The sequence below is a fragment of the Poromitra crassiceps genome (assembly GCF_964638095.1).
Source record: "Poromitra crassiceps genome assembly, chromosome: 3".
Classification (NCBI taxonomy): Eukaryota; Metazoa; Chordata; class Actinopteri; order Beryciformes; family Melamphaidae; genus Poromitra; species Poromitra crassiceps.
The window spans coordinates 33,919,902-34,064,080 of record NC_139625.1 but is presented as its reverse complement, the minus strand read 5'-3'; the positions used below and the strand labels follow the sequence as shown (position 1 = coordinate 34,064,080).

Below are 144,179 nucleotides of genomic sequence, written 5' to 3'. Positions count from 1 at the left end.
CACACACACACACACACACACACACGGTCAAACTGATTAAAGTTAAAGTTTTAATGCGATACAATAAGAAGCCAAATGTGTTTTGTTTATGGAAAAAGCCGTTTCAATTTAATCTAGATGACTTGTATGTTCTCGCCTTTATATGCACACAAGTCTGGGCTAATCGTGTTCTCCATCGGCCGCTGTGCATAATGAAAAGGGGCTTATCATGACGCTGGCCCCGGGGTGACGTCGACTTTCTCCATTTCCACTGAGAATAAGGTGAATGCCACTTCAACCACGTGACTGGACCCATAGGTGCTGCAATGGGAACAATAACTCAGGGAGAATAAAATGAAGAGTTCAATTGGGAAGCGATTAAAATGAATAGAAGCCTCGGCTAGATAAGACACACACCATTTCCTCACCTATTTAACATTCATTGAATTGAATAATCCGCTCTTATTATCGTAAATAGTCTGCATATTTACCCTGAATATGCTAATTTATGTTTGCTGCAAGCGCTCTGTGACTTAATAATTTTTTCATCAATATATGCATATCTCTCGCTTTCTCCTATAGCTATTTGTAAAGAGGAGTGGAGAGAGGGGGAGAGAGAGGAGAGAGAGAAGAAAACTGTTATATAGTGCTTATTGTTTCTGTAACTTCTTTTTTTTTTGCTCTTTGCCCAAGGCCAACCCAGTTACATTTCAATCAAAAGATTCATTGTAAAGTCATTATCCCAAACTAGGCCCCGATAATTGGCTGTCATTTTGCATAGTGGTGGCACTCTGGCTTCAGGGCAAATGACTGCCGCCTTATCTTTCACTTTTAAGGAAAAATAATGGACAATTTATCATGAATCTTCTCTGGGAAATAATAACAAGTTAAATGTCATTCCCCCTGTCGTGCCTTACAAATAAACTGCTGTTGCTGTGGGCCAGGGCTGCTCACTGACTGACCTATCCTCTTCACTGTGGAGGTACAGAAGTTGAATGCAGACAAACTAGGCTGTGTGAAGGCCTGCTGGATTGGGAAACACTAACACAGCTCTTGGTGTGGTGCAGGCCCTACATACAACACGTACACATGATTACCTTCATCATAAAAGGGAGTATCTTATATAAGTGAGTGACATCACTGATGATCTCATAGGCATCGTGACATCATCAGTGATGTCATCAGTGAGTGATGTCATCAGTGATGCAAAGTTGGGCAAATTGTGCAATGAGTGATGTCATTCGAGCACTCCATGATGTGATCAGTGATGGTCACTCGAGCATTTGTGATGTCATCAGTGATGCAAAGTTGTGCAATTGTGCGGTGCCCATGCCAATAGGAAGCAGCTCGGCTGCTGCATGGCTTATCATCACTGATGACATCACTCACTGTCACTGATGACATCGCAATTGCTCGAGTGACCATCACTGATCACATCATGGAGTGCTCTAGTGACATCACTCATTGTACAATTTGCCCAACTTTGCATCACTGATGACATCACTCACTGATGACATCACTGATGATGTCACAATGCCTATGAGATCATCAGTGATGTCACTCACTTATATAAGATACTCCCTTTTATGATGAAGGTAATCATGTGTACGTGTTGTATGTAGGGCCTGCACCACAGCAAGAGCTGTGTTAGTGTTTCCCAATCCAGCAGGCCTTCACTGATGACATCAGTGAGTGATCAGTAGTGAGAGAAAAGTAGTGCGGTTGCCTAACGCAGTGTTAGTCACGAGCGGTGCCGGTGCAGGACAACAGATAACAAAAGTAGAGTCCGCACACTGCCCTCATCAGAATGAAGCAGGAAGTGACAGAGCATAGGTGATGTGACCATCACTGATGACATCATCAAGTGCTCAAGTGACATCACTGATGATGTCATAGACATGATGACATCACAATTGCTCGAGTGACATCACTGATGATGTCATAGACATTGTGACATCATCAGTGACATCATTACTGACCAAAATCATCACAAATCATGTAAAATCATGGCAAATCTCACAATGTGGGACCAAAAACCCAGACAGACAGACAGACAGACAGGCAGACAGGCAGACAGACAGACAGACAGACAGACAGACAGACAGACAGACAGACAGACAGGCAGACAGACAGAGAGACAGACAGACAGACAGACAGACAGACAGGCAGGCAGGCAGACAGACAGACAGACAGACAGACAGACAGGCAGACAGGCAGACAGACAGACAGACAGAGAGACAGACAGACAGACCAGACGCCACTTGCAATTTTATGTATGAGATGAGATGTCATTTTGGGAGTCATTGGAAATCGACTTATTCTGTTGTTTTGAGATGAGGACGTGTTGGGTTTTGCTTGATAATTTTCTTATTTTCTCTAAGATACCGGTACAAAGTAACCCTGCAGGCCTTTGTCTAGTGACCCTGTTGATTTGGTGAGGCCGCGGCGGCCTCATCAGTAAACAATATGAGAGAAATGGGAGAGTGAAAGGGGGACATGAGCAGAGGACGACACTCATTCCCATTCGTTTATGGGATTAGGCTCGGGCGAAGGACAAGAGAGAATGACTCGCTTGTCATTCAAAGACAACGAGAGGACCTGTTTGAACAGGGATCAATTATCAATCAGTCTATAGGCGAGGGGCGGGGCCGAGGATACAGAGATGAACAAAGAGAGACGAGTCGTGTTGACAAATAAGCGCTGACTGAGATCCTGTCAATGAATGCACACGGACAAACGCCTTTGGCTTTGACACTGGCCACTGAAACAGCCCATTCAGATTAGATAGATCAGAGCTGTCGTGTCTGCGCGCTCACTCCACATCATTTCTGGCCCCAGTTGTCATTTCAGTGGTATTAAGTCCCATGAATGGCTGCAGGGCAATTATGCTAGAAGCTTATAGGACACTATATTACTTTGTCAATAAATCATTTTTAATGTAATTTCACATAAGCATAGAAAAGCATTTATCTATGGTATAAGCTTCTCCTAATTCCATGATAATATATCAACAGCACAAACTCATTGGAAAACAACCTCATTCCCAAAAGGAGTCTATGGGCAGCAAATTACCCACATAACACATCAATGTCTTCAGTGTTTTCAACATAAATGTGTGTTGTCCAAACCACAAGTGAAAATAACATAATTTGGCTCAAGCATGTGACCAAACAGAAATCATGTAACCATTTAAAGTTTGTATTGATATTCAGATAGATATATTATTGAATTGATTTGGGTGGAGAATGGCATTTCAGAGCTTTCCTAGCCCTCCATCATCATCATCATCAGTATATAAATGGGAGCTAGGGCTCTGTCTGTCTGTTTGTTTCTCTGTCCCACTGTGATGTCATAAATCCCACTGTGACATCATCAGTGATGTCATAAATCCCACTGTGACATCATCAGTGATCTCATAAATCCCAGTGATGTGATAAATCTCACTGTGACACCAGTGATGTCATAAATCCCACTGTGACATCATCAGTGATGTAATAAATCCCTCATGATTATGTCACAGTGGGATGGGTCCCATAAAGGAGCTACATGTGGCTCGAGAGCCTCGGGTTGAGTATCACTGGCTTAGAGTCTTTAACCCAAAGAAGCCATGGCAGTGTTTGAAGAGCAATGCTATACTGACTGAACTAAATCAAAAGTGGAGGCCAAAACCTAAATGGATAATGTAAAAAAATAAGCATTTTTATCAAGTTAAGAATAACATGTTTTTCTTAGTTGATGAAAAGTTGACATTTTGGAGATACAGGCAACAATAAACAATTAAGTGCTTTGCTATCTATTCATTAATGTTGAATATAAAATGGAGCTAATGACATTTGCGTCAATTGTGCTAGCACACAAGAAACTGCATGGATTTAGTTTGACAAAGTAGGCTATGACATATGAGGAATTCGACCAAATGCTCCTGTTTGCTAATGCTGATGTTAGCGTTACACTTCTCGTTTCTGGGGCGATGGATGAACAAGACCCTAATACTTCACACAATGGTTATGAAAAGACGTTGACAGTTCATGACTCCATCAATAGCAGCGGTCAGTGTGTGGTTTGGAGGTGGGTCAGCATGGCTTCTGTCTGTGAGGGCAGGTTGAAGGCCAAGATGGGGTGAAGAGGGGGTGTGTGGAGGGGTTAGAGGCCCGTGAGAACAAACAGCCCCTGGTAATCCTGACCTTCCCTCTCCACGGCGGGCAGCCAGCAGTTGACCGTGACAGTTAAGAAGCGGGGCGACTCGCCCGGCACGTCTGGACTGCGGCCTCAGGAGGAAGGCAGGGCGGACTCAGACACACAGGCTGACTGGAAGGATTTTATGACGTTAAATTATGGGATACTTCATACCTTATATCTTATCTCAAACTAACATGCCTTCACTTGTATAGGTTTCAGAGAGAGAGAGATACTTAAACGCCTGGAGAAGAGGGGATTATTTTGAAACACTTCACAAATATTGTATTAAAATGTTATTAGCTGTCTAAAAGTTTTGTCTCTTACAGTAATAATCAATGTTTTGATATAAATGAATGTGCATTGTGCTATCTATCCCTGGTTGATAGCCTATAACACAGTGATTCAACCTACTCAGTTTAAAGCCTTTCCATTTTCTGTTCTAAACTCCCGGTGTCTGGTAGGACTTTACTGCAAAAATCCTCTGCCGCACAGGAAGTGATGCGTTTGATGTTTCGAAAACACAGAGAAAAGGGCACCACCCACAGAAACTCAAACTCCAAGGAAAAGGATGCCATAGTCCTGCCAAAACTGTACGCCTGACTGACAGGTGATCTTTGGGAAGTGTAGTGCAGAAACACCACACATCAAAGACAAAAGAACATAAAAACAATAATCACACAGATTACCACTTCAAGCATTTTATTTCATATTTTTTTGCAATTTGGTGTCTGTTAGGAGGTGGGCATTCAGTATGAGGCAAATCAAATGCAATAGTAAGTGACATGTTGTAGGCCTAGCCGAGTAGCCGATGGTCACTGCAATCACATTTGCACTGGTTTTATGATCTCAGGGAAAACTATAGTGGCTTTGTTGTTTCACAGTCAAATATTTCTGACTAACATTCATTCTTCCCAGAAAATCAATTCTTCCACTTTCCACTCTCCCCCAAAACCTGCACCTATGGTCCCAACAATATGAGTTTATGAAGGCCATCATCAATACCATTATTTTTAACCATTCTTTTGATTGGCCGACCACGGGGGCTCGACCCTGCGACCCTTGTGTTGGTAGGCAGGGAATCTACCACTGTAGCTACAGTACCTGGATGCCCCCAGAATTATATTCTTGTCAGGATGGAAAAGTCTCTGAAAGTACAGATTATTATTATTATTATTATTATGCGCGCGCACACACACACAAGCGCGCGCGCGCACACACACACACACACACACACACACACACACACACACACACACACACACACACACAGGATCTTGAGGGAGAGCACGGTGCTTTCTGTCCCATTTGCAGGGGGTCAACGAGAGCAGCTTAACAAATCCTGACTTTATAAAAACAGTGGGAGCAGAGGCTCAGGGGAATTAGCCCTATACCCCGGCAACCCCACACAGTAAATTACAGGGGGCTTACATGATTTCTCTGTTCCCTGGGGATATCAAACAGACGCAGGGTCCCGCCGACGGCGTCCATTAAACTCAAACCACTCGGCCCACTTGGCTCTCCCTCTCTCTTTTGTTCCACTGTATTAGTTCAATCCCTTCAAGACTACAGGGAGGCTCGTCTGGCTCTCCTCTCTCCCTCTCCCCTTCTGTTTACCATGCAGCATTACACTGAGAGTCTCCGTTGGCAAAGAGACTGTTGAGGGCCACATCCACATGGACTAAATCAATGTTAAAGAAATGAAGGAAACAAATCAGAATCACTTGAATCGGCTGAGTAAAGCCTTCAACTAAGCCTTTGAGTGCTACTAGGGGAGACCAGAGCATGTTGTCACAGTTTTCTACTTATTGGTGTATTTGCATCCCAGTCTCATTTCCAACGTGTCCTATGTGTATAGTTGACGTTTTCTCAGGATCCTTGGTGTCCCAAGGCCAAAGGTCGCCTTTCTTGTCCGAAATCGACATTGCAAGCAGGCCCGGCTCCAGAACCAAATTACAGAGGGGGCCTGCCCCTAGCTTGGGGGGGCCAAGCTACCCAAGGGGGGTCCGGGGGGATTCTCCCCCGGAAGAAGATTTTGTACATTTTAAACTAAAATTCGTCAACCTGGTGCATTTGAGAGCAAAATGAAGAGGCTAAATCTATGAAGAACTACACACATCTCTAATGTGTTGTGACTTTACAAATAATTAGGCCTAAACAATTAATATTAAATGTATTTACACATTGTGCACAAATTGCATTCATTGTGACAAATTTACAATAGTTAATATCCAGCCAGAATCATTCCAAATGGAGGTTCAAAGTAACAGTTAGCAATAGCATTCAGTTAATCAATGCCTAATGACAGCCAGATTCCGTTTTAAACTTTAAAACAGAAAAACGGAAAAACGTTTTTAGCACACACACAAAAAAAAAAAAAAAATTAATGGGGGGGCCAGTTTAGGGAATGGGGGGGCCCAGCCCGGTCAGGCCCCCCTCCAACGCCGGGCCTGATTGCAAGTGAGGCGACTGCTAGTCTTTAACGTAACAGTGTCATGTTGAAGTAGGTCATAGCGTCCATGCCTTGCAAGAGATAGAGCGCATGTTCCCAAGTTGCTTTGTTGCCTAAACCTAACCATCAGTGTGTGTTTACTTTCGTTTTTGACAATGAAGGAAGGTAACCAGGCACATTTTAAAGTGGGCCAAGGGGTCCTGACAAAACATCAACATAGGACGTGATGGGAATGAGAATGTCCAATCTCCGGAGTGCCATACTATTTAGATACAATAAGTATATTCATAACCAGATTAAGATATTTTCTAAAAATGTTGTTACATTTTGAATATTGCGCGCTATGCACGCTCAATTCCTATGCTCGCCCGCCATGCGGACTTGCTAGCTTGGCCGCTGCGTGGCCTCACCCGCCCTGCAGCTCGCCCGCTGTGTGGGCCCACTTGCTCTTATGACATCACTGATGATGTCACCCATTGCTCTTATGTCATCACTGATGATGTCACCCTGCCTATGACATCATCAGTGATGTCACAATGCACAATGCTCAAGTGACATCACTTATGACATCACTTCCAGGACTTTATGACATCACTGATGACATCATCAGTGATGTCACAATGCCGGGACTTTATGAGATCACTGATGACATCATCAGTGGGACAGAAATTTTAACAAACAGAAACAAACATTGCCCACATGCTCCCTTTTATATACAAAAGTATAGATTTTCTAGAAGCAAAAGTGATATAGGCTACTGATAAAAGTATATATAGGCAACTTGTGACAACGTACCCCACGTTTTTGCATTCAACATAGGTAACATTGTATTAGGAAACATTTGTGTAATTGGACTTTTGCCTCTAAAATATTTAGTTTCCGAAATAAAGCCTCTGACACAACTTATCACTTGACCCATGTGACAACCTGCCCCGCTCTCCCCTATAGTATTTTTGGAAAAATCTCACTGTTGATCAAGAGGTCATGAGCCTGTATTGAGTCAGGGACACTAGCACACATGTCAGAGATTCTCCCTGTGACTGGATGTCTTCATTCAGACCAGATTAGCCTCTTCATGAGTGTGTGTGTGTGTGTGTGTGTGTGTGTGTGGTGTGTGTGTGTGTGTGTGTGTGTGTGTGTGTGTGTGTGTGTGTGTGTGTGTGTGTGTGTGTGTGTGTGTGTGTGTGTGTGTGTGTGTGTGTGTGTGTGTGTGTGCGTGTGCGCGCGCGAGAGAGGAAGTATCAGAGGAGGACAAACACAAGGACAAATCATCTGGCCGTTACTTAGTATTCATCACAAACAGCAGGAGAGGCTCTCCTTTGAGCTGGGAGCCGGTGAGAAATGCAGATTGTGTGAAGCATTTTGTGTCTGAGTGAGCTTTCCATTTGACTTTTTATGATCTGTTTTGTGCTGCTATAGTCTTGCTGGGGGACAGAAATGTTAAGTAAAAGTAATAAGTGAACGAAAGAGAGGGAGAGGGGATGAAATAAGTCGTTTGAATAAGACAAAAAAAAGTAGTTAATATCTAAAATGGTGTTGCTTTTAGAAATAAAAGTCATTACCTGAAATTAAGTAGTTAGTTCAATAGCTCTAAAATATGGAGGATCTAGTCTGTAAAAGTGTTTTATTATAGTGAACCAAGATCCTTAAATTAGCCTATATAATCCATTAAAAAGAGCAATCGTTTCTAATTCTAGCAGCTTTGGATGAGATTTTGAGAAGTGAAAAGGCAGATTTCCTCCTCCCCTGAATGAAAAACCTCCTTGAGAACATGCATCCCGCTGTTTGAGTGCAGACAGGGGCGTAGCCAGGGGGGGAAGTGTGGACGATTCCAAGGGCCCTTGACTGACAGGGGCCCCCAATTTTTTCTTTTTCTTTTACAGTGCACCTGAACGCAACATACAAGATACCTGCTGAATAAGTGTCCAAATGTTCATGTCATTCTGGCCAATACTCCACTTCTGTTATAACATTTCAGTCTGGAATATGGAATATCTTTCAATAATCTTTATGACTAAAAGGCTAAAAGTAATCTCATGTGTAAGAAATTACTGTTCTACATTGAAGTAAAAAATGTAAATAATTAACTTGTTGGTTTTGGATTTATTTAGCTTCAACAGTGCATTTTTGTTCATGTGACCCTCAACACAGGGTTTGAGAATCCCGGGCCACTTACTGATACTTATGCTTAAATTAACACACTCATATTCTGGTTTATTTCAAGAAAGACATTTTGGCTAGTGGAAATTCTAATTGGCTGGTAACTTCTAGCAGCCATATTGGCAGGTGGCCAAAAAAGGAAATGTCAAGCACTGCAGGGAGATTGTCACACTCATTGATACATATTTGAGGTTTGTTTATTAATTGGGAAAAGGACCACTGGAACAAACGCCGCAAACATGATCCGGCTACTTTTTCAATCTGACTGGCTACTCAAAAGTTTGGGGAACTCTCTGATTTAAAATTAGATATTCCTCTAAATTGGGCTTCAAATGGCCAAAATTTTCCGCCACTGCCCTTCGGACGGCGGCATCCGTGGGCCCGATGTGATATCCTTTCATGGGGCCCGAAATCCCTGGCTACGGCCCTGAGTGCAGACCACTGGGATGGATTACATCACCAACAGATGGCGTCAGATACAAACTTATTTTGATGGTACTGATACTGTAGCTTATAGACAGGACTATATTAGATCACCAATTGATGCTGGTTTGTAGGTATTTCCACAAGAAACCAAATAAACTCAATATTTTAGTAGAAGAAAATGCCTTATTAAGTATGTTGTTGAGTGTGGAATCGTCTAATTTTTGAGTTTAGTCCTTCTGCTCTCAGAAGGGAAATATGGGCCTTGACTGAATAATGCTATCTTTGAAATACTAAAACATATGATATTCCTTTATTTATGAGTCAAAACAATAATCAGTTATCCATACACCGCCGTTCAAGCTGCTGCAGATGACTTTAAAGGAACAATTCACCCAAAAATAAAAATTCTGAGAACTCAAGAGAAAACCAGTCACAGTAGCCTATACAGTACAACTGAAGTCAATAGTGACTGGTTTTCTCTCGCGGTGTGCTGGCAACCTCCCTGTGCGTTATATGGACAAACTTCACCAGTGTCTCAACTGGCATGAGGGAGAGTAGATGATTACAGAATTTTCATTTTTGGGTGAACTCTCCCTTTAAACATCCTCCTCTCCTCCTTACTGAATGATTGACAGGTCCTGAGGTCAGAGCGCGGCGCTTTCCCACACGGCCCTCCAGCGCAGTTTAGCAGATAATTAAAATATAAATGGGACAAAGAGCACTAAGCTCCTGGTTAAGCGTTACAAAGGGAGAGCCCACATCCCCAGAGCTGGTAAACCAACACCGTATTACTAAGCCCAGAAAGGAAAACACAACGCTTTCTGCCAGCTGTTCAGGACAAGTGTTGGCCGCGCCGTGGCGGCGCGCGTCCGGAGGACAGACGCTGCCTTCAGGTGCTGTCGGGAATCTGGGAATTTCGACTTCAGCGCACATGAAGGACCCAACGGGTGTGATGCTATTGCTTGGTAATCTCTGTCAATATAACCTGTGTTGTGTTGACAGTCTGCACACAGGGATACGATTTATTTTCACCCATCAAGTATAGCTATGTAAGATTTTTTACATAAAACAGAGATTGTCTTATCCGCCTATCACTAAGTGAGCTGCAATAGAGACGAGATCCATATCTAGCTGTCTTTCGAGGGACATGAGGGTGAGTTTGGAGTGAACTATTCCTTTAAAGCTAGAATGCATAACTTTTACTTAAAAAATGTACATCTGTTACATTCCAGCCATTGCCAAACGAGTTCCCACAATGCTGATTACGCCCAGTTAACTCTCTCTGTATTCCAGAGTGGAGCTTCCAATCTGTTGTCGTCTGGGGACAATCCAGCGCTACACACCAGACTTCCGCCCGGCCTAGCCTGTTCATTTCCGGTTAGCCTTCTGCTAACTTGAATAGGGTTAGCCTTCTGCTAACTTGAATAGGGGTAAATAATTCAGTTGTGTGGCTCTTCGAGACCTTCCAAATGTTATTGGGCTGAAAGTATAAAATTCTGAAGTGAAACAAGTCATTTCGCGGAGCTGTGTGATGCTCAAAACTATTTATCCACTCTTTTCTAGGGCAAAGGAGGAGGCATAGTAGCCTATGACAAATGCTGCATTCATGTGCTGCTCGGATTTCCTGAGTTGGGAAGTCGTTCTTCTTCTGCATGTGCTTTCATGTGTTTTTAAACGGTAATGTGGAAACAACATGGACACTACACATTTCATTGCGCAGAACATTTTAAAAACATGTTGATAGTTGTTTCCAGTTTTTATGTGACCAAAGGAAGTGAGGAAGTGAGCAAAGGAAACAGATTTTCCCAACAGCACTTGGATGGAGCGCACGTTTCTTCACTGCCAGAAGCGCCAGAAGGGGGAGACAAAGGTTCTGCACTACAAAGGTTTACATGCCGGCTTTAAAGGGATAGTTCGGTTTGTTTGAAGTGGGGTTGTATGAGGGTAGGCTACTTGCATACAGTCAGTCTCCCAGTTTGGAGAAATGGAGACCGGCCACGTCACACAAGTAGAGCTGTGTGCAGAGTGTGAAGGGGGCCATGACTTGAATGAAGAATGTAAAAAACAACAGAAAAAAATACATAAAATGCATCTATACTGCTCACCTGGCATAATCCAAGTCTCCACAAGCCCCGAGATGCCAAGTTGACATGAAAATACATAATTTTTACATCCTGTTTTGAGCTGAAATCTTCAATATAGCCAGGTGGTGCAGCAGCCCGACTTCTTGTACTAGCTACTGCCGCACCTGGCTACATGCAGTGAAGATTTCAGCTAAAAACAGGCTGTAAATTATATATTTTCAAGTCAACTTGTGGATACTTGGATTATGCCAGGTGAGCAGTATGGAAGCATTTTATGTATTCTTTCTGTTTTTGTTTTGTTTTTTTGTTTTACATTTTTGCTCATGGCCCCCTTTACACTCAGCAGACAGCTCTACTTTCCTGACAGAGCTGGTCTCCATTTCTCCAAACTGGGACCGCACCAGCTGCATTCTACTGCATGTAGTACACTAACTGTATGCAAGTACCTTCAAACAAACCGATCTATCCCTTTAAGAGTGAAATACAAAGTGTCTCCAAAGCAGTTCTATGGCACTAAAAGTACTTAAAAAAACAACTTGTGTTACCATTATGTTAACATTTCTGACCATTAGTAGACCTACTTGCATGTGGACAGCATCTCGGAACTGTCCGTTTTTATGAGGAGCGCTTGAATGCAGCAGGGGAGTGCGGGGCAGGCTGGGCTGCAGGCCCTGTGGTTTGGCGCTGAATTAATCTCCAGTCCTGTTTAGCTAGGATAACACAAAACACTCATGTACCGACTCACAAACACAAACACACACACTGACCCTCTCACACACATACGCACACGCATGCACGCGGCGCGCGCGCACACACACACACACACACACACACACACACACACACACACACACACACACACACACACACACACACACACACACACACACACACACACACACACACACACACACACACACAATTTGACAGACCTGCTTGGAATTTCAATACCTGCCCAAGCTGACATCATGGTTGGAGTGAAGATGTTATTGGAGAACCAAAGCTATTTGGATTTATAGTGACTGTCAAGCATGAATTGTCAATGTAGTGATGGATATCAAGGAAGGCATGGATTTTGATACTGCAAATATGGCAGCAAAAGTGTTGAACTGAAGAAATATGAGCTTGAATCTGAGTAGGTTGATCCCTGCTACTAAATGTGCATTGGAGTCAAAGATAGACCTATAGGCCTACAGTATCTTGGGAGAAGAGAGACTCCTGTGTAGAGTGCTTCCTCCCCTCTGCTAACACTTTAGCATAGGGTAGGCCTATGCTATGTTGAGTACGCGACTAGCATGATCTCAAAAGTGAGAAAATAAGAACTTGTAGCAGCTCTAAAGCTAAACTGTGAGTAATCTTAAATGACATGTGACTAATATAAGTCCAGCAGTTTTGAGAAGATTGATATTTACATATGAAAACAACATTCCATTTCAATTTACCAGGAACTACTTTTCCAATACTGTAGGAGGTGATGGTGGGCGCTCACTGCACAGTGTATGTTGCTCACCTGAAATAATTCAAAAAAATAAACCTGGCTACAGCAGCTAATTTGAGTTAACGATTTTTGTTTTTTTACTAATCGGACCATGTACAAATATACAGTATATAAAAAAAACATACTGGAACCTTTTTAACATCAGTATTCCTACTTTGAATAAGAAATATCTCTCAACAGTGTATAACTGTAAAGTGAGCACTGGAGCCAATGATCATCTACCATGCAGGAACACATGGATGATTTTGGTATCCATGTTCGTATCACTTTATCAGGTACTGTAAGTTAACCTATTTTGCCCAAACTTGGTTGGAGTCCCCTTCCCTCGGTTTTGTCAAGTTTTTGAGAGAGCACAGTGAATATTATTGCTTATTGAATATTTTATTAGGAAACATTTGGAGCCATTTGGGCTTTTCTGATTTCACTCTGGTCAGTTCACCCCTCTGTCCTGAGCCGAAGCCTCTGGCTCAGTCGTGTCCATCATGATCCTGTCCCCTCCTAATAAAAACTCATTATGGAGCTTCAGGCCCGGCCGATAGGTTACCTAATCTCCACACAGCCTAAATATTTGGATTCACATAAAGCCCAGTAACACCAGTATCACCAGTATTCACAGAACTACCCCCCCCATAGAGCTGCTACGCACATGGCTGTGAAATAAATCAGAAGATAATATTAGAGTATTTTAGAGGCTGATGCATACTCTATGGAAGGTAGAAACTTGAATTTACTAATGATTTCTCAAGTGCGCTAATTGTCTTCAAGTATCCTCGGAACACATGAAATGCTCCAATCAGCAGTTCCAATCAATCAACTCCAATCAACTTATTTATTCTGATCATTGGCCGGTTTGTTGTTTTAACCAAATTACATTGCTTTATGACCAGAATATAGCCTACAAATACTATTGGCCAAAAACATTTATTTGAAAATGTAAAACCTATTTTCAACAGTGTAAAAACTTTTCCTGTGCAGCATTGACACTCAGAATATATTTTAAATTAACATGTTACAAGTACAAGTGAATTGTTGTAGATTTTTAAACATATCAGTGAGAGACTGTACTCTAAGAAAAGTCCATTGATAAAGTATGTTAATCTCAGGTCCTTGGATTAAAATATAGGCAAAATCCAGTAAAAACATAAAGTGAAAATAAAAAGGAGGAAATCCCAACGAGGCCAACGTACAATGTTACAATTTAACTTAGCAGACGCTTTTATCCAAAGCGACGTACATCTGAGCTTTATACAACACAAGCAATGATCTAGTCAGAAGACAACAACATGAGTAAATGCCATGAGGCCAAGCTTGAGTCCGAATGGACCTAGGTGCCACCAGGCAGTGCACAGAGTGCATATGATTTTTTTTTTTTTATATATCATTCATGGTACAAAAACAACTGGTACAAAAGTGAACTTGTCACTATTTCTTGCATTAGCTGGCCTCTTTTGGACTCAGAACTTGCTAGATTCATATGGAATTGACACTGGAAACTCATCTCTTGACATGTTTGTATGTCTTGCAGTCTGGGCCGTCACAGCTGCAGTGCCTGACTCTGACTGTGGGTGTCACGTAGAAGGACAGGAGCCAGGCATTTCATTAGGTCCAGCAGGCCTGAGAATGTGAGCCCTGATTAGATATCTAATTACCCAGTTTAAACTCTAAGTAGGCCATTTGCACTCTGGTGCTTGAACAGGATCCATCTCAGGCCGGCTCTGTCTGTTTCTTTTGGCTCCATAGAAAGTGTCCTGTGGCAGCTGGTGTCCCTTATTGGTGTCCCCTCGTGTGTCTGTTCAATCACCGCGCTCCATCTTACAAGGTGGATTAGCTGTGGTTATGTAACAGCTGTCGGTGCCAGCTACAGGCCTCTGATATGAATCTGATGAGGAGATGATTGACAGCCCTGCTCCCAGAATAGATGAGGAATCTGCCTTTGATGAGGGGTTCATCTCGCTCTATAGAGATCTCTCTCTGTTCTGCTCTTGATTGGCAGGGATGATAACTTAATTAGACAGATTAGTTTGTCAAAGAAATATTGCTAAAGAGCTCAACCCCTCGTTTAGAGCCTCTAAAATGCCTTCATGAGTCTGGCATATCTTTTGTCCCCTCATGTGATTAGGGGACGTCAAGAGGTGTCAGGCAGCCTTGCTGTCCCATATAGGCACATGTTGCATTGGAAAATAATAGGCAATGTGGTGGCACCATATCAACCACCAAAGCATGGAGAAGGTCTTCAAGTCTCAGTGAGTCTGACATAAAGAGAGATGTCTGCCTGTAAGATGACTCAAGCAGGAGTGACCAGTCAAATTTCCAACTGCAGGAACCTGTGATGCCCAAGAGATGGTGCTGCAGGCTTCAGCTGGTGTCTGTAGCCCCATATTCACTGTTTCTGCAAGCATAGCAAACACGAAAATGGCTGAGTTTCCCAACAAAGAAGCTTCTTAAGAGTTAAGAAGCTTCTTAAGGAGTTAAGAAGCTTCTTAAGGAGTTAAGAAGGCTCCAAAGAAGTGTTTCCCAAACGCCTTCTTAACAGTCGAGAAAAATAAAAAAAATAGAAGGCTCTTAAGAAGCATCTTAACTGGAGCGGCTCACTTGATGGCACTCTGAGCCCAGCAGTGGGCCACGACTCAGTGGTTGAGAAACACTGTTAACACCTAATCATGGTCATGTTAAACTTTATTAAACATTATTTATTTCAGACATGGACTGCAGTTCAAATTGCTTTATATACACAGCATACAACAAAACAGAGAAACACTACAGAATTTAAGCGACCTTGGGTTCTGTGAAAGGTGCTATATAAATCCACAACATTATAAAAGGAATCCATTCTGATTAGAGAAATATAGCCTACGGTAAAACATTTAAAACACAAGTAACCATACATACAGGGGAGATTTTCAAGTGTTCCCCAATTTTAAACACTAAAGGGTGCATGAAAGAAAGGAAAAAGGGAAAAACACAAGAGGAACAGTGGACACAAGTATCTCCTTTTGCCTGATGCGGCTGGATCTGCCAGTGTTTCGTCATTAAGAAGGTGTTAAGAAGGCTCCAGACCCTTCTTACAAAACCTTCTTAACGAAAGATCATCTTAGCGCTAAGAAGCTTTTGGGAAACGCAGCCTTCTTAACGGAGGATAATTGGAAGATAATTTTAGGCTAAGAAGCAATCGGGAAACGCGTTGGCTTCGTTGGCTTCTTACGGGAGCCTTAAGAAGTGTCAAAGAAGCTTCTTAGCGCTAAGAAGCTTTTGGGAAACGCATGCCTTCGTAAAGAAGCAATTGGGAAACGCGTTTGCTTCTTAAGGGGGCCTTAAGAAGGGTTGAATTAGCTTCTTAGCGCAAAGAAGCTTTTGGGAAACCCAGCCAATGTGTGTTTAGAGGATGGGAATTCAGAGAAGAGAAGATTAAATATTAACCTTGCAAGGCAGCTGGATTCGCGCGAGATTATGAGATCAGATCACACGACAACCATTTGGCAGCGTCATGTTAGAAAAGGGGTAAAAAGGGGTAAAAAAAATGCTTGTGTCTATCCGGGTGTTTTATCAAACGTCCATCATAACTCACTGCTGTGTGGGTGAAACGTCATTGAGCCCTGATAACATGATGTGCATACCAAGTCAGCCAACCATACACAGTCTCTGCACTTTGATTTGCATGGATGAAATGGATGCAGATATCATGGTCTACACATGATATCTGCCTCGCTATAAGTAGGAAAATAGTAGACCTGTCAATCAGGCCAGTTACCACTGACATAAGTACAGTGGTAGCATCAGTATGTGTACAGTATGTGTGCCGTGAAAATGTATTATGTGTACAATCAGGGCCGCTCCTGATGCCCGGAAACAAGATGATCTGAAAGCCACACACCCACCCTCCCCTTCCCGAAGAACTTGACAGAATTATCAACGTTCACTAAAACTTTTATTTCTCAGCATCTGCAGCAGATAGAAACATGAAATAAAAACCATTTGAGAGCTTAAACCTGTTGGCTTTCATTGTAAATTGTTACCTTTGCCCTGATGTGGATTAATATTGTTTTTAAACATCGATAAACAACAACACAATGAAAATATTTAATTTCTAATGGCTTTTATAATGTTAATGAACATTAAGGCAAAGGGAATTATTTCAAATGAAAGCCAAATGTTTCAGCTCTCAAATGGTTTTTATGGCGTGTTTCTATCTGCTGCAGAGGCTGAGAAATAAAGGTTTTTATCCTCAAAGTGATGACTAATTGGCATTAATTGCTCTGGTCATCCAGCATTTTCATTGTCTGAAATGCAGCTGGAAAACTGGAAGGGGGGGGGGGGGGGGGGGGGGTCAACTTTTGACCTTATGTGTAACAAATATTTTTGTTGTTGTTGCAGTAATTAAAGAGACAACATTCTCATTCCCACGATGTAAATTCTGACGCTTTGTCACGCTCCCTCGAAGGTGTATCTCTTTCTCTTCATACTTGGATGCACGGTTGAGGTTAGGCAGGGAAATCCACTTGGTTGGGGTTAGGGTTTGGACGTGGGTCAGGGTTAGAAACGCGAGCTGAACAGGAGGTGCGGGCGCGAGCATCGCCAGGGGAAGAAAGTAACCTATTATTGATGGTGGGAGTAGAAATGCCTTATTAATGGCGGCTGTAATTAGGCCTACCCGTCTGTTCAGCTACTTCTTCACTACTGATGTAAAAGCACTCACTGCACTTCAACTTTGATGGACATAAGGATTAGTTGAGTGGACCATGTGGCTGCTCTCTCTCCTTGGTCACCACTTCAGAGACGGTCTGTTTACTCAGTCTTTACCTGAGTGGAAAATCTCAAGTGCCTCTGTCAAAATACCACCAAGAAATCCACCAGAAAAAAAGATAAGCATTTGTCTGTCAACCCAAATCGTCCGATAAAATAGTAGCCTATTTCAGCCTGCATGTGGGTAGCAGCAGCCCAAATGTTAGAGACACTAACTGGAAGGCTGCTGGTTTGAATCCTTGGGGGGGATGGGGGATGTCTGGGCAGGGAACGTGAATGCACTCCTCTCCTTCCAGCCTGGTTGCCAGAATTGCATGTTTTTGCAATCCACGGATACGTATGTCAATGTTTCTGAACCAAAAATATGTTATTATCAAGATTTCTACAGTAGATAGGCTAGGTGTATAAATATTATAGAGTCTACATGGTGTGTAGGGGTGTTGTGGTCAGGGTGGATGGACGGCATAAACACTTGCCTTTCACACTGGTGAGCCGTGTTTGCATCCACGCAAGGTCTATATTTGAACCCTAAATCATATTTAACATTTTTGTTATTTATGCCAAACCCTTGCCTAAACATAACCAAAGTTATTATGTGGTTAGGTGGTGAGGTTTTCAAATTAACCACCGTTTTGTTTCAAATTTACGTTGAGATTGTATGTATCGCTGGTTTGCAGACACGCAAAATGTTTCATTCTGGCGATTGGGTTGCTCCTTCAACCACCACCCAGGTGCTCATGAGCAAAGTTACTCACTGACTTATAGAGAGGCAAAGTGACCGCCTACTTCCTGCTTCAGCACTGTACCAGAGATTTTCATCCGCCATTTATTTTCCCATAGACGTTTTGTAAAATGCTTAAAAAAATAATTTTTCTTCATCAAACCAAATAGTTCAGCTATACTTAGAATCCGGAGAGACCATAGAACATTTCACTCGGACCAAAACTTAAAAAAACTACATAAAAAAAACATTTTCTTTAAATGCGCAATTTTTTTGCGTTTTGGTCCGAGTGAAATGTTAGGTGGCGTCTCCTGTTTCTAAATATATCTGAACCGTTTGGTTTGAACAAGTACAACTCTTTTTATAAGCATTTTACGAAATGTCTATGGGAAAATAAATGGCGAACGAAAATCTCTGGTACAGTGCTGAAGCAGGGGTCACATTGCCTCTCTATAGGCAGCTCTCAGGTATGAAGATCTGTAATACATTTAACGCTTTATCACATGCAATATCGGGTATGAAGATCTGTAATATGTTTAACTCTTTATCACATGCAATATCTCAAAGGACATGAGGAAAAGCACAAGACACACATAAGCAGATTCTAGCAAGACATAACGGTTATGTCTTGCTAGAATCTGCTTTTGTGCATATCTACATAGCCTATACTCAGCTCCACTGCAGCCTTACAAGACCCTATACTGTATCTACATAGCCTATACTCAGCTCCACTGCAGCCTTACAAGACCCTATACTGTACATAGCCTATACTCAGCTCCACTGCAGCCTTACAAGACCCTATACTGTACATAGCCTATACTCAGCTCCACTGCAGCCTTACAATACCCTATACTGTACATAGCCTATACTCAGCTCCACTGCAGCCTTACAAGACCCTATACTGTACATAGCCTATACTCCGCTCCACTGCAGCCGTACAAGACCTTATACTGTACATAGCCTATACTCAGCTCCACTGCAGCCGTACAAGACCTTATACTGTACATAGCCTATACTCAGCTCCACTGCAGCCTTACAAGACCCTATACTGTATCTACATAGCCTATACTCAGCTCCACTGCAGCCTTACAATACCCTATACTGTACATAGCCTATACTCAGCTCCACTGCAGCCTTACAACACCCTATACTGTACATAGCCTATACTCAGCTCCACTGCAGCCTTACAAGACCCTATACTGTACATAGCCTATACTCAGCTCCACTGCACCCTTACAACACCCTATACTGTACATAGCCTATACTCAGCTCCACTGCAGCCTTACAAGACCCTATACTGTACATAGCCTATACTCAGCTCCACTGCACCCTTACAACACCCTATACTGTACAAAGCCTATACTCAGCTCCACTGCAGCCTTACAAGACCCTATACTGTACATAGCCTATACTCAGCTCCACTGCAGCCTTACAAGACCCTATACTGTACATAGCCTATACTCAGCTCCACTGCAGCCTTACAAGACCCTATACTGTACATAGCCTATACTCAGCTCCACTGCAGCCTTACAATACCCTAAACTGTACATAGCCTATACTCAGCTCCACTGCAGCCCTACAAGACCCTATACTGTACATAGCCTATACTCAGCACCACTGCAGCCTTACAACACCCTATACTGTATCTACATAGCCTATACTCAGCTCCACTGCAGCCTTACAACACCCTATACTGTATCTACATAGCCTATAATCAGCTCCACTGCAGCCTTACAAGACCCTATACTGTACATAGCCTATACTCAGCTCCACTGCAGCCTTACAAGACCCTATACTGTACATAGCCTATACTCAGCTCCACTGCAGCCTTACAAGACCCTATACTGTACATAGCCTATACTCAGCTCCACTGCAGCCTTACAAGACCCTATACTGTACATAGCCTATATTCAGCTCCACTGCAGCCTTACAAGACCCTATACTGTACATAGCCTATACTCAGCTCCACTGCAGCCTTACAAGACCCTATACTGTACATAGCCTATACTCAGCTCCACTGCAGCCTTACAATACCCTAAACTGTACATAGCCTACACTCAGCTCCACTGCAGCCTTACAAGACCCTATACTGTACATAGCCTATACTCAGCTCCACTGCAGCCTTACAATACCCTAAACTGTACATAGCCTATACTCAGCTCCACTGCAGCCTTACAAGACCCTATACTGTACATAGCCTATATTCAGCTCCACTGCAGCCTTACAATACCCTATACTGTACATAGCCTATACTCTCCACTGCAGCCTTACAAGACCCTACTGTACATAGCCTATACTCAGCTCCACTGCAGCCTTACAATACCCTAAACTGTACATAGCCTATATTCAGCTCCACTGCAGCCTTACAAGACCCTATACTGTACATAGCCTATACTCAGCTCCACTGCAGCCTTACAATACCCTAAACTGTACATAGCCTATACTCAGCTCCACTGCAGCCTTACAAGACCCTATACTGTACATAGCCTATACTCAGCTCCACTGCAGCCTTACAAGACCCTATACTGTACATAGCCTATACTCAGCTCCACTGCAGCCTTACAAAACCCTATACTGTACATAGCCTATACTCAGCTCCACTGCAGCCTTACAACACCCTAAACTGTACATAGCCTATATTCAGCTCCACTGCAGCCTTACAAGACCCTATACTGTACATAGCCTATACTCAGCTCCACTGCAGCCTTACAAGACCCTATACTGTACATAGCCTATACTCAGCTCCACTGCAGCCTTACAAGACCCTATACTGTACATAGCCTATACTCAGCTCCACTGCAGCCTTACAATACCATAAACTGTACATAGCCTATACTCAGCTCCACTGCAGCCTTACAAGACCATATACTGTACAAATAACGCTCGCAGCAATACAATTGGCAATTGGACCCGTGCTATTACTTACTTCAGTACTCCAAATTAACTATATTCTTACACACTCTAAACAAGTTTGGCATACCTTGTTTATTTTTTTATTTTCTTTGTTGTTGTTTTGTTTTGTCTGCTGTTGTTATGTCGTATTGTGCTCTATTGTTAGTTGTTGTCTGGGTTCCCTGTTGCTGTGCTGTAAATGTTCTGTTCCTGTACTTGTTTGTATTCGATTCTGTTTCTTGTCACCAACATGAAATCAAACTCAATAAATAATTGTTAAAAAAAAAAAAAAAACAATACCCTAAACTGTAGCTTATACTCAGCTCCACTGCAGCCTTACAAGACCCTATACTGTACATAGCCTATACTCAGCTCCAGTGCAGCCTTACAAGACTCTAAACTGTACATAGCCTATACTCAGCTCCACTGCAGCCTTACAAGACCCTACACTGTACAAAGCATACGGAAAAACTCCCAAGAACAAACTTGTTAGGGAAGAAAAATGGGCCAAGTGGAAGAAAACTGCTGGAAGAAAATAGTCCATCTGATGCAGTGGCCAGTAGGCTCACAAAGTAATTGGTTTGTCATATCATATGATAATGAGAGCCATTGTATTATCTGTAGAACATCTTCATATTATGAAGATGTTCTTAGGCTACAGGAGCAGATATCTCTGCTTTCCTCAAAATGTCAGCAAATTTGAATGAGCCGATCTGACAAGAAATCCTTTCAATCAAAATAAAAAATGGCCAGTGAAAAATCTCTCCCAGTTGCTTAATCATAGCTGATGTATTTCATAACAACAGGCAATGTTTTTCATGTGTACAGTTAGTAGGCCTAAGTGTATTTCATATCAACAGGCAATGTATGTAATGTGTACAGTTAGTAGGCCTAAGTGTATTTCATATCAACAGGCAATGTATGTAATGTGTACAGTTAGTAGGCCTAAGTGTATTTCATATCAACAGGCAATGTATTTCATGTGTACAGTTAGTATGCCTATGTGTATTTCATGTGTACAGTTAGTAGGCCTATGTGTATTTCATGTGTACAGTTAGTAGGCCTATGTGTATTTCATGTGTACAGTTAGTAGGCCTATGTGTATTTCATGTGTACAGTTAGTAGGCCTATGTGTATTTCATATTAAAGGGAGGATGTATTATACCTTGCCCAATCACAGTGCAAAAGTGCCATTGAGCAAGGCAGGTAGCCTCTTGCTGCTTCACTCGTAAACCTGCACTCTCGGTCTGCCTGAGGAAATGCAAATATAAGGGAAATGTATGTCTACTTCTATCATTGGAGGGATATGGAAAGACAAATTCCATTAAGTGTTAATGAATGCCAGCTTAATATTAAAGTGATAATCCCAAAGATGTTAATGTAAATGAATGTCTGTTTACTGGGTGTGTCTGTGGGGACACAGATGGTGCAACACTGCTTGGATCTCACCTTCAATTGCTGTTCACCGCCATAGGTGTCGCCAGAGGAAACAAAACTGAAATCTTCAAGATTATAACTTTAATTAATACTCATCTTAAAATGTGTATCAGTGAACAGACCTGGGATGTAAAGCCCCTAGATATTCATTGAAGGTGAGTGGGAAATACTTCACTATTGATTGATTTTTCTCTCATGTGAGTTGTTGCAGGATTCACTGCATCACATTAACCAGCTCTATTCCTTCCATCAGTGGCTCTGGAGGCAGACAGGTCCTCACTCTCTCCTGGTCATCTGACTTCTGTAGCAGGTTAGTAAGTTCAGGATCTGTAGAGATGTAAACAACTTAGGAATTCCACTTCAGGAGAACCCACATACTGCACTCCTGCTGTTCTATTTAGATCGCATTCATTTAACACAAGACAAACCACACATTCTTGGCAGGCCACCGTCGTAAAGAACAACCACACATTCTTCTTGAAAATGGCGGCCGCCTAAGCTGGATGGACACACATACTGTAAGGCAGCACTGTGGCTCCTCCTGCATTACATCACTGGCTCGCTGGCAGAAGCTACTGTAAGCAGGTCTGACTGTGGTCAGTCCTTGGCTGGGAGACTGGTGCTGGAAGTGGGGGTGCTCTTCCTTCTGGTCTCATGAATAATTTCCCCAATGCCCAGGGCAGAGACAGGGACTCTGTCCTGTGAGTCCTGTGACCGTCCTTCGGATGAGTCGTTAAACCGAGGTCCTGACTCTCTGTGGTCAATAAAGATCCCATCGGCACTCATCGCAAGAGTAGGGGTGTAACCCGGGTGCCCTGGGGGGGTGTAATCCCGGTGCCCTGGGGGGTGTAACCGCGGTGCCCAACTCTCCACCATGATAGCTGATCTGTGGTGAGCGTTCTGGTGCAAACTGGCTGCTGTGCATCACCCATGTGAGTGCTACACATCGGTGGTGGATGAGTTGAGTCCCCCCCCCCCCACACACACACACTGATACTGTATATAAAGGCGCACCGTTGCCTTCAAAATTTGCCAAAAGACTTTTCAGAGGTCTAGAATGAATTTTTAGAAGAAGAAAAAATAACACAGCGATATTTTACGTTTTTAGGCCTTCACACTCACAGACATTGTGACATCACAATCACAATGGTTTGAGTGATGTCATCAGTGGGCTATTATAGGACTTGGAGACAACAAACAGCATGCCAAAAAACATCAGCAAACAAAAAGGAGACAAGTAAAAGCAATTAAAACATGTGACAAACATATGGCAGCACCGACAGAGACGTTAGTTGTCATTTTGCTATGAAACAGTTGCATATGTTTCTATAAATGACTGAGTGTCTTGCAACATGTGATCATCAAGTCATGATATTTGATGGACATGATCTGGACAAAAGTATAATCTAAGTATAATCTAAACATCATATTGTCGCTGTCGGGCGGAAACCATGTGTAAAAAAACATTCACATTTGAACATAGTGTAATAGTACTAACAACATTAGTAACCAGTAATATAACTTATTTCGCTGGTCCAAAGTACCTGAAACTTTCAGGTTACTTTTGGGTACCCACTAAATCATTTATGAAATAAAACAAAAATGGCCAAATTTGGAGGTACAAGGTTTGTGTGATACAAGGGATACAAGGGTGTGTCAAATGCCATCAATTCATATCTAAAAAATTTGATTGGCTGAATGCCATGACATTTGGTAAATTTGGTTTAGAAACAGGAAAATCTTGCCTGCAGTGCTGCTGATGTTGCCTGGGTCCAGACCTTTGAATCCATCCACTCCACTGAGTTGGCTGCTTCTGTCTGAAGAAGGAAATGGAGTGTAATGAGTGAACGTTTCAGTCTGATATCAGGCTAGTCCTTAATATGCAGGATAGATGCAAATTGGCTGTCACTCTGTATTACCGAGTGGGCTGATCACAAACTCCTCTTCAACCCCCTGCACCATAATGTTCATAATCATCATCCTAAAATCGGTCTTTATTTGTTATTTATAGTAATACTTCTAAAAACAGTTTTAATTAAAAAAAAAAAAAAAAAAAAAATCTTCCCAATTGTACTTGGCCAATTCCCCCTGCTCCAAATGTAGACTACCACATGCTTCCTCCGATACATGTACAGTCACCAGCTGCTTCTTTTCACCTGACAGTGAGGAGTTTCACCGGCAGGACGTAGTACGTGGGACGATCATGCTACTCTAAAGCACCCTCTAGATTGGCGACAGCGAGAGGAAGTGCTCTATTGGCTGCCCTTCACACGGGGAAAAAATGATGATAGATAGATAGATAGATAGATAGATAGATAGATAGATAGATAGACATAAACATAGGAAACAGTAGCCTAAAACAGAGACATATGTTCACATTGCACACCACATAGTAACTAGAGTGTATGGTTACATATTTAAGGTTCTTATGGCTGTTGGGACAAAGCTTTTGCCAAAACGGGCCTTCTTGCACATAGGCTGTCTATACACCTACGGCCAGAAGGAAGGAGGGTGAAGTGCTGAAAGAGATGCAGTGCTGTAGGCTATAAGGGTATACATGTGTGAGAATGGGGAATTTTCCTAATGGATGCCCATCAGTGGAGAAAATGTGATGTGGTGCCATATAGGTGACCTTACAAAGGGATAAACTTGAGGTTTGAGGTGTCATTCTGATGGAAAAACTCATAAAGTGCCCTCTTACTGTACATGCCCTTCCGAGTGAGAAAACACAATCAAGTGCCCTTGCAATGGAGAGAGAAAAGAAACAGTGAAGACAATGAGATGCAGAGCACTACAGTCTCCCCTATAACGTGCCCTATAGACCTTATTCGCTAACCCCGGACGGCGCCATATTGTTGACATACCGTCCTGCAGCTGACAACTATAGTAACGGCCTTAAAGCTTTTGCACACCAAGTCCGTATTTTCGTCCGAAATTGACGCACGGAGAAAAAAAAAGAATACGACCTAATTTGTGTCAATCATCGTTGACACACCGAGTCCGACAGTTACGTCCGTCATTCAAGTTTTCGGACGAGGTTCGATTTTCTGCGTTTTTCGCATCAGTCAATAGATTTTTGCAAGCTGGGACCCGTCTGTGTTTTCAGATGACGGATTAAAAAACACGCATACGAAAACAATCGGACTGTGTGTGCAAAGACCTTTATTGTTGTTTCTGTTCCATTACAAAATAGCGATAGTGATGACAGCAATAAAAACCCCAGGGTTGTTGTTTGTATGCTGCCGTTAATGCCTGTAATAATAAACAAAAGAAAAAATGACGTGAACAGACTTTGCTGTGAGGAGCTGTCAGAAAGTTTCACCTGTCTCTCCCAACTATCCACACACCTCTCCTGTGCTGACGTATCCTCAGTCTCGCTCCCTTCACGTCTGTGGACGGTAGAGATAGAAATCGAATAAGGTCTATAGGGCAGGCTTTCCCAAAGTGGCTGCCGTGACAAAAGTCTAGGGGTGCTTTTTAATTTATCTCCTTTACAATAAATCACTATTATGTTACAATCAGGGATGCAAACTCATTAAAATGTGCAATAATTAAGACCAGTGCATGATGGAACATGGCATTAGAATGTGCAGAGGCCACCGAATTTGGGCTTTTACGGCCACATTTTTGCTTTCTCGGGGGGTGTGGGGGGTTTGGCTATACTTTTTCCCCACTGCCTGGCTACGCCGTATGCTTGTGGAAAGCCCTGCAACATTTATGATGCATCATAGCTCTTGGCATGCTGGTGGGGCCCCATGTTGTACAGTTGGTGCCCTTTCATGTTTTCGCCCCTGCCCTTCAAACAGTCTGCAGTCCGGCACTGCAGAGTGGAGACTGAGCCCAGCCACTGGAGACTGAGCCCAGCCACTGGAGACTGAGCCCAGCCACTGGAGACTGAGCCCAGCCATAGCAAGACTCCAAAAATGGCAGCCGATTACTCCGTCTGGACATTTGGCCCTATGACAGAGCTTCAGATTACACCTCCATATAGAATCAGGAGGGTTGGCTCCTAAAAGCCTGCTTGGGACAATAGCTACTCAGAGGGGACTGTGGTTGTACTGGGAAGCTTCCAGGTATGAATGTGTCTGTGTGAAGAAAGGCAGTTAAAAAAAAGTGTATGAGGTGCTCAGCAAAGTAAATAAAACGAAAATAAAACTACAGCATTTTACATCACGTTTATGTTTAAAATGTTATTTATTCCTACAGGAAAAGTTTGGATTTGAATTGTATATTGAACACCAATATTCCCCCATCCAGGCCATTCAATCCGTTTTCACAGCATTATTTTTGTTTGAAATGACACAGGCCTTCTTGTAGATGTGAGCTATATTTCATCCACCTCGACTGGAAATTTAAACCATATTCCTCTCAAAATGACATGCAAGCCATTCACATAACTACTTGAAAGGACTTATTCTGTATTTTGATGTTTGTGGGTTAAAGATTATCATCTATTTTACCTTCTCTTGTCTCACTGATCAAAATCCATACCAACATGCCTACTTTGATATTCTATCTTGTAGTAATTATGCCACTTGTAGTTTGATAGCCTACCTACACCTAAAGGGAAATACATAAGAGCGATGCAGATATAAAAGGCTCAGAGTCAGTGAGTCGCCTTAGGTTTCACACCATATTACATAACATTTAAAGTGCCTGTATGAGTGTGGAGAGTGGTGAGTGTGATTTCAAAGAATGGGCTTGCTTCAAGCCACTTTGTGTGGTTTTCATGTGATGTCCAACATGCATGTTTGAATAGTCTGTAATGGGCTTTTACACACAGGCCTTCCTAGTGAATCTGCAATGTCGACAGTCACCACAGAGCCACTGGAGAGGAGTTTACGCACTTTGAGAGAGGTGGGGCTGCTTTAATTGGAAACAGACGTAGCACCGAGCAGAAATATTACAAGCCACATTCCACTGACCGAGGCGTGTATTGCAATCCTTTTATATAAAGCACATGACATTTGAAACAGTTCTTTACAAACATTATTGGATGGTAAAATATTAAACACTTCTGTTCCAGACAACAGACAAGCCTTATGTACACCTACACATATCTATAAAAGGGCATACGTATGCAGTGGAATCCACTTATCGTGATCACAGTTATAGTGATCAGCTTATATTGATCAAAAAGCTTGGTCCCAAATCATTCCTATACACGTGCTGTTTAAATAATTCGCTTGTAGTGATCAATACTCCACTTACAGTGATCATTTTGGGCCTTGTCCCACCTGAGAACAATGGAAAAAATGTTTAAAACTACAGTAATTGTATGTTTTTTTTACTTACAAACCGCCAAAAACGAGCCACTGAGATACAGCAGCGATAGTCGTGCATGTCTGTCTGTATATGGAGAGATCTCTGTCTACGCGAGACTGCTGTGTTTGAAACAGCTGGAGGCCTAGCTTACTGTATGGATTTTTAAAGTCCATAACATTCCTTTACTTTATTTGTACTGTATTCATGTATTATACAAATGTCAATTAGATGGTAATCTGCATGAGAAATGAAGAAAAAGAAAAAAATGTTTTTATCATCCGCTTATAGTGATCAATTTGACCCATCCCAAGGTGATCACTATAAGAGTGCACTGTATGTATCATGTATAGGGATGCACCGATATGAAAATTTTGGCCGATGCCGATAACCGATATTAACATGGCTGTTATGGCCGATAACCGATATTTACCAATGTCGATATGATCTGTATAAAACAACATTTTTATGATCATCACATTTTGTACATACTGAAAAACACATGTTAACACTGAATTTGAAAAAGTTATGCATTTCTTTATTTGCAAAGCCTTTGGAAAAGCCCATAAATCATAGATTTACTGCATTATTTCATATCAATGTGAAGAATTTGGCTGATAATGATAACCGATATTAACATTACAACATCTGACCGATACCGATATGACCGATATGTTAAAAAATGACCAACATCGGCCGATACCGATATGATTGCCGATATATCGTGCATCCCTAATCATGTATCTTCTTGGTTTTATTTTCCTCTGACACTGTCGGCCTGACAGCATTCATATTTGGCATGGGTACCAGCAGAGGTCCCCAGCAGACGGTGACAGTGCCAGATTTTTGAATTAGTCAGTATGGCTGATTAAATGGCCAGAAACGGCCAATTAGCCATAGCACTATACCAACAGCAGCCAGCAGATCACAAACACACACCCACACACACACACACACACACACGCACGCACGCACACACAGCACAGCAGCAGGTGACCATCCCCACACACACAGACAGTGATTTTGTGATAGCACTACCCACAGCAGCCAGCAGGTAACGAACAAACAAACCACCCACACACATGCACACGTGCGCACACTACCCACAGCAGCCAGCATGTGACCCCCCACACAGACAGTGATTTGGTGATAGCACTACCCACATCAGCCAGCAGCAGCTGGTAACGAAAAACACACACACACACACACACACACACACACACACACACACACACACACACACACAGTCATTGTGATTGCATGCTCCAATGGGGGACACAAAATAAAAAAATAAAAAAGGGACAGGGGTCCTAGGCCTAGGGTTTCTCTGCAAATTTAAGACCAAGGCACATCAAAACATAATGGCTCAGCTCCTTGTGAAAAATTAAAGAAGAAGTTTGGTTGTTTTCAGGGAACTAATGTAAAAAGAATGTTCCAAGAATAACTGTTAATTGCAAAGTCATGTGTTCCATCTTTCATATAGCCTACCAAACATCACATTTCCTTTGTTAAATCAGAGAAATTTAAGAAATAACCAGTATCTTCCCCGAGAAGAGCCTGGTGACGCGAGGTTACCAGTATCTGAAGGCACTAGCAAATGTACGTCCAAGCAGCACATGTGTTGTGGTGCTGCTGCTCAACTTCCTAGTCCTGCAGAAAGAGGATAAAGGCGTGACGTCGCTGCCTGCAGAGGGGCCCCGGCAGAGAGGAGAGGAGAAAGCGAGGGGAGAGGGAGAGGGAGAGAGAGGCAGGGAACATACTGCAGCAGAGAGAGAGAGAGAGAGAGAGAGAGAGAGAGAGAGAGAGAGAGAGAGAGAGAGAGAGCACGCACGCACACGCACACTCTCACTCACACACACACGAACACACAGCGAACCAGACCTACCGGGGAACACAAAACAACCGACAAGACAGGCGGCAACTTCACGACAGAGACGACAGCCATAATGCGGCACCGCTCCGCCAGCTTGCAGCCCCGGAGCTAATAGCCTCGCCTCGGTGTGCCTCGGTCGGCCTGGATGTGGACATGTCCTCGCTAAGCCCAGAGGAGGACGACCAGAGATGGGCACCGACGCACGTCCAGGTGACGGTGCTGCGGGGCAGGGGCTTACGAGGCAAGGGCAAGCACGGCACCAGCGACGTGTACACCATCATCCAGGTGGGCAAGGAGAAGTACTCCACCTGCGTGGCGGAGAAGACCACCGCTCCAGACTGGAGGGAGGAGTGCTCCTTCGAGCTGCTGCCCGGCGTGCTGGAGCAGGGCGCCCGGGCAGCAGGCTGCTACCCGCCTGGGAGTTGCGACCTGGTGCTCACCGTCATGCACCGGGCTCTCATCGGCCTGGATGTGTTCCTGGGACAGGCGGTGATCCCCCTGGATGAGGCCTTTCGGTGCAATAGATGCGTGAGAAACGAGTAGGTTGATTTTTGCATTGCATTTTTGTATTCTGTGCTTCACTAGTTTACTGTGTTGGTGTGTGGTTTTTAGCGTGCCTGCATCCGTGTGCTTGCTGCTATCTGATCCCATTGCTTTTGTCTGCCTAGTACAGACTATGGACATGGACTTCCCATGCATTTAACTATAGGGTATTTCTACACTGTGTTTGGGTCCTTTTAGCGACTCCCTGGAGGGATGCACAGTTTTGCTTGAGGTATAAACACAGCTGTCAAATCTGTGCTGCTGCCTACTGCATCAGGGCTGCAGACACACCCTCCTGCCTTCCTACTAAACTAGTTGACTCTGAGGAGGAGACTAGGCCCACTACAGACCCATGTGACTGACTGAGGCTTCCCCCACCTCTCACCCCAAACCTTCTAGAAACCTCAGGTCCACCCCCCTGAGGTATCCACACACCATAGGGCCAGGAAATGTGTTCGTTTCCACTGCATTGTTGCAAATGTTTATCCCAATAGCTCAGGCATGACGTAGCAGGGAGGATTACTGGCCGTTCCAATTCCATCAGGATTATCTAACACTTTCATGATCTGGTTGCTCCAGACGTATTTTTAGCATAACATGTTGTTTTACGAGATCCCACCCACCCAGCTGGAGCGTAGGTTTAGGCTTTAAAGAAGTGCTGTGGCTGGATGTTGCAATGCATGATCGCCAAAATTGAAAGAAAAATTCCACTCACAGTCAGATACTCTGCTATATCATCAGTTTGTGTTGTTCTTGTCTTGTCTGCTTCTAGCCTCCTTCAGTTAGTGGTTTCCTACATTTCCCAGAATGCCTTTTGACAACTCCAGACAACAGGCCTCAACTTGTTCCATTCAGCAGTGATTCTAAACCCTTTTCATATCAAGGACCCCTAATTTAGTCCACATTAGAGCCACAGACTCTTGATGAGATTGTCTTTCAGACCAAATCTGCATTGATTCCATGATTATCCATATTGCAGAGAGATAACAGTGAAACTATGATCAAAATAGTCATTCTTCTGCATTGTACAGTATTTGGAAATAATGAAGTTAAACTTGAAAGCTTGGAGCCCACTCAAAGACCCCTGGTAGTCCCCAGACCCCAGATTGAGAACCACTGGCCTACAGTATCTATCTAACTACTATAATAAAGTGGCCGGGTGTTCCGCTCAGCACAGTGGTGCTCAGTTGCTCAGTTGCTGGGCGAGCAGCACATGAAGCGTGCGAGGAACACTAGAAATGAGCATGCAAAGCGCACCATATTTCTAGACATAGAAAGAGCAAGAGAGTGAGAGAAATAAAGTGAGAGTCCTTAGTCAAAATGCATCATGTCTGGGCATCCGGGTAGTGCAGCGGTAGATTCCCTGCCTACCAACACGAGGGTCGCAGGTTCGCACTAGTGCTGCACGATTAATCGAATCGCAATCGCGATGTCAGCACGTGCGATTACATAACCGCAAAAGTGTGCGATTTTTTTTTTTTTTTTTCACGTCTTTTTGAGTGTGTGTGTGTGTGTGAGCCTCCTCTAAACTAACGTTACACGCGACGCAGCAAACACATGTTTCTCTGCCATCACACTGGGCATCAACACTAGCGGGAGACTTCTCCCATGCACTCCCGCTAATAAGTAATGTTATGTGCAGCAAGGTTCACAAACATATAACATCTTACCAAGAGGGAGAGAGAGAACATCCATGATCGCTAACAGCTAGCTATGCTAATAACTAGCTAGCCGTTCAGAAAAGCATGTAATCAGCCGTGTGATTAGTGAGAACGTCAGTAAAATAAGGAGAGAGCTGCAGGTGCTTATGCAGAACTAGTGCACGATTAAGTGCACAGTGGGGATGATCCGCTGTGATGAAGAATATAGCGAGATTAACAAGGTTGATAGCAGCAAAACACTGTCGCAGCTGCCAGCACCAGGCCAGCACTGGCAGCATCACCTCCAGGCTAGCTAACTAGCCTGTCACATGACGCCTTCATGGTCCCTCGTTAAAGTCTGCAGATGCACGTTACCTCACCTCTCTCTCAAGAAGCGTCCCGTGAGTGTGGCGTTTAAGGCCATCTGTCGCTACAAAATAAATAAACGGGGTGTATCATTAGTATTACTGGACAAACATGTAATTAACTTTGCAACTTTGCTGAGCCATCTTCTATGTGCTGTAACACAGTGCAGTTTCTATTTGTCTGGTGTTTCTTTTTTACATGTTTGGGACAGGCAAATGTCTCAAAATGTTTTATTTTTTTGTAAAGATAATTTTATTTCAAATTGTTTTATTTTTTTAGTTTTAATATATTTTAAATTGTAACATATTTCATGTATTTTAGTCTGTGATATGTGAAACCGTGGTATTTTTGTCCAAGGTTATCATACCGTCAAAAACTCATGCCCGCACATCCCTAGATACCATTTGTTTATTATATCGCAATCACAATCGCAAATCGCAATATTGTCCACCCTAATCGCTAATTGCACCTTTCCCCCAAATCGTGCAGCACTAGTTCGCACCCCTGTGTTACCTCCAGCTTGGTCGGGCGTCCATACAGGCACGATTGGCTGCATCTGTGGGTGGGAAGCCGGATTAGGGCTATGTGTCCTGGTCACTGCACTACCGCCTACTCAGGAGGGAACCAGGGAACTGGTGGGAATAGTGTGATCCTCCCACGTGCTACATCCTGCCGGTGACTGAAGCTCCCCACTGTCAGGTGAAAAGAAGCAGCTGGCAACTGTGCATGTGTCGGAGGAAGCATGGTGCTGCTAGTCTATTGATCTCCCCAGATTGGCAGAGGATGGAGCAGTGACCAGGGCAGCAGGAGGAAATAGGCCAAGTACAATAGGGGGGAAATCATTAATAAAAAAGCATCATGTCTTGATGCTGCAATTGAGGCTCCTTTGGGTGAAGGCATTGGTGTCTCTCCTCTCCTACGATGGATTTCTCCCTGTATGAGTGTTGAACGTCTCTTAGTGCAAAATGGCGGCTGTAGAAAGAAGCCCACTTTTGTTTATGCTGAGGGAATAACACCAAAACCTGATGTTACTGTTGATGTTTTCAATAGTTGAGACTCTGCTATTAAACTGCATCGTAGCTGCTGGAGATATCTCAACTTGACGTTCCGTCGTCACCCTACATATTGGAGCAAAAGCCCAGCGGTGGTTTGGTTGAGGCATGGGGTCACTGAGGTTGGGGTTAGAGTAAAGCTTCTGGGTCAAGGCTGTCAGAAGCTACGGTTGTGGATGGAGCCATGGAGGGACTATTAGACAACAAAATGCACCCAGAAATCCAAGGCACATCAGCAGTAGCTGTTTTTTAAATGTCCCTCCTGTACTAATCAGAAGTGGCACACTTCCTCGGGCATCCCCCTTCACCCTGACAGCCTGTCACAACAACCTGACACACAGTTGACAAAGCACAGATTGAATAGATTGACTGTATTATGAAGACAAACGTTCCTCCTCCCGCCCGCTTCCCCCTCCCCGGCCCTCACAGTATCTTGGTAGACGTGGGTAACATCTGACCCGGCCCGTGAGCAGGAGCTAAAAGGGGGAGCAGTTGAGGCTGCTCACTTGAAGGTTAGAGTCAGCCTGTGGTGGTGATGTGTCAGCAGTTTGGTGCCTTGGTGTATTATTCACTGTCTCCATGTGGCATTCGGTGAATCTGGGCTGGTCAATAACAACGACCCCCCCCCTTCCCCACACACTGAACGCTGCTTTCACATGTTAACCCTTCTCAAATACATCAGACCATGAGCCACAGTCTAGGAGAAGCTTTTATTTTATTTTGCTTTTTATTACGTTTTTATTATGGCATTCCTGATATCCGTGACTTTTTCCAAGTTTGCAACTATTTCCAATTTTCACAGCAAATATCCCAAGCATAGAAGGAAAACAAAAACAGGGGAATAACCTGATGTTCGGCTCTTTTCTACTATTCACCAACTGTTTTTCATGCTAGACTAGGATGCTAAAGACAAATGTCCTACACACACACACACACACACACACACACACACACACACACACACACACACACACACACACACACACACACACACACACACACACACACACATAAATGATTTATTTATGTCCACATGAATACAAGGTACAAAGGACATAACACTAATAATGCAATCAAATGGAGTTAGTTTCAAGAGTGCGTAATTGGTGACCAGATTAATGCATACACACAGAAAAAGATAACACCACACAGAGTGATGACAATGGCAGGTTGACAGATACAGTTATACTGTAAGACATGATAATGCTCAGTATCCACTTCATGGGTACAAAAAGCAGCGCCTCCATATTGAGCGGCTACCGATAATAGCAGATACTGAACAATACCTCGCTAACTGCTTGGGCCTTCTCTTAGGTAGACCAAGACCAGCCATCTGGAGTCCTCTCACAACCAGCTTATGAACAGGACCCAGGCTGCCAAATATGAAAACTAAAAGTTTGTATCATGATGCGTATCGTATCTTGAGGTCCTTGCCAATACCCAGCCCTATAGCTCCAGCTGTGAAATGGTCTGCTCCAGCTGTTGATATTTCAGCATCTTGGTTAGAAAGGCCTCCTCTAGGCTGTGGTCAAAGGTACAGCCAACCTCTACAACAAACACCTCTCTACGATTTTCAATGACAACAACAACATCAGGAGTGTTAGCTGGAATATTAGAGAACGCGTCTGAATCGTCACTACACAGACTGAGCATGCTCGGCTTCAGCGTGGAATGTTTATAAAGCAAAATAGAAGATCTGAAAATAGAGGTGATATATTTTGATATCAGATCCACTATTCTATCGTGCCTACAAATGTAAAGCCCTTTGTACTGTATGCATGACACCCATTTAAGATGTGAGACATGGTTTCAGTTATCTGTTCATGACCATGATGTACACAGTGAGGAGCATGATGTATACAGTGAAGAGCATGACTGTCAGGAAGCCAAATGGAAAGATTTGAGCTTGGTTGGTAAAACCTGTCGTCCCGCTTTTATAGTGAAGATAACAACACTCTCATGTATAGCTAGATTTTTAAATACTGCATGAGAGACAGACAGACAGACAGACAGACAGACAGACAGACAGACAGACACACACACACACACACACACACACACACACACACACACACACACACACACACACACACACACACACACAGTAATTTAGCAATTATGCTTTCAAACCTAGCTTGAGATAGGTCAACAGACTGAAATGTTGGCAAGTTAAATGATTATATTTTTGGATGATTTGAACTTATGGTCGTTTAGGCTACTCCCAAAGCACCATGATTTGGCGTCTCTTTTGTTGTCTGTGTCTCCTGACAGAGCAATAATAGGGCCTTAAAGGTTTTTGTTGTGTTCTTAAGTTTATGCATGGTGATAAAATGTAGAGCAGAGAGATAAATAACGGCAATAAACCTTTATGATAAAAAGCATATAGGAAGAAATCCAATCAATACGCTTTGTGTGAGGAAGAAAAACAAGGGCTTTTAAAACCATCTCACTTCAAAACAAACTAAGATCAAATCAAGATGACAACTTACGCATCATGAAACTCACTGTGCACATAAACGTCCATCTTGTCTTACAATTCAACTAAGAACAACACCTTACTTACAGAAGATGACAGAGAAGAACAACACAGTTACTTAGAAAGAGGACAGAGAAGAAAAGCAGTTACTTACAGAAGAGGACAGAGTAGAACAACCTAGTTACTTACAGAAGAGGACAGAGTAGAACAACCTAGTTACTTACAGAAGAGGACAGAGAAGAAAAACACAGTTACTTACAGAAGAGGACAGAAGAAAAACACAGTTAATACTTACAGAAGAGGACAGAGGAGAAAAACACAGTTAATACTTACAGAAGAGGACAGAGGAGAAAAACACAGTTAATACTTACAGAAGAGGACAGAGGAGAAAAACACAGTTAATACTTACAGAAGAGGACAGAGGCATGTTTGAGCCAACGCTCTGCCAACACCTTGTCACTGTAGCGGTTCTAATATTGATAAAGCCTTTTACAGGAGGTGGAGGCTACAGTGATACAGACTCCTACTGAATATTTCAGCACAAAGAGACATCGCAGCTTTTAAAAAGCCCCTTTCTTTCTGTCTTGTTTTCAGTCTCTCAAGGACTTGTGACATTTCACACAGTATACTGTGCCTTCTGAATCAGCATGTTCCATTCATGAACACTCACACAAAAGAGGTTTAAATCTGTGTGTAGATACAGTAGATGGTTAGTGGTTATCCTGGGGAAAAGTGGCATACAGTCATCATGACAAAGCCCAAGTTAGGTTGAGAGATCGATGATTAAACCAAATGATCCCAATGAAGCATCAATCCAGTATCATGCACGCAGTCAGGTATTTTGCATAATGCATGACCGTGATAATCGTATATTAGGAATATCAGCTTATTCCCAATGGCACTACAATATTTTCATGTTAGTTTATACCTAGACTTGTTAGGGCTGGGCAATATATCAATATTATTTATCATTGCACTCGTATCTTATCATGGGATTTTCTTAATATTGTGAATGAATTCATGAATATCGTGAATTCATGAATATCGTGAATACAAAGCATTGATTGCTAAATCACATTTCTCCCTGAATGATTTGTGAAATACTTCAGATATTGTGATATATTGCAAGTTCTTCTGGTTATCATGATATTTATTATTTAGCCCTACCTATACTGTCTGGTTAAATACGAGTCACTAATAGGGGTGGGAATTAATCACCAGATGCCGTAGCCCCACGATACGATATTATCATGATTAGGGATGCACGATAATTATCGGACCGATAAATTATCGGCCGATATGGCCATTTTGCGTTATTATTTATTATTCCGATAATGGCCTTTTTCCGATAAATTATCCGATAATAATCCTGTTTATTTTTTGCCTCGGAAGCGGAGCTTTTTGTTGTCGCACATTCGTGACATCACAGCTGCGACGCAAACATGGCTGCTGCCAGTGTGTAGTGTGTTGCTGTTTTTCAGTTTCACAATGATCAGAAAGCTACTGTAATTTGCAATCCATGTCCCACACAGGTTCCGAGAGGAGGGGAAACCTCTAAGCTGGCATTACGTTAAACCAAAGCTGGCGATGATGCAGCGGATATGTTTGTTGTTTGTGTTAGCGAGTTTTGTTAGCATTAGCTCAGTCGTAGCGGGCCTACCCTGCAGGCTCGTCCGCTTGGCAAACTGTGACATTTACAGTCTGTGGCTTGTGATCAAACAGCCACACAAAAGCACTTAATACACAGAGCTTGCGTAAACTTATAGAAACTAATGGAAACCCCTTTACCCGAAATGAAACATCCAGGGATTGTGTATTTAACTCCAAAAAACCACTCGCTAACGTTAAGCTAACCGTGCTAGTTAGCGTTAGCTGCGGGACAGAGCCAATAATGAAAACAAAGGAGCAATCACGCACATTAGGCTACATAAAAAGCATCAGTCAGTCAACATTACATAGTGCCTTTTATTTAATCTGGTGGCAGCATTTTTCAGTAAAAAGTGAAACGACACAGATGGTTTATAGTGCCTGCCCATGGACTGTATATATGCCTGCCCCATTAATTGGGCCCAGGCTACAATTCACTGAGAACTGGAACTAATGCAAAATTTGAACAGATCAGTATGACAATAAGAGTCTAAAATACTATGCCTTTTGTCATTGTGTTTTATCTGCAGACTAAGCAGCTTGGCTTTCCGTTCTATAAAAGCCTTTATTTTTGTATTGACTATAATTGAGTGATACACTTTATTAAAACAATCATATTATATCAGAAGTTTTCTTTGTTTTGCGTTCACAGTGATGTTAGTTAGATTTGGTTAGGTCAGAGCTATGCTCACTACATCCATACATCTACCCTAACCCTTTTTTAACCCCAGGTGTGCATAAAATACAGGTTAAAAACAAAAATGATATCTATATATTTTTATTATAATAATTATCGGTTATATCGTATCGGTTATCGGCCAAGAAGAATATATTTATCGGTTATCGTATCGGCTCTAAAAATCCATATCGTGCATCCCTAATAGGTATGTTCATTTTGAAAATTTTCCAAAATCGATAATCGGTGAAAATTAACGATCAATTATCGATTATCCATCAACTCATTCATGGCCAAATACGTCTTTAACGTCTTATCAGGAATGTGCCTCCCAGCCAAAGACGTGTTTTGACGTGTTTTTGTTTTTATTAGTGCAGCGCGTAGTTCAAAGACTTCCCCAGCCTGTGACATGGTATCAGGTCCCTGGCCTCAAAGTCAAGCCGACAACACGTGAATAAACAACTACCGCAGCTGTTGTTTTGAAATCGAGCAGGAGGAAAGAACAGAAAACGGAGAAACGCGCTTCCTTGTTGCAGAGAGGAGAAACGCCATTAGCGCCTCGGCGCGCTGCACGAGCTGGTCGCCTTGCTGCAGGGCAGAGCGAACATGGATGAGTTGTTCGCGGTAGTCAAACCCGTGACCAACATGATCGATCCTGGTCCCGGACCCCGTTCCTGTGTGCCAGCCCGAAAGAGACGAGACGGAGTCACACGCAGCGGGTCGGTCATGGAGGGGCGAAGCAGAAGGAGTCCAGGCAGTGAGAGGGAATGATAAATCCAACGGGAGAAAGTAATCCAGAGATGTGTTGATCAGCGGAGGAATGAGGAAATGATCGATCAGTTTGACGGGTAATCCAGAGGGTGGTGAGGACGTGTTGAATAGCCGAGGGGAAAACGGGAACGATCAAACAGCAGGGAGGATAGGACAGGGAGACATGGACGAGGACGGGTGGACCAGAACAAAACAAAATAAACACACGAACAGCTAACAATAACGAAAAGTAAGGACGCGGGCAGAAGCGGCAGTCACAGCAGCAGACGCCAGCAGTACTCAGACCCGGAAACAACGTAATGAAGATAAAAGGGGGATCGTGTGTGTGTGTGTGTGTGTGTGCGTGTGTGTGTGTGTGTGTGTGTGTGTGTGTGTGTGTGTGTGTGTGTCTGTCTGTCTGTCTGTCTGTCTGTCTGTCTGTCTGTCTGCACACTCACTCACACTGAGTAAACTGTATTGTTGAATGTAAAAAAAGCACTTCATGTATATATATATATATATATATATTTTTTTTTTGTCATTTGTGTCATAACGAATAATATTTACATGTCTGATGTCAATACAGTTCAAAATAAAAGAATTGAGAGCGAGTTCTGCCTGAGATTGTGTCCTTTACAAAAATGGCTTTTTCTCCTGTTTCTCTTCTCAGAGAGACCTTTTTGGTGAAAACAGGGTGTATATAAATGGCTATAAGTAGAGTACAGAACATGCTAAAAGCTCACTGAACCCAGAGACGTACATCTTCATTTTGAGGTATTGCAAATCACTTTGGTGCTAATAGATAATTTACTGTGGGTCTTGAAAGATGACCAACAATTATGAAAATCTTTGGCCTGAGCTAAATATTGGCAGTCCTAAACTGGCCATGAATGAGTTAATACTTAGAAAATTTTCAATATTTTCCATATTTTCCATATTTTTTTTTTACAAAATGAATGCCTATGGCAGAAAATACGAAAGACAACTTGTTCTCCTCAATTAACTCTTTATTTCAATGTGTCTCCTCTCCAACACTGCTGTCCCCGGCGCATGCCAGTGTGAATTCCCCATGTTTAAAACAGTTTTGTTGGCACAAAGGCCCGTGCCCAGCCAGAAAACTAGAGACTATATGAAGCTCCACCTCACGTTAGTCGGCTGTGCAATGGAGTGGGGCGAGGAGGAACGAATTCCACCCAAACCTAGTCCAATTTTTTTTTTTTTTTTTTTTTAATAATTAAAAAATCGATCCAAATGCCACAGGATCGATTCCAATCCTTAACGATCAATTATCGATTTTCGATAATTGATGAACATCCCTAATCCCTAATACAGATAGTTCTGTGTTATCTCTCTACCTACAATACAGATAGTTCTGTGTTATCTCTCTACCTACAATACAGATCGTTTCTGTGTTATCTCTCTACCTACAATACAGATAGTTCTGTGTTATCTCTCTACCTACAATACAGATAGTTCTGTGTTATTTCTCTACCTACAATACAGATAGTTCTGTGTTATTTCTCTACCTACAATACAGATAGTTCTGTGTTATCTCTCTACCTACAATACAGATAGTTCTGTGTTATTTCTCTACCTACAATACAGATAGTTCTGTGTTATTTCTCTACCTACAATACAGATAGTTCTGTGTTATCTCTCTACCTACAATACAGATAGTTCTGTGTTATTTCTCTACCTACAATACAGATAGTTCTGTGTTATTTCTCTACCTACAATACAGATAGTTCTGTGTTATCTCTCTACCTACAATACAGATAGTTCTGTGTTATCTCTCTACCTACAATACAGATCGTTTCTGTGTTATCTCTCTACCTACAATACAGATCGTTTCTGTGTTATCTCTCTACCTACAATACAGATAGTTCTGTGTTATCTCTCTACCTACAATACAGATAGTTCTGTGTTATCTCTCTACCTACAATACAGATAGTTCTGTGTTATCTCTCTACCTACAATACAGATAGTTCTGTGTTATCTCTCTACCTACAATACAGATAGTTCTGTGTTATCTCTCTACCTACAATACAGATAGTTCTGTTATCTCTATACCTACAATACAGGTCGTTTCTGTGTTATCTCTCTACCTACAATACAGATAGTTCTGTTATCTCTCTACCTACAATACAGATAGTTCTGTGTTATCTCTCTACCTACAATACAGATAGTTCTGTGTTATCTCTCTACCTACAATACAGATAGTTCTGTTATCTCTCTACCTACAATACAGATAGTTCTGTGTTATCTCTCTACCTACAATACAGATAGTTCTGTGTTATCTCTCTACCTACAATACAGATAGTTGTGTGTTATCTCTCTACCTACAATACAGATAGTTCTGTGTTATCTCTCTACCTACAATACAGATAGTTCTGTGTTATCTCTCTACCTACAATACAGATAGTTCTGTTATCTCTATACCTACAATACAGGTCGTTTCTGTGTTATCTCTCTACCTACAATACAGATAGTTCTGTTATCTCTCTACCTACAATACAGATAGTTCTGTTATCTCTCTACCTACAATACAGATAGTTCTGTGTTATCTCTCTACCTACAATACAGATAGTTCTGTGTTATCTCTCTACCTACAATACAGATAGTTCTGTGTTATCTCTCTACCTACAATACAGATAGTTGTGTGTTATCTCTCTACCTACAATACAGATAGTTCTGTGTTATCTCTCTACCTACAATACAGATACAGTATTTCTGTGTTATCTCTCTACCTACAATACAGATCGTTCTGTGTTATCTCTCTACCTACAATACAGATAGTTATGTGTTATCTCTCTACCTACAATACAGATAGTTCTGTGTTATCTCTCCTCCTTTCACCGACTCTCTCACTAATCTCACCGCTGTTTACATGCTTTTCAGATCAGCTATTAGCTAACACGCTAGTTATAGCCTACTTAGCTCAGCTGTTAGTTACTTAGCTTAGCTCTCTGCCTCTCGGTAAGATGTTTATGTTCCTTACGCATAACATTCATGTATATTTGCTGGAAGGGGAGACGTCTCCCGCTACTGTTGATGTCCAGTGTGATGGCAGAGACACTGGGAAATGTGTGTTTGTTTATTAGTTGCGTCGCGTGTAACGTTAATTAGACAAGGAATCCCGCAACTTCATTTCAAAAGCACAACAATGACCAGTTAGTGATGGTACCGAACTTTGGCAACTTCCAATACCGAACTGTTTATACAGTACACTGTAAACACATTTAGATATTTTTACAGAATCGATATTTCGAGGCCAATTGGCTGGAAAACCAGGATAGCCTCGATTTCTATTTTTCTGCGTGGACCATGATGTGCGCGGACCCTCTGCGGCCGTGAGCGACTCTGTCAAGCTGAACAAGATCAGATCAGGGCAGACAGGAAGTGCGAAACCGGACATTCGTCAAATAAAACCAATTTCAAAGTAAAAGCCCATCTTGATGAAAGTGTGCCAGGAGTCGTGTATGCAGCGATTGGGACACACATGGTTATATAGGCCAGTGAAAGCACCGGCCTAAAAATATATATATGAAAACATTCTGATGTTCAGTCTGTCTCTCTCTGGGATGCAGCTCCAAACCTTCAGACAGCTGCTTTGCTTATCGTTAAAACTCTGACGCTGGGACGCTGCTGACTTGATTGTTGCAGCTTGCGCATTTCTCGTTAACGACGAGGAAATGCCAGCTGCAACAATACGCCCTGTCATTCACACCTGAAGCGCTCTGTTTCTGCATCCCTGCCACTGATCCAATCCCTCCACGAGGCATTGGCTTGTTTGCAGTGTTGCCAGATACCGGTATATGGTGAGTTTCAACCCCCATTTGGTGTTCCAAAGGTCCACAAACCTGGCAACCACGCAGTTTGTTTGACACCGCAGTGAGGGAATGGTTTTGACACTAATTGTATTATTTATATCAGCCGCGAGCTGCCAATTAAAGTGTCTAGAGCCGCCATCGTCTCGCGAGCCACGCAACGAGGAACTAGGGGCTAGACAAAGAGATCTGAAACAGATTGTTGTGATTTGGGTGTAGGCCATTTCATTACTGTTTAAACTGAATAGTGTGACAAGGTGGATTTGTTTCCAAATGTAGGTTACTGTGACACAGAGTATGTCTTGTCTTTCTTTAGCTCTAGCCTCTACTCCAACACACTGGAGCTTGAGAACTGAGAAGAGTCAGCTCAGTTAACCTGAACAAACTGTTAGCTGCGAGTTAACTAGCCAGCAGGCTCATTTAATAAAGCTTCTAGTAACTAGCTTCTGCTAGCTAGCCTGCAAATCAGATAGATGTCTTGACAACAGCACAGTCTTAGCTAACCTCATATTGTCATTATCTAAACAGAAAATAGATCAGATGTATCACTGGCATAATGGTCAGTTCCCAGTCCAAAACAGTACATAAATTAACTGTGTCTGTTGGATTCTGTCAAGATGGTCAAACAACTTATGAAACACAATCAGCTTTTCACAGCCTCTGTTGCCCACCAACCTCCAATATGGCGACCAGAGAATGTGTTGTCATCTGCAAGTTAATGTTGAGTAACAGTAGGTGATATAGAACATTTTAATCACATTAGCCTCTTTATTCAGATATGAACTGAAGAATGTGGGTCAGAGGCTGTCCTTAACGTGTGTGTGTGTGTGTGTGTGTGTGTGTGTGTGTGTGTGTGTGTGTCTGTCTGTCTGTCTGTCTGTCGTCTAAGTTTGACTCTACAATATACTATTATACTATTAGTATTAATAACTGTCTTAACTGAAATGAAAATGTTTGAGTCTATTAAACTATTGATTGTCTGAATAAAGAGGCTAATGTGATTAAAATGTTCTACCTGAATATTTCACTCTATTGTTTAATTTTTCCTCTTGTTGCTTTTCACACGGCATTCTCTTAGCGATGCGCTAAAAGAATGCTAAGGGGTGTGTATCCCTAACAGCTCACTAGGATTCCATTAGCCCCCGGCGGAATCCCTTAGCCTGAGGCTACGTGCAGCGCACCTATTCTAATGTGATTCTGCCCTAGTGCTGCCAGCTAAATGTTTGCTGTGGAGGCTTTCAGGACTTGAATGGGCCTAGCACTGATCGTTTGACATAACATTCCTTCAGGCAGAAGACTTGAAGACTAGAGGAATCCAGAGGACGCTCTGTTCATGAGCTGCAGTATCAACAAACCCACATGGCCTGACAGTGACACTAACATCTGGAAGCATTAACACTGTCTACAGGAATTGACCTTGAGCTGTACATAAGATGCTCATGTATGAGAGCACAATCCAATAGAAGTCATTTGAAAGTTGGTGACACTGTATGTTTTTGTGGTGGTAGACTCTTAATGTAAGCAAAGACAACACTAGTAGCCTTGTTCTCAGAAGACACAATGCTTTATTCACCATGGTGGCTGCCTCTATGTGATGGGATCTACGTTAGCATATTGGCTGCTTTACCATAGCTTAATACATGGGTGAACAACTTCTACTAAATACATTTTGGACTGCATTTAATAGGGATGCTTTTTCTTTAAAACTACCATTTTTTTCTAACAAGAGATAACACTTTCCCCCCTTGTCCCTTCTTCTCATTCACTGATTTGAAGACACAATGCTTGATTGTATAAGGTATTGTAAGGGAAGTCCGTGGTGAGGGAAGTACTCATCACATCCAGATGTGGAATGTGGTTTTCCTTCTTGTCATCTCTAAGCCTGTTAGCAGCCAACTGCTGACGAGGCAGGACTGAGTCCAGGCCGCACTCTGGCCGCGCTCAAGCTCCACGCTACCAACATGACCAAAGTGTTGCCATTTCAGGGGTCTAATAAGATCTGTGGTAACACCAGTTGACTTGACATACCTCCACTTACCCACCCTGTGTCCCCTCTAACATCCAAGCTGCTTTCTTCATTGGTGTTCATTGTAAGTTAAAAAAAAATGGCAGTCACCACGTATTATAGGGTTCTTCAGATTCAGAGAAGCATATTTTGAATGGATGGGGGTGATTGTAGTAAGATTTTCCTACTAGATATTTCTGCCACTATCCAATTGAAGTGAAAGATTAGGCTAGGTAGCCTAGGGCGTGCGGATAGTGCTGCGGTAGATTCCCTGCCTACTGTACCAACATGAGGGTCGCAGGTTTGTGCCCCGTTTTGCCTCCTCCGGCTTGGTCGATTGTCTATACAGGCACAATTGGCCATGTCTGTGGGTGCGAAGGGAAGCGTGTTTAGGGTATCTGTCCTGGTCGCTGCGCCTCCTCTGGTTGGTCGGGTGCTGTTCAGGGGGGAAGGGAACTTGGGGGAATAATGTGATCCTCCCACGTGCTATGTCCTGCCAGTGAAACTGCTCGCTGTCAGGTGAAAAGAATCGGCTGGCGACTGCACATGTATCACAGGAAGCAGGCACTAGTCTACTACTCTCCCCAGAGGGGGGGTGGAGGGTGGAGCAACAGCCGTGGAGCCCGTTGCCCTTGCCAAGCCGGCAGTGCTCAGGTAGCATTGGATGGTGATAAAGTCCTTCGTTCATTCGCCCAGGCTTTCGGGTCTCGTTGAAGAGGTTCTGATTCTGCCAGACCTCAGTCTTCTGCCAAGGGGGAGTGCCTCAAAGAGTTTATGGCCTGGGTGGGAGGGGTCGGCCATGATTTTCCGAGGCTGCTTCAGTATCCTGACGGTGTGCAGGTCCTGAGGGTGGTGAGGTGAATGCATGTTCAGTGTCCTGGTGGTGTGCAGGTCCTGAGGGTGGTGAGGTGAATGCATGTTCAGTGTCCTGGTGGTGTGCAGGTCCTGAGGGTAGTGAGGTGAATGCATGTTCAGTGTCCTGGTGGTGTGCAGGTCCTGAGGGTGGTGAGGTGAATGCATGTTCAGTGTCCTGGTAGGGCTGGGCGATATATCGAATATACTCGATGTATCGCGGCTTGTGCCACGTGAGATGTAGAAATGACTATATCGCAAACATTCGAGTATAGTTGTCACGCATTGTTTATAACTTAAGCCGCCGGCATGACTCACTTCACGTTTCCTCTTGTCAGCTCTCTCTCTCAAGGGAGAGCTCTGTCACACTCAAAAAGGAGGGGGAATCACATGGATGCGTCAAACCGCGTCAGACACACCCGTCCTTAACCTATGTGCGATTCGAAATCACGCGTCCGCACCATAGACTGGCGAAACATGGCCGCCCCCAGTGTGGCTGTTGACAGTTTCAAATTATAACAAAACAACCACTATTGCAATTTGCAATACATGTTCCGCAAGGTTTCTGAGATTAGGGGAAAGTCTGAGCTGGCGTTACGCTAAACCAAACGTGGGGAGGAGGCAGCGGATTTGTTTTGGCATTAACGTTAGCTGTTGTGATGATGGCTAACGGGGCTAACGTTAGCTAGCTGGTTAGGCTACCTAGTTGCAGGGCAGCGCTCCACAAGCGCGACCAAAACCCCTGCATTTAAAGCATTTCATACTCCCAGAGCTGCCGTAAACCATAGAGAACCTCATGCATTAGCCTACTCAAAATGAAACGTCCAGGGTTTGTGTCTCCAAAAGGAACTAACGCTAACGTTACATGCAAGCTAACGTAGCTAGCTGCGGAGCAGTCATGATCTATTAAGGAAAACGAATGCGCAAGTGAACATCACATACGTGTATTTTCTTTAATCTAGACTAGAGGCATAATTTTTCAGTCAAAAGTGAAACGACACAGATATGATGGCGTATAGTGAGGCTTTCCATGCCTCACTATAGAACTGGCCCCACAAAATTCAGACAGCATGTTGCCGTCATGCCAATAAGAGTCTAAATTAAATTTTTTATGTTTTATCTGCAGACTAAGCAGCTAGGCTTTCGGTTCTATAAAAGCCATTATTTTTTGTATTGACTATTGAGTGATACACTTTACTAAAACAATCATATTATATCAGAAGTGTTGTTTGTGTTCACAGTGATGTCAGATTTGCTTAGGTCAGAGCTATGGAATATTAAATCATCCATCTTTGCTCACTACATCTGCCCTTTCTTCTTTTTTACCCCAGGTGTGCATAAAATACAGGTTAAGAACTTATGGAAAAGTCATGGAAATCCATTGGTCAAAATGTGTATGAACCCTGAAGGGTTAAATTGAGCATTTATGAGAGATTTCAAAAATATCGAGATATATATCGTGTATCGCGATATAGCCAAAAAATATCGCGATATTCTTTAGAGGCCATATCGCCCAGCCCTATGTCCTGGTGGTGTGCAGGTCCTGAGGGTGGTGAGGTGAATGCATGTTCAGTGTCCTGGTGGTGTGCAGGTCCTGAAGGTGCTGAGGTGAATCCTGTTCAGTGTCCTGGTGGTGTGCAGGTCCTGAAGGTGGTGAGGTGCATCTTGTTCAGTGTCCTGTCCTTTTAGTGGGCAGGTCCTGAAGGTGGTGAGGTGAATGTTCAGTGTCCTGGCAGTGTGTGCAGGTCCTGAAGATGAGGTGAATCTTGTTCAGTGTCCTGGCGGTGAGCAGGTCCTGAAGGTGGTGAGGTGAATCTTGTACAGTGTCCTGGCGGTGTGCAGGTCCTGAAGGTGGTGAGGTGAAACTTGTTCAGTGTCCTGGCGGTGTGCAGGTCATGAAGGTGATGAGGAGAATCTTGTTGAGTGTCCTGGCAGTGTGCAGGTCCTGAAGGTGGTGAGGTGAATCTTGTTCAGTGTCCTGGCGGTGTGCAGGTCATGAAGGTGATGAGGAGAATCTTGTTCAGTGTCCTGGAGGTGTGCAGGTCCTGAAGGTGGAGAGGTGAATGTATATCTCAGAGGGATAAGCAAAGCAAGAAATTCCTAATGAATGTGTCAGTGAAAGGGCACTACAATGATCTTATAAATCTCCCCTAAAGTCGAAACAAAACCCTGGCCCCTGGCACCATTTGCATTTCAGAAATCCAAACTAAAATATGTCTCTCTGATAGCACCAAGTCCCTCTGATACCACCCAGGCACACCAAGTCCCTCTGAGACGTCTTAGCACAGGCTGGATAAAGTGGTCTGATGGTCTACTTTTCTTGGAGGGTGTTTACTTTCTAGGGACCTACTTGTTCCACAGAAGATGAACACTTGTAAGACTTAGACTGGAATAAGGCAGCCGCTCCTGGAGGACACTTTTCCTTTTCCATTCCTAAGTGGAGGATGGGGGGGAGGGTGATGAGATCGTATCGCCCTGGGATGGGGTGGAGTGTGTGGTGATTTCCTGTTTTGGGCCGATGGGGAAGCAGATATGCAGCTATGCTCTGCGGGCGGCTTTGGAATGGGATTGTTTACAACAAAACAAAGTCTGGATAGACTCCCATAATTGTAAGGGCCAGCTAGTGCATATATATCCTGGAGCAGGTTTCCCCCCAAAACATCTGGTTATTACCATCATCCTAAAGCATGGTGCTAAAATGTGCTTTGTTTTAGTTAAAGCCTTTTGGCTGAGATAATGCCATATGCTATTTTATTTTGTGACTCTTTTCATCCCAGTTGCTCTACAGTATCAGGAGTGTGTACCGGTACATTCCTAGCATGGTGGCCCCAGTGGCAATCAAACCCATAACCAGTGTTGATGCTATACTCCAGGGGTTCTCAATGTGGGGTCCGGGGACCACCAGGGGTCCTTCAGGGGGTTCCAGAGGGTCCCCAGAACATTGATACATTGTTGAACTTCAGTATTAATTCATTTACAAGACGTTAATGCAATTTGAGGACGTAGAAGAATGACTGTTTTGCTGATAGTTTCTGTGTTACCTCTCTACCTACAATACAGATAGTTCTGTGTTATCTCTCTACCTACAATACAGATTAGGGATGCACGATAATTATCGGACCGATAAATTATCGGCCGATATGGCCATTTTGCGTTATTATTTATTATTCCGATAATGGCCTTTTTCCGATAAATTATCCGATAATAATCCTGTTTATTTTTTGCCTCGGAAGCGGAGCTTTTTGTTGTCGCACATTCGTGACATCACAGCTGCGACGCAAACATGGCTGCTGCCAGTGTGTAGTGTGTTGCTGTTTTTCAGTTTCACAATGATCAGAAAGCTACTGTAATTTGCAATCCATGTCCCACACAGGTTCCGAGAGGAGGGGAAACCTCTAAGCTGGCATTACGTTAAACCAAAGCTGGCGATGATGCAGCGGATATGTTTGTTGTTTGTGTTAGCGAGTTTTGTTAGCATTAGCTCAGTCGTAGCGGGCCTACCCTGCAGGCTCGTCCGCTTGGCAAACTGCAGAGATGGGAAGTAACGAAGTACAAATACTTCGTTACTGTACTTAAGTAGATTTTTCGAGTATCTGTACTTTACTTGAGTATTTAATTTTCTGACGACTTTTTACTTTTACTCGTTACATTTTAACACAAGTATCTGTACTTTTACTTGTGTACATTTTCAAAACAGGTTCGTTACTTTTGTTTAAATGCACGAGAATGTAATTTAAAAACGAGTAGAAACGGGAGAACGGAGCAGAAGTAATAGACGAGTTTCCCAGCGCTGCTGATAAAAGCTCATTCCAGCTCCGCCAATAGTATGACTTGACACTCCTCCGGGGCGTGGACAAAGAAGAGAAACACAGATTTTCTCTGAGGGGAGACACACGCAGACATTAGGAGCCGTGCAGACAGCCAGCACTTATTAGCGCTCCTCTTTTTGCAATTCATTCTCTATAAGTACGCGCTTAGCGTGCATCTCTTTCAAGAAGCATTTCATCGCGTTTAAAAACTGGTGGTGTTTTTTTTAGCGCAGCGCTCTGGGCGCTGAAAGCTGAGGAAAGTTTAACAGGAAAAGCGCCCTGCTCTTCTTCACTCCTCCCACCTCGAGTCTTCTCTCAGGAGAGGAGGAGGATTTTCATCTCGCTGCTGCCAGAGTTGCCAATAATCTGGCTTTTCCAAGCGTTCTTTTTTAAATAACCGCATGGCCCCTTATAGTGTTGTTCTAACACATACATTCAGTTTGTGCACTGTCAACATTCAGCTAATATGGAATATGGTGGTGTTCTAACACCAGAGACAGTTCTGTCTTAATAATAAACCTTGAATTTGTGAATGTGATCAACCTGTGGACATTCAGTTCCTTATCCATTAGGTATCAGTATCATATCAGTCTCGAGTATTGTGATTCTGCACTTTGTAAGGGACACCTTGTATCCAGCAGTTAAACTTGTCTAACTATTTGCACATTCATATATCATGGAAATATTAATGAGGGAGGACTAGATATGATTTTAATGGGGGTTTTTTGTGTGGAAAAACCATAGCAAACTATATTTAAAGTAGAGTTTTAAGATGTGTAAAACATTTGTAGGGGATCTTTTATCCTCAAATTATATTCTATGATGTGAGGTTCAGTCATTCAGAAAGATACGGTAAAAATACTTTTACTTTTACTCGTTGGGTACATTTCAGAGCCTGTACTTTTTTACTTTTACTTGAGTAAAATAATTGAATCAGTACTTCTACTTTTACCAGAGTAGTTTTTTACACAAGTAACTGTACTTCTACTCAAGTACAGAATGTCAGTACTTTTCCCATCTGGCAAACTGTGACATTTACAGTCTGTGGCTTGTGATCAAACAGCCCCACAAAAGCACTTAATACACAGAGCTTGCGTAAACTTATAGAAACTAATGGAAACCCCTTTACCCGAAATGAAACATCCAGGGATTGTGTATTTAACTCCCAAAAACCACTCGCTAACGTTAAGCTAACCGCGCTAGTTAGCGTTAGCTGCGGGACAGAGCCAATAATGAAAACAAAGGAGCAGTCATGCACATTAGGCTACATAAAAAGCATCAGTCAGTCAACATTACATAGTGCCTTTTATTTAATCTGGTGGCAGCATTTTTCAGTAAAAGGTGAAACGACACAGATGGTTTATAGTGCCTGCCCCATTCATTGGGCCCAGGCTACAATTCACTGAGAACTGGAACCAATGCAAAATTTGAACAGATCAGTATGACAATAAGAGTCTAAATTACTATGCCTTTTGTCATTGTGTTTTATCTGCAGACTAAGCAGCTTGGCTTTCGGTTCTATAAAAGCCTTTATTTTTGTATTGACTATAATTGAGTGATACACTTTATTAAAACAATCATATTATATCAGAAGTTTTCTTTGTTTTGCGTTCACAGTGATGTTAGTTAGATTTGGTTAGGTCAGAGCTATGCTCACTACATCCATACATCATCTACCCTAACCCTTTTTTAACCCCAGGTGTGCATAAAATACAGGTTAAAAACTTAAAAAAAAAATTATGTCTATTTTTATTATAATAATTATCAGTTATATCGTATCGGTTATCGGCCAAGAAGAATATATTTATCGGTTATCGTATCGGCTCTAAAAATCCATATCGTGCATCCCTAATACAGATAGTTCTGTGTTATCTCTCTACCTACAATACAGATAGTTCTGTGTTATCTCTCTACCTACAATACAGATAGTTCTGTGTTATCTCTCTACCTACAATACAGATAGTTCTGTGTTATCTCTCTACCTACAATACAGATAGTTCTGTTATCTCTCTACCTACAATACAGATAGTTCTGTGTTATCTCTCTACCTACAATACAGATAGTTCTGTGTTATCTCTCTACCTACAATACAGATAGTTCTGTGTTAGCTCTCTACCTACAATACAGATAGTTCTGTGTTATCTCTCTACCTACAATACAGATAGTCATGGAATTCTGGCCAAAATAAACACATTAAACAGAATAAAAAGATTGTCAGATTTGTTAGGAGAGAGAAAATCTCTCAAAATGGGGGTTCCGTAGCCCTAATGCTAATTGTGGACTAAACTAGGGTTTCTTGATATGAAAAGGTTTGAAAATCCCTGCTATACTCCACCCCTTGAGCTGTGCAGGGTCACTTTGTGAGAAGATGCTTAAATGCAAACTGTTGGGTAGCAGACCATGTGCTGCCTGGCTCCTCGCGAGCACGTGGGCTTCAAAATGATGTTAAAAAAATGTAGGCTGCTCTTTTTTCCCCTGCGTTGCAGTTTCTGTATTTAGATCTCATGTCAGTTTAGTTAACATTCACATTTGTTTGTGTCAGAGTTGCATCACATGACCCGCTGGAGCAGGTGCACACAAATAGGCCTGTAACTTTTTTTGCACTGTCTTTAAGAAACAAAGATGGTGACTGTACTGTATCTGTATCGTGAGAAATACCTTTTGTCAGCAGAAGCCAAACGTTTTCCTTTTTGGCCAGATCATGGCTACTGCCTCCTTGTAAGTCTCTCTGCATAAGATAGAGGGTCAACTCAATCTAAAGGCCTAAAATGCAGTGTTGTAGTTGGACTTGATCACTGATGACTCAGACTTGGACTCAAGCATTCATGCATTCAGACTCAGAAGTTGGAGATGAGGACTTGTTAATTGATTAAAAAAAAACATTTTTTGGTCAGTTTTCTTTTTGTAATAGGCCCTAATAATTTGCCATAAGATATTGATAGCTATATTGATACAGCGACATGATTCACTTTCAAAGGACAGGCACGTGTGTTCCACCTACATGTGAATTCACGCTCATGTTCAGTAAATCTGACTCCAGTAATGGGGGCTCAACTCACTCTTATTTGGTGACTCAGACTTGGACTCGTGACTCGACTCTGCAACACTGCTAAAATGTAAATAATTCACAGATTGTCCCGTGATTACTCAAAAGTTCTTCTCAATTTATAGCCTTCGAGCTATAATCTGGCATATATTTACATGTACTGACGGTACTGTTCATTAATATGCACTGTCCCTTTCTCAAATAAATACATAAATAAAAATAAATAAATAACAAAAAAGGGAGGTTTTAGTGGCAGAAGGGCTGAAAATATCCTCTTGAGAATGACACTGGCGGTGGCAGAGTGAGTGATGACAGTAGTTGGAGCCAAACTCACACGCCCGCCTGCCCTGGTCCGGGCCGGGCGGTGTCATAGTTTGGAATGTGAACCCCACCTTGGCCACAGGGAGTTGCCTGCTGCGTCTGAGACGACTGATACTATTGTTGGAGCATCAATGTGAAACTGGAGTCACACCTAACAGGCATTTGAGGCCGTGCTGGTATCCAATTTTAGACGAGCTCAGCAACAGTCCAGAGACTTGAGCAAGAGCTGTCTTCCTCTGATTCCACCTCAGTGCATTGTCTGAAAGCGTCTCATTCATAGTGTTTACGTGCAGCCCGATCATCCAATAACAGGATGGATTTACTCTTACTCTAAATGAAATGCTCCCATGTCAATCAATGCTTTAATCTGGATTAGAATAATTCAGATGGCCTCTTCAGGTTTTAAATCTGACAGTGATGGATTTTCATGCGAGTGCAAAACAGAATACATTGTAGAGCTGCAACGATTAATCGATTAATTGATTAGTTGTCCACTATTAAATTATTCGCCAACTATTTTGATAATCAATTGGTTTGAGTATTTTTTTTAAATAATTCTCTCAATCAGAATTCTCTGATTCCAGCTTCTTAAATGTGAATATTTTCTGGTTTCTTTACTCCTCTATGACAGTAAACTGAATATCTTTGGGTTGTGGACAAAATAAGACATTTGAGGACGTCATCTTGGGCTTTGGGCAAAACTGATCTTTTTTTTTTTTTGCCATTTTCTGACAGTTTATAGACCTAAACAAGTCATCAAGTCATCGAGAAGATAATCGTTAGTTGCAGCCCTAATACAGTAAATGTTTTGTGATAGCACCAATAGTCAGGGAAGGAAATCCTAATCCTGTCTTTGCATTTTATTTTGATCACAGTCTTGTTTTATTGAAAGTGCTTGTGACATCTCACACATAATGGCTTAGTTAGAACTGAACATGTAGCCCACTTAATAGTTATATTGTGTATCGCCATTAAGCCTTAAAAATACAGAGATTAGATTTTTGGTCCGTATCACCCAGCCCTATTGCAGCATGTGACTAGCTTTCAGTCAGGACAGTTAGATAATCCTGTTCCAGCTTAAATGTGAAAATAGTCAGTGATTGCTTCATGGGAGTAACACTCACTCTATATGCCATATTTCCATTGTGTGTGTTAGCAGAGTGAACCTTTCGCCCACAGGTCAGGTCCCATTCTGGTCATAGTTCCATGATTGTCTTCCTGTCTGATTTGATGCTCGTTGTTTCTGTCGAGCTATAAAAAGGATGGACAGCATTCCTGTGGGCTCCACCTGCTATTTATTGGAGTTACTGGAAGGATTTTGTGAGCTAATTGTTTTCACTGCCTTTTCCTCCAGGGGTTGAACTGGAGGTCGGTGCCGGGTGATGATCACATAATAATAACATCATGTTTGGTGAATTATGGGACCTGTGTTTTCTTTTTCTGCAGCATGCAATTATGCTGCTGTTTCTGCCAGTGCAGGAAGCTTTGCTGTTTTTGTCCACCATCCACAGTGCCCCCCTGAAGCCCCCCCCCCCCTCTCCAGCCACTCTCACTGTAGGGGCGGTTGTGTGGCTCAGGCAGTAGAGCAACGAGGGCGTCCACTAATCAGAAGGTCGGTGGTTCGATCCCCGGCTCCTGGCATGTCCAAGTGTCCTTGGGCAAGATACTGAACCTCAAATAGAGAGCCGCAGGGATGACGTATTTTTGTAGTCAGAACGCGGAAGTCCCGGACTTCTTGGTTCTTCACCGTTTCTGTCTATGGGATTTTTGAATGGGTTTTTGCCGCAATGCTTCAAATAAGGTCTCTGGGCAAGGCAAGCTTAATCAAACGTGAACCAGAGTTCAGTCGGATAATCTTCACACATGAGGACCACTTTCATGAGTTTTGTAGCGTAAATGCTAGCCCTAGAAGTAAAAAGCTCGAGCTAAGCTAATCCAGAACTACACACTGTCGCATAGGCTTCCCTGTCACGTCAGCACTCAACCTGGACTGTTGTTGATGTGTGCACTGATTACAGGTGAGGGAAAGAGAATTTCCGTGTTCGTCCTTTGAAGTGGTGACGTTATTGACGTATATATCCCCATCGACTCAACAGTGTAGTCTCATTTAGCCGTTTGCTAGCTAGCCGCCCTTTTAACGGCACGTAAAAGCTTCAAAACTCATAAAAGTGGTCCTAGTGTGTGAAGATGATATTATTAAACACTGGTTCGCGTTTGATTAAGCCAGCGTTGCCCAGATTGATTATTAGAAGCATCGCGCCAAAAACCCATTCAAAACTCCCATAGGCGAAAACAGTGAAGAACCAGGAACGTTACCATCGATGATTTCTGGACTCGTTCCTGCGGCTCTCTATTGCTCCTAGGGATGTTCATTTTGAAAAATTTCCATAATCGAAAATCGGGGAAAATTAACGATCAATTATCGATTATCGATCATATTAATATTTCTTTAACTCATTGAGTGCCAGCCACTTTTGGAGAACGGACGCTCCCAGTGCCAGAGTTTCAGAGCATTTTCAGTGATTTCTCGAGGCCCACAGAATATTGTGTGATATTACTATGTAAACACCGAACACGCACAAAGAACGATGAGACTCTATTGTATCAGCAGCAAAAAAAAGTTTATTGATATCATTTTCCGTTCTTTAGTTATCAGCCGGAGAAGATAGGTCAAAAACAGGCGTTTCCATCTAGAAGCTGAGATATTCCGCCTTTTGTGAAATGAAGCATTTCAAGCACATTCACTGAGTCTGAAGCTAATATTTTCTGATGTAGTGACGTGGTGTAGTTGTGTGGTGCCCTGCGTGCCCCACCCCCCTCTCCCCCCCTCAGCTGCAAACTCCTCCCCACACTAACACACAGCCTCACGCACCCAGCGTCTATTTTCGGAGTGCTCCGTTTTTGTCCGCCGGCTCCCAGCGCGACACGGAAAAGCCAAACCGGACTGCTGAGAATGGTTTGGCCCTTCGGCGTCGGGTGCTGCTTTTCTGGCGGCTAATCGTGTGGAGAAACTATACAGCAGAGACAGAGAGGCTCAGTTGTGGGCGCGGATTGACTGCTGTTCGCAGTAGGGATGTTCATTTTGAAAATTTTCCAAAATCGATAATCGGTGAGAATTAACGATCAATTATCGATTATCGATTTTATTAATACTTAGAAAATTTTCAATTTTTTCAATTTTTTCAATTTTTTCAATTTTTTTTTTTAACAAAATGAATGCCTATGGCAGAAAATACGAAAGACAACGTGTTCTCCTCAATGAACTCTTTATTTCAATGTGTCTCCTCTCCAACACTGCTGTCCCCGGCGCATGCCGGTGTGAATTTCTCATGTTTAAAACAGTTTTGTTGGCACAAAGGCCCGTGCCCAGCCAGAAAACTAGAGACTATATGAAGCTCCACCTCACGTTAGTCGGCTGTGCAATGGAGTGGGGCGAGGAGGAACGAATTCCACCCAAACCTAGTCCAAATTTTTTTTTTTTTTTTTTTTTAATAATTAAAAAATCGATCCAAATGCCACAGGATCGATTCCAATCCTTAACGATCGATTATCGATTTTCGATAATTGATGAACATCCCTAGTTCGCAGCCAACGTCAGCTCCAGCCAGAGCCATCTATATGGCTCTGGCTGCAGCATGAGCGGTTTCTCTTTCATCACGGGGCTTTTTCCTGCTGTTTTCCTGACCTTTCTCTAATCTGGAGAGCACTGTCGCCACCTAATGGGTCTGTAAAATAGGTTATACACCTTCAATAGCTACAATATTTGTACAGGAGATGCAGGAGGCTTTGATCCACGTCCCACCGTCAAAAAACGCATTTGACGTCGATCGACGTCATTGGCACTCTACGTCACTATTTACTTTGACGTCGATCGACGTCATTGGCACTCAATGAGTTTATATATATATATATATATATATATATATATATTTTTTTTTACTAAATGAATGCCTATGGCAGAAAATACGAAAGACAACGTGTTCTCCTCAATTAACTCTTTATTTCAATGTGTCTCCTCTCCAACACTGCTGTCCCCGGCGCATGCCGGTGTGAATTCCCCATGTTTAAAACAGTTTTGTTGGCACAAAGGCCCGTGCCCAGCCAGAAAACTAGAGACTATATGAAGCTCCACCTCACGTTAGTCGGCTGTGCAATGGAGTGGGGCGAGGAGGAACGAAATCCACCCAAACCTAGTCCGCAAAAAAAAATAAAAATAAATAAATAAATAAATAAATAAATAATTATTAAAAAATTAATAACAAAATCGCTAAAAATTCCACATGATCGATTCCATTCCTTAATGATCAATTATCGATTTTCGATAACTGATGAACATCCCTAATTGCTCCCGATATTTGTGTCAGCACCCTGTGTGTGTGTGTGTGTGTGTGTGTGTGTGTGTGCACGCGTGTGCGTGCGTGCGTGCGTGTAATGCAATTCACTCCTTTTACCATTGACTGTTTTACCAGACAAGCTCAGACTGATGTATCGTCCTTTTATAAAGTTTTGTTGTGCATTGCTAATATGATGGAGGTCCCTCCCACAGCTAAATAAAAACTTTCAATAAAAAATATAAAAAATTTGAACAATATAAATAAATAAATAAATAAATACCGTACACATCTTTAAATTTTCAGTAACATTTTGGGTAAATTTAACCATCATTGTCTCCCTGCTTTAAGGAACTGCTAATCTTGTCTGTGGGTTTCAGTGGAGATAAAATGATATAAAGTAGGTCCCTGTTCTCAAAAACCATATTGGTCAATGACGTAGATGAACTTAGCAGCCACAGCCTGCATTTACTAGTATTTGGCTAGTGACTGGTGCTAGTTTCCACCATGAATTTTGCATAGTCATACTGTACTGTAGGTATGCAGAACGATGAGGGCATCTTCTGCGCAGGAAACATTAGGGTTTCTAAGATAACGGTGCAGTTGCTGCGTCAGATTTGCTTGCACACACCATCCAGCAAGTGGCTTTGGCTTTTATGTCATATCTCTTTCATCTTACAGCTTTCAAGTCTCGTCTTGTTTCAACTTCCTACTCTCCTAACACTCATCCCTCATCTGACAGCTTTCATCATTTAGTTTTTCTTTCTTGTTGACTCAACACCAGAGGATTATAAAGCAAATCAAATGTCAACACCATTTGGGTCACTTTACCTTCTAAACGCCTCTGATATTTTTTTTCCGTTAAGACTGAAATCACAGCGTTTTTTTTCTTCAATATTTTGCATCCTCATAAAATGATAAAATCCATGTAATGGAATTTATTGTATGTTAAAATGCAGATAAATTACCAATTGTCTGTTTTTCCCCCCAATTCGAACACAATTTTCATTATGCGATTTGTAATTTTTTTTGTTTTCTTTTATTGTCTGTGTGTTAGATTAGGTTCATACAGGTTTTCACAACTTTCATGTGGGGAAACCTGTATAGAATGAATAATGAATACATTTAGTATGTTAAAAGCCCCACCGATCCACACAAGATTTGCTGTGGAAACTGTCAAGACATGAGGCTACATATGACAAAATCAAAAATGTTATTTTCACACCTTAATTGGTAGAAGTGGTAAAGTGTGATTTTCTTTAAAAAAAAGAAGAAAATCACAAAAGTAAGTTTACCTTCATTTGACTCCATTTGATTTCAGATAAACTTGTGCTGTGGCCTCACACTTTGACAGAAATGAAAAATTTCAATGGACTTGTGCTTAGCTCAGCTCATACTTTAAGTTCTGTGAAAGGAAATTACAAAATTCCACTGTGGACATTAATGGCGTCTCTTTTGTCTAATCATATAATAGGGAGGCTAGATGCCCTGTTCAACCACATGTGGATGGATTGTGGTCACCGAGGGGAAATTGTACTCTAGTCAGAAAATGCTGGTGACATTTAAGCTGTATTTAAACACTCACCCACATAATGCCATATGCATAAACAGTGGTGACTGGCGTTGTTGTGGTGGGAGGTGTGAGGTGCAGAAAGGCCCAGGCAGCAGTACAGGAAGTGCAGAGCAGCAGCACAGGAAGTTCAGAGCAGCAGCACTCTGTTGGCAGCACCAAGTGCCACAAAGACATTTTTAGTAGGGGGATTTTCTTCTCTGTCATATCAGTCACTAGATATATGACTAGATGAGACTTTCCCATGAGTCACTCACTGTGTGGTGTGGACCTTTTTTGGGGGGGACGTTGTCGTCCCACGTGTTGGTACAAACCATAGACTGTAAAAAATGATGGAAGTAGTGAGTATGACACTTGTGGACTGCCGCTTTGAAGCCGACAGTGTGGTATTTTGCCTCGCGTCTGGCATACTCTTCGTGCACGCGCTGGAGGTGGGGCTCCGCGGAGGGCGCGCGCACTCTGCGCGGGCCAAAACAAAACATAGTCAGTGCACCAAGTAGCTTGCCCATCATGGTAATATAAAAAATTAGGAATTTGTCTTTGTGCAGTAGGCAATGCAGCTAGTGATCACAGCAATAGAAGAAGCTTTTCTTCGTGCCTATATTTGTTTGGTGGAAAGTTTTTCTTGATCACTGCGATAATAATTTGGCATGAAGTTGATTCAATTTGGGGGAAAAAGTAGCTTACCTCCAAATCGAAGTTGCTGTCCGTCATGCGATGTTTGACAAAACTGGAAAGCCATTCCAGTTCCACTAGGATGAGTGGCACAGGTTTCAGCCCACCAGGATCCCCACTTTTTTTCTGTTGCGCTTTCTTTGCTTTAATAAAGCGATCCCTGCAATTCTTCCATTTCTTCCTGCACACTGCTTCCTCAGCTCCGAGTGTGCTGGCGATTTCTCGCCAGGAATTGGTGGACTTCTGCTGGTCCTTGTGGTCTCTCCGTGTTGTGTCGTAGAGATGCGGGTAGAGACGGACTTGTTCTGACAGTCTTCCCTCAAAAGCGTCCATGTTGACAATGTGCCAAAACCCGATGCGCTGCTAGAAAAATCTCCAGGTACGCGCCGCGCTCAGGCCTCGCCCCCCCGACACGCCCCGTGCAATGACGTCAAAATCGCCGCGCGCCCTATGCGCTTGGCTGGGCGCGAAGACTATGCCAAAGGCTTTATACAGAGCCGCAGCGCCACCTGCTATTGGTCCATGATCGGCAAGCTGTGTGATCACTGGAGAGGCGACCTGTCAATCATGCCCAGAACAGTCTTTTTTTAATCTTCTTATTTTACTCTCAACGGCCGAGTTATCTAAGAATTCACTCCCTCCCCGTACAGTTGTCAAGAAAGGTGAAATTAGCTATAGAGAGCAAAACATTATTATTATTTTTTCTACCAGACCATACACGTGTATTTCTGCTGTAAATTCAGGCATTTTAACATAGGGGTGAATGGGGAATGACTCCCTTTTGCTGCCAGCCGCAAGTGGCCATTCGAGGAACTGCAGTTTTTGCTACTTCCACATTGTCCTGAGTTTTCAGAAGCGGAACCAGCCGCATCGTTTCAAGGAACCCGCTCCTGTCTGCTCGAACACCAGAGGAATTTAGTGTCGGGCCGTTTGTTGTCATCTGTGGCCGCCGTCTGTGGTGTTTAGGGCCGGTCGTTAAATCAGAGAGGAGTATTGTTTTACCTCATTGTTCTTGCTTACTGGCTCTGATGACAAAAACAAGAGGCTTTCCCCAAAGTAGAATGGGATGTCTGGCCACACACATACACACAGTTTGGTGGGATGCATGTAGTAGGGCACAGACCACCCCCCCCCCCCCACACACACACACACACACTCCTCCCAAAACACACACACACTCTCTCACTCCCACCACAACACACTCTTTCCCAACGCGATGACAGATTAGCCTCATTCAAATTAACAATAGGGTCATTCACATTATTTCATGATCCCACTCTGTGTGTGTGTGTGTGTGTGTGCGTGTGCGTGTGCATGCACACTAATGCTGAACATAGGCAGAGTTTGACTTTTAGCACTGGGGGGGCCACAAATATTTGGCCGTTTTACATTTGACATTTTGCCCGTTTGAAGCCAGATTTAGAGGAATATCTCATTTTAAGACTAGCATCATCATGGTCTCTCTCTAATTATTGTTTAATAAGTATAAGAATGGAAATATAAGAAATATTAGAATATGAGTAGAATTACAGAACATTAATACTCATTACATTACATTACGTAATTTGGCAGACGCTTTTATCCAAAGCGACTTACAATAACACATTGTCAGCAATAGAGCAATCAACTATGCAACACAGTCTATGACAACTACAACTTCTGAAGGAATAGTGGTAAAGTTAAGTTAGTAAGTAGTTAGTAATTTCTTTTTTTTATTTCTTTTTTTAAGAGAGAAAGAAGTTAGTTCAAGAAGGGCCCAGATGGAGCCTGAAAAGGTGTGTCTTTAGTCTTTTCCGAAAGATCGGCAGTGATACGGCCGTCCTGACCGAAGGTGGAAGCTCGTTCCACCATTGAGGTGACAGGGACGAGAAGAGTCGCGAACAGGATGAGCGACTTTAATACTCATTATTGTATGTTTAGTAATGTAATGTACCGTATATTAATTATATAGTGCTTCACTGTTCACTGTTGCTTTTCACCGTGCTCAAAGACACTTTACAAATACAGGATAAAACAACTTTAATAAAGAGAGAAAATATTAAAATCGATGAGAGAGAGGGGGAGAGAGAGAGAAATATTATAGGTCAAAAGCAACAGCGAAAAGTTTTTTTTTGGAAAGATGACATAATGAGTATGAAAGACAATGAGTTTTGGCCTGTCAGATGTGACTGGGGAGGGCATTCCAGAGGGAGGGGGAGGCTGCAGCAAGGCCCTGTCAGAGACCCCCTGTCACAGCTTTAGCAAAGAGATACCTGTGATTCTTGTCAAAGTGGATATAAATTGTCTGATCATATTCAGCCAGACAGTGAGATGGAGATTTACAATGGTGAGCATATATATATATATATATATATATATATATATATATATATATATATATATATTGGTGATGCGCGGGTCACCCAGAACCCGCCGGGTCCTGCGGGCTGGGTTGGCAAATTATGAAAATATCGCGGGTGCGGGTGGGGCAGGCTCAGAACATGACAAAGCAACATTATTAAAGTCCCTGGAAACCAGAAATATCTTTTTATTATTTAGCATTTTGAGTTCATCACATGTTAATAAGCCACCAGCCAAATTTGAACGATGATGAACGTCGCAAAGTATATAAATTTAGGTTTGACAGTCATGGCAAAAGTCATGAGAATCAATTACATTTTAGAGTGTATTTCCTCCCGTGGACTGTGTGGGCGTGTCCCGTCTGCAGCAGGTATTTTCCACTCTCTCTCGGAGGAGACTGCTCGGAGGAGCCCTCTCTCTCCATTAAGGGAGAGAGAGAGAAGGAGAGAGAGAGAGAAGGAAAGAGAGATGGTGTGTGTGTGTGTGTGTGTGTTTGCGCGTTGCTCGGCGAACACACTCGCCGCTTGTGTCAGTGTGTGTGTGTGCGCGTGCGTGCATGCAGGGGCGCCGTATAGGGGGGGAAAGGTAGGACGATTCTAAGGGCCCTTGAAGCTGACAGGGGCCCTGTCAGCTTCAAGGGCCCTAAAAGCTTGGACACTAGGCAATTTTTTGCAGTATTAAATTATTAACCTATTGTAATGAATATACTATTTTATTCAATGTACTAGTAAAACGAATTGCTTCTTTTTGGCAAAAAAAGAAAAAATCCTCTTGCATACACACCCCCCTTCGATTTTCAAGAAATGGTTTCTCCCTGCCCAACACTGACAGGAAAAATAGGCACGCCTCCCATCCAGGCAGCGTGGGGCAGCAGCAACACTACGCAGTACGCGCTGAGATCAGATGAGAGGAGAGAGCAGAGAGGAGACGCAACCAGCAACATGCCAAAAGCAAAGTCAGGTTTCAAAAAGAGAAAGGATAGGCAAGAAAGAGAGCAGAGAGAAAAAAGAGCACAACAGTGCCTCACGCAGTTTTATAGGAAGGCAGGTGAGTGAGCTGGACTGGTGCAGCTGTCTGCCTGTCTCTGTGTGAGGCGAGGCAGATAGCCTACGCTACGTGAATCACTCTGTTAACCTAGAGAACTGTCTAGTCTGTCTGGCGCCATCAGAACATTTATTCAACTTTTCTTAACTACTGGAAATTACCCTGTTAGACCTTAGTGAAATATGCTTACTTCACAAAGTGTTTACATTTCCCTCCTGTCCTGTCTAGCAAACATTTAATCAATGCAAACAATTGTTTGCAAGCCGTTCATATAAATCAGTTGTCCCTCCCTGCCTGGCTCTTGCCTAACACAACAGATGCAGAATCAGACACAGCCCCCCCACCCCCACCGGCACCTTCCAATGAACCAGTCCTCCTAACTGATGAAGGAGGTGAGACACACACAGCAGCATTGTGTTGAATGACATGGTAGTTGGCACAATTGCAGTGGGTCTGTGGGGATTTATTTGTAATACTAATAATAATAATAATAATAATAATAATAGTAATAAAAAAATAAGAAGGATCAACACAATTTATTTGTCCACATAATGACCATTATATGAAAGGAAAAGCAGCCCACAAATGACAGCCAATGAGAAAAGGAGAACATAATGATATTAAGACTGAATAATGATATCACAACAGTCTCATGCTAAACACTCTCCTGTTGGACTCCACATGTGTATCAATATTATTTCTAGTCATTAGTTGATAGTATTTCTTTGTTCCCTCTGGTGTATTCAGAGCAGAGAGAGAGTATGATGATTCAACAGGGATGATGGTGAGATGAAGGTGGGTGAGAAAAGGAGCAAATATTGATGGTTAAGACTGAATAATGACAACACTACAGTGTTATCCTAATATAATTTAAAATGCGATATTATCCTCTAAATCAGCTTCAAACAGCCCAAATTTTTCGCCGGCGCCCTTCGGACGCCGGCATCAGTGGGGCCCATGCTATGTTCTGTCATGGGGCCCAGAATCCCTGGCGGCGCCCCTGCGTGCATGCGTGTGTGTGATTCGATTAAATCTTATGACGTGATAAGATCCTGCATTTTAGCACTGCGCGCTCCGCTCTCTTCAATGAGGAAATGGAAATCCAGACCTTGTAGAAAAGTGTCGATTTTTGGGGTTAGGGTTGAAAGTAATTCTCTCTCTTTTCAGAGGCACACAATTACTCACATAAGACCCTAAATTTAATAGTTAGGTTTTTGTGGATTTTGGTTTCCAGGGACTTTAAATAATTTAGAGCAGTGAAACACGCAGAGTAATTAACCTTAAAGACGTGAACTCTCTCTCACACGTAGGTACACACAATCAGACAGACTCCTGCTGCACTCTCTATAGCAGGGGTGGGCAATTATTTTTCATGGGGGGCCACATGAGAAACTCAGATTGTTGCCGGGGGCCGAACAAATATTGTCATGCCGTAACCCATGGATGGGTAACTTTGATGATAGAGAGGGCCACAAAAAATGTCCTTGCTACCAGGTTTTGCTGAGGGCCGAACGGCGCCAGCGCGAAAAATTTGGTGCATTTGAAGCCAGGTTTAGAGGAATAACTCATTTTAAATTAACAGTTGTGATGTCATTATTCAGTCTTAACCACCAATATTTGATCCTTTTCTCACTCACTCCTATGTCACCACCTGCTCTCAGGGCTTGAAATTAACCAATTTGGCTGCTAGATTTTAAAGTTACCAGCCAATTAGAATTTCCACTAGCTGAAATGTTTTTCTTGAAATAAATCAGAATATGAGTGGGTTAATTTAAGCATAAGTATCAGTAAGTGTCCCGGGATGATCAAAGCCTGTGTTGAGGGTCACACGAACAAGAATGCAGTCTTGAAGCTAAATAAATCCAAAACCAATGAGTTATTTAAGTTATTTAAATTTCTACTTCAATGTAGCCTTTTAGTCATAAAGATTATTCAAAGATATTCCATATTCCAGACTGAAATGCTATAACAGAAGTGGAGTATTGGCCAGAATATGACATGAACATTTGGACACTTATTCAGCGGGTATCTTGCATGTTGCGTTCAGGTGCACTGTGTGTGTGTAAATATATATATATATATATATATATATATATATATATATATATATATATATATATATATATATATATATATATATTATTTTGCAATTCCATCGCGGCAGGCGCGTAGCCACGGGTGTGCCAGGGTGTGCCAATGCCACCCAGACAGGCCGCTGGCACACCCAAAAAAAATGGGGTAAAAAAGGTTTTTTGTTTTGTCTGCAAAACACATCAACGCTGTCATGCACTGTGTCCAACTTATCCTATGTGCGAATAGAAATCACGCTCCGCTGACCTATGTGCCCCGGAGCATCATGGGAATAGTTAAGCTGTCGTCCACGTAAAGTAAACAAATGCACGCACAGCTGTAGCAGCAGCAGCAGCCCAAATCAAGAAGACATGAAACAAAGCTCGCTTTTAAGCTTTTTCGGCAAAGGCAAGAAACGTCGCTTTGACGACGAGGAAGAAGATGACTCGTTGTCACCCTCCCCCTCAACAAGTGCGGATTGTAGTGCACCCTTCCCGCACCTGTATTGGTGGTGTACAGTGGAGAAGAGACAGACGATTATGAAGAAGATGATGCAGCCGAAACAATGACGTTAACAGCGGGGAACGCAGCCAACAACACACTGGAGGTTTGTGCAGAGCCAGAGGACACTGAGAACGCTACAGATCTCTCTGCAGTAGACGAACCTTCATGCCAACCAAATTTGCGTTCTTTCCCGACTAGAACACTCATTGGAAAAAGTAGGTGAGACTTTTTTGAGATACTAAACAAAGTGGTTTTACATGTTGCCAAAAAATACAATTTAATTGACTGCTTTTACCTGCTAATAATGAGTGTGAAAAGGAGCAAACAACACACAAATATTCCTCTAAATCTGGTTTGAAAAGACCCAATTTTTTTTTGGCGGCGGCCAAATGGTCCGCCCCCTGGCATACCCTGGCTTTCTGTGGCACACCCAATGAGCCAAGTCTGGCTACGCTACTGCATCGCGGGCCACACAGGTGGCGCCGGGCCGTATTTTGCCCATGTGTGCTCTATAGCCTACATGGAGTACAATGAGGTAGCCTATGTGCTCTCAAAACAAACATTTTGGAAGGATTATTCGCTGTAATTATTATTTGAAGTGTCCATAAAACTAATGCCACCGCAGATTTTCTGTTGTGGACTCGACTGTGATCTATTTGTCAAATTTACTGCAACGTGAGTAGGCTGTGAACAATTGAGAGCGCATGAGGTAATTAAAAGAAATCAGACAGCGAGTCTAGCCGTATCTGCAAGCCGTGTGCGCACCTGCTGCTGCACTACTACGTTTAGTAGCCTACTACTGCAACATGGCCAATTGAGAGCGCATGAGGTAATTAAAAGAAATGGGGAAGAATAAGAACTGTTTCTGTAGCCGGCCTAGTGCCTACCTCTATACCTGCTACCTCCATTTGAAACACTGCGGTCACGCCATCCTCACTTTCAGGAAGCGTAGTCACGCTATCTGAAGACCATCGATTAATTGAAGAAATACCGACATGAAAGCAGCCGCACAACTCATCCAGAGCAGTAGGCTACAACTGTTGTCGCGCAGGCAGCATGTGAGTGTCTGTGTGTGTGTGTGTGAGAGGGGAGAGAGACAGAGTTATTAGCTACTTTGCACACCTTGGAAGCTCTGCTGTGCTCCTCCTGAGTCTGGAGACATATTACATTAAATTGGCCGTTGCGGGCTGCTGGGTTGGGCTGGGTTGGGCATTTTCAGATGTTTTAACGGGCTGGGCGGGGCGGGCTGGCTCCAATGATGGGTTGGGTTGGGGCGGGCCTTAAAAAAAATATATATATATATTTTACGACTTGGGGGGGCAGGCCCCCCTGGCCCCCCCATTAACTCCGCCCATGATGCTGAAATCTAACAGACTAAATGTGTTTTTTTTGGGGAACTGATTTGCTGCACTCTTTGTACTGTGTGTAAAACAATGACTTGTGGATGATTTCCGTTCCTGTGTGTTTTTATTGTAATTTGGAAATGTTGGATCAGAAACCTCTTTCACTTGACCTTAGCTGACCAAACACAGGGTGTAATAATGAAACGATCCTTTGTGTTGCAAGAGCGAGCTTTCATACAGAACCCAATTCACATGTGAAGAGGGATGACCAGGGTGTCTCTGTTTTGTCCAGGAGTTCAAACCAGCAACATTGATGTCACAAACCTGTTTATTTTATCTTTAGGCTGCTGCTGCCCCTAGTTTGCCTCTGTACAAACATACAACATACTGTAGTAAGTAACAATACAATACAAAAATACATAAATATCAGAATTGACAAAGTACAATATTTGTACAGGGTTTCTTCTTCTTGGTAATGCTGGTGCAGAAACATATTATAATGCTGGTGCAGAAACATATGAACAGCTTGCTGCAGGACAGGTTGATATAAGTGCATACTGACACACATGGTGCAGATGTTTACCGTCTGTTTTGGGGATCTAAATCTCACAAGAGAAAGTGATGTGTGCCGCAATCTGTGTTTGACGAGGAAAAGAGAAACAATGTGATTATATGTGAGGTGTAAATGTATCCAGCTAAATCATATCTAGACTAGGGCTGGATGATATGGTTGAAATCAATATCACGAGAATCATAGCTCGGAGTGTTGGAGGTGTAAAGAAGAAGGAGGCACTCTGGTGCACATGCTTTGGGAATGTCCAAAAGTCCAGGAGTTTTGGTTAGCCATTCATGGTCTTGTGGAAAAAATTGTTGGCCTCGATATTCCGTTTACCCCCAGTCTATTTATTTTGGGTGATCCCGCAACATTGAGTGATTTGACTCCACCAATCGCTAATTGGATCCAGACGGCTTTAATGTTAGGACGAAGATTATTGGTTAAGGAGTGGAAGTCCTCTTCGGCTCCTGCACCGTCTTTATGGCACATTTCTCTTGGGCAGCTGGCTGCCCTTGAACAACTATCATACAGGCTGCTTGATAAGGTGGACGAATATAATTTGAAATGGGGGCATTATCACGCATATATTGAAAAATAGTGGCATCTCTAGCTCAGATGAACATAAATTGCCAATTTATGACGGTCAGGCTGTATTTTTGATCTTTTACTTTTCTGTACATCACCAATATGTTGTGTTTTGTTGTTTGTTGTGTCTTGCTGTCTTTTTATTTTATTTTGTTGTCTAGTGTTAACAGGAAGCTGTTACCTGTGATGGATGTCTGTTTTGCTTGTCTAACAAAAATAATAAAAACTTCTAATCATAAAAAAAAAAATATCACGAGAATCATAAGGATTTTTCTTGATATCCATATATGGCTCATGTATGCAAAATCACATTAAATAACCACATGTATGTTTACCTCATTGAACCAAATGGCGATGTTAGGTGTGATGTCAAACAAAACTGAAATATTCAAATAATATTGTTCCTACCACCATACCTAATGTTATGAGTTTTTAAGTAAGATTTGCTTGTCAATATCAATTTAAACAGCAGAAATGTGTCACAAATTAAAATGTCTTCATATCATCACTAGGGCTGGATACAAATTTCAAGAATCGATTAGATTCCGATTCACAAGGTTCCGAATCGATTAATCTCGATTCGATTCCGATTCGATTAATTTCAATATCGATTTGGTTAGGTAGTGATACTAAAACATGTTTTTGAGGTATAACCTGAATTACATGACTGTCCAGTTATGTAACACAGGGGTTCCCAACCTTTCTTGCGCCAAGGACCGGTAGATGCATGGGGAAAAAAGTTGCGGACCAATTTTAATGGTTTTAGCACATATATTTACTCACCAGGTGGTGACAAAGGGTAAATAACAGCCTTTTCATCGGTCAATAAGGACACTTTCACAATTATGCAGTGATTTGATTTCAGCCTATATCATTTCTAAAAGTAGATATTAATGATCAAACATTTCCATTTATCTAGCCTACAGTATTTGTTTTTGTTTCAACTACAAACATAAATAAACGTCAGCTTGAAACTATGTTTCAACTACCACACACAGCCTATAATATTATAGCCTATGTTTATTTAAAAAAAAAAAAAAAAAAAAATCAATCTCTGGACATATGAATCGATATCAAAGGATTAAAATAAAAATCGATTCAAAATCGGAGAATCGATTTTTTTAACCCAGCCCTAATCATCACGATATGATCACATCATCCCACTGAAAGTCGATAAAAACGATAATATTCAATTGTCATCCAGCCCTAATCTAGACACAATCTGGATATTAACGTTAATGCCAGGTGTGAAGGTGTCTGGTCTATCTATTATAAGTTTGTATACAGTATGTATTAATTCAGTGTGTGTTGTTAATCTGACCAAGGTGAATGGATGTGGTTCTGTTCCAGGTGGTACAGGCTGAACTCCAAGACGGGGAAGAAGGAGAAGGAGCGGGGAGAGATCCAAGTGACTGTGCAGTTCACACGCAACAACCTGACAGCCAGCATGTACGACCTGGCCATCAAGGACAAGGGCCACTCCACCTTCAGCAAGCTAAAGGAGCGCATGAGGGGCAAGAAAAGGTCCAGCGACGAGGACTCCGCATCCGCCATCCTGCCAGGTAGGGGTGGGAATCACAGAGTTATAGGCAATGTACACCAGATGCGTTACGGCTGCGTTGCGGATCTGGCAAAACTGCTGGATCGACTCTCGCCCATGTTAATTGATGGGCGATACATGCGGTACAGAAAAATTACGCACCTATTTTTGACGGATCCCGCATACGTCTGACAGATTACATGAGTGTGGGTCTGTTCGGAGCCGTACCGCATCTGTTCCAGAGGTAGTGTACATTAGCCCTAACTCGCGATACGATACTATCACGATACTTGGCTCTTGATAACGATGGTATCACGATACAGCGATTCTGTGATAATCGATACATTGCAAGAAATCTCATCTGCGATACATCACAGTATTTGTGTAAATGAAGAGGAAAAAAATACCAATAAAAAGGCAAAAAGCATGAATTATGTATTCACAGAATTGACATTAACTCATTGAGTGCCAAGGACGGACATGTTCGTCATTTCAAATAGTAACGTAGAGTGCCAAGGACGGACATGTTCGTCAATTGCGTTTTTTGACGGTGGGGCGTCGATCAAAGCCTTCTGCCTCTGATGTACAAATATTATAGCTATTGGATGTGTCTAACCTATTTTACAGAACCCTTAGGTGGGGACAGTGCTCTCCACATAACAGAAAGGCAAGGAAAAAACAAAGAAGAAGTCGTTATGGAAACGGAAATCGCATCGCATCCGTATGCATCGATATGCTGAAGCACGTTACTGCAGCTGTGCCTGCAGCAGCCAATCTGCTCCCACAATTGAGCCGGACAGCACATCCGCACATCCACACCGTGGAGTTGTTATTATTCTCAACTGGAAGCATCGTTGCCGGTGACAAACACACGCGGAACGCTGTAAAAAAGCAGGATGTCGCGCTCCCTTCACTGTGCGCACAGCAAACTCAGCAGAGAGCCACCACAGACAGGAGGAGGAGTGTGCAGTTGAGGCGAGGCGAGGCGGGGCGGGGCGGGGGGGGGGGGGGGGGGGGCACGCAGAGCAGCGCGCAACACCCAGACAGACCCAGGCAGCAGGACAGGATTGACAAACGCAAGCCAGAATATCCGATGCCCACCAGCAGCAAATCAAGACCAGCAAGAAGCTGCAACCAGCAGCGCACGCAGGGGCCAGCGCTGCTGGTTGTAGCTAAAAAATTATTCTGCCAAACATAATTCCCTGGCCTTCACTGTTTTATTGAAGGAAATTATTTTTGAGGTGTGACTACATTAGAAAAGATTAGCTTCAGAGTCAGTGATGTGCTTGAAATGTTTAATTTCACAAAAGGCCAATTATCTCAGCTTCTAGAAAAAAATTGCTGTTTTTGGATGAATCAAGCTATCTTCTCCGGCTCATAACTAAAGAACGGAAAATGGGATCAATAAACTTTTTTTTGCAGATGATAGAATAGAGTCTCATCGTTCTTTGTGCGTGTTCAGTGTTTACATAGTAATATCACACAATATTCTGTGGGCCTCGAGAAATCACTGAAAACGCTCTGAAACTCTGGCACTGGGAGCATCCGTTCTCCAAAAGTGGCTGGCACTCAATGAGTTAAACAACCATACTGCATAATTAAATGCCTCTTTTTAACACACATTGAGTGCAAATTCTCCATGACTCCACGTGTGAAGTTAAAATGTTTAAGAGAAGTTATAATCTTTAACGGAATGATACAAAATCTGTGCAAATGAAAGCTGCAGTAGGCAGTTTTACACAACAACAATGGAATGTTAACCATACCAACATGGCAGAGAGTAGAACCCAAATGACCATTGTTTGTGTGCAGTGATTGGCTAGTTATGTTCGAGCTAACCTTGATTGGTAGTATTTTCGTCAGACCTACAACCAAAATTATAATGAAATGATATTGCCTACTGCAGCTTTAAGTTGACAGAAAACTAAAACGCACAAATGAATGCAAAACATACACCTTTCAATGCCTAACAAGCATAATCAACTTCATGTAAACCAGGACACATTTCAGTGCCTGCATGTTTTAATAAAAGATATTGATATTTGGCGCCAGCCTATCACAATATGGTATCATGATATGGTATCATGATATGGCGCCGATGTATCGGTAATGTATCGCAAGAGGAAGTATCACGATATTTCAATATCTGGTAACACTTTTATTTGGATAGTCTGCCTATAGAGAGTCTATAGAGTATTTGTAACATTTCAACAGCTTATTAGTTGACATTAGTTAACATTCAACAATTAAATTGTTTGGCTTTGTCTGTAGATGTTGCTTTAACAGCTTATTACCGGTAGTTGATATTCCACAGATTCTGTCTATAGATAATCTGTTAAACATAAACATCTGTTGAATTGTTGAATGTCAACTACCGTGGAATCTGCTTATAGTGATCACGGTTATAGTGATCAAGCACCTATTTTGATCAAAAAGCTTGGTCCCGAATCATTCTTATACACATGCTGTTTAAATCATTTGCTTATAGTGATCAATACTCTGCTTACAGTGATCATTTTGGGCCTTGCCCCACCTGAGAACAATGGAAAAAATTTATAAAACTACAGTAATTTTATTTAATTTTTTTACTTAAAAACTGCCAAAAATTAGCCAACGAGATACAACAGCGATACTCGGTGCATCTCTGTCTGTATATGGAGAGATCGAGGCATCTCTGTCTGTGGAGAGATGGCGGTGTGTGTCTCTACGCGAGACTGCTGTGTTTGAAACCGCTGGAGGCCTAACTTACTGTATGGATTTTTAAAGTCAATAACATTCCTTTACTTTATATGTACTGTATTCATGTATTACATATACAAACATCAATTAGATGGTAATCTACATGAGAAATAAAGAAAAAGAAAAAAATCAGTTATCATCTGCGTATAGTGATCAATTTGAACCGTCCCAAGGTGATCACTATAAGAGGAGTGCACTGTATTATTATTGAAATGTTACAAATACATGTAGTCTGTAGAGTAGACTCTGTGTAGGCGGACTATCCAAATAAAGTGTTACCCAATATTTTGTCCCACCCCACCTGCCAGGCGCCGCCGTGTACCAGATGCGTAACCGGCTGCCGAGCGACGGCGGTGGGGAGGAGGAGTACGAGGACGACGAGGGTGGCGAGCGGAGGCGGAGCAAAATGAGGACCTTCTTCCTGAGGGGGAAGCTGAGGAAGTCGTCCGAGACGCGCTCCAGCACCTCGCTGGGCTCAGAGAGCAGCGAGTCGTCCTCACGGGGGGGCAGCCTCAGCCCCACCGCCGGCATCAGCGTGGTTGTCTCTGACCTCTCCAACTCGCCCAGCAACAGCAGCAACCTGACCGCAGATAACAGCCCCGGTGAGAGTTTTTTTTTTTTTTTTAACCTTTATTTAGACAGGCGAGTCATTAAGAACAAATTCTTATTTACACTGACGAGAGAGTGACCAGCGACCCGCGTGGTAGTACTCGAATCCTTGAGTCATTTTCAGGATTCGTGACTCGATGACTTGGACTTGGATGTGAACATTCATGCATTTGGAGTGGACATGGAAGTTGGAGACTGTGGACTGTGACTTCTTAAAAAAGACTTTTTTTGTTTGTTAATTTGTTAAGGTAATTTGGCATAAGATATTGATAGCTACAAATAATACCATGACATTCACCCATGTTCAGTAACTTCAGACTCGGATTCAGGTAATGAGGACTCAAACTCTTCTTTGGTGACTCTGATTTGGACTCGGACTCAAACTCTGGGGACTGGACTTGAGACTCGACTTGGACTCGAGATATAGTGACTGGACTACAACAGTGCCAGCGACCGGAGCTAGGCCTGTTATTATTGGTTGAAGTCCATAATTTAATGAAGTGATTGGTGCAGCATACTGTACGTGTTTTGAAGGGCTTTGAAGGGCAGAGCGATTGGTCCCATTCTTGTATATAGACAAGATTAAGAAATCCCAAAAAGGTAAATTAATCCATTTCACATATTGTTATTGCGCCCAGGTCTGCCAGTGAAACTGACCAGTGCTGCTGTGAAAAACATCCAGTCAGTCAAAGCCAGTACAAGGTTTTGATCACCAGATAAGCTCCTTGCAAATTTTATTTAGCAAAGTCATTGATTACCTGCAACTATTTCTTTCTCTTTCTCTGTCTGCCTCTTTCTCCCCCTCTCCATCTCTTTCAATGTGGTTGTCCTCCCCCTGCCTTCTGCAGAGCACACGGCCAACACCTCGCCCAAGTTGTCCCCGCACAGGTGTGAGTTCAGTGACGAGGCTGGGGAGATCAGCATCGCAGTGCCTGTGCCTTCAGTGCGCATTAACGGAAGCCATGCTTACAGCGTCCAGCCCCTGGACCCTGGCTCAGGAAACCCCACGGGCTCATTAGGCCTGGGACTGCTGCAGAAGTCCTTGCCTCTCTCCATGTCTCTACAGAACCTCAGCCCACGGGCCCAAGAGCTGCCCAAAGGCCCCGCGGGAGATGGGCGCCGCTGGTCCTTCGACAAGGCCGGCGAGGAGGAGAAGGCGGCCATAGCGGCGGCCTTGGAGCAGAGCGGCCCCATGCAGGCGGACAGCGAGGAGAGGCCCGGGCAGCCCGCTCCTCCTCTGGCCGCCTCCTCCGAGTCAGAGAGCCAGGGGAAAAAGCAGAGGAAGAACTTGTTCTCCCACGGGAGGAGTGAGCCTTCGGGGAAGGGGCAGAGTCGGCCAAAGGATGAGTCTGAACAGGCCTCCGCTCCCACCGAGGACAAACACAGGGGATGGTTCGGCTCAAAGGACTCCCACAGCAAACCCAGGTGAGATGAGACTAGAGCCGATATTAGGGAGTACAAAAATTGAAATCGGTATATCGTCCGATATTTTTTATTATTTTATACTCTATGTAAATTATAAAAACATTTTTGCAATTATCCCTCGCATATCAAACACTTGTGGCAAAGATATGTAAATGGAGGCAGGATATTTACACTTTAACAATAAACTTTATTGTCCAAAATGACATCAGTGCACTGAAACAGTAAACTTCACTGGGAATGTATTAATTATAAATAACTATAAGGACAAAAAATAAAAATGGAAGAAATATATAACTTTCAAAGAAAAAGAAAAAATATCTTTGATAGACCAATATCGGCCGATAATATCTGGCTTCAGATGAGACAACCGTGACACGCTGTTATCAGAGAGAAGAGCGACCTCCCTCTGACAAGCTCATTTGTTGCTCCATAAAACAGATGATGGATTATCATTTCCTCATGAATATGAATTGAATCAAGGAGCAGCCAACATGAGGCAGCTGAGAGGTTGTAACTGCACTGTCTACTCTAGATTCACTGCCATCATCAGTTGCTGGCTGCAGTGACTAACTGCATGTGACCCGTATACTTAGATTGTTTTTGTTTGGCAAAAGACAGTGGCAGGAAAGAATGCGTTTGATGTGTAGGCTGGTGTTTTGCCAGCAGACTAGAGAGCTGAAATGTTTCACTCAAGTTACTAATTAACTTTGTTGGCATCGGCCCTGCAAATATTTTCATGGGTCATCATCGGCTCAATGTTTCGAGCAGGCTTTTTTTTTATCATCTCATATCAACAAAGCTACATTATCACTCCATTGCCCAGAATGCCTTTTGGTTGTAAATGCCAGATCCCATGGTACTTAAAAGCTTAACAACCTACCCAAGTACAGTACAAGTAAGTTATAGTATAAGTTGTTTTAATAAAAAATAAATAAATAAAATCCTTCCTTCCTGATTCCCCCCGTTTACTCCCCAATTGTGCTTGGCCAATTCCCCCTGCTGTCCCGGTCGTTGCTCCACCCCTCTCTACTCCTTTATCAGAGTAGTTGTCATCAGTTACTTTCCACTTCTCGTGTACCAGCATGGCTGCTACAAGACGTTTCCAACTCGGTATTCTCCGTGTCATGTCCTTCCTCCGCTCCGCGTCTCTGGCTCTGGTTACAGCAGACATCTGCAATGCAGATAGGGGTGGGTGTTGCTCCCCCTTGTGAAATTAGCTCTACAGCTAAACCCCAAACTCCATACTGTGACTCAGCTCTAAAGCGCTAAACCCCAAACTCCATAACACGAATTAGCTCTATACAACTAAACCCCAAACTCCATAACATGAATTAGCTCTATACAGCTAAACCCCAAACTCCATAACATGAATTAGCTCTATACAGCTAAACCCCAAACTCCATAACACGAATTAGCTCTATACAACTAAACCCCAAACTCCATAAGATGAATTAGCTCTATACAGCTAAACCCCAAACTCCATAAGATGAATTAGCTCTATACAGCTAAACCCCAAACTCCATAACATGAATTAGCTCTATACAGCTAAACCCCAAACTCCATAACACGAATTAGCTCTATACAGCTAAACCCCAAACTCCATAAGATGAATTAGCTCTATACAGCTAAACCCCAAACTCCATAACATGAATTAGCTCTATACAACTAAACCCCAAACTCCATAACATGAATTAGCTCTATACAGCTAAACCCCAAACTCCATAAGATGAATTAGCTCTATACAGCTAAACCCCAAACTCCATAACATGAATTGGCTCTATACAGCTACACCCCAAACTCCATAACATGAATTAGCTCTATACAGCTAAACCCCAAACTCCACAGCTAAACCCCAAACTCCATAACGTGAATTAGCTCTATACACCTAAACCACAAACTCCATAACATGAATTAGCTCTAAACCGCTAAACCCCAAACTCTATAACATTAATTAGCTCTATACAGCTAAACCCCCAAACTCCATAACGTGACTCGGCTCTATACAGCTAAACCCCAAACTCCATAACGTGACTCATAAACAGCTAAACCCCAAACTCCATAACGTGACTCAGCTCTAAACAGCTAAACCCCAAACTCCATAACATGAATTAGCTCTATACAGCTAAACCCCAAACTCCATAACGTGAATTAGCTCTATACAGCTAAACCCCAAACTCCATAACATGAATTAGCTCTATACAGCTAAACCCCAAACTCCATAACATGAATTAGCTCTATACAGCTAAACCCCAAACTCCATAACATGAATTAGCTCTATACAGCTAAACCCCAAACTCCATAATGTGAATTAGCTCTATAGAGCTAAACTCCATAACGTGAATTAGCTCTATACAGCTAAACCCAAAACTCCACAGCTAAACCCCAAACTCCATAACATGAATTAGCTCTATACAGCTAAACCCCAAACTCCATAACATGAATTAGCTCTATACAGCTAAACCCCAAACTCCATAACACGAATTAGCTCTATACAACTAAACCCCAAACTCCATAACATGAATTACCTCTATACAGCTAAACCCCAAACTCCATAAGATGAATTAGCTCTATACAGCTAAACCCCAAACTCCATAACATGAATTAGCTCTATACAACTAAACCCCAAACTCCATAACATGAATTAGCTCTATACAGCTAAACCTCAAACTCCATAAGATGAATTAGCTCTATACAGCTAAACCCCAAACTCCATAACATGAATTGGCTCTATACAGCTAAACCCCAAACTCCATAACATGAATTAGCTGCTCTATACATCTAAACCCCAAACTCCATAACATGAATTGGCTCTATACAGCTACACCCCAAACTCCATAACATGAATTAGCTCTATACAGCTAAACCCCAAACTCCACAGCTAAACCCCAAACTCCATAACGTGAATTAGCTCTATACACCTAAACCACAAACTCCATAACATGAATTAGCTCTAAACCGCTAAACCCCAAACTCTATAACATTAATTAGCTCTATACAGCTAAACCCCCAAACTCCATAACGTGACTCGGCTCTATACAGCTAAACCCCAAACTCCATAACGTGACTCATAAACAGCTAAACCCCAAACTCCATAACGTGACTCAGCTCTAAACAGCTAAACCCCAAACTCCATAACATGAATTAGCTCTATACAGCTAAACCCCAAACTCCATAACGTGAATTAGCTCTATACAGCTAAACCCCAAACTCCATAACATGAATTAGCTCTATACAGCTAAACCCCAAACTCCATAACATGAATTAGCTCTATACAGCTAAACCCCCAAACTCCATAACGTGACTCAGCTCTATACAGCTAAACCCCAAACTCCATAATGTGAATTAGCTCTATAGAGCTAAACTCCATAACGTGAATTAGCTCTATACAGCTAAACCCAAAACTCCACAGCTAAACCCCAAACTCCATAACATGAATTAGCTCTATACAGCTAAACCCCAAACTCCATAACATGAATTAGCTCTATACAGCTAAACCCCAAACTTCATAACATGAATTAGTTCTAAACAGCTACACCCCAAACTCCTTAACGTGAATTAGCTCTATACAGCTAAACCCCAAACTCCATAACATGAATTAGCTCTATTACAGCTAAACCCCAAACTCCATAACATGAATTAGCTCTATACAGCTAAACCCCAAACTCCATAACATGAATTAGCTCTATACAGCTAAACCCCAAACTCCATAACATGAATTAGCTCTATACAGCTACACCCCAAACTCCATAACATGAATTAGCTCTATACAGCTAAACTCCACAGCTAAACCCCAAACTCCATAACGTGAATCAGCTCCATACAGCTAAACCACAAACTCCATAACATGAATTAGCTCTAAACAGCTAAACCCCAAACTCCATAACGTGAATTAGCTCTATACAGCTAAACTCCATAACATGAATTAGCTCTAAACAGCTAAACCCCAAACTCTATAACATGAATTAGCTCTATACAGCTAAACCCCCAAACTCCATAACGTGACTCAGCTCTATACAGCTAAACCCCAAACTCCATAACGTGACTCATAAACAGCTAAACCCCAAACTCCATAACGTGACTCAGCTCTAAACAGCTAAACCCCAAACTCCATAACATGAAAACCCCAAACTCCATAATGTGAATTAACTCTATACAGCTAAACCTCAAACTCCATAACATGAATTAGCTCTATACAGCTAAACCCCAAACTCCATAATGTGAATTAGCTCTATAGAGCTAAACCCCAAACTCCATAACGTGAATTAGCTCTATACAGCTAAACCCCAAACTCCACAGCTAAACCCCAAACTCCATAACGTGAATTAGCTCTAAACAGCTAAACCCCAAACTCCATAACGTGAATTAGCTCTGAACAGCTAAACTCCAAACTCCATAACGTGAACTAGCTCTATACAGCTAAACCCCAAACTCCATAACGTGACTCAATATTTATGTCAAATTGGTTTGAAAGGGAATGATGTAATCCTTGTTCTCTTACAGGTTTGTGCGTGTGTGAGTGTGTACGTGGGAGTTTTGTGTGTCTGTCTGTTGTGTATGATGGGGTGAAAAGGCACAAAAAAACACATTTGAGTTTTATCTCCACTTCTAACACACAAACACACTTTTAAGTGGGTAATTTATACACTCTTAAGTGGGTAATTGGTAATTTGGGTTGTGTGACCTGCTGTACTTGTACTTTCTCTTGCATGCAACACTCAATAATCTACTGAGTACATTGCTCCTGCATTTAAAAAAGTCTTTAATTCGGGTCTCCAAGGACACTAAAATAAATTAATAGTGATAAAAATGTCCTTCCTATTATTATTATTATTATTATTATTATTATTATTATTGTTATTATTATTATTATTAGGGGTCCAAAAAGACATGTTTCCATATGCTGAATGGAAACATCATATTTGACTGATGAGCACGTTCTAAGTGAGGTCAGCTATTCTGGACGATAGTACATTGAATACCTTTCTGCTCTCTACAACTATTAATTTTCATAGCCCACACTCCCTCACACTCTTAGGTTCTTGGGAGAAATGCCAATTTGGTATTGGCAATGCTACGCAATCACTATGTCTGGTTGCATCACACAGGATAGAGAGGATGGATGGCAGTTATGGAAGAAATTAAAGCATGACACTGGTCTATTTCAAGTTTCAAGATATTGTTGACCATTAATAGTAATATTAATTAACCAAGTATTTGCCTTTTGAAAACAATACTTTTGAGACAATAGAGTAATAATAGATAAGATCAACAACAAAAATACCAGGCATGAATTAAAAATATGATTACTACAGCGGGGGAAAAACAGGCTATACAATGAGAGTTAAAAAACAACAACAACAGATGCTACAAAAGCTTGGGATTTGAAAGATCACTGATTTGATAGGTAAAATCTACAGGCCTTTTAGCTGTGTGAACAATCCTCACTAATCAAGAGGACTGTGTGCCCTTCCTTTCACAGCACGTTGGTGTCACCTAAGCTAGAGCCCAGTACTGACTCCCACCTCCCCCCCTCCCCACCCAGTCACGCCCCGTCGGGTCCCCCTACTCCCACTGTAGATCCTGTCTCTATGGCTTCTCTGCTGCATCACACCAACCCCTTCAGCCACTCACAAAGCCCCCCGCCTCGCATGTCCCCCACAAACCCCTTCTTTCCTCTCCTCCAGCACAACCCTTTCTACGGAGACACGCTAACCGGCCAGGCCTTAAAACCTTCGCTGCCTCCTCTGCCCTATCTTTCCAGTTCCCGGCCCCCCATAGCCCAATTCTTTCCTCAGGCAAGTAACCCTAACCCCACCCTGCTGCCCCCGGACCGCCCGGCCACAGGGGAGCCCATTGTGGACGCGGATACAAAGAGTGAAGTGGTAGCCAAAGTCAAGCAACGACCCCTTCCTCCTTTTCCCACGGAAGGGGAGAGAGTCCTCAGCGAGAAGTCATCCAACCCTTTTATGTGTGCCGGGGCAGTGGAACCGGACGCAGAGTGGGACGATTCCTTTGAAGCGTTTGCAGCTGGCAGGCTGCAGTCTCCTGAGAACCTGGCTCCAGACTGCAGGCTACAGCAAAACACCGCGAATGGCCATCCACTGGAACACTGCAATAATAAACAAGTGTTATTACCCACGACAGATAATCAAAGCACAAATGTGAATGACGCACTACACCCACCAGCTTTAGATATCACTTTATATACTTACACAGAGCCCCCATTAGAAGCTAATAAAGTCACCAGTCACCTTACTCACTCTCACACAGAAAACCTTGCCACGTTTGCACATTTTCCTGACACAATCCCAGTACACAAACTGCTTGAGGGCGACGGCAAAATGGTAAATACTTCTGCTAACCCACCAGAACTGGATGTTTGTAATGAACCTAAGCAAGCTAACAATGCTACTAACACGAATGGTAAAACAAACACTAATGTGCATCAAGCGCCCTGCCACAACTGTTGTCACATACATAGCACCTCATCTCCGTGTCCAAGTCTGAAGCTCAACAACAACTCCCCAAATCCTGGTTCTTCAGGTGTTGGTAGTTCAGCAGAAGAGGATTTCCTCTCCAGTCTCTCTCCTTACTCGGCATCTGAGAAGTTCTCAGCATCATCATCTGAGGATGCTGAAGCACCGACCACTGAGAGCAGCATCCTTGGCTTCTGCGAGAAATCTTTTGAACCAACAGTGGTAAAAAGATTCTCAGAATCTGAGGAAAACGTTATTGACGGGTCAGATGATCCGTCTTTAGTTGATATAGCTCAGGAAAGTGACGTCCAGCTTCAGAATGATGATGATAAGGTAGATTCAAATGGTTCTGAGGGGCAGGAGCAGTCATTGGTCCCACAATCAATGGTCCCTACACAGCTGCCCGTGATCGCCATGAAGGAAACTGATAATATGCCTGCACCAAGCCTACCCAATGCCCTGTACGTTGACCAAAAGACAAACTCCTCAGTCTCCTCAGAATCACACCTACAGCCAAACGCCTTTGTCTCTTTACAATCTGATGATGAAAACGGAGAAAAAGGCCTCTGTGACCTCAAAGAGTTCTTAATGGATTTTTCTGAGGAGGTAAATGAACCCATTGTATCTGTAAATGACAACGTAGAGGTGATGATTCCTGCTATTTTAGATGATGAACAACCCTCCACATACCCGTCATTTTATACCAAGACCTCTTCTCCGGGTGAGGGCAGGCCACGTGTGTCGGACTCCAACTTTGATAACACTAGCCAGGGTCCTCTCAAACCAGTGGGGTTTTTCAGTGAATTCCTTGACACCAGTCGCATCGGGCCTGGTCCTGGCCAAGGCTTTGATGACAGTCTGCTGCATACACGGGTGTCCGATCAGAGCGCCAGCAGCCTCCTCCACAGCCTGTACGTGAGCACCGACTCGCAGGATTACCACACCTGCCAGTCTCACCCAACCTCCAAATGCTCCAGTGATTCAGAGGAAACTGTAGCCAAGGAGCAGATGGTGACGCTGCTCTCTAACTCAACGCTATGCGGGGCAGGGAGTTGTGACAAAGCGGGCGAGTTTCATTCGGCTGTTGAGACTGAGTGTATGGCTGATCTGGGTCTAGAAACCTCCACCGATGCATGCAGGCCATCTGATCTCCAGTCAGGACAAATCTGCATGTCTGAGAGCAGAACTGCACCTCTTGAGCCAAGTTTCACGATAGGGGAGGATTTTGCCTTACAAATACTTCCGAATGCACCAACAGACTCTTACACAAACTCTAACCCCAATGACTGTCTGTTCAGCGAAGGAGTCGGAGAGAATCGGCACGCCATCTTAGATGAGTTGTTCTCAAAACAGACACAGTGTGCCGTGCTACCACGCTCCCAGTCCGAAGGCACAATGATGACTAGCTTCGAGGATCTGCTCGTGCCGTCCTTCGGGAGCGACCCCGGCGTGAAGCAGGAGTCTTCCTCTGCCAAGCCTGGTCCTGACCTCCCCCTTCTTACCCTCTTTGCTCCTTCTCTAACCGCTGAAAGTAGCCCCCTCTTAGCACTCTGTCCCCTCCCTTCCCTCACCGCTGCCTCGGTGAGGTCGCCGCTTGGCGAGCCGCAAGCCGCCGCTGCTGCCCCAGCTCTCGACAAAGCAAAGCCAATGGCCGATGCACCGCACGCAGTCTCGCCCCCGGAGACACAGCAGCAGCAGGCAGCCAATCAGCAGAACAGGTGAGGTTGCACATGCTCAGTGAAAAGATGGGGGAGGAAGCACTTTTTTTCCCACTTCGAGAATTTTCTCTCCTGTCTTTTTCGTCTCTCCAGCCTCCCTCTGCTGTTCTGCTTCCCCGGCTTTCTCCTTCGGTGCCGCTGACTCTCAAGGGCTTTCTGCTTTTGTGGTGTGACCATCTCTCCTTATCACTCTTCAGAGACACGCACACGCACACACACACACACACACACACACACACACACACACACACACACACACACACACACGTTGGTGTTAACCATACTCAACTGCAGGTGTCTTGTGTGTGTCCTGGCTCTCTGGCCATAGGTGGGGGAACAGAGGCTCAGCCCAATTAGCAGTTATTATTTCCCCCTGCTCCTGTCACAGACATCCCCTCCCACCTCCACACAGGGCCAGCTAACGTTGTCACCACACAGCCACAGACCCACCAACATCTCAACCAGAATCCAGGCTGTAGGAGAAGCGAAAAGGGGTTGTCTGTGTGTGTCAGTGATAGCATTTCCTTTTCACCTCGGGATAATAACACACTTCACACAATTCTTCGTTTGAATACATGAACATGAAACTTAACTCTTTCAGTTCAGTCTTTGAGCTTGTTGAAATTGAATTTTCACCAGTATTGTTTTTTAATTAGGAGTCTTCACACCTGTCTAACCTTCCTTGCTCTTGATCACTTAATTGAATATTAGGGATGTCACAATATATCGTCCCACAATATATCGCGATATCAAAACATGACAATATGTATCGTTGAGATGAAATCTCATATCATGAGAAAAAGAAGCTGAACATGGTGGCACTGATCTGCATCTGATTGCATGCTCACTCTCCTTTTCATTGCTTTGTTTGAACAGGCGAGGGATGTTACAGACATGGAGGATGAAAATGGTGAAATTACTCAAATTAGCGTGGAGGATGCCCCTTCAACTTACAAATCGATGGCAAAAAAATATTGTTAAAATATCGTATCGTTATCGTGAACCCAATATCGTGTATCGTATCTTGAACTGAGTGTATCAAGACACCCCTATTGAATATAGAAGTTTTGTGCTTGAAATGTGTGATGATCTCTAGCAACCACATCCGACACCATCATGCAGTCCAGATATTTTACTGTGCTTAAATAATGGCTATCAGTATCCATAGGCCTCCCTACAACCAGGCTAAAATAGAGATTCCTGAAAAGGATTGTGTTGGGTGAATGTAGGTTGATTCTGTAAGGTTAGACGTTAAAGTGAATGTGCTAGATTTGTCTCTAGCTTATCAGGTTATTTAGGTTACTGTGACACAGGAAACACTCTTTCCTGTGTCACAGCAGCTAGTAGATGTGTATTTTGAGAAGATCCACCCCAGTTAACCTAAACAAACGGTTGGTTTTTTGCTTTGTTAACATGCAACTACAATCCTAGTGCCAACTTTTAAAGACTGCAAGTCATAGGATGGATAAGCGGTTGAAGAAGAAGATGATGATGATGATAATAAAAATGTTTTTTTAGATGGCCAAGTTGTATGTTTACAAACAAAATAAGCTGTTCTCAATCATCCAAATGCTGATGGCCTTCAATATGGCCACCAATGGGAGCATTATGTCAGTGGTTCTCAAAGTGGGGTCCGGGGACCCCCAGGGGTCCTTGAGGTGGTTCTAGGGGGTCCCCTTCAAAAGGGGAATCATTTGTTTTCACTATAATTCCATCCATAAGTAACACAATGACAGAAAGTATGACGATTTTGGTCATGGGTTTCATAGACTTTCTATAATAATAAAACATCTAAAAGCATAAGTCGTATCAGATGGCAGGCCCAGGGACAAAATCAAATGTGGGTCTGTGGTCTAATTTGTGTCAGTTTCAAGAACCACTGCATTACATCACCTGAAAGCCAGAAAGCCATCTATATAAAAATAACAGTGTAAATAAGTGGGCCAACTGCCTGGGTGGCTCTGCTCTCAGCTGTGTGTAACGCTGTGTTGTCCCCCCCTCCAGCCCCCACCCGGTCAGGCCCCTGACCACTGCCATGCTGGCTGAGGAGAAGCGGACGGAGGGCCGGTCTGTTCTGGCCACCGGCCTGGAGAAGCTCAAATCCACCATCCACCCCGGGAGGAGCAGCCAGCTCACCGAGCAGGGGCCCGAGAGGAAAAAGGTGTGTCACAATCACGAGTATGATAATCTAATACTGCTTTTCAGATGCAAACAGCAGTACCTACTTTCTGAGCAGTACCTACTGTACTTAAGATGCAAACAGCAGTACCTATTTTATGAGCAGTACCTACTGTACTTCAGAGGCAAACAGCAGTACCTACTTTATGAGCAGTACCTACTGTACTTCAGAGGCAAACAGCAGTACCTACTTTATGAGTGTTTTAAAGGCTGGAAGTTCATGGGTTTAGGGTTACACACAATAATGCGGGAATAAGGATAACACACACATCAGATCACAAATTTGACCCAGGCCTTTCCTAACCGACAGGATGGGCTACCCTAGTCTTTACCACATTTATACAGACAATAGCCTAGTCTGTCAGTGGTGTATAAAGTACGGTGCTCGAAAGCCATACTTAAAGTACAGATATCTTACCAGAAAAAGACTTTGGTAGAATTTAAAGTCACCTATTAGAATATTACTTGAGTACAAGTCTTAAAGTATCTGATATTTACAGTACTTAAGTATCAAAAGTAAACTTCTGATATTAAATCTACTTAATTATTAAAAGTACAAGTAAATGCTGTTCATAAAAAAAAGCAAGCAAAAGGCATGCCTGGGCTTGAGTGGAAATCTTCTAGAGTTTTATAGCGGTTGGCAAACAATGTTATGGTGCATTACCGCCACCAACTGGTATGGAGTGTGGATTGTTATTAATGTTGCAAACTAGGAGCACTGATTCACCAAACCAGGCTACCAATTTCTCCTTATTTTACTTTGTAACTAAGATGCTTCGGGGGAATGTAATGGAGTAAAAGTATACATTTTATTTGGGAAATGTAGTGGAGTAAAAGTGAAAGTTGACAGAAATATAAATACTCAAGTAAAGTACAGATACAAGAGAGAGAGAGAGAGAGAGAGAACTTTACTGTACTGAAGTATTATTACTTTGTTACATTACACCACTGTATTTAAAGTTGTAATGATCAGTAGCTGTTGGTCATAACCAACTTAAAATTGCTGATCTACATTACCTGAAGATGTCAACACATGTCATGAATAAAAGATAAATTTTATTTCTGTTTCTCAGGCACAGTTGATCCATATAGTGCATACTAAAGTTGCTTGCAATGTACACTCATCAGTTTAAATATTATATGAAAGGGAGGAAGTGGGCTCTGTCTCTATTTGTTTGTTTCAATTTTTGTCCCACATTGTGATGTTACTGATGATGTCACAATGTCTATGACATCATCACTGATAATGTCACTCGAGCACTCAATGATGTCATCAATGATGGTCACTCGAGCAATTGTGATGTCATCATCAGTGAGTGATGTCATCAGTGATGCGAAGTTGAGCAAATGTGCATGCCAATAGAGCAGGCGAGACCACGCAGCAACCGAGCTGCAGGCAAGGCTGAAGTTGAGCAATTGTGCGCTGAGTGACGTCACCCGAGCATTCCATGATGTGATCAGTGATGGTCACTCGAGCAATTGTGATGTCATCAGTGATGCGAAGTTGCGCAATTGTGCGCTGCGGCTGCCAATAGAGCAGACGAGGCCGAGCTGCGTATGCGAGCCCGCGCAGGGGCGGGCGAGAGATAGCGAATTGATTTCTAGTATATATAAATGTCAGTTTTGATTCAACTGACAAAGAAAAGAGCGCCACCTACAGAAACTCAACTGCATCAACAGAAAAATGTCCCACCCATACTGTTTGATTCACAGGTGATCTCTGGGAAGTGCAGTTCAGAAGACTTGCTTCTCATTTTGTATCTCTATTTTTTCGGCTTCCCACACCCCATTCCCCCCGCCCCCCTGCCCACCCCCAATCTCGAACAGGCGCTCCGACCGACCAGATGATGAGGCACTAGTGCCACGACATGTACCCTTAATCCGGCTTCTCACCCACAGACACGGCCAATTGTGCCTGTATGGATGCCCGACCAAGCCGAAGGTAACATGGGGGCCCGAACCTGCGACCCTCGTGTTGGTAGGCACTAGGCAGGGCCAGGGAATCTACTGCTGCACTACCTGTGTGCCATTGTATCATTTTCATTTGTCTTTCCCTCTCTGTCTCTCTCCTCTGTTTAGTCTCTGACAGAGGGTGCGGGGTCGTACTACCACCTGAACCACAGCGAGCTGGTGGCCCTGCTCGTGCAGCGGGAGGCGGAGCTCCAGAGGAAGAAGGAGGAGTTTGAGCGGCAGGGCGTGTTGCTGGCCAAGCGGGAGGGGGAGCTGAAGAGGCTGAAGCCGCAGGTTCGAGACCTGGAGGACTACATTGACACGCTGCTCGTACGCATCATGGAGCAGACTCCCACTCTCCTGCAAGTGCGCACCAAGAACAAGTGACAAAGAGGGGGGGGGGGGTTCTGGTTGGGACTGGGTTTGCAGTACAGTATGCATCTGTTCACTCGAACCTCCACAACAGCTCTTTAGTCTTTTCACTGCTATGCTGTCCTTTTTGATAAAACAATTTAGGCACTGAGAGATGTCGAGGCGATGTTTTTCAACCGGCATGCTTGACTGTATTGAAACACACCCTTGTCGAAGGGTTTGGTTCGTGCGGTTTTCCGAATGTAGCGGGGTCCTCAGGTTGTTTTCAGGTTATGGACAGTTGGTTTTACGCTCACAGAGAGATTTGACCCCAGTGGGTTCAAAACCCAAATGCTTCCATTTTTGGGATTCTGATTGCTGATTGTAGAAACATTGATTCCTCCTTTTCACCTCACCTGTCACTCCATCACCTTATCACAGAAGAAAGAAATTGTGGGGTTTCATTCCGTGATGCTTTATATCCAAATTGAGAAAAGAATCCTTACCTAATTTCTCACTCAATATTTCACAAATATGGATGATTACTGTTGCTTTGAAAGAGCAAAAACCTTAAATGTAATGTGTTGTTCCATTTCACCACCGTGCTTGCAATCAGGGCATCACTTTTTCCCAAATGGTCGGTGTATATCTCGTTATGGATTGAAACTCCTCAAACGTTCCCTGATTAAGTTCCCTGATTAGTTTTGAAACTGCAAACCAGATGACAGGTGTAAAAATGGTCACGTGCACATCACTGGGAACAGATTGTAGCTCAAGAGTGTTCAAAAGTGTTCTTAGCCAGCGAGTGAATGGTTTGATTTTTCGATGCACATTGAGTGCTGAATATCTTTTGTTCGTTCCGGTTTCTTTCTCTCTCTTTTTTATGGGCATGTCTTGAAAATACACAGATTTATGCGTTGAGCATACATCTAACTGATTCCTGTCTGGGTGAAGGCGTCATCAGGTATCAGGATCAGCCACCGCAGCTTCTCTGAACACCTGCTTCTGCCTTCCCACTGTGCATTATCAACACGATTTTACCGTTAAGAAAAATGCCTACGTGCTGGTACTTGACTCCCCTTCCTCCCCCCGTGTGTCTGTGTCACATCCGCTTCTGCTCCGGCACGCACATCGCTAGTGCTTTCAGGTGTGTTACAAAGGGATATATACAGTATTTACAGCATAAATGCCGTATGGAAATGCCAAATGCTGCCTTATTTTTTTGTTTTTGTTGTGACTGTTCATTAAGTTGGTTTAAATATAGCACTTCATTGTAGAGGTGGGGGGGCTTGGGGTAATTTTTGAGAAAGAAAAGCCATTCTGTTCACTGAAACGTTATTTTGTCTGATGCTTTGTTACAATATTGTTTAGATCATTGCACAACAATAAATTGTATGCATACAATAGAAAATGAGCAAAACGCCAAAAATAGAGAGAAGAAAATGCCAAGCCTTGAAACTTAATCTACGGAGCAGATTTGATGCACCATAAAGTATTCCAATATGATGCCACTTTTAACAGCATTTGTGGATGTTCTTGCACTACTTACCGTAATCGTCAGAGCATAACTAGACTGTTATCGATGTCGGTATAGTTAAAAATAGATCACACCTTTACTGCACTTTCTAATCGCTCTCTGTGATTTAAGCACTTGGCTGACTTCTACACCACACACAGATGATTTATCCCAGTTAGCTTGAAGCATCAAAACATCGTGTCATCTCAGTTCTGCTGTACGATCGCAATATCCAAGTGCATAGATGACTGTAGAGACATATTAAAGTGTGACTCTGCACTCATCAAGCGCAAGAATAACATCCTCTCCATGTCTTCCATTTTGACACTTTTTATTTATATTTTTTTGTCCTCGATTGTGTAGGCGGTGGGATGTGCTTAAGGTAGTATATAAGATTGGAAAGTTTACAATTCGTGATGCAATTCTGTTTCACAAATTTTGTATATTTAATAAAGAATATTTTGTGTTTCTTGCTCACCGTATGTTTGGCTATAAATCCTTCTTTGAGGGGTGTGTGTGCGTGCGTGCAGGATTTTTAGATATTTGCACTGGCTTCAATATTTTACCTACATTTGTACCAGGCTGGGGGGAAAATACAAGTTATTAAATATATGGCTGTTATTCTTTTAGGTATCACTGATGAAAATATATTTGTGGAAAAACAACTTATGGTGGGCGGGAGATATGGACAAAATCAAATATCACAATATTTTTGACGAAATTCTTCAATATCGATATTGCAACAGTATTGTAGAGATGACTAGTGCTTTCACAACATATTTACACCGATATTTTTGATAAATATTCATCAGTAATGTGGATATAATGACAGTGGCTAAAGGCAAATAAAAACTGCTACAGCAGTCTGTTAAGTTCAGGAAATGACATCACTTTAATGCATGGAGCCTTTAGAAACCAGGAAAAGACAATACACATCACAGTTTTACGATATCTAGTCTAATATCACAATATCAATCTAATATTGATTGCCCAGCCCTAATTTCAACACACACACACAGGCCTACAGGAAAATCTTTTAAAGCACAGCGAATATTTTTCTAGTCTCATGCATTGATTCTAAATAGGCTACATTTCCTTAGTTGGTCTAATGTTGGCGGTTTCACCTTTGGAAGAGGGACAGTTGTGGCCTCCTTCCATTGCACTGGTAGGCCTACTTGACCTTGCCTCAGCGATGTAGTCATGATGTCCGCCATAGGTGTAGGCTACTCAGCTCATGTGCAAACTCGCTTATAAGTCTACCTCTGATGTAGCGGCTACCTCTGATGCTGCCTTTTCCCCCTTCACCTCTTTGAGGGTTTTGAGCATTTCCCATGGGTGAATGACTGGATGTTCTCCAAAGCCAACTGTAGTTTAGGTAAAAGGATATTTGTTGACAGGCCCGGCGCTAGGGGCGGGCCTGACCGGGCCGGGCCCCCCCATTCAACAAACTGGCCCCCCCATTCCAAAAAAAAAATTTTTTTTTTTTTTTTTTTTGCTAAACGTTTTTCCGTTTTTCTGTTTTAAAGTTTAACATGGAATCTGGCTGTCATTAGGCATTGATTAACTGAATGCTATTGCTAACTGTTACTTTGAACATCCATTTGCAATGATTCTGGCTGGATATTAACTATTGTAAATTTGTCACAATGAATGCAATTTGTGCACAATGTGTAAATACACTTAATATTAATTGTTTAGGCCTAATTATTTGTAAAGTCACAACACATTAGAGATGTGTGTAGTTCTTCACAGATTTAGCCTCTTCATTTTGCTCTCAAATGCACCAGGTTGACGAATTTTACTTTAAAATGTACAAAATCTTCTTCCGGGGGAGAATCCCCCCGGACCCCCCTTGGGTAGCTTGGCCCCCCCAAGCTAGTGGCAGGCCCCCTCTGTAACTTGGGTCTGGAGCCGGGCCTGTTTGTTGAATACATTTGAACGCTTACTTTAAATATGTGGTATAGAGCCTGCAAGTGCTCTATCAAATGAGGATGGGAGCGAGGGGGATATCACATCAAATGCTATCAACTGGATTTGAGCAATTATTTAGTGAGGTGAGTCAATCAAATCATCCAGTTGTGTAGTGCATTGACTGGAGTTATTCTGAAACTGCCTGGAAACAAGGATGGATTATTGAAATAAAATGCATTATTTACCATTATCAAACCAAACCAGATTTCAACAATTTCTTCATTAAACATCTCCAATGTATAAATAGAGCAAGTATTGAAAACTTATAATGGGGCCCCTTTAACTCTAACCACTATTACCTTCCAATAATCCTACTGCTGCTGTCTGTCTCACTACCTACCAGTTCTTTCTACACTCCCATTGACTCATACTGTAGACGGCCACTAGGGGGCTATGTTCTCTAAACTGCACACAGCAGTTCCACTGTTTTGTTTAGCCCGATACATTGCATAAGTATTGTGACCCTATGATTCTAACGGAGGACTTTGATATATTTTACTCCAAACTGAAGCAATTTACCACGCTTTCCTCATTAATTTAATTTACTAAAATGAAAACATTAGACGGTCTTCTGGGAAATGTTGTCCAAATACATACTTCAAGCTGCGCCCTGTTCGGTCAGAGCAGCCTGGGAAAACTACATTACCTATAATGCCTCTACGACACTGAACTGCTGTACGGCAGCAGCTGTTGACAGCGAACCCTGCAGTTGCACCGTTCCAATCGTTGCACAAGTTGTTTGAAAAATACACGTTTAATTCAATGTTTTAAGCTGCTGTGTGGTGAAGAAGCTGCAAAAATGTCTGACTATCCAACCTTCCAGTATGGAAAGCCTCGTTTCGACCAGGTACTTTTTATTTTAACTCATGTTTACAACAGGAACATAGGCTACCTGTGATGGGGGAAACTTTCACTGGTGAATAGACTACTTGCACAACTCCACTACTTCCTGAAATGAGTAGGGCATAGTGGTTTCCTGTCCTACACTATTGGATTAACTGATTAATGTCAGGTGTGCCTGACTGCTGCAGTCACAACAACAGTGATCAGGCACACCTGACATTAATCAGTTCATCCAATAGTGTAGGACAGGAAACCGAGATGCCCTACTCATTTCAGGAAGTAGTGTTGTGCAAGTAGATGATTAAAATGCAATGTTTACTCGTATACAAGCCTTTCCTCATTTCAACCTAAAGTAGCCTACAGCAATTAAGCTAATAAAAAGTCATTATTTTACTGTTAATATTGTAGCGCGGGGTAAGGTGGAGTATTATGGGATAGCTAGTAGGGTGTATGTCTAACTGTATCTGTCTGTTATGATGTTCTGTGCATGTGGGGTTTGGGGTTTTGGAGTGGCAAGTGAAGGGAGCATAGGGCCAGTGGGTGGAGACTAGGGGAGGAAGTGGGAATGGTCGGGAGAGCTGTGTGGAGCTGGAAGAGAGCAGACGTGCTGGGGAGAGCTAGGCTAGGTAGGAGAAGCTAGCGAGGTGTTGGCGTGCCTGCCTTCATGTGTGTCTGTTCGCTCGCTAATAAAGAGTTTGATAAGCCAAAGGATCTGCCTCGGTGTGCGCCTCATTCCGCCACATTGGTGTCAGAAGTGGGATCGTTTTGGCTTAAAAATCAGGCTCGACTTAGCGTTAGCAGTTAGCCGTTTCTAGCTAGCTGCCATGGACGACCACAGCGGAATGGCACGTGACGGAGCACGCCGGGAGTTGACGATACCTCCGGAGCACAGCTGGTGGTCTGCCAACTTGGGGAAGATGGAAGCCCGGTTGTTGAAAGAGGTCAGACGGCTGTTGGAGGCTACGCCTGCCTGGGTGGAGAAGTTGATGCAGCTAATAAAAGAGGCCACTCTGCACGGTGAGCAGCGGCCGGAGCCAGCACGGAGACTGTGTTGGACATGTGGGAGACCGGGCCATCTAGCAAGGTGGTGTCGCAGCGGTCCCGGGGGAAAGACCAGGTACGCGACGCGACGGTACTGGGGAAGACCGGGAGCCTGCTGGTTATGTGGAAAGATGGGACACCTGGCCAGGGAGTGTCCAGAGGCTGTCGGAGATCGGGGGACAGCGGGAGAAGAGAGACGTGCAGGCGGCGGGCAGGTGAGACTCTGCTGGACTTGCCGGTCACCGGAGCACTTGGCCAGGGACTGCACTGAGAGTGTGGAGGCCGGAGGTGAGACACAGGCTGGAGAGAGTGTGAGCCGCCGGGGAGAAGAGAACGTTGTGACGGATAGGAGAACGGTGCTGCAGGGGAACAACCAGAGGGAAGAGCCGGTTCTTCAGGTTGGGACGATTGTGTTTCCTGAGGTACCAGCGGTGCAAATGTCGGAAGAGCCGGCCCAGTCAAACTGCTCCACACCCCCGCTGGTGCTGTGCGGAGGCCCGGGGTGGAGAGTGAGATGGCGTCCATTTGTGTTCCCACCGCTGACCTGAGCTCGCCGCCCCCTGGTGGAGGGCGAAAGGACAAGCGTCTACAGGTGGAGGATGAGAACGTGACTATGGGGGATGTCGATGTGGAGGAGTGGATACGCAGACAGGCGGAGGACACTAGCGTTGGACCGGTGCGCAAGTGGGTGGCGTTCGGACGCCGGCCTTCCGTGGAGGAGGTTGGCATGTGTTCAAGTACCACGAAGGGACTGTGGGAGTTGTTTCCGGACCTGAGGGTGTGGGGGTCGGGGATTCTGTGGTTGGAAGGGCGCGGGAATGGAGGCAGCGTCGTGGTTGTGCCCAGCTGCCTGCGGGGGTTGGCGCTACGGGGGGCGCACAGGGGCCGCAGCGGTCAGGGGCATCGCGGGCCTGAAGAGACACTCAGCCGCCTTTGTCGACATTTCTACTGGGTGCAGATGGAGGAAGAGGTAGAGGACTACTGCCTTTGCTGTGTTGAGTGCGGTGCGGGGAGGGGGAACAAAACGGTTGAGTGGGGAAGGGTAGGACCACCTGTGCCATGGTAACATCAGAAACGGAGATGGGCTAGATGCACGTGGGACTTGGGGATGTGATGTGCGGGGGGGGAATAAAAGGGAATAAAAAGGGGAAATGTTCTGTTTAAAATGTAAAATGTTGAATGGCTTATAGTGTTGATGTAGGGTTGTTTTGGGGTGTCATTTGGGGGCAAATGGTTTAAAAAGGGGGGGGCAGTGTAGCGCGGGGTAAGGTGGAGTATTATGGGATAGCTAGTAGGGTGTATGTCTAACTGTATCTGTCTGTTATGATGTTCTGTGCATGTGGGGTTTGGGGTTTTGGAGTGGCAAGTGAAGGGAGCATAGGGCCAGTGGGTGGAGACTAAGGGAGGAAGTGGGAATGGTCGGGAGAGCTGTGTGGAGCTGGAAGAGAGCAGACGTGCTGGGGAGAGCTAGGCTAGGTAGGAGAAGCTAGCGAGGTGTTGGCGTGCCTGCCTTCATGTGTGTCTGTTCGCTCGCTAATAAAGAGTTTGATAAGCCAAAGGATCTGCCTCGGTGTGCGCCTCATTCCGCCACAATATCATGTTTCTCAATCTAAACGTGGTAGACTACAATACCAGTCACAAGTTTGGACACACCTGAATGTAGCCTACTATGTTTTTCATTCTCTTAAAGCCACTTGATTAAAGGCTTATGCTTAAATACTTGAAATGTGTTTCTTGGACAAATAGTGAAGTTGTATGCACACTATTTGGTGACCCATCAGATTTTGAGACCTACCCTGATATTACCCTTGTCCTCCTGACCATCTCACTCCTCATGCCATAAACCTAACCAAGCTAAAAAACAATGTAGGCCACAGAATCTGATGGGTCACCAAATATGGTGTAACACTGGGACAAACTGGCCTGCTACTGGAAAATAGTAGATATTTATCAAACCGATAAAAAAAAAAAAAAAAAGCCAAAGCCAATCTCACTATCACCCACACCAAGTTTATATCCACCATCCATATGTTCAGAAAGTTGCGAGGCGCAGCAGTGTCAGTCAGCCACCAGATTTTCATCCAAATTAGCATTTAGTGTAATTAAAGCTTAAGTGAGGGAGGGGGGCTGCATGTTGTGCTGCTGCACCTCCAAAATGATTCCTTATGCTCTCAGTTATGAATACATGATAGAGTGCTATTTCTGGCACACTAATTTAAAATTAATTGCCACTGGTGCGAGTGGATTTGCTCCTGCGCTGTAAAGTAGGCAGAGAAGAAACAGTTTGTACGAGGAGGCTCCACCTGCTGCCACAAAACAACTGGCAGCTGTCTGTGAATGTAGAAACGTCTCCGACTTGCTCTTCACAAATGTACAATCCACTCTTTGATCTGGCTGCCTACATTGTTCTGCAAGAATTAGATTTGTTCAGGAAGAGTCTGACGTGTCGATGGGAGAAGATTGCTTGAACTTGATCTTAGCCTGTAGGTCTGTTTTATTCCAGTCAGTACAAATTTGACAAAGGTAAACCTTTTAAATGGGGTGAATGTACCTACTGACTGTAAAGCGCTTTGGATAAAAGCGCTATATAAATGCCCATTTTAAATGCCTCAAAATACATGTAAAACTCGTTTATGTTTATTAGTTTATTTGTCAGGGACATATACAAAAGACATTAAACCCCGTAGGGGAAGAGATGCATTGTAACAGATTTAGCCATAGGCTAATTTCCATCTGGAGTCCCTGGGCAGGTGGATTCAGAGGCCATTCAGAGTATAAAAAAAAACACACACAATAAAATACATAAAATGTAAAAAAATAGGGAAAGGCCATAGGTTAGTACAAAATAGATTATAGTACAAAAGATAGAATACATACATGCATACATACATACATCTATACATATGCCAAGAATAAAACACACACACACACACACACACACACACACACACACACACACACACACACACACCAGACAGTACCACCATGTGGTTAGTGCTGGCAACACTGGTTGCTCAGAAACCACTTCTTAGCTTCACGGGAGAAACTATTGTAGGTTGGAAAGCTTTTTATATTACTGGGTAACTTATTCCACTCCTTTATTGCTTTAAAGGATAAAACAGTCTGGGCGAATACAGGTGTCACATGCTGTCATTCCTTATGTCAAACGCTCAGATAATGACTTCTGAAATGGTAAAAAGAACACAAACTCAATAATTGGGTGACAGTGCTTCAGTGGAAGCCACCAAATTGGGCTAATTCAAAGATGGGACATTTGCAGCTTTTTCATTTTATTAACCTGCCATTCAGAATAATGTTTTTGTGTTTTCTCTTCTCCTGCTTCTTCTAGAACACGTTTTTTGGCAGGTTCCGACACTTCCTAGATGTGATTGACCCCAGCACGCTCTTTGTGACAGAGGTACACAACCTTTATCATTACATGGATTCATACATACATAGTAAATGGTCTGCGTTTATAAAGCTTTTATCCAAAGCGCTTTACAATATGCCAAAATCCATCCATGCACACACCAGTGGCAGCAAGCTACCACACTGGTGGTTGCTGGTGCAACCATCGGGAGCAGTATAGGGTTCAGTATCTTGCCCAAGGACACTTCAACATGCGGACTGGAGGAGCCGGGAATCGAACCACTGACCTCTTTGAGCAGCTCTACTTCCTGAGCTACAACTGCCCCCGCACAACCACAACACTTATGCTTTTTGGCAGTTCCTATGGAGCTGTTAGGGATTATGTGCCTTGCTCAGTGGTACTTGAGCAGGTAGTTGTTTTTTTAACTGTTCACTGACCCATATTTCCCCAGCCAGTCTGAGGATTTGAACTGATGACTTTCTGGTCACAAGCTGCTTCTATACGCTTTTGGAATCTGTCATTTGTACATTTGTATAAGTTTAGTTTAGTTTAGTTTAGAGACATCATATTTCACCTTATACTTCACTTTAACAAAATACAAAGGTTATTGGGTAGTATGTACTGACATAGACAATTTAAGTTGCATTAGCCTTTATTTAGTCAATCAATAGATAGTTTAATGCAGTTACACATAGTTATTAATACTAGTATGCATAGATACATGACAGAAAAGTCCTGGGATCCAAGTTTAATTTTTTTGAGCCAAGTTTAAATGGCTGTAATAATCCTCTGCATTTGCCAGGCGGAGCTATTATTCTTGAAATTAAATCAAATCGGCAGGGGAAATCTGATTGGCTGCTGAAGCTAGACGACCGCAGAAAGTTCAGTCGGGGCCAACTGTCCACACATCGACTGAGTTTCAGCGATCGCTCCGCTCCTTAGGAAATCAAGGAGAATCAAACCTGTGACCTTTGTGTTACGGGACAGTCTCTCTCTACCCACTGCTGGAACATATCCCCATTCAGTTCTCAGCTGTGTTGTGGTGATTTTGTGGAGGAGTGACTGGAGTCATCAGTGTTCTGGGTAATGAAGCGGTTAGGAGTGACTGGAGTCATCAGTGTTCTGGGTAATGAAGCGGTTAGGAGTGACTGGAGTCATCAGTGTTCTGGGTAATGAAGCTGTTAGGAGTGACTGGAGTCATCGGCATCCTGGGTAATGAAGCTGTTAGGAGTGACTGGAGTCATCGGCATCCTGGGTAATGAAGCTGTTAGGAGTGACTGGAGTCATCGGCATCCTGGGTAATGAAGCTGTTAGGAGTGACTGGAGTCATCGGCATCCTGGGTAATGAAGCTGTTAGGAGTGACTGGAGTCATCGGTATTCTGGGTAATGTGTTGTGGTGATTTTGTGGAGGAGTGACTGGAGTCATCGGTGTCCTGGGTAATGTTTTGTGGTGATTTTGTGGAGGTGTGACTGGAGTCATCGGTGTCCTGGGTAATGAAGCTGTTAGGAGTGACGGGAGTCATCGGTGTCCTGGGTAATGAAGCTGTTAGGAGTGACGGGAGTCATCGGTGTCCTGGGTAATGAAGCTGTTAGGAGTGACTGGAGTCATCGGTGTCCTGGGTAATGAAGCTGTTAGGAGTGACTGGAGTCATCAGTGTCCTGGGTAATGAAGCTGTTAGGAGTGACTGGAGTCATCGGTGTCCTGGGTAATGAAGCTGTTAGGAGTGACTGGAGTCATCATTGTTCTGGGTAATGAAGCTGTTAGGAGTGACTGGAGTCATCAGTGTTCTAGGTAATGAAGCTGTTAGGAGTGACTGGAGTCATTGGTGTCCTGGGTAATGTGTTGTTGTGATTTTGTGGGGGAGTGACTGGAGTCATCGGTGTTCTAGGTAATGAAGCTGTTAGGAGTGACTGGAGTCATCGTGTTCTGTGTAATGAAGCTGTTAGCAGGCTCTTTGCTGACAGTAATAGCAGCAGCGACTCCTGGGATGTGAAGAGGTGTGGACATCCCACTCCTCCTGCACAGCACACACACATACACACACACACACACACCCTGCCCCCTGCCGGGCCGGGCATAGCCTCAACTTGCCCCTTAATGATGAAAGTGCACAATTTACACACGTACATTAACTCACACACACACACACACACACACACACACACACACACACACACACACACACACACACACACACATATGAAGATATCACATGCACAGTCACATGACACACAGACACACACCCACAGATGGCAGCCTAATTAGAGTAAATTGGGCCATATGACCTGGCATTGTGCACAGCATTAGCCAATGATCACACCATAGAGCTATGCTCATTACCTTTTAGGAAACTCATTTGTCAACTGAAAATCAGCATGTAAGTTTGAGAGAAATGCAATTATCACACATTGAGCCATGTGTCTCTGAGTTCAGAGGGGAGAAAACCCATCTCTAAGCTGAGTAGTGTTCAAGGTTATCCAGGGAAAATGGTTCTTATTGACTTTAACATTTTATTGACTTTATTCATTTTGTCAAATCAGAAACGCCTTCAAGAGTGTGTGGCGCTTCTCGATCATTTCAAACGAGGAACTCTCTCTCCAGAGGTGACTGATGCTCAGGTAAGGATGCAAATATTCAACGTGTTCGTCTTGAGTCAGCACACTCAATTAGGATTGATTAAGTGAGTCATTCTGGTGGATATGAAAATGATCACCGTCGAATCGTCTTTCATGAATTTTGTAAATGGTCAAATGTGTCTTGCTTTGTATAGCTGTGTTGTTTTTGAAAAAGACACTGCGGTGTGTTCAGGGTCCTGTGTTGATTGGTCAGAGAAAAAGGGGGAGGGGGAGGGGGATATGTAGGGAAACCAGGTGTGTGTGACGGCATCAAGGGTCATAAAAGTGACGGTTACTATGGGCAACTACCTAAAAACACTGCCAAATGTCTCTTCTCCAAACTGAACATTTATATTATACTTTTAAGTTTTGTCACACTTTTTAGGCCTTTTTTTAACCTGTAATTATCCAGGGGGAGTCTCACTGAGAGCAATGCTCTCTTTCAGGAGCGCCCTTTTCACATTCACACCTGGAAGCTAACCAGTACAACCACAGTCTGATCTGCTAGCCACTGAGCAGCTCCACTGGAGCAGTTGGGGTTAAGGGCCTTGCTCAAGGGCACCTCAGTGAGGGAGGGGCAAGTGCTGCCTTTTCACTTTCCCCACCTAGATTTATCCTGCCGGTCCCTGGGGATTGAACCGACGACCTTCTGGTCACAAGATCGCTTCTCTAACCTTTAGACCACCACTCTTAGGCATTTTGACACTTTACATCCAGAGCAACTTATAATGTATTTGTGCAGCATAAGCTAAATTCCCAGATAACCAGTTATACTCACGGCTGTCAGCTGACATGTTAGAAATATTTCACTGAATGTCCAATGCTAAGAAATTAAAGGTAGCAGAAAGTTTATTCTTAATTATATATTATTATTATTAATGGCCACGGTAAGTAAACATGTTACAAATGAGGAATTTGTCTTATTATCTCATTAAAGCTGTTTTTTAATCCAACTCTACAGCTTTGGCAAGCTCAGAAAATAAAGCAGGTAAGATGCTGTATCATTCTCTATCATCTATCTTCTCTGTTCTGTTCTGTCATTCACTTTCTCTCTCTCTCTCTCTCTCTCTCTCTCTCTCTCTCTCTCTCTCTCTCTCTCACTCACACACACACACACACACACACAAACAACCCTGCGATCATGATCTTTATGATCTGTGCTGGCTGCGGTAAGCTGTCGCTGAATTGGCCGACACAAACTGACACACTTCAACTACACTTTGTTTATGCCTCCAACATCCAGGAGAGTGGGCAAAATAAAGGAAAAATACCACATGAAAAGAGACATTTGAAGTAGTTAAATCACAGTTACAAAGGCAGAAATGCAGGACAGTCCTATTAAGTTGAATGCCAATTATGTATGAATGAATGAGTGTTCAAAGCAACTACAGTAGGAGAGTTCAAAAGAGGCCTGATAGTCAGCGTATGAAGTACAGGTGCATTGGTCACCCAAAAAATACAAATAATAGCCTGGAAACAGTCTCGAGAATCATGACAACATATGCCAAACATAGCTAACAGCATTAGCAGAGTAACAGCGGTCACAGGTCAAAACTCACCGACACGGACAAACTTAACAGGATAAATGCTAAACACCACAACTACAACCTCAATAATTACCTCAGAATGGAATAAACACCTCTATAACACAGTCAAAACTGGTGCTTATTGCAGGTCTAAATAAAACTTTTAACTACAGTATTTTGACATCCTGTTTTGAAGGGTTTTCAGTTGCAAATATTGATTGATAAAGCCAATATTGCACATTGCATCGTATCACAGTATTTTCATTGATTAGGGGTGTAACAAAATACGCATATTCGTACCGAAACGCTTAGGTACGAGGCTTTATGTTCAATATGCATTGCAAACCAAATTAATCTTTCACTGCTGGACAGTGTGTGAGTTTTCTACAATGATATCACGGTCAACTAAAACTGAGTTGATGGGGGGGAAAAGTGTTAAAAACATTGTCTGAAATAGATTTTTTTTATAGACTGAAAATAATAATAAAAAAATAAGTAAAAAAAAAAAATCAAGAAAATGTATCTGGAATTTCTACTTTTTTGATGTATCAAAAACATACCACACATGAATTTTGTGAACCGTTACACCCCTATCATTGATATTAGCTAGTTTTTAGCTAGTCCAATAACAGCAAAAAGTTTCTTTCAATTTTCAACCTCAGAGCAAAACTCACCCCCTGGTTTGACAAACCCTTCTCTACTCATTAGTCTGATTCTAATCACTGCACTCTTATTGCAGGCCATCATCCACCCCGACACGGGCGAGAAGGTCCTCATGCCCTTTCGCATGTCAGGTACAGTGGCTTGGTGTGACGGTGTGGACGGGTTGGGGTTGTTACGTGTCACCGTGTCACGGCTCCGCGGGGCTCTTCAGGTTGTCTCAGGCCTGGAAAAGGTCACGCTCAGCTGGGTGCTGATTAAAACCTCTCTCCCACCGTGACAGAGAGGTCGGCCTGTTGGGCCTCGGAACTAACGGGAGTATTTTGGTCCGGTCTCAAAACACCTTTTTGCAAGGCCGCTTTGAGCTGAGAGAGAGAGAGAGAGCAGGAATTAACATGTTAGGACCTCCAGATGTGCTGGACACATAGAAGTGATACAACTGCCAGTGTTGTAGTACTCGAGTCCAGGACTCAAATCAGAGTTCTGGCCTCACTTTCAGGACTCGTGACTCGACTTAAGCACTGATGACTTGGAATTGGACTCAGGATTCAGACATTCGGACTCGGAAGTTGGAGACGAGTACGTGGGACTTAATTGATAAAGACGTTTTTGTTTTTTGCAATAGCCCTTAATGATTTGGCATGAGATATTGATAGCTACATTAATACCGTGACATTGTTCTATTTTGTGCAAGGGCAGGCACATGTGTTCCACCTACATGTGGATTCACGCTCATGATCAGACTCTGGACTCAGAGTTAGACTGGGACTCAGGTAATGGGGACTTGGACTCGGAGTCGACTCAAACCCGAGATATAGTGACTTGACTATAACACTGGCCACCGTAGAGTCCTACTGTTCAGTCACACCTGTCAATCAAAACTCAAATGTTTCTATGAACGTTGTGATAGGTCACTTCTCTGGTATTTTCAAATTCACATGCAAAATCATTGAAATATGGATTTAATGTATTTACATCTAACAGTTCCCCTTGCTACATCAAATAATTTAGCAAGTTTTGTGTCCAACGCACCTGTAATTCTAGTAGTGATTTGGCCTGTTTGGAATTCTATTATTTAGGTGCCTCATGTCCCTTTGATAAGTGACATATACAATTGTGATTGGCAGATGTGTCATTTACAGCTGACACATAAAGTCTTCATCTAGTGTTTCCATAATTTTTTCCACCCTATGAAGCACACTGCAGATTTAAACGTGTCTGTAATCTTTCACACAGTGACACATTAGTTAAGCAGCCTCCATCTTTCCTTAATTGATAAGTCTTCATATGGGTCTGCATAATTAAGAGGAAGATAGAGAAAAATGAAACAAAAATAACGCTAAAATATTACAGAACTACAATCAAGAGAGAACATTTTGGGCCAGCTGAGGATTCTCAACAATGTATGATCATATATGATCTCAAATATAAAAAAGTCTAATTGGCTTCTTGGAGATCAAAACCATGATACATGATTGCCTCTGTCTCTTAACAGGTTTTATCCCGTTTGGCACACCAGTGGTAAGACTACTTTGACAATATAAATACAAAGAACACAAAGCTATCTAGAATCATGCATAATTATGAATTCCAAATGACTTCAAAATGCGGATCAATGCAAAGGTTCTTGAATAAAATACTTTAAAAAGAGTTAATAATGGAACGATGACATGTTTTGTCTTAGCAGCAGCAGTTTGGCAGAGAGCCTGTTTTCAGGCTGAAAACATGGCGGATTGTGTTAACACTTTGGGCCAGCCTAAAAAATAAAATAAAAAAATAAAGAAGAGTTGCCTTGTTCCAGATATTTTGACATTTCCTTAATCATTACTGTTTTGATATGTTGCTGTACTGTTATTTTACCATAAGTAACTGTTTTGATTCTCTAATTGTTAGTTTCACGTTTTTTTTCTTTTGTAGGTGGTTGGCCTCCTTCTCCCAAATCAAACCTTGGTGTCAACTATCTTCTGGCAGGTACAAAACCTTCTATTTCTATACAGACATTTCCCAACTATATTATACGATATTCAACTCATTCACAAATATAATCATTTTACCTGGACTTTTTTCCCCTTGTTTGATGATGTGCGTATAATTAAAATCCCTTGTTGTTTTGCATTTCCTTGTATGATATATTGCTGTGCAGTGCTGAATAACAATTTTAAAAGTGCTACCTATAGCATTTTAACATCAATAAATCATTACCACATTCAAGTGTTGAGTAATTAATTGAATTACCATAAACAAACTACTCAACTCTACTCAACTCTAAGTTTGTTTATAAAGCACATTTAAAAACAACCGAAGTTGACCAAAGTGCTGTACAGGTCAATAAAAGGCAAACACAAATGCAATGCAGCACATACATACAAACATACCATAGTATACAACACAATACCACATACAACACACACAATACAAAGGATTATAAGAGTTTTCAGGAGTCCAGCTCAACCTGAATTGAAAGCCGAATAAGATTTTGTCTTTTAGATGTTTTATTACAGTTGACTCTTGAAGAAGAAGAATCCCGCACACTGCTCTTGCTCAGCTGTTTTATTACAGAAAGTGTATGAAACCCATGACCAAAATAGTCATACATTCTGTCATTGTGTTACTTATGGATGGTATTATAGTGAAAACAATCCCCCTTATTGCTGGGGCCCCCTGGAACCCCCTCAAGGACCCCCTGGGGGTCCTTGGACCCCCAGGGGGTCCAAGGACCCCCTGGGGGTCCTTGGACCCCACTTTGAGAACCACTGCAGTATACTTTTTTTTAAACACAATTGTATTCAAACTTGTACACAATACATAAACATACACTCACTGCAGTATATAACATGGTTCTTTTCCCGCCTCTTTTTAACAGTGGTTAAACCAGAGTCACAACGCCTGTGTGAACTACTGTAACCGCAACGCCTCCAAGGTACTGGATTTAGACAGCGATCAACTGTAGAAATAATTGTTTCTGGCTGAAATGCATGAACTCGTGTGTTTCCATCATGTATCTGTTGCTTTTGTTGCCACAGCCGGCTGCAGCGTCCACATTTGTCCAGGGTTACCTCGGAGCAGTGACCAGTGCAGTCTCCATCGCCGTGAGTTCTCTTAATCTATCTGCTCTGACTCAGTGAGGTGATTGAATAGTGTCATCAAATGTCAATGTCATCAAATAAGAAACTTTGAACCACCTATTGATCCATTGTATCAGCTGTAGGGGTGTCACGATATTTCGTGGCACGATATATCGCGATATCGAAACGTCACGATATGCGTATCGTCAGAAAAAAATGATATCGTAAAAAAAAAAAAAAAATTGTTGCTCCTGAATAATAATAGAACAAATTTAGCAGAATCAACACGCATGAGTGAGGGGGTAGACTACTACTGGCATGGCAAAACAGCTCAAGGGGTACATAAGATTACATAAGTTTAGGGACCATTGAGCATGAGTTATTTAAGAAATAGATTGTATACTTTATTTTTCTTTCACCATGCAACAAACATTTATTTTGTGACAGTGTGACACATTCTATTGCAAGAGAAGCATTATCTTTCATGTTGTTTTATAGTTATTATAATAACAATTTCCAAAAACAGCATTTGTTTTGTATTTTGTGTATTTCAAATGAAAGACTATTTTTCCAGTATTTTCCCAGGGCTCCCTTGAAAAGAGGTTTCGATTTCAACGGGACTCACATGGTTAAATAAATGATAAATAAATACATAAAAATTATTTACTTTTGTTAAAAAGAATATTGTTAAAATATCGTATCGTATCGTTATCGTGAACCCAATATCGTGTATCGTATCGTATCGTGAAATTAGTGTATCGTGACACCCCTAATCAGCTGATTTTTAAACTAGTTTTAGACCAATATATAGACCTGATATTGGACTTTTGACTAAATACTGGATATCATAAAAACTGTATTTTGTATATTAATTCTTCATTTAAAGACAGTATGCAAGAGGAGCCCCCCCCCCCCCCCCCAGCAGTGATTCCTTTTAGATTTGATGGCAATAAAATGGTCAAAATGTTGAATATTGGCATAAAATATCAGCTACTGGCAGCTTCAGTTAAAAAAATATCGGTATCAGCATCGATTGAACCCAATCGTCAATCTTTTTGGCATCAAAGACTCAAAGCCAGTCGTAATGTCAAAATAGTATAACACACAAACACTCTCTCTCTCACACACACACATGTACCTGCCTGACACACCTATCTCATTCTCTCTCACACACACACAAACACACACACACACACACACACACACACATACACACACACCTGCCTGACACACCTCTAACTCTCTCACACACACACACACACACACACACACACACACACACACCTGCCTGACACACCTCTCTCTCTAGCCGTTTTCCCACATGCATACCGGAAAATTACCTGTAAGTCAATATCGGACATTTCCCTTCACACTTCGGTTCGCGCATGTGGGAATCTATCAGCGAATTTGCCTGTATGTTTTGGGGCGGGGCGGCACTACAGAGCGGGTGGGGAGTGACGTGTCGGCAAAACTCCGAATGGTGAAATAAGTTTGCTTGTTTATCCGTTCACCTGCGTCGCGTTGAAGCACTTTTTACAGACTGGCTTCGTTTGATGTGTCCGGGCTTGCCTTCGCTGTCGGCAACGTAAGCAAAATACTTCCACATTTTGCTTTGTGCATTTGCTTCGTCTGTGTCCCTGTCGGGCTGTGCCTGTGACTGAAGGAGGAGGAGGACTGTGGCCACAGAGAGCGAGCAGGCAGCAGAGAGGAGAGAGGGGAAAATCAGCACGCCCACACATTATTATCACAAGATCATTTCGCCAGTTTGCTTTAATGTGCGCGAATGATTAGATTATGCCCGCTGGAACATTAAGCAACGTGTGTACACCTCGCCCATGAGAGTGTCGCGGGAAATGACTGGACCCGTTCTACACTTGAGTCCGCTATCGCGCATACCGCTCTTCTGACTGGCTCGAAACTGGTGAAATCTCCGCGATGACGGGGTCGCGCTTATACCGGCACGACGACTTTCCCACATGCAGGCATTAGACCACGTTCCGGTCATTTAGCGGTACAAAGCGCATGTGGGAAAACGGCTTCTGTGTCTCACACACACCTGCCTGACACGAGAGGTGTGTCTCTCTCTCTCTCTCTCTCTCTCTCTCTCTCTCTCTCTCTCTCTCTCTCTCTCTCTCTCTCTCTCTCTCTCTCTCTCTCTCTCTCTCTCTCTCTCACACACACACACACACACACACCTGCCTAACACACCTCTCTCTCACATACACACCTGCCTGAGACACCTCTCCCTCTCTCTCTCTCTCTCTCTCTCTCTCTCACACACACACACACACCTGCCTGAGACACCTCTCCCTCTCTCTCTCTCTCACACACACACACACACACACACACACACACACACACACACACACACACCTGCCTGCCACACCTCTAACTCTCTCACACACACACACACACACACACACACACACACACACACACACACACACACACCTGCCTGACACCTCTCTCTTTCTCTCTCTCTCACACACACACACACACACACACACACACACACACACACACACACCTGCCTGACACACCTCTCTCTCTCTCTCTCTCTCTCTCTCTCTCTCACACACACACACACACACACACACACCTGCCTGACACACCTCTCTCTCTCTCTCTCTCTCTCTCTCTCTCACACACACACACACACACCTGCCGGACACACCTCTCTCTGTCTCACACACACACACACACACACACACACACACACGCACCTGCCTGACACACACCTCTCTCTCTCTCTCTAGCCACTTTCACACCGGCCTTGAAAGCAGTAAAATACACGGAGAATGTGATCTGCGCCTCCGATGTGAAAGTTGTGAAAGCGGGTTGGTGGATAATTGTGTTACGCCTTTCGTTCCACCAGTGGACCTAGTCACAGCGCCGGATTACCCTCCAACCCGCCTCCACCTGAAAGCGTAGGAGCGGCAACACGGAACAGAGGTGCGAATGGTCAGCTCATTCATAAAAAAAAATACAGGGGAAACCACCTCATGCAGCAAGAAAGGCATAAGTGAAAGTAAAAAAAAGTAGCCTATACAATCATGACTGCAGGGGCACCAGGAGGAATGCTCCGTGCCTACACTATGAGGAAGTAGGTTAGGCTTTATGCTCAAACGATGTTGACTTGACATTAGTAGGTAAACTCAACTGATATAATAAGCTTCAGAGGCTTAGCTGTCTGTGGCGAGTTGGTCTGAGGATATTCCCTCTGGAAACCAGCTCCAGAACGGCAATCTGTCTAGCTAGCCAGTTGTGCGTTCCCTTACAAAAACTACTAACGTTATAGTAGTCATGTGCATTTTATAGCCTATACTATTCCCCCGACGAACGTTATGCAGACTGCAGCTGTTTGATATGCTTTCAGAACGGACGCTAATTAGGCTACTTCATGGGAATAATTTGCTTTACAAAAAACTGGAACCAAAAGATAAGAATAACCCTAACCCTAGGCTACACTAACCTATGAAAATATTCATTTAGGCTAGGAGGAGCTGGGTGGAAATGCCTCCCCTCGCTTCATTTAAATCCGGGAGGGGTGGATATCACCTGAAAGCACACCCCAGGACGGGAATCTGGCGGTGCTGCTTGACTCTGTGTGAAAGCAATTTCTGTAGCGAGGCTGCCGGCTTTGCGGGCCATCTGAACTGCAATATTGCTCTGTGTGTGAAAGTGGCTTCTGTGTCTCTCACACACACACACACACACACACACACACACACACACACACCTGCCTGCCTGACACACCTCTCTCTCTCTCTCACACACACACACACACCTGCCTGACACACCTCTCTCTCACACACCTGCCTGAGACACCTCTTGGTGCGGACACGGGGCTCAAACCGAGCCAATTACTGGTCCCGCTGGGCGACCATCCGGCTGCTGCCCTCAGGCGTGCAGCTCAACGGCAACAGGCACAGAAGATCACGGGGGTCTGGGGACGGGGTTGGATGACGGGGGGAAGGGGGGTGAAGGGGTCTGGAGAGGGTCTCCAATTAAACCTCTGCTTTGGGGACGACCCCCTGCCTGGCCGTGGAGAGGCTGAGCCAGAGGCTGGACTGGGGTGGTGTGTTATATCCCTGCTGTGTTAAGATACAGGGAAGGAGTCACATGGTTTCATTGTTTATGCATAGCCCCAACTTTCTTTTCATGCTTTTCGGTGTTGAAAGCATGTTTCATTAGACGATATAGGACCTGCATTCATGTTTATGTGATGAAAGGTATGTAGGGCACACTGCAAGGCTTCACACCCATTACATATTTACATAATACTAATGTATCTGTACCGCAGAACCAGAAATGTTAGAGCCCATGTTGTGTTTGTAATACAAATGTATGTGTGTATCTGCGGTACAGATACATTACAGTACAGTAGGGTTGTCACACTACTAGAATTTCTAACTTTGATCTTCGATACCACGGGGCAAATGATAACACATTAAGAGGCATACAAATATACAAAGACAGATGGACAGACAAAAATAAATTTGCACTTACACAGCAGATTAGGCCTGCTCTACACAGCAGATTAGCTCTGCTCTACACAGCAGATTAGCCCTGCTCTACACAGCAGATTAGCTCTGCTCTACACAGCAGATTAGCTCTGCTCTACACAGCAGATTAGCTCTGCTCTACACAGCAGATTAGCTCTGCTCTACACAGCAGACTAGGCCTGCTCTACACAGCAGATTAGCTCTGCTCTACACAGCAGATTAGCCCTGCTCTACACAGCAGACTAGGCCTGCTCTACACAGCAGATTAGGCCTGCTCTACACAGCAGATTAGCCCTGCTCTACACAGCAGATTAGCCCTGCTCTACACAGCAGATTAGCCCTGCTCTACACAGCTGATTAGCCCTGCTCTACACAGCAGATCTGCTCTACACAGCAGATTAGCCCTGCTCTACACAGCAGATTAGCTCTGGTCTACACAGCAGATTAGCCCTGCTCTAGACAGCAGATTAGCTCTGCTCTACACAGCAGATTAGCCCTGCTCTACACAGCAGATCTGCTCTACACATCATATTAGCCCGGCTCTACACAGCAGATTAGCCCTGCTCTACACAGCAGATTAGCCCTGCTCTACACACCAGATTAGCTCTGGTCTACACAGCAGATTAGCCCTGGTCTACACAGCAGATTAGCCCTGCTCTACACAGCAGATCTGCTCTATACCGCATATTAGCCCTGCTCTACACAGCAGATCTGCTCTACACAGCAGATTAGCCCTGCTCTACACAGCAGATTAGCCATGCTCTACACAGTGGATTAGCTCTGCTCTACACAGCAGATTAGCCCTGCTCTACACAGCAGATTAGCCCTGCTCTACACAGCAGATCTGCTCTACACAGCAAATTAGCCCTGCTCTACACAGCAGATTAGCCCTGCTCTACACAGCAGATTAGCCCTGCTCTACACAGCAGATTAGCCCTGCTCTACACAGCAGATCTGCTCTATACAGCAGATTAGCCCTGCTCTACACAGCTGATTAGCCCTGCTCTAGTCACCAGCCTTTCACAACACGTTTTGAAGCAACAGATACCCACCAATGTTAGGGAGGGAAAATCAGTAGCTGGTGAGATGTGTGTGGGGAAGATCTGGTGAGATGTCTGTCTGTCTAATCTATTTTATCTATATATCTATCTATCTATCTATGTGTCTGGTGATTTCTCCAGGTTGGACTGAATGTGCTAATCCAGAAAGCCAGCCGGTTCAGCCCAACCACCAGGCTTCTAGTGCAGAGGTTCGTCCCCTTCCCTGCAGTGGGTACGTACATACGTTCAGAACATTCAGCTAAATCAGATAGCATTGGTAAATCATTTTGTTTCAAATCGCTTGGATGACCAGATGAGTGGGCTTTACCGCATCGAGACAGTTAAGAAACTATCAGATGATCGGAGGAAAGTGAAATAAACTAACTTTTAGAAGAATCCTCTGGCAGTCAGTGCTGCCCTGTTATGCTAAACCCATCGCAGGACTGTCAGAGAGGAGCAATAAGTAGGAGTTTTCTTGGCCCCCCATTTGATTTTTAAAGACACTCCCAATCCTCCACCTCCCCACCATCTCCTCTCCAAATGCTCAAAGATGGAGAAGGATGCTAAGAGGAAGCACGTTTCACATCACATCCAGCTCTGAAGGCTAAAGCCTTTGATATACTTCTGCGTCCGCCTCTACTTGGAGCCTCGGCGGCCACAGGTAGTCCTGTATACTCCAACGTCAGCTTGACGAGGGGTTGCAAGAGATTTCCCGGCAAAATTAGTAAAATTGTGTGATTTCACTAGGATTTCAATGACTAGAAGTTAGTCCAAGGAGAGAATACAGTGCATATACTTGGTAATAGCATTCACTCTCTCCTGTTATCTCCCCATCTACATTGTATTACTTGTGCTGTTCGCGTCATTTGCGTCGAGTCACATTTCCGAGCAGCTGCACACAGCCTGCGCCGGCAGGCTTTCCGCGAGGGGTTTGACACAGAACTTTTAGGCCCAATTCATGGTAACTCTAGTGAGCCAGGCGCGAGGGGGAGGCGAGCCAAACATGACATCATCGCGCTGGGCGCGTCAGGGGCGAGGCCTCCACAACCACTAGCACGTACCTACCTGAAGATTTTTCTAACAACGCTTTGCCCAAGAGATGAAATGAAGTCCAGACGTGTTTTGACCACATTCCTTGACCCATGTGGTAAAACTTTGATTTGGAACTGTTCATTTTTTGTCATTTCAAGTAAATGTGCTGTGTTGAGAGAGATAAAGCAGCACAAAGTAGACTATCAGGGCTGAGAATTGAAACATCTATTTAGATTCAGTAAAAAAGTTTGGTGATTCTATTCATGTGCTGATACGGTCGTTTCAGAGTGAAACCGCAGTACTGTGCCCGCTAAAGGGTGGTGAACTTTTCGTGGACCAACCGACCAACCGACAGAGTGATAAAAAAAAAAATCACACTATATCCTGTTGCTATTTTTGGATAGACAGAGAACTGGTTGAAAAGTGGCAAAGTTAGCTTTTAATGCACCTATACGTTTTTCACAGTGAAATAGAATTCCTGGCTCAAAGCTACTCAAATTATGTGATTCAGTTAAATTTATTTAAAGGGACATTTCTCGGAAAATCAATGCTGATTTATGTTTTGATCTCACCCATATCCAAAAAACTATCAACAGTTTTACAGACATTCATTTAGTTTGACGGTATTGAGAGTTGATTTGAGTTAAGTATGTGGACAAATAAATCAGCATTGTTTCCCTTTAAGTTACATTCACACACCCGTGTCACAATAAAACACTTGAACACAGCAAAACATTAAATGATTACAGATGTGTACACAAATGTAGAGTGTGTACGTTAACAAGTATGCAGTGTCGCATGTCTCTGTACGAGAGCCACACGCGGCTGGGCCATTTGTTTTCTTTCTGCTCCTCATCTGCGCCGGCCATTGTGCTCTCTGATGGCCGTGTGTGTGTGTGTGTGTGTGTGTGTGTTTGTGTGTGTGTGTGTGTGTGCGTGTGGGTGGGTGTGTGTGTGTGTGTGCGTGTGGGTGTGTATGTGTGAGTGCGTGCCTGTGTGTGTGTGTGTGGTGTGCGTGCGTGCCTGTGTGTGTGTGTGTGTGTATAGCCACACAGAGCCCAATTTTCATGTCACTCCCCCTTACACTCAGTCACACCCAGGGGTATAGACCATGTCCCAAATGCCCCGGGCTACTGGCTCGTAATTAAATTGTTTGCCTGCCCCCCCCCTCTTACCATGGCGGTTCTTCTAATTAAATCAACAGGTTTCTACAACCCTGCCTTTGCCTGGTAATTGGCTTCTCGTTAGAACTCTGCTGCCACAAACAAATTGGATAATTACCCTTAAAGTGGCGTCTATGTCAAGGCCTCATTTACCTGATTTCTGTTTGTTCATTGTTGTTGTTGTTGTTGTTGTTGTTTTGGTAGGCCCATATAAAAGGTAATTAAAATAGCTAATTTAAGCAAGACAAAGCAAAGTGCTGTTTGAATTTTCACCCGCTTGATTTTGTTTGGTCACTTAAGGGGAGATTTATTTGTAATAACCTAATCAAGCAGCGGCCTGTCATTCAATTAGATTATGACGACCTTAACTGGAGGGAAAGTCGAGCCGGCAGAGATAATGCAAGGATCATTACGTAATTTGTTGTCTTCGCAAACATTTCTCATTTACCGGTACTTGTGGTGTTTATTGTGTAATTAGTATTTATTTCAAATAATTACAAATTCCAACGACATATTTTAGCATTTAGCTTCATAGACTTCACAATAATCAAGTCAATTTTATAATTGCGTTGAATTTACTTCTTTCCCCAGTATTTGATCCGTTTGCTTTAGCTTTTGTTATTCCCTGCCAAAACCCCTGTTCCCCTGTTAATTGGTCTGGATAAAAAAAATCCCTTGTAGGTAAAAGAGCTATTTGCTCAGTCAATTGAAATCCTCTGGCAGAGCGACCTCCCAGCCCTGCAGCCCTAAGTCAAGATAACTCACAATGCTGTTGTCTTAAATTAAAAAGGCTTGCGGCGCTACCACTAAACTCCCTAAAATGAGTTTTTCTTATTCCTATTAGAGTCAAGGAGAAAGGTCCATCTATATTAACATACATTTGTGTTCATTTCGTCCTCCGTGAATAAATCACAGGGTGAAAACACTGCAGATGATTCTCTGGCAAGCCTCGACCGCTCGTTCACCTTGGTTAGTTTGCCAGATGGAGGAGATTCCACTCTCGTTTTAGTCAAAGTTGCATGTAAATGAGTGGCTTCAGCTGCTGCATGGGCTTACTAACTGTACACAACAACGCCACAGAGCGGGTGGCAGTGTCGTGTTTCATTTACATTTTATGCATTTAGCTGACGTCTTCCTTACGAACAATCAATAAACATGTAGTAGGCTTGGGCCAATTTTCAAATATTGTGATATTTGCTGCCATATGCAATATTTTTCAAATATCAAATGGGTTTTTTTTGCCCTTTTTTGCAACGTTTTGCACTGTCTGCCCTGCTACAGAGTCTGAACCTCATTTCACTGCTTTGCTTACTGTACATTGTACCTTGGAATTAACTGCTATTATTTTAGTGGCAGCATCACAAGGCTTTTATTTTAAAAAGAAAATGCACCTCAGTGAACCTGTACAACCACCTGGGTGTTTGTAAAAAAATAAAAAAATAAAAAAACAAGAATCTGACGATAGTATCGTGTATCGCGATATTTTGGCGGGACTGCATCGTGATATAAAATGTTGGATCACTGTCTTTAGGGAATTTAGGACAATGGGAATGTGTGAATGGAACCTGTGGCCTTTTTTTTGACAGGAGCGTCTCTCCAAACACCTAGGTTACATAACCAGTCATAGCGCTGTATGGAAAAAAGGTGGGCAGACTATGAACTCCAGTGAGAAATCACCTTAAAGTGAACAACCACCTATTAAAGAGCCAGTGCAATGATTTCAGCTCAGTCAGGCATATGCAGTGATGAGTGATGGAAGCATCCAGCAGCAATGGAGCCACAGAGACTGGCTAGTTTGGCAAGTAGCTGGCTGACATTGTCTGACAGACTATGGGGCACCTCATCTAACTAGTGTACATACTGTTGGCCAATCAGAGCATTCACAATAACTGGGTGTAGGTGACATAATTTACATTAACATTTACATTTGTTGAATTACGGTATACCATAAAGTTGAGAAATGTAATTCTCATTGCATTGTTTCTTGAAAATACCCAATTTCCAGGTTAACTTACATCAGTCTAGAGTGTATAGAAGTAATGTATATCACAAATCATAGTTAGATTACAGGGATTGGTAAATGTTGTTTTGGTAAGTGGTGCTGTGTTTGATTCCTCATGCCACCTTACCTGCCAAAGTGCCCATGAGCAAGGAACTTAAGCCCTATGTGCCGCACCAGCTGGCTGACCTTGCATCCTATCCAGAGCATGAAAAGACAATTTGCTCCTTCTAAAATGCATCACATACCAAAGATTCTCGACTGTTTTAATAAACATACCAAGGATTCTCCACTGTTTTCATTCTGTTCAAAACTTCCTCCGCAGCTACTGCCAACGTATGCAACGTGGTTCTCATGAGACACTCGGAGCTGTCGGAGGGCATCAGCGTGCTCGATGACAACGCAAACGTGGTGGGAACCTCCAGAGTGGCTGCCAGGCATGTGAGTAGAGCTCACTTAGCTCTCAAAACTGTATATCTGATGCAGACTCTGACAGACTGTACAGTTTTGTTTAATAATGTTGTGCTTTCTGTAGCAAACACAACATAGTTTTAACTGAATGTTTAGAAATTGAATTCTCCCCTCACAAATTAATACTTGATGTTATTTGATCAATAGAGTCAAAAAATAATAATCTTAGAATAGCAGACACAAAGAGTTTTCAACATGTCAATTCATGCCGTCTGTTGCGTCTTGTACCTCATGTGTTGATTTGACGACAGGCACTTTTAGAAACCGCCCTGACCAGAGTGGTTCTACCCATGCCCATCCTGGTGCTGCCTCCCATCATCATGGCTGTACTGGAAAAGTAAGACACATGAGTTGACTCTAAGTAGGATCAAAGTACTATTTGACATGGATTTAAATTGTTTGATTCTCAAATGGATTGAGCGTTGAGAGACTATATAGAGCGGTGTGAGTCTGGGATGACAACATTTGATGGTGACACTTTTGCATCTGCGTCTTTCTTGCAGTAAGGCAAATAGTCTACAAGCGGCTTAAAACATAATTTGATTTGCTACTGCTTAGTCTGCAGATAAAACGCAATGACAAAAAGCATATCGGCTGTAGTAGACTGGCCCCTATGTCATCTTATGCTTAAATATATCCAAAGGAGTTTTCCTTGTAAACAACTGCTTTTGTATCGATATTATTAGAGCCGATATTTATGGTCTATAATTTAATGATCAGAATAATACATAATTTGTCCATTATCCATGTATCAGTATGTAACAGTATCGTGCATGTATCAGTATGTAACAGTATCGTGCATGTATCAGTACGTAACAGTATCGTGCATGTATCAGTATGTAACAGTATCGTGCATGTATCAGTATGTAACAGTATCGTGCATGTATCAGTATGTAACAGTATCGTGCATGTATCAGTACGTAACAGTATCGTGCATGTATCAGTACGTAACAGTATCGTGCATGTATCAGTATGTAACAGTATCGTGCATGTATCAGTATGTAACAGTATCGTGCATGTATCAGTATGTAACAGTATCGTGCATGTATCAGTATGTAACAGTATCGTGCATGTATCAGTACGTAACAGTATCGTGCATGTATCAGTACGTAACAGTATCGTGCATGTATCAGTACGTAACAGTATCGTGCATGTATCAGTACGTAACAGTATCGTGCATGTATCAGTATGTAACAGTATCGTGCATGTATCAGTATGTAACAGTATCGTGCATGTATCAGTACGTAACAGTATCGTGCATGTATCAGTATGTAACAGTATCGTGCATGTATCAGTATGTAACAGTATCGTGCATGTATCAGTACGTAACAGTATCGTGCATGTATCAGTATGTAACAGTATCGTGCATGTGTCAGTACGTAACAGTATCGTGCATGTATCAGTACGTAACAGTATCGTGCATGTATCAGTATGTAACAGTATCGTGCATGCCTATTTTGAAGCTTTAACCTTGAAATCACAGTGGCACTTCTCTAATGCTCAGGCTCCTGTTTGAGCTCCTTCTGCATTCCTCCGTCCTCCACACCACTCCGCCATTGTTTGATAAACGCCCACAGCAGCTGAACCCTTTTGAGCGCTTGAGATCCTCCGCTGTGTGACACGACCGTAATGATGACTTAATGACGGCATGTGTTTATACGGACGTCCCGTGATCGATGGCCTGACTGTGCCTGCGGTGTACCGAGGAATGCTGCCACCTTTTGTGAATCCTTGACAGCGCTTGTCTGAGCCGCTGCCCAGGTGTGTTTTGGGATTCCGGGTAGCTGAATGAGTGAGCAGCGGGGGGAGGGAACAGGTGAGCAGCGGGGGGAGGGAACAGGGAGCGGCTGGGACAGGGTTTAGGGCAGGGATACTCAACTTGCTTTGCCCAGGGTCCACTTTCATGAAATGATAGGAGGCCAGGGACCAGTTCATAAACAAACAATATACATTTTTCTGTAGCGGATTGTAGGTTTTTGGGGTGTCAGCCGGAGTTTAGTCTGACAATGTTGTGCACACCGGATAGTTAGTTAGGTTAAGTTAGTTAGGTTAAGTACATACATAAGTGCCTGGGTAGCAACCAGACGGTGGTATTTGACAATTTAGCTGGAGCTCAGTCAAACTTTATTTCATGTTCATTGTGAATTCGAATTCACAATGAAAAAAAAACGTGAAATTATTAGAAAATGGTCAGGGGGCCACTCTGCACCCTGTCACGGGCCACATCTGGCCCCCGGGCCGCAAGTTGAGTATCACTGGTTTAGGGGCTTTCGGGGTTCCTGGTAGCTGAATGAGTGAGCAGCGGGGGGAGGGAACAGGGTTTAGGGGCTGCCCGGGTGACTGCGGTTGCAGGTGAGTAGTGCTCGGCTATCCTCCATGTCAGCTTGCCTTCACTGGCTCTCAATGGAGCGAGAACAAGGGGACAGAGAGGCGGACCTGGGCGGCCCCTCGGTGATGGATTGTGCTGCTGAGAGCAGAGTGGGGCCAGTGACAGCAGGACTCTGCAGTGGGTTGTAGACTACACAACACTGATGCACCTTGGTTTGTTTTTGTCTCTGGCTATGCTTATATGCATGCACTGAGAATGCCCCGGTTTTCGAGGCAAGGCATGTCAACTTAACTCGGTAAAAATAATTCAGTACACTCTGACTATGAGAAACCACAAAATCACTAATCACTATTCCCCCCAGTTCCCCAGTGCCTCGACCGATAAGGGGAGGCACTAGTGCAGTGACCAGGACTCATACCCCCTCCGATTTCCCACCCGCAGACACGGCCAATTGTGCCAAGCCGGGGGTAATGTGGAGGCTCAAACCTGCGACCCTCGCAAAGCGCTTGTTAAGAGTTTAACCTGAATAAGACTTTAACTGGAATAGTGGAAGCATATACTTTTGCACAGAATAGTGGCATCAAGTTTGAAAAATATCAAGTATATTCACATCTTTGTACGGTTTTCAAATCCCTGACTACTACCGCCTCCCCACCTCTCACATAACTCACAACTTTTCCCCATTGACTTTTCTCCACGTATTCCAATTCCCTCCTTAAATGTGTGTGTGTGTGTGTGTGTGTGTGTGTGTGTGTGTGTGTGTGTGTGTGTGTGTGTGTGTGTGTGTGTGTGTGTGTGTGTGTGTGTGTGTGTGTGTGTGTGTGTTTCTGCATGTGTGTGTGTGTAGCCTAATTAAACCATGGCAGCCATATGTGTTAATGAGCTCCCTCATTAGGCAGTAGCTCTCCTCGTTAGGGGGAGAGGCGTTGCAAGCGGAGGAGAGAGGGAGCGTCTCTTTCTCTGGCTCCTGCTGAGTTCGCTGTCCCACACAGTGAACAGGGGATTAGCCTACAGAGGGGAGGAGGGAGGGCAGGAAGGAGGGAGGGAGGGAGTGGGAGGAAAGAAGGCAGCGACTAGGCGAGAATATATTTCAGTTGTTGGATGAAAACAAAACCGTGTCTCCAGGAAGTCTGTCTCTTCAAATTGAGAAAACACTGCTGATTTCCTTATTATTGAAGGTGTTTTTTTTATTTTACAATGGGTTGGTGAAAGGTTTCCTCACACCAAAAGGTAATTTAACATAACATGCAACCACTGACCTATAATGAATGCAACAAAAAATGACAAAGTAAAAAAAGAAGAAAAAGAATGTAAATAAAAACAAAACTGGAGTTATAAGTTTTCTATCTGACAGTAGCAACATGAACTGCAAATATTGAACCTTAAAAAGGGACACATTTGCAGGGTTTTCCCTGGCTCAGACTGGGCCAGACTATACGCACGACAGTAAGCATGATCGCTCCGCGTAAAGACTCAACTTAGCATTGTGTTTTTAAAGCACCCCCCCTCCCCCCAAGTTGCAGACTTAAAGTAATTTCAATGTAAAAATGTGGGACTTTAACTTTGAAAATCTCTTATTATACAGTTATATTGTTATACAATTATACTGTAAAAATGCTTGATTCTGAGTTAATATGCAGTCATGATTGTCCTGAACTTATATATAACTAATATATCATTATTGTCATGATTTATTTTTCTTGCAACCCAAAATCAAAGAATACAGTAATGTCCCTCACAATTTAGTGGGATGTTTTAATTAATTTCTAAGGCTAAAACCTTTTCTTTCTTTCTTTCTTTCTTTCTTTCTTTCTTTCTTTCTTTCTTTCTTTCTTTCTTTTTCTTGGGAGGGGGGGGGGGGGTGCTAAAAAGCTAAAACCTCCTTGGGGGGCACCAAAATGGAGGAAAAACCTGGTTTAGGTGTTATTAAAGTGCTGGAGCACATACTGTTGGTAGAATGATCCAGTGGTGGATGATGTGTCTGTGATGTAGTTTAGAGAATGATGTGATCTGTGATCTTGTTCCCTCTCCAGGCTCCCTCTCCTGCAGAGGCAGCGGAGGCTGGTGCTGCCCGTCCACAGCCTGGTGTGTCTCGCTGCCTTCAGCCTGGCTCTGCCTCTCGCCATCAGCCTCTTCCCACAGCTCTCCCAGGTCTGCCATTTTGAAATGTCTCTACTTTCTCTTCCTCTACTGGCAAATATTTTTCTTTCTTAATCCAATGCATCAATACAGGGGCATGTTTTAATTGGGGGCATGTTTTAATTTGTTTTTTGTTTTTTGGGGGGTATTTTCATAAGAATCTTGAGTCCTAACTATAAATTCAAATTTTTTAGAGAGCTCCCTGTGTTTGTTTTCATCCTTCCAATACTCCCTACAGTATATATTTCAGTATTTGCTTTGCCCAGCTCTGCCATGACTTGGCTTCAGTGTGTTGTTGCTGACTGAAGTGTCGTGACCCCTTTAACGTTAACTAGTCGAGCTCCTCTCCTAATGAGGCGTAGCCCTCTGAGACTTAACCTGCTCTGTTATGATCTGTCCAACCGTCGCCCGGAGCCCCTATCGCCAGTCAGTCATTCACCCAATCCAGGCTAGCAGGCTGGAGTCTAACTTTAGCCCATGCAGGCTAGCAGGCTGGAGTCTAACTTTAGCCTATTGCCTCAGTATGTGTCATTCTACTCATTAAGCGGCCATGGCATGATTTCATCTTTTCACTCCTGTCTCTTCCTCCCTCTTTGTCTGTTCTCTGCCAAATGACTTGCTGACACAAGCCAGCCTGGCTTTCAAATGTTTAGCATTTAATTACCACTGGAAATAGCTCAGACAGCCATATGGCAAAAAACTTCAGACATATGTGCCGCCAACAGTCCTGTGAAAAGCAGCCCTCCCGTTCCGCTGCGCTCGCTGCCTGTTTTTCTCTCGCAAGTCCTTTTTTGCACTTTCGTGAGGATCGCAGACGACACAACCTCCCCAAAAAGCAACACGAATGCCCCGCTCTCCCGGACCCCCCACCTTCTCAATTTGTCCCACTTCCCCATTTCACACCTAGCAAGATGTCTGATTAGGATTCTGCCTCCTCCGACTCACAGCCATCTGTCTCTGGTTCAAATATTAGGAGTTGCAAACCTCAAAATTGGACTCTAATCAGCCAAATTGGCTCGTCTTGCACATTAGCAATAAATGTGGAACGTTTAAGGCCTTTAAGAAATGTTTAGATACAAATGAAACCGTTTCAAATCTTTAAGTAGCGATTGCATGCAAGACGACGCACGTGCCTTCACGTGGAACATATGTAAACATGGTATATCTGATGTCACATGCCAAATATTGTCGTTTGCACTATTGACTTTTTTGTCGTTTTGCTTCGATTCTCACAGATCGATGTGAGCCGACTAGAGCCAGAGATTGCCATGGCAACAGATTGTCAGATCGTGACATACAATAAAGGCCTGTGAGAGATCTATATTACACAAGACATGAAGAGGTGTGTCACCGCTCGTCATCTGAAGCTGCTACAGACCTTGCTAAATAAACAGACTGACAGGTAATCAAGTAGGCATCTTTTCCCCTTTAACCTCTTCTAAAGCCACCTATTTCTGAAGAAAATGGTGAAAATGACATACCCAAACTAAAATGCTTACTGTGGCTGAACCGCTAGGGTTACAGACAACTGCCATGACCTTTTCTGAAAGGTAAGACTTTGAAGTTTCTGTTCCAAGTGTCAGAATGACTCTATGTGTTACTGACCCTGAGTAACACCAGCTCAAACACAGTGGTTGATTCTCGCCTAGAATAAAAAACACTTTTAGAGTGTAAACAGTTACCTGTGGTTGTTGTATTTATGGCTAGAAAGCCAATGGAGACATAGCCACAGGCCTTACCACATCCCAACTCAAAGAAGATGAAAAAATACCAAAACATGAGTATTTGGCAGTGGTTTTGTAGGGAGATACCTAGGCGGATTTCCAAAAAGCCATTATAAAAAGCCATTTGAAAAAGCCAAATAATCTGAAATGTTGTCTTTGTCTTTGTACAAAGACAGCTATAACTTCTGCTGTGTTGATCTGATCTGAAAAAGGAAGACATGGTTCGATGCGCAAGATTCAGCCGGTTAATTTGGTATGTAGCCTGAACAGCATTGTTCAGAATTAACTACATAATTAATCACATAAATGACAGATGACCAGCAAAAAATCAGAAACGTAACGCCGGGGTTACGGTGCCATGATACATAATTGTTGCCTTATATGCAGTTACACATAATGTGCAGCTGTGTTTAGATTGACTTGATTGTATAGCTACTAGGGATGCACGATATTGGATTATTTGCTGATACCCGATATACCGATATTTTCCAAGGCTACACATTAAAATAAGAAGACTACTTGAACTTATGTACATAAAACATGCAACATTTTCTTTCAAACAAAACGGTAAGATTCATCCTTGGCTTGGATGATGCTCTCCCTGGGTTAGTAGGGTTAGCGTCATTTAAGCCTCATTTTATTGGCCTGCCATGTCGGCAGAAATGTTTCTTTTGGGCTGATGCCGCTATACTGATGACGTTCCGATGTCATCATGCATCCCTAATAGCTACGTGATAATGCGATGAATCTGAAGCTACATGTGTAATTGTGAGAATTTAGTAGTGCTGTGAACACTTAAGTGTAAATACTGTGAGAGGTTTTTGAAAAGAAAATCATTGATGAAATTCTAAGTTTCTGATATTCTGATAACCCAGCGTTGATGCTCAAATATCAGGTGACCAAAAGTCTATTTGCTTCCTCATTACAGACTATGTAGCCATAACCCTGGCAACATTTTAACTCAAACCCAGACATATCTACAGTATATACAGATTTCTATAGATAATATGCTATAATTCTCATACCATTGTATCATCTGAAACCCATCAAGTCATGAAATGACTTGGTATATTCTATATCATATTTCAACTCCTTCAAAACCCAATATTTGCTTTGGCCCTGTCCTACTAGAATCATACTAGAGTGGATTTCATGTACTGTCATGTACAAGAATTGTACTTATTGGCCTGAGAAACCTCCAACTCTGCAGAAACCTCTACAATGCACTTATATAGGCTACACAGTAGTAAATTACCCAATAACACAAGTCTTAAACTGAATAACTTTATTTGTATTCTCTAAATGGATTTTACAGCCCAAAGCACTTACCTTACCATTTAAAGTGCTGCACTGTCTTATGTAATCACACCTCTGATTCTTGGAAACATTCTGTTATCTTTTGTCATAATCTGTGTGATTAGTTTGTTTGCGTGGTTGCCAGGGTAATGCTGTACACTAGGTTGCAGTGCAGGGGGGAAGCATGACAAGAAGCCATGCCCACATGCTGGTTCATTGGAGGATGCTTCACAGCCCCAGTGAGGCAAATACAAACAAACCATATTGAAAAAAACACTTGACCTCTGATTCCATATTTTAACTGTGAACCTTTTACTTTCCAACATGCTGAATAGGCCTATTCAAATATGGCCTTATGTTTATTGTTGCTACCACATATTGTACCATCTAATATGTCACTCTTTTGAAAGCAAATGTCTTAAATTAACCAAAAGCTTCAATAAGAATCCATAGTAAGTTTGATATCCATGGCAGCAATGATTTTGTCAATTATTTTGATCATTTTAAATATTGGATGTCTCATTTGTATCTTGTGTTTATAATCATTTAAAATCATGATCAGCTATAATTGAAGGATTTAATCCCCAAATGCTATATTGTTATTCATTTCTCACGTCTATTGCTAGATATTTCAACAATAAAACCTTATATCCTCTAAAATCTCAAATGTTTTGTAAGCAAATGCCTCAAATTAGCTAATAATTTGAATAACAATCCATAGTTAACTTGATTTAAATGCCAGCAATCTTTACAGTCTTTACACATTTTTTAAATTAGTTATAATCAAAGCAATTAGGCTGTAATTAGCAATTCAGTGTCCTTGCTGCTGTGATGGAAACAAATGTGATCTAACTGCATTATTTATCACTCATCATCCAATGTTATAATTACACCAACAAAATATATTGAATTTCAATCATGAGAGGCCAGTTGGTAAGATTTAACAAGCTTTATTTAGCAAACGGCATGCATGGCAACTACTTTGGCGTATGACTCCATTGTAAGGTGGCGCTCCTCTTGAGGTGAGAGGGCATCTGTATAGGCTAGGATAGAGAATTCCCCCCCCGTGGGGGATTCTTCAGGAGTCAAGACTCGTTGGTGGTGGGTGGGGCGAAATGACGCTTCAGAGGACAGCTTCAGAGGAGATGATGAACAGCCGTGATGCCAGCTGCTGCTATGATCCGCCAGAGAGGGAGGTGACTTAGAACCCTTGCTATATGTACTAGGATGAACTGATGTCATACTTGAACTTGACTGACGTCACGGGCTGATCAGGTTATGCAAATATGGTCTTCTGCTGGAAATTTGGTCTGGAAACCTCACTTGTTATGATGGGAAATAGAATATTTCAGGTATAGAATACAACATACTCATCCCTTTGTTCAAACTAGTCACGGTGTCCAGTACGGCTGGGTATTTGGTACTCAAGACATCGATCGAAATAACAAAGCAGTATCAGAACTTCTCGAGTCAAACGATAGCTGCATTTGATCCTTTTTGTACATCTAGAAAAAAAACTATTCTGTTCTGAAAACAGGGCATCATAGTAACGTAAGGAAATGTGATGCACATTATCTAGCTATGTAGCTACAAAAATAAAATGAACTAACACCATAAAACCATCCTTCTGTGCGGGACAAAGTGGAAAGACCACCGGAAACACAACTGGGGGGCGGGTCTTAGGGCGGATGATCATTCCCTGTAGTAATGGGTACCAGGCTCTCTCTCCTTTGAGAGTGCCTGGTGACGTGAGGTTAACCCATACAGTTTGTGCTGGTGAAGTCGACAGTGTATGTGACAAAGTTGGTAGTTCAGCGTGGCGAGATACCACCAAAACGTTATAAAGCATGGCTTAAAAAAAGGTATCGAATGAAGTACTCATTGGTATCACTTTAAGGGTACTGGTGGTATTGGTAGTGGTATCGTAATCTTTTAAACGATACCCAGCCATAGTTTTCAGTTCAGTTCTCAGCAGCAGATCGACACCTTCAGAGCAGCCTTGGTCTGTGGGCTCCTCTCCTCCTCTCTCTCTCTGCTCCTCTGGAGAGACGGTTGTTATTCACGGTGAACTCCTGCTCTGCTCCTGAACTCTCCTCTCTGCTGACTGAGCCGACGGGAAACGCTGCGTTCGCCCGGGGAGATGGCCTGTGATTCCCCCACTAATTGTTTTCTTAACAGACGACTCCGAGAGGTGTGGCTCTCGTTAATCGTGCTTCCAAGCCTCTTACCTCAGCGAGGTGCGATTGGCTAAACCACACCTGCTTGTCACCAGGAAGGGTGCACCTACCTGAAGTGTCAGTGTGAGCTACTGTACCGGTTAAAATAACCCTTTGATGGTTTGTTTGAATAATAAGGAATGCCGAGGCCTTTTTACCGTGTATTTGCACCTGCAGCGAGTATTGGATATCCTGCAAACCCAAAACAAGGCATGTGACCCCTTTGCAAACTGCAGATGTCTTAAGCATTGTGCGCTTTGTAAAAGGGTGAGAATGCCTGGCACTCTTTTCCCTTTCCTCGGTGTCCCCTCTGCCTCTTTGCTTTCAAAACAAGACGGACATCAGGGGTCATCCTTGAAGCCTGGGGGTCGTCGGCTGGAGATTCCTTCCGTTTCTTTTGACAGGTGATTACTGAGGCGTTTGGTGAAAGACCCGCCCAACAATAGGGACTACTTTCCCTCTTTTTGCAGAGGTCGCACCCTCTGGATGAGGATTACCTCCTTGTGTCCCCCCCTCTTCTGTTGGAACTTGGCCGATAGGTAACACACCTGACACCTGTCCAACCCCCCCCCTTCCCGTCCCTGACACCTTCCCCTCGATCAGTGCTGCTCAACCAGGTGCCTTCCAGGCCCAAGAGTGCAAATTTTCACTCTGACCAAATAGCCTGGTAAAACCATCCTGATCACGGGACCACACATTCTGTCTTGCTCCACGGATTAGTTTGGACTTCCACCCGCCCCCAGCCATTTCCCGTCATTAGAATGTAACCGGGCCAATCAGGGACCTGCGCCGTAGTTGACAACGTATCCAGCCAATAGAAACTGACAAAACAGTGATAGCATTTGTGATAGCATAGTGTTTATGGTCCTCGCCTCTGGAATAGCCTGCCAGAGCATCTGAGGGCATCACAAACCGAACACACTTTTAAAAGAAAACTTAAAACACATCTTTTTAGTCTCGCATTCCCCTGACTTCCTCCTCCTTCATATTTTAATTTGCTTTTTCTATGCACCACTGTTATTGTAATTTCATTACTTTGTTGTATTGTTTTTATTGTATTTTTACTGTCTTTTACTCTACTTATTTTTACTGTTAAAGGGCATGGTGCAGGTTGGAGACCACATTGCATTAATATGTGGAAGGGGTATATAGCAATGGGATTTGGGGTATTTTTTTTTTTTTCAATCACACATAGCTGCGTTTAGACTAGTTTTTGGAACCAGCAGGGGACACTGGTCCATTTCATGGAACTACCTTTTGTGATGTCACAGGAATGCAAAATAGTCACCTTTAGGTGACAGTCACATTTTTCAGCCCAAAATATGAGGATTTCTGAGTGGTTTTATGTCTGCCCTGGTATCTGTCACCTTTTTTCACTCTCCATGACTTTGCATCCCTGTGTCAGCCCCAGCAGAACATTCTCCTCTTGTGATGTCACTCCTGTTGTTATGTCACACGCCCATTTATAAAGTGCCACCTTTTCCTCCATATTTATACCCTGGGGGCCTGTGGGGGGGGGGGATCTTTGTCTGTAATCATGAGGCCAAAATGTCAATTCAGATTTTTTTTAACCTGCACTTAAGCACTTTGAATTGCATTTTATGTATGAAATGTGCTATAGAAATAAAAGCTGATTTGATTTGATTTCCCAAAGCAACGAGCAGTAACATTAACGTTAGTAGAGTAAACACAGCCATAAGTGCAGTTATTGCAGAAACAGACTCAATAACAACATTTGAACAAGAACAAGATTATGTACCAGCCAAGTGTCTCAGTGGAAAAGACGTTTTCACCATTCTTCTGAGTGGATCTGGATTGTATTTGGCGGCGCTGATTGGCTGAAGGAGATGTCTCTCAAGGCAAGTACTCCCGCCCACTGAAATCGTTGTGAGCTGATGGAAGTCCAGACTGATACTGTACGTAGAGTGAAAAAGAATGTGAGATCACCGCGACCAAAGATTACAGCAGCTGATATCACTGATTAGTTCCTCTTCTGTCTGGTTGAAGGTGTGAGAATCAGTGATATCTCTTCTTGCTGTAGTTTTTGGTTGGACTGACAACCTGCAGATCGAGTTGACTCTGATTCCAAGAGTCGATTCCAAACAAACCACTTGTCAACCACTGTTCTATCCGTAGCATTCTGTTACATCACCACACGGCCATATTGTTAAGAAAATAGCAGGTGATTGTAATAAATTAAGAAGTGATTATAATCAAATTACAGCCACAGCCAATATGTGTATATATATAATATGTGTATATGGAAAAGCACCATATTGGTAGGAAATGCAATGTGAGATCATGCGGCCACTATAAATAGATTAACATGACATATCCTGCACACATGAGATTATGAAAACATTTCAAATCAGAGAAACAGTTTTTGTCTTTTATTTCTAAAACATTTCTTTGTTATTACACGTTTCGCTTGAAAAGTATGTTTTATATACGTTTTATACTACATGGTGCTCGAGGAGATCTGCAAACATTCAACAAATGGAGAAGAGCATCATTGGCCAGGGGCAAATCCATCAGCCCGCGCTGACTTAAAAGTGTCATGGCAGAATCACATAATTTGTACTTTCGGCCCTGTTGATACAGAAGCTTATCATGTGGCATAACTTGCCCCCAACACCAGGGGGCGTTGCAGCGTCTCATCTGTCACAGAGAACTGCTCATGAGTAACCGTTCAGTGGAGAATCTTCATTTAGGAAGCATTAGAAATAATTTGAATGTCCCTCAGTCCCAAAAATAAGGAGAAAGTGACAAATTGTGTCTTTTTACTACCTGGTGAGTAAGAAGCCTTATGCCAGAGTGACTGGGTGGATTACTGTGTGTGATGACTTTGTCTTGTCATTGAGGATTTTTTTTTAAATGAATATGGAAAATGATTTGCAAATTGAGCAGATGAGCAATGAGGTATTTACTGGCCTAAGCAGGTTGTAAAAACAGATGTCATCAAATGCAAAGCCTCTTTCAAAAGCAGCCTTTGTAAATGGCCTATGTACAATAACAAAAAACACTATAGTAGGGGTTGACATTAGTTTCTCTTCACGCACCAAAGATCATTGAATGATGGGAGGATTTCTCTTAGGCCAAAACCCAGAGATAAGTTTGATCAGGATGGATGCAAGTGCCATTAAATAACTTTTGTCTTTTCCTTTTGTTCCTTCCGACATTGATTGAGCGCAGCACCTCGATGAAGAGACAGGCAGCGATCACACAGTCCTTGTGTCTTCCTCTAATGGAGAGCCAAAGTCCCTCCCCTTCCGCTCGGGCCCTATATGCGCACCAGTGTCTGAATAAAATAGGAATGGTGGTGAACCGCGAGAGACGATGCTTTTTTAAAATCCTGTTTGAATCGTGCCATGAGGTACACTATGATGTTTGTCAATTTAAAAGATAACCTTGCAAGTCAAAGTCGCAGTTTGTTGTAAAACTGTTACACTATAAGTTATAAATCAGGAAGAACACACAACGTCTCTCCTGCCATGCCATATTGGTGTTGGTGTGATGTATATTGTGCGAGATGAGAGATGTATGATTGAGCAGTTTCATACAAAACTAAACCTTACGTTTCAGTTTTACGACAAAATGTGACTTTCTTGACATGCAAAGTTATCTTTTAAATGGACAAAATGTACATGTGTTCCTCATTGCACAAATTCAAATGGGATAAAAAAAAGTATTCTCTCTCGCCGTTCACCACCATTCATATTTTTTAAAGACCTCGGTACGCATGCTGAAGCAGGAAGTGATGTCGACTTTGGCTCTCAATAGAGTGCCTAAGTCACGCCCTCTTCCGGGCTCCACATGGAACCTCAGGAAGGGAATTCCCCATTCATTTCTCCATTGATGTTTAATAAAATCCTTACATTAAGAGTTTGACCATAAAACATTTGACTCAGACAAAGAAAAGAAGGAAAATTTTTTTTTTTTTCGTGTGTGAGTCAAATGCTGTATGGTCACTCGCCAATCATTTCCTAGCTGCATTGATTGGTTTGACCAAGTAAAACGCTTTATAAGGATTTCACGAAACATCAATGGAGAAATTAATGGGGAATTCACTTCCTAAGGTCCCATGCGGACCCCGGGAGGGGGCGGGACTTCAGCACTCTATGTGTCTAATTACACTTAATAATATTACATAATAAATAGGTTGGTCCTCTGGTTTGTGGCAGTACTTTAGGAGGCGGGGGTGGCGGTTTAGTCCTCTGAGGTGACGTCTATGTCCTCGGAGCTGGCCTGCTTGGTGGCCATCCGCCATCTGTTGATGTGGTGGTTTCCCTTCTTCTTCTGCTGGTTCTCAGGACCTTCTTCCTCCAGCTTCTGCCTCTTATACTTGGTCCTCCTATTCTGGAACCAGACCTTCACCTGGTAAGGAAAACACATGCATATGGCAGAGATGCTCACATGTCATTTTTTTTTGCAAGTCCAAGTCAAGTCTTTAGTCTCCTGGATGAGCGCTCTATCTTCTGCTGCAAGGTATCCGAACTCTGCCTAGCTACAACTAAGGAATTCAAAGCAATTCAAGTATACTGTATGATCCTCACTCCTATGTTATGTATGCCTGTTTTTTTAGAGCTGCACTGAAACAAATTCTTATCAACTCTATTGACATGGCAATAAAGTATTGAATCTTGAATCTTGAATCAGCATTGATTAGTTGACATTATTATTAACAATTTCCTTAATGTTATATATATATAGATATAGATATGTGTATATATTGTTCACGAGTTCCAAATCTTGAGTCCGAGTCGAGTCACAAGTCTTTTGAGGATGAGTCTCAAGTCACTGTATGTGACGTGTGACTTGAGTCCATGTCCCCATCTCTGACACATGATACGATTAAGCAGACTGGGAGTATAGGCAGAGTAGCTAATGGGAAGAGTTGGCTAACCTGAATAGCAGAAAGTTAGGAGTCACAATGGTATATTTTTCACCTGTTTAAGAATAAACTAGAAATCTCACATGGAGACTCTGGAGATGATGCGCCATGGTTGCACTTTTTTGGGGGGTTGTGACCAAACTCATGTCAACTCATGCAATGCCATCCACATTATCAGTGGGTGTGACATCACTTGACAATTGTGGGGCATGACGTGGCATCATCATGGCCCCTGCACACATAAGTTAATTTTCATGTGTAGACGCCTGGTGTCGCTGCTGCCCATTCATTTTGTATTGGATATGTTGCCAGGTATCCCAGTATGCTTTGCATGGCGATGAGCGGTGGACAATAGCGACGAGAGGGGCCAGTTTGAAATCAACCAATTCAAGCCAGCAAGACAGCCAATCAAGCTGCAGCACCAAGCGACCAGCAGACGTCATTGCTTATGTGGGCAACGGCCGTCAGTGGTTATGACATCATCCTTAACGTTGCTCATTGTTTTCCATTTGACCCTTGCTCTGCTGCTACTGACCTCGTCTCCGTCAGGGATTGGCTGTTTAGAGCATAGCCTGGTCATACCAGGCCCTCAGTCGAAAGGCCTCAGGTATGTCAGGGTGAGCTGAACAAAGCAGAGAGAGATCTGCCCCCAAAATCAGACAGGTGAGCTCCTTTGATGGCGACCACAGGCAGATTAGAGCCATCAAACTTCTCTGCTTCCTCTCCCCACAGTGTGGCTGTCACCACTTTGCCAGTGGTGTCCATTAAGTGGAGGGTCCTCTTGGAGACTTCTCAGCTGGTCTTAGTGGTGATACTGGAAGCCTCCTCTGCACTCTTACACACTCCAGTCACATCGATAATCGCACCCTTCTCTCTGTTCTCCAGCTCGGCGATGGACACCAAGTCGCACTGCATGGTGGGAATCCCCTGGCTGTCACCGCAGGGCACGATGCAGCTATTAGCATGGAGCGTTATCTTGTAATCGTTCTTCAGCATCATTGTTGGCCAACTTCAGGGTTGGCCTTACTGATGTAGTACACCTTGCCTTGCTTCACTAAAGGGAAAAACTTGTCCACCATGTTCTTGAATGTTGTGATCCTGATCTCCTCACTCTCATCCACAATCTCAAAGGAGACAAACTTGCCCTCTCCTCTAGAGTTACTCCTGGTGCGGGTGCTGGACTTGTTGGTGACTCAGGCGCAGATCATCCACTTGCATTTTTGTACATGTACTTTTATGTTCTTGTCTTTTCATATCAAAACCCCTTTACATTTAGAGATTTAAAAAAAGCAGTGGCTGTCTAGAACATAAAGGAGGTCCACAGGTGTAGGCGGCAGCCAGGAGAAAGGCATCCGAGGCACAGGCACTCTGAAGTCGTTTTAAAAATCCTTTAAAGCAGCAGGGACGTAAACCAACGCGTTTCGACTTACAAAGTCTTCATCAGGGTATCCTGCAGCGGTTGTTGGAGTTAAGGGCCTTGCTCAAGGGTACCTCAGTGGTGGTAATGAGGGAGGGGCAAGCACTGTTTGGTTTTTTTCACTTTCCCCACCCAGATTTATCTTGCCATTTAGTACAAAATTGTGAACTATGAATGTGAACTAGTTCATTTTAAGCTGTGTGAACTGAACATTGAGCTATAGCTCTATATGTCAACTTGCACAACACTGAGTGCAGCAGTCTGGGTCCGGCTTAACTGGCTTGCCTGGTCTTGTTTCTGTCAGTCAGAGAGCTAGGCTTCACAATAAGCATTTTTCACTCGGTTTCAGTTATTACTTAATTGGGAAAAAAGGGTCTTTGGCTCCAACCTTTGAAGTTTAACTCGACCAATTATTTCTGCCCACATGGTTTATATAACTAAAGCTCCAATCTGTTATTTGCTATAGGATATTGGATATATAACCTATGGCAGTGGTGTCCAGTCATGTGGGCAGAGAGTTTTCAGGTTTTCCTCCAAACCAAACACTACAGCAGGTGATTTCACAGATTAGTTGTTCCTTCTCACTTGACTGTGCTCATCAGAAGTCGCCATGTGTAGCGTGTAGTTTTTAAGCAAAACCCTGCAGACTCTCTCCTCCATGACATCACCAACCACACCACTGGACTATGGTAACCATTGAGAGCAGTGTAGCATTTTTATCTCTTGGTTACCAGCCAATAGACTTTTAGAATATAGGACATCCAAAGGAAAAATTACCTATTTGACTGCTGGCTTGTGATTTCCCACTATCCTGATGGCATTTTGAAGCAAAGACAAGCAATTTGACCAGTGATTACCATCCACAGCATTTGCCATCTGTAATCCATATTATTTTATCCTAGTTTGATCATTCCTGCCCCTGCTGAGGGTGATTCTGTCATATTATTATGGTGCCCACTTGATAACCCCGCAGTGAATTACTGTAAGTTAAGTTAAGTTAAGTTATCCTTTATTTATCCCCTTGGGGAAATTCATCCTCTGCATTTGACCCATCCTCTACTAGGAACCTTCCTAGAACTAGGAGCAGTGGGCAGCCACTGTGCAGCGCCCGGGGACCAGTCAGTGGGGAGTTTCTACAGGTTTTTACTAAGCTGTTCACCCTATTTAAATAACACAAGAGATGGTTATGGTTACATGTGATTTGTGGGATCTAACAAACAGTTTTATTCAGTCTATTTACAGTTAGTGTTTTAGGGTCTATTCAGTTGTATATTGCTGTAGTTTTCTTTTTAATACAGTAGGTATACACATTTAAAGCCCAATTAACCTCTGTGTCCATTAATTAAAATTCAGTTGATTGTCATTATATTTGCATAATGAAACTGATGTTACATTGCAAGCTTTCTATTGACTGACACAAAACTTGTAAGCATCATTTGGGCATGTTGCTGAGTCAGGAAACCTGTCTGTATTGCCTATTAGGCCTAATTGACACCTGGGATAGTGTGGGCTTATAGGGCTATGCATCAATAATATTTACTTTGTCAGAAAGATAACTGTAGCCTTATCCAATACATTAATTAAACACTTTTATGAGAGCTTCAATACATTGAGCTGTGTCCATCACAGAGGGGCTTCATAGGCTCGCCTAAAATCTCATTTTAGCTTTAATAGCTTAAAATCTAAAAGTCTGCAGTCGCATAGAGGATTTTTTTTAACACCTTTGCATTGCAAACTGGACAGTGCACAATTCTGATTCTTTGATTTACAACCTTGTTCAATTGTTCATCAAGGTCAATTATTGGTAAATTGTAATTAGCATGGACCTATATCCACTATATTTGCCATTAACAGACAATGGTGATATGCATAATAATAATCATCATCATCATCATCATAATTGTTGTTTGTTGTTGTTTAACAAAAATATATGAATAACAGGCTAATAACGGCCTATTAATTACTATCATATAAAAATGCGAATAATTAGGCTATTATGTGATTACAGTCGTAGGGCTAACCACAAACTGGATGCAGGCAGCAGCCTACCTGTGTCTCTGACAGGCTGAGGCCATGGGCCAGCTGCTTCCTCTCGGCTCCCACCACATAGTGGTTCTTGTCGAAGGCTCTCTCCAGGCGCAGCAGCTGCGACGGCGAGAAGGCAGTCCGGATGCGTTTGGGTTTCCTGGCGAAAGGGCCGTGCAGGAGCAAGCTGTCCTGGGACACGTCGTTCCCTATACACACACACACACACACACAACAAGCATGATGTGCGCGTGTTGCTGTTTTCTCATGCTGTCACATTGTGAAACGTGTTATAGGCCTACTTAATTCAGAGTGCAAATGCCTCCTGTTTTGCAAGGTGACACCCTGATTCCAAGTTTGACCTTCATCTTGCAGTTGATTTATCATTATAATGCAGAGGAAGGATCCGACAAAAATAGCAGAAATCAGTTTGAAAGTCACATCTTAAAATAATATGAATATGAATATGAATAAATCAGATGACGTTCAGGACCAAATTCTCCAAATTAAAGTCTAGTAATTTATCATCATCATCATATTTTACTCAGTTATCAGTTGCTTCACTGTGACCCCATGAATTTAAATAAATGTTGCTAAAAGACCCACTTATAGGCTATATTTTCTTTGGCTATTTCTTTCATTTCTATTTGATCTTATAATCTTTCATTCTTTCTTGCATGCATTCATTTGAACATGGAGAACTTTTACCAAAACGGTTCAAGACATTTCCTTTGATCAGTTCAGCGTTTAAACTTTTAGAGCAAACAAAGGATGGGGAGCTTAGTCGGGTGTAAAAGCAAAGCAGCTGTCATATAGGCCGATAGTTTATATTTCAACTGTATTTAAACTCATTGAATGGCGCGTATTTTAGCCAAATAAATAGATCAAATTTAAATTATCGGAGAAAGTGGGTCAGATAGCCTTAAATAAAATTACTATTAGAGAGTCGAGAAGAATAAGTAATTTTGACAATCGAAAAATATATTTTTTTTTTCTATGCCTCCAACTAGAATTTGGGGCACGTCATCAACATATTTTGGGAAAACTATAAATCTACGGAATTTGTCTTATTAGCCATACAGAAATAACTGACAGCTAGCATGGAGAACAAGCACATTTACCGCTATTTTGACCATTTTGTCAGAAAGATTTATAAGAGGTTGAAGTAATTGAAAAATATTGTTTTGTTTGTTGTTGTTTTATAATTATGGGGGCATAATTGCACAATTTACCTTTGTGGCGTATATATAGTGAAGTCAGAAGTCAATATAAAGAAAAAATTAAGGATTTGTCTCAAAAGTAAGGTATAGCCTGCCTATTATTACTCCCTATAGTTTGGGCACAATGGCGCTTTTGTTTGATAAAGTATTTTTTGTTCTCCCTTTGTTTTTAAATGCACTGATTTGTCATGTATTAATCTAATGCCTTTCTGATGTCGTTTTCATATGATTAGCTGCTCATTCGCTATTATGAATTTTATCTTTTTGCCTCCATATAGCATGGCTCTTGTGCTGCAAGAAACTATTAGGGACAGCTTTCCTGTAGAAAAAAAAGAAAAAGAAAGTGCTTATATTCGGCTCATGCTGCGGCTTTCTGAATATAGCTACCTGCAGGGCGAATGGGAAGTGGAAATATTCCGCACGGCTGTTGTTGGCCTGCTGACTTGTTTATTATTCAGATATAAAATTTGATTTGACATCATATTAACAGGCTTTATTTAACATTTAATCTCCTTAACATGCAGTATAGTCTTAAAAAATGTGAGCAAGACTATTTGTTTCAATAGGCATAATTTCATCCAACTGTTTGATGCTTTTCATTTATTTGAAATCCTGCAAAACACACACACACACACACACACACACACACACACACACACACACACACACACACACACACACACACACACAGCACCTCACATTATTTTATGTAGGAGTGTAGTTTGCAAACCGTCCTCCTTTTATGCGTATATAATACAAAATTAATATAATAAATTAGTAGCATCAAACGGTGTAAATTGGCTTAGGCTGAAACGAAAACATATTTTTAAATATAATTGATTTCTGATCCTTGTGATGATCACCTGCTGCATGGTTTCATCGCTCTCTGCACCCAGCAGCCCATCTCACCTTGAAATCTGTGTCCGAAAAACCTGTTCCTTAAGACCCACGGGTAGAAATTGAGCGGATCGCGGTGTTGCGTCCCAAAGAAGTGCGGATGGTGTTGCAGGTGATGGGACCCTCCCAGCTGGTGGGGGGTGACGGTCAGGGAGGGGTGGCTCACCGTCTCGGGGAACACCAGGTCTGGGGCTGGGCTCTGGTACAGCGACCTGCCTGGTGCCTGGGTATAGCCAGTCATGAAGGCGTCTGTGGCCGGGTTGGAGTAACTCAGCGCCGTGGGCCGGATGGGGTCCTCGGCATTGGAAACTAGTGGGTTCTCTTTGGCGACCAGGGACTCGATCGTGAAGCATCGTTTGCCCACAGACGAAAACATGATCTCGTGTAAACAAAACACAAATAGAATCCAAGTCCAATAGAAAATTGAGATATCTCTTCCTTTTCTGAAGCCCGCTCTCAGAGAAGCATGGTGGCCGTGGAGGGGTACTGGAGATGTTGTTATAAGTCAACAGAGCTGCAAATTGCCCTGATCCATGGAGAGCCCATGCGCGCTCGGAGGGTTTCTGTGCACAAAGTGCGTGCACGGAGTGATGCGCCTCCAAACGTCCTCGACGCACAGCGAACGAGCTGATTGGACCACAGCACCTGCCAATAGGTTTCCTCAAGTACCTGATTCATAGATCACACGGCTCAGTCAGTTAGATCTAATAAATGACCACCTTATGTGGCTCATATCCAGTCTTCAGATCTTATTTTTCTTAAGGGAAAATGCCAGTGGGGCTGAGATAATTTCACTCGTTTCCAATGCAGTTTCACGAGTTTTCCAAGTGTCAATGTTGAAACAAGTGAAGAATCTATATGAAAATTAAACTTGATAAAAGGAAATTATTAATATTAATATTTTCCTTAAATGAATAACTCAATGAAAGACGACGTTTATTTTTGTAGCCTATTTTTTTGCAGTGTAGCCTCACTTAACTTTCATCAAAGCTGATCAATTTTCCTGTCCCCTCCGTCCTATAGCCTTAACATCCTATAGCCTACATTTCACAGCCTTAAAGTTATTTTGCTTTTTGTTGATAATCAAAAACATATAGCCTATGTAAGCCTGTTTTAGCTGTTTATTTTCTCTGCAGCTGCAACATTTTTGTGTGTCATTTTTCGCACCGAAACAATTTCTCCTCTCATAAAACAGAATTAGCAGATTTTCCGGGCCACTGAAGTTTCTGTCATTTAATTATTTACCTATAGGCGACGTGTCACTTTGATTTGATATTTTCAACCATACATAAATACATAAGAAATTAAGGGAGAGAACGAAAGAAAGAAAGTCGAATTATTATTATTGATAATTAATAGATAGGCTACTCAAAGCGCTTAGGGAGGGGGAGGGAACTGAACTCATCCACCACCAATGTGTAGCACCCATCTGGGTGATTATTTTAATTGATTTTCCTATTCAGAATATATGATTATTATATTAATTGATATTGGGGGGAGAGCCGTTTGTAAGCAATATAAGACAAACTAGGCCAAAGGACACAACTAAAACTGTCCTGAAATGCGTCCCGGTCTGCACTGCTGCACAGCGAGGAGATTCAGATAACGGTTGGGTTGAACTACAAAATCCATCACAGTAGCCTAAATGCTACTACAACCAGTTTGTCTTAAAATCTGATTTGAAGACAATTAAGTGCAGACAGATTGCCTAATGACACTTGATAAGAAGCGGGGTTTGTTTCCATTGGAAACAAGTTAAAATATCTCATCTGACATGCTATTTCATTTGTTTTAAGGGGGAAAAGATTTTATGACTCAATGCGAAACATAGGCTTACGATTAATATTTGTACAGCATTGTCTTTTGGAGATATTCATTCATTCATTCATTCAACCTGCAGCCAGATCCCCATTGACTCGCATTCAAAAAGCATAACGTTATTATTTTAGTTGAAGTTCTCCTTGAAGAAAACAATGTAGTCTATACATTTTGTCCTGGGAGGAATAGCTTAATTTCTCATTGAGGTCGACGGCCTCCTCCTTCCCTGGCGTTTAGCTTTGAAGTTAATCATTATCTTCTTAATACCCTCGTTTGTGCAGAGGTTGCATTAGAAAATCATTACCGATGGAAATTATGAGGTAGAACAAGTTGTTGATTAGGCGTTTAGAGCTAAAGGCTCCTATAAACTGCAGCGAATGGGTCGCTGTCAAAACTATAGCCAAGCCTACTCCTTCTGGCTCCATATTTCTATCACTCCTCTGAGAATATAGCTATTTGTGGCATGGTGTGGCCCTTGAACTCTACAGATTCCTTGTAATGTTTTGTGACAAATTTTGTTACCTTTAGTTTTCCTTCTCTTCTCTTCTGATTCTGGATCTCTTATCCATAAAGTGCAACAGAAGAAAAGCAATCGGCTAAACGCACTCGCAAACCGCATAAATTATAAACAAATAAAATGATAATAGCTTAATTCTGGAATTATAGAATAGGCTACACATTTTGTCTTTAATAAACTGTTGAACATCGCGCTGTTTTTTTACGTGCCTCGGGAGAAAAGTGAACAATGAGATATTTTTAGGCATAATATTATATTATCGTCATGCTAATATCCTATTCCCAGCAGCCGAGAATGTCATTATTCAGATAAAACAATGCAAATATATAGCCTAAAGACCGAGTAAGACAACAAATAAAATATAATATAGCCTATAAGACATGCAGCTATCAAACGATGAGCAGATTTATATATTTAATCCCCATGGCATTAGACGATTTCAAAGGTAAGAGGTCGTAACTTTTACAGCTTTTTATAGTTCAACCTTCTTCAGCAGGAATTTTATGCAGGCTGACCGAGCCGGTTGGGAATGCAAAGCAAAGTGTAATGCTGAAGCCCTTGGGCGGGCGGGCCTGCACTGCCCGAGCCGCTGACCCTGATCGCGGCTGGTTAATAGATGGCCAAACCGCTCCGCATTAACAGAAACAAGTCGAGGCGGTCTACTGTTCTTCCGCTTGTGCTGTTTATTTCCCCCGGGGGGCCGCGGAGGGATTTATGGAGAGTGAGTCCATGCAGTGTGATAGTGGAAACTGGAAAGCCATTTCCTAACAGTGAAGTGTGCGTCTTTTACGCACGAACCACCATAACGAAAACAAACACAATATGTTATTGTGTTCCAAAAGGGACTTTATAACGTTATTTGAAGTGTGTCTGTCAGCTTGCCCCAAGCCCCATATGATAGTTTATCTCCATGGCATCGCTATATCAATATGAATATAGGCTATGCTTTAATTGTGTCAGGTTGGATATGTTTAATAGTGATATAGGCTTAGCGTTCTTCTAAAATTTACAATGGGATTATTGCAGTATTTTTCTCTATACATAGGCATAGGCTACATTTTCTCTAATCTAATCGAACTGTCCACTGTAGCTATATGGCCACAAATATGCTTTAAACCAGAAAACAGACATTTATAGACATTTTCCGTTACTCTTCAGTATAAAATGTCTTCCGTGCTGAAATAAATCAACCAAGACCAACCTGTCTGTAAGGTTCTTTATAGTGGCACGATTTAATCAATGTCGAGGTGCTACACTCTGGTGGACTCTTTGTGAACTCGGTGTCCTTATTGGTGCGTTTTGATTAATTGATTAATTGATCTAGGCAGTTATCATTTTTACAGAGAAAAAAATCACTAATATTCATATAAGGACTTGTTTCTCTTATATTAATATTTGGACTTTTGCTGTGATATTTGTGCTGGTAGGTCCCTGTGCAATTCGTCATGATTACTGATACTCCTTTTCCATAATGATGTTTATAGAGTTTTCTGATTCTGGCTGATTCTGATTACCCTATTGTTTTTCTGAGGTACTGTATTGATAAATAACTCGAAAAAGTAAAGCCAAGTCGTCCTCAGCTCAATAACTGGTGTTTCTTAGGCCAATGCTGCCATCTGGTGGTTGTACTGAGGCAGAGCGAGTTTAAATCATACCAAGCTATACATCTCTGGGACAAAGTCTTATCCAACGCGATCGCGCGGTCTAATGTGGATCTAGTTGGGTTTCACGTGCGCATGGAAAAGTTTGGGAACCGTTGGTCCACTGAAGTAGGCTATAAACAGCTGCAACAAAGCTCATCAAAGGCGTGACGCGTGCTCGCTCGCTCGCTCGCTCTCTCTCTCGCTCACACACACACACACACACACACACACACACACACACACACACACACACACACACACTCAGGTCATGCTTGAAGCTCTCCACCATATTCATATTCCACCAAAGTCTTATCATTCAACCAAAGAAGGCCTGCTTTATTGTCTGGTGCGTAACTGTTTGAAGTCATTTTGGACAAGTCTTAGAAGGCTTTATGTTTTGTCAGATGAAGGCGTTGAATCGTTTACCAATATAACTTAAAAATGCTTAAATATTAATTTATAGGAAAAAAAATCGGCGCATCGGTGCAAATTAAGTAGGCCTAGGCCTAAATGAATGGTAGCCTATCTGGTAACGAAAAATCATTCGTATAGGCTAGGCTACCATATTCTTAAAAGCCATAGACCCATCTGCCGGGCCAGAGTCTCCCTCTCACCTCCGTTCATTAATAAACTAATTGGCCATTTTGTTTCGCATTAGCGTTGTGTGTTCAGCTAATCTATTCTACTTAAATACTTGGAAATTTTCACCCCATTATAACGAGATGGGAAAAGTAGCACGTTGCTGCGTTAGTGCCACCTGCATGAGAAATGGGGTCGTTTAACCACCTGTAGTAGCCTACCCCCTCTCTCTCGCTCTCACCCCCCCCCCCCCCCCCCAGTTCTTCTAAGCATAAACAAACATAACACTCTAACAGGACAAAATATATAAAATGATGTCTTTATCTCACCAGCAATTTGTCGCTAATCTAAAGTAGATTTCTCTCATGAAAAAGTACTGTACTGCTAGGCATAATTAAAAAGAATGCCACAACAAATTACAAACTAGCTCATATCCTATGTTATAGGAGGTAAAAGTAGGCTATGAAGTATGATAAGGCCAATTTAACCCCCATATCGAGAAAGGCCTCCGGGCATATTATATTATAGTGATTTTTCATCAGGGCTGGTTGTGCGTAAAATACGCACATTGGAGGAATACGCGCTCTTTGGCTGAAGGGGAAAATCAGACGAGACACCAGCCCTCCCAAGATGCTTTTTACTTTAGTCCTGTCCTTGCGCCATGGTGTTCTCTGTCGCTGAATACATTGCGAACAGGAACTGCTATTTCCTGGGGGAAAGAGGACATACACTCTCCAAACATGGGACGGCCATCTCGGTCGAGCTGTGCCTGCCATGCAGTGCCCGTGTCAGAAGTCATTGTGCGCCTCAAATGCGGCTCTTTCACGACGAGACAAAGGACAGCGTCTACTTCAAACGGCTGTAATGAAAGCTAATGACTATTAGATGGAGTAGAGGGGCCCTCACCTCTGCAAATAAAATGCAAAGGAGGATTTCTTATTTTACAATCGCCTGCCCTAAACATGGCGCTGGTCAAATGAAGTGCACTCTGCTATGAGAACTTTCACACCTTCACAGGATGAATGGCGTCTGACTCATCTCTGCTCACCAGGAGGACCCGAGGCCTTCAGCTTTATAGGAAATGGTTTGTTGGAGTTTAAACATTGGAGATTTGGAGCTGCAGAAGCAGAACTATACTTTGTTTCTTAAATTTTTTGGGTGTATGAAAATGATTGATTTTTTCAGGCTCTCCAACATTCATCTTCTAACTGAAAGAAAATGAGGAGGAATGGGAAGTAATCTGTCTATAAAGCAACATACAGTGTGTGTGTGTGTGTGTGTGTGTGTGTGTGTGTGTGTGTGTGTGTGTGTGTGTGTGTGTGTGTGTGTGTGTGTGTGTGTGTGTGTGTGTGTGTGTGTGTGTGTGTGCGTGCGTGCGTGTGCGTGCGTGCGTGCGCGCGCGTGTGTGTGCATGCGTGCGTGTGTGTGTGTGTGCATGTGTACCACTTTTTTAACAGTGGAAGTATCCTGTATCCTATGCTTTAGGCATGAGCTTGTGATCTTGATGTTGAATATATACAGTAAGATACTGTTTACAGGCTATCCTCTATATCAGGGTTGGGCAATTATTTTCCTTGGGGGCCACATGAGAAACCCAGATTGTTGCGGGGGGCCAGAAAAATGCCATAACCTCAAATGTCATGCCATAACCTAAAATTTTATCACTAGATTAAATTATAGTAACACTGCACTTATTCTTCAGCATTTGAAAATCACTCCAAATGGCCAGTTTAGGTAAACTCATTTGATTTTTTTCTTCATAAGTAAAATGGTGTGGTTTATCTTAGACCCGCCCCCCCCCCCAGACCAAGCAGGACCTTGAGGGCCTTCCTCAGGGTGCTGCCCGAAACGTTACGGTGCTGTAATAAATACTCAATTTGGAGCCCTGGAGTGTGCGAACTTCTCTTTTTCCAGTTTAATCTAGCTCTGCACCTGCCCTATTCAGGTTTGGATGTGCATGTCTCTACTTCTTTTCAAGGACCCCTAAACTGACACAAATTAGACCACTGACCCCATTTGATAAGATTTTGTCCCAGGGTCCCCATCTGATAATACTTTTACTACTTTATTACAGAACATGTATGGAACCCATGACCAAAATAATCATACATTCTGTCATTGTGTTACTTATGGAATTATAGTGAAAATAAATCATTCGCCTTTTTTTGCTGGTGACCCCTGACCCCCTCAATCACCCCTGGGGTCCCTGGACCCCACTTGAGAACCTGCCTCTGCCACTAACACAAATGAAGATGTAACTCGCTGTTCATATGAGCTTCTGCTGTAACAGAAAGCCCGGAGGGGGACTTAGACGCCGGCTAATGCAGTGGCGGCATGTTTCTGGGGGTTAAGGTGCCCTGTGCTAATTGGGCCGATGAGAACCAGTGACCCCTCCCCTCGCCTCTCCAGGTTTTCCCAGGCCTCTGACCGCTGCTTTCTGTCCCTCAATGGGATTACGCGGGGCTGTGGAGAGAGAAGAGAAGGGGGGAGCTCTGATCACATCAGAGACGGCTCTCTGCCCGCCCGGGGTTTTTAGGCAAACTGCACCCCCTCACCAGCGCCCAGCTCGGCCCTAATCAGCCCAAGCAGGGACACCCTGCAGGAGAGCGGCCAGGGGGTGGCCGACAGGAGACCCTTTGATACTCTTACCAGACGTCTCTATTCCCTCTTACCGCACCTCGGCCACCTTTTGGGCTTTTTACAGTTTGGATAAAGTGGATTTGATTACCGGTAGTTAATTTTGACAGCAGTGAAGGAAGGGAGTTGATGATAAACATTTATATTTACAGTGAAGGCAACAGTGGATTCCACTTCCAGCCAGGGCTGGGTATCGATATCGGTACTCGATATATACCCAGTATCAAGTATTGAAACTTATCCAGTCAAATTATACCATTTGATCATTTCTGTCCACAGATCTAGAAAAAAATGACTATTTGTGTGGTTTTGCTTGCAGCTGAGCCAATACACCCCAAGCGTTCTTCGATTTAATGTGAGCTGATTGGCCCGATGAAGTATTATATATATCGTTATCACTTTAAGGGTGCTGGTATTAGTACCAGCATCGTAGTTTTTTAAATGGTACAAAGCCCTAAGAACAAGCTTGAATTCCCAATAACATCACTAGAAGCAGCCACTTGTAAAGAGGGTCAAAGTCATCAAGCCCAGAATAGTTTTGGCAGGGTGGATTGGGCCATTCATGTTGTGGTGTAGTGCTGCAATCAACACATGGAATGCTGATACATTTTGTAGGTCTGTCAGTTCTGCAAGTCATTTGGATGAGCAGCTTGCTGCTGTGTTTAATGAGTTCTTGGAGCAATAAGGGGGGATTAGACATTTTTTATATTCTTATGACTATTTTCATCTGATTTCAGGTGAACTTCTGCTTTGATGCTCTCATCTCATTGTCTCCTCCCTCATGCCGGCACTGGCCAGCGTTGCCCTAAAGTGGCCACATGCAGAAACTGCTTCTCAAAGGCAAGGGTTACATATTATTTTGCCTCTTGAGTCTGCATTGCTGCGTCATATCTTCCCTGTTTAAGTAGATTGAGGGAGGCTGAAATGGGGAAGCCAACTCCCTTGATAAAATATGTAATTATTACCTAGAGATTTTAGGATTAAAGAGAGGGAAACCAGCTGTGTTCCCACCACCCCCCTCTGTTAAATACGACCACATTGCCGACAGGACAAGACTTTCAGGTCGACCACCCCAATTATCTGCTCTGATGGACTCAATCTACAGCTATCCCAATCCTTTCTCCACGCTGTCCTCTCTCCTGTCTTTTCCTGTCTGTCTGCCATGCAGGCAGCGCTGGCCAGCATGGAGCCCTTTTCCGCCTGGAAGGGAGACATGTTTCAATCAGCCTTGTAATGTAACTAAGTAATACTACTTTAATACAGTACTTAAGTATTTTTGGTAGTATCTTTGAGTATTTATTTCACTTTTATTCCACTGCATTTCCCAAATAAAATGTGTATTTTTACTCAATTACATTCCCCTAATCTACAACAAAAAAATCAGAAGACATTTGCTAGCCTGCCAGCAAGCAGGTTTGGCGAATCCACACTCCATTCCAGTTGGTGGCTATAATACACCATAAGATTTCCACTCAAACCCAGGCATGTCAGATGGACATGAACATGAGTTGTATTGACGATGACTGCTTTCTTTGTTTTGTTTTTGTTTTTACAGCATTTCGTTGTACTTTTACTTTCCTTAAGACATTTTAATATCAGATAATTACTTTTGATATAAGCAGAGTAAATATCAGGTACTTTAAGACTTTTACTCAAGTAATAATCTAATAGGCAAATTTAAATGACCAAAGTCATTTTCTGGTAATATCTGCATGTACTTAAGTGTGCATGGCTTTCAAGTTTCATCCACCACTGGTTTCAATAGATTCCCTGTTCAGAGCTCACCAAACAGAGATGGGACACCTGCCGGGGGTGGGCGGGCGTGTGGGAGCTTGGTCCATTGAGGAGCAGTGAGAACAGGCGTACTGACCATTTAAACAGATTAACCAGTGAGAGACCCCAGTTCCCTATCCCTGAGACAGACTGACCCCTACCACCCCCGGCTATAGATATCCTAGATAATCCCTGAGGTAGTTATTTATTTGCTTAGCCTTAGCTTAATCAGAGGGGAACCTCCAGTCTGTCCCATGCTTCAAGCATAAACTGCTTTGCGTTGGATCAAACCCTGGAGGAAATGTCTTGTCATGTCTCACTAATCAAGCCACGGTAGTGTGACCAAACTGGGCAGAGTCAGAGGAGAGAGGATAGGATACCTTACAGCAGAGCCAGTTTTGTCTTTTGGGGATTAAATGTACAGATTTACAAAGGCTATAACTTCTAGCAACCAGTTTTTATTAGACAGTCCAGATCAGTGGTTCTCAGCATGAGGTTCAGGGACCACCAGGGGTCCTTTAGGGAGTTCCAGGGGTCCCCAGATAATTGACAAATTGTTAAACCATTATTTAATTAACAAGAAGTTAAAACAATTAGAGAATGTAGAATAATGACTGTCATACTTTCATTACATGTCATGGAATTCTGGAGATTTTCAGATTTGGGTCTGAGACACAAAATGTCATTAAATGCGGGTTTGTGGCCCCAATGTGGACCAAATTAGGGGTCGTCCTTGATATGAAAAAGGTTGAGAATCTCTGGTCTAGAAATGTAGATAGTGGAATTTGAAATCTCATTGTGACTGTTCAGTAACTCAGTTTTGTTTGTTTTAGAATCAAACCATAGCCTGACTTAACTCTGCATGTAAACGTACTGAATGAGATGTTCTGTTGGGTATCTTAAGAGTTCAACTGGGAAAATCAGATAATTAACATTCCGTTTTGTCAAGACATTTTGTTTAATGTGTAAATTATTAAGATAAGTATAGCTTTATAAGCTACAGCTGCTACATCTCAGCTTCCTCTTCTAAAATCCTGCTAAACTGTGACTGAATGAATATAGAGGAATGAACACAGGACAAGGCACAGATAATGTTAGAAAATATATTTCTAAATATTTCATTCAAATTTACAAAAACTGGATACAAGGTGAACCCCTGAAAGAGCAATAAAGGTACATTTTTTTAAATATATAGCTATACATCTATTAAATATTCATAGTTAGAGGTGCAGGCCTCCTTTCTCAGCAGTAGCCTTATGTACAAATGTCTCTCGGAAAAAGTCCAGTGTGTTTGGTCAACAGTGGTCAACGGAACCATCAGACACGTCAATATCCACGTCTGAGTCAGAGAACTCCTCATCATCACCTTCGTCTCCGTGGCCCTGGGACCCGGGACTTTTAGGCGGGGCCAGGCCCAGTTTGGCCAGCTTGGCCTGCTGCTGCTCCAGACTCTGTTTGCGCCACTTGATGCGTCGGTTCTGGAACCAGACTTTGACCTGGAGAAGAAAAACAAGGAGCACATTAG

The 144,179-nt window shown here is 42.9% G+C and overlaps 4 protein-coding genes across 4 annotated transcripts in view; 2 read left to right on the top strand and 2 right to left on the bottom strand.

The window, feature by feature from the left end:
- Positions 1–29,696: 29,696 nt before the first annotated feature.
- rab11fip5a (RAB11 family interacting protein 5a (class I)) lies at positions 29,697–88,712 on the top strand. Its single transcript, XM_083633891.1, has 6 exons — positions 29,697–30,239; positions 69,079–69,290; positions 72,316–72,609; positions 73,465–74,041; positions 84,240–84,396; positions 86,493–88,712. The coding sequence occupies exons 1-6, from the start codon at positions 29,854–29,856 to the stop codon at positions 86,748–86,750; spliced, it is 1,884 nt and encodes a 627-aa protein (XP_083490017.1). The 5' UTR covers positions 29,697–29,853; the 3' UTR covers positions 86,751–88,712.
- A 2,211-nt stretch (positions 88,713–90,923) lies between these two features.
- On the top strand, positions 90,924–121,629 carry sfxn5a (sideroflexin 5a). Its single transcript, XM_083633612.1, has 14 exons — positions 90,924–91,048; positions 95,435–95,503; positions 97,998–98,075; positions 99,034–99,060; positions 100,338–100,392; positions 101,754–101,779; positions 102,176–102,229; positions 103,122–103,178; positions 103,282–103,347; positions 109,010–109,100; positions 113,388–113,503; positions 113,785–113,870; positions 117,896–118,013; positions 119,237–121,629. The coding sequence occupies exons 1-14, from the start codon at positions 91,001–91,003 to the stop codon at positions 119,312–119,314; spliced, it is 969 nt and encodes a 322-aa protein (XP_083489738.1). The 5' UTR covers positions 90,924–91,000; the 3' UTR covers positions 119,315–121,629.
- Positions 121,630–127,443: 5,814 nt separating this feature from the next.
- On the bottom strand, positions 127,444–134,063 carry emx1 (empty spiracles homeobox 1; the record flags this gene model as incomplete). Its single annotated transcript, XM_083633301.1, has 3 exons — positions 127,444–127,611; positions 131,595–131,779; positions 133,700–134,063. 3 exons carry the CDS (start codon positions 134,061–134,063, stop codon positions 127,444–127,446), a joined length of 717 nt encoding a protein of 238 aa, XP_083489427.1.
- A 9,886-nt stretch (positions 134,064–143,949) lies between these two features.
- Positions 143,950–144,179, bottom strand: part of noto (notochord homeobox) — a gene marked incomplete at both ends in the record, with an annotated part of 1,100 nt that continues 870 nt past the window's right edge. Inside the window, one exon of the mRNA XM_083633533.1 lies at positions 143,950–144,150. Coding sequence (XP_083489659.1) covers positions 143,950–144,150 — 201 coding nt within the window. The remainder of the gene's footprint in view (positions 144,151–144,179) is intronic.

Coding starts and splice junctions, on each gene's coding strand:
- rab11fip5a (XM_083633891.1), top strand. CDS start 29,854: ATGTCCTCGCTAAGCCCAGAGGAGGACGACCAGAGATGGGCACCGACG. Junction 30,240..69,078: donor AATAGATGCGTGAGAAACGA/GTAGGTTGATTT, acceptor GTTCTGTTCCAG/GTGGTACAGGCTGAACTCCA. Junction 74,042..84,239: donor GACTCCCACAGCAAACCCAG/GTGAGATGAGAC, acceptor CCCCCCCTCCAG/CCCCCACCCGGTCAGGCCCC.
- sfxn5a (XM_083633612.1), top strand. CDS start 91,001: ATGTCTGACTATCCAACCTTCCAGTATGGAAAGCCTCGTTTCGACCAG. Junction 103,179..103,281: donor GTAACCGCAACGCCTCCAAG/GTACTGGATTTA, acceptor TTGTTGCCACAG/CCGGCTGCAGCGTCCACATT. Junction 118,014..119,236: donor TCTTCCCACAGCTCTCCCAG/GTCTGCCATTTT, acceptor CGATTCTCACAG/ATCGATGTGAGCCGACTAGA.